This window comes from Argentina silus, assembly GCF_951799395.1.
Source record: "Argentina silus genome assembly, chromosome: X".
NCBI classification, from domain to species: domain Eukaryota; kingdom Metazoa; phylum Chordata; class Actinopteri; order Argentiniformes; family Argentinidae; genus Argentina; species Argentina silus.
This window is the reverse complement of record NC_139653.1, coordinates 28,849,370-28,993,548: the sequence shown is the minus strand read 5'-3', so window position 1 is coordinate 28,993,548 and position 144,179 is coordinate 28,849,370. Positions and strand designations below refer to the sequence as shown.

General features: G+C 41.2%; 7 protein-coding genes across 9 annotated transcripts; 6 read left to right on the top strand and 1 right to left on the bottom strand.

The window, feature by feature from the left end:
- The first annotated feature begins 1,929 nt into the window (after window positions 1-1,929).
- Window positions 1,930-11,202, top strand: tgfb1a (transforming growth factor, beta 1a). The gene is made up of 6 exons (XM_083695942.1): window positions 1,930-4,086; window positions 7,349-7,618; window positions 7,826-8,054; window positions 8,258-8,408; window positions 9,390-9,500; window positions 9,642-11,202. Exons 1-6 carry the CDS (start codon window positions 3,756-3,758, stop codon window positions 9,687-9,689), a joined length of 1,140 nt encoding a protein of 379 aa, XP_083552068.1. The 5' UTR covers window positions 1,930-3,755; the 3' UTR covers window positions 9,690-11,202.
- Window positions 11,203-35,040: 23,838 nt separating this feature from the next.
- On the top strand, window positions 35,041-44,586 carry LOC310822574 (serine/threonine-protein phosphatase 5). The gene is made up of 13 exons (XM_083694952.1): window positions 35,041-35,120; window positions 36,558-36,799; window positions 37,550-37,697; window positions 37,920-38,041; window positions 38,128-38,193; window positions 39,337-39,435; window positions 39,548-39,653; window positions 39,770-39,912; window positions 42,238-42,325; window positions 42,448-42,488; window positions 42,597-42,775; window positions 42,884-42,965; window positions 43,126-44,586. Exons 1-13 carry the CDS (start codon window positions 35,060-35,062, stop codon window positions 43,186-43,188), a joined length of 1,440 nt encoding a protein of 479 aa, XP_083551078.1. The 5' UTR covers window positions 35,041-35,059; the 3' UTR covers window positions 43,189-44,586.
- A 2,960-nt stretch (window positions 44,587-47,546) lies between these two features.
- LOC310822550 (THAP domain-containing protein 5-like) lies at window positions 47,547-51,222 on the top strand. Of its 2 annotated transcripts, XM_083694925.1 has the most exons (5): window positions 47,547-47,701; window positions 48,028-48,211; window positions 48,429-49,249; window positions 49,360-49,546; window positions 49,621-51,222. In XM_083694925.1, exons 1-5 carry the CDS (start codon window positions 47,625-47,627, stop codon window positions 49,738-49,740), a joined length of 1,389 nt encoding a protein of 462 aa, XP_083551051.1. In that variant the 5' UTR covers window positions 47,547-47,624; the 3' UTR covers window positions 49,741-51,222. The 2 variants fall into 2 exon arrangements, with proteins under 2 accessions (XP_083551051.1, XP_083551050.1); XM_083694924.1 differs by having other exon boundaries at window positions 49,360-51,222.
- Window positions 51,223-60,940: 9,718 nt separating this feature from the next.
- Window positions 60,941-91,985, top strand: wdr62 (WD repeat domain 62). Its single transcript, XM_083695455.1, has 31 exons — window positions 60,941-61,100; window positions 61,321-61,412; window positions 61,532-61,594; window positions 63,188-63,245; window positions 64,020-64,190; window positions 64,764-64,901; window positions 64,999-65,181; window positions 65,312-65,472; window positions 65,667-65,856; window positions 65,966-66,118; window positions 66,329-66,492; window positions 75,157-75,248; window positions 75,350-75,475; window positions 75,645-75,715; window positions 76,388-76,509; window positions 76,592-76,667; window positions 76,788-76,899; window positions 76,988-77,051; window positions 77,134-77,253; window positions 79,521-79,612; window positions 79,721-79,788; window positions 79,907-80,167; window positions 81,738-81,895; window positions 84,965-85,101; window positions 85,263-85,376; window positions 85,563-85,674; window positions 85,965-86,058; window positions 86,519-86,582; window positions 90,461-91,099; window positions 91,195-91,289; window positions 91,519-91,985. The coding sequence occupies exons 1-31, from the start codon at window positions 60,954-60,956 to the stop codon at window positions 91,768-91,770; spliced, it is 4,389 nt and encodes a 1,462-aa protein (XP_083551581.1). The 5' UTR covers window positions 60,941-60,953; the 3' UTR covers window positions 91,771-91,985.
- A 415-nt stretch (window positions 91,986-92,400) lies between these two features.
- On the top strand, window positions 92,401-111,967 carry atg16l2 (ATG16 autophagy related 16-like 2). 2 transcript variants are annotated; one of them, XR_014554938.1, is made up of 19 exons: window positions 92,401-92,706; window positions 93,195-93,264; window positions 93,428-93,509; window positions 93,984-94,057; window positions 94,269-94,520; window positions 94,789-94,854; window positions 95,217-95,306; window positions 95,396-95,449; window positions 97,724-97,829; window positions 98,897-99,002; window positions 99,216-99,286; window positions 99,661-99,732; window positions 100,127-100,247; window positions 100,541-100,646; window positions 104,279-104,428; window positions 104,768-104,815; window positions 107,185-107,286; window positions 107,928-111,481; window positions 111,753-111,967. XR_014554938.1 is itself a non-coding variant. In XM_083696146.1 (18 exons), the coding sequence occupies exons 1-18, from the start codon at window positions 92,544-92,546 to the stop codon at window positions 108,019-108,021; spliced, it is 1,827 nt and encodes a 608-aa protein (XP_083552272.1). In that variant the 5' UTR covers window positions 92,401-92,543; the 3' UTR covers window positions 108,022-111,967. The 2 variants fall into 2 exon arrangements, 1 of the variants encoding a protein (XP_083552272.1); XM_083696146.1 differs by having other exon boundaries at window positions 107,928-111,967.
- Window positions 111,433-137,221, top strand: arrb1 (arrestin, beta 1; the record flags this gene model as incomplete). Its single annotated transcript, XM_083694671.1, has 17 exons — window positions 111,433-111,481; window positions 112,738-112,798; window positions 126,052-126,082; window positions 127,430-127,490; window positions 127,671-127,715; window positions 128,088-128,284; window positions 128,498-128,557; window positions 129,152-129,219; window positions 129,773-129,908; window positions 130,095-130,179; window positions 130,262-130,334; window positions 130,648-130,785; window positions 130,906-130,989; window positions 131,278-131,301; window positions 131,525-131,595; window positions 131,719-131,767; window positions 137,110-137,221. 17 exons carry the CDS (start codon window positions 111,433-111,435, stop codon window positions 137,219-137,221), a joined length of 1,344 nt encoding a protein of 447 aa, XP_083550797.1.
- Window positions 137,222-139,723: 2,502 nt separating this feature from the next.
- Window positions 139,724-140,707, bottom strand: LOC310822325 (olfactory receptor 52E8-like; the record flags this gene model as incomplete). Its single annotated transcript, XM_083694670.1, has 1 exon — window positions 139,724-140,707. One exon carries the CDS (start codon window positions 140,705-140,707, stop codon window positions 139,724-139,726), a length of 984 nt encoding a protein of 327 aa, XP_083550796.1.
- Window positions 140,708-144,179: the final 3,472 nt, after the last annotated feature.

The following is a 144,179-nucleotide window of genomic DNA, read 5'->3' as shown; positions in this document are numbered from 1 at the left end:
TTGCTCTGTCCAGTTCAATCCAAGCCAGAATGGCTAATCAAAAATTCTCCAGACTTCACAAAGAGTTGTGAGAACAATGTGATTTGGAGGACTATGCAACAAGTATTGAAAGGTGCTGGTCAGAAACTGCTCAAAATGTATCTTTTCAAACATGCTCATTCTGTAGGCCTACAGTAAATTTAGGTTAACCACGTATGAATTACACATGGTTCCTAACATAATGCAATGCTTTGTAGTGCTAAACAATGTGTAGGCCTTTGTCTCACTGAGTGATACTTACAAATTATCTTTACATTTCAGCCTTACATTAATATACTGCACATAAATGTCCAAATGAACTTGCTATATTGAATACAGTTTTCATTCACTGCTATAAATAGGCTACAGATGATGATGACATTAGATGAAAATGGTTAATCCCATCAGCAGCAGGCAGACAGCAAAGAGCCCATGAGACCATTGATGAAAGCTTGTTGATTTTCCCTACCTCTATTTTGACTTGTATGGACTATGGATGTTGATCAATGGTGGGAATACAACAAACAAAGAAATCCCATGGGAGCATTAAGGTTGTACACTGACATTCATTAAAAAGAAAATGAAACAAATTCAATGGAAGCTACAGCATCAGCAAGTAAATGCATGAAATGCACACATACATGGCTACCACCAGGGTGGTAAAGTGATTTATGGACTTAATGGTCTTTCAGTTGACTGTGTTCTCCCCTCTCTCTTGTTTTCCCCACCTCCTTTCTGCGAGTCTGGCTTTAGGACTTACTGATAGCCTTACCTGAGGGAAGGAGGGTCCTGGTACTCCTCATCCACAGGGACAAACTGTCCAATGGGTATTGCGGCTCTATAAGTCAGTTTATTGAATGGTTCCTCGTGGACAGGTAAGAAAGGATTAAAAGGGTTGTACTGGCATGATAATTAGATGCTAGACAGGCTGAGAAAGAAGATATGATGTTAGAGAGCATATGAGAAAAGAGAAAAAGGTGGGTAGACGAAACAAAACAGTAGCCTATCATAATGGATGCCCTGGGATAAAGTTGCATTGTATGGGATTATGCAGCACCTGCCTCTCTTTACCACCAGGAGGCATTGTAAGTCTACCAATGGGTTCAGAAACCCAAATGATTAGAACCCTAGTAAACAACAATTGATATTCAGTGTCTTTATCATGAAATTTTATCCACCTTGGTTTTCATTTTGGCAGCCTTCTGCTCAATGTGTAACTGAGTCTATACACAGCTCTGCTGTACAATACCATAGTTTGTGTTTATTGATTTTCTGTTAGAGTACCCTGTACCAATATCAGTGTGTTTGCCAACCACCCTTAGAGATACTATGTAAAGAGGGAGTGTTTAGTGTACACTATAAACCAGAAGTAAATATGCAGGGAGAGAATTCAACTTCCATTTCCTGTATGTGGACCTATTATTCTCGTGAAAACACTCTAATCCTAATTTCTCCAATACCCAAAACCAATACTTTAGGATGACAATATGTGGTCAGCTCTGTTGGCTCCCCATCCTGTTAAATTCACTGCTCTGAACTGACTGTTTAAACAGTCAGTTCAGAGTAGTTCAGCTCTTCTGGCTGGCAGGCTGTTACCTGGCTGGCAGGCTGTTACCTTTGCTGGCAGCAGGTAAATGCGGCGGTCAGTTGGCCAGACACTGGTGCCATGCAAGGCATGTTGACATGTCAGTCATCACAGCCAGAGTGCCAGACAGGCCAGAGAGTGTGAGAGAGCCGGTGGCACTAAGTCAGTCATTCAGCATGCTCTGCTTCTGGCTTCCTGGTGTGGACAGAGAACAGGCAGCAGTGCTCTGTTAAACAGCAGATGTTTTACACTGCGGCCGTTACCCTCATTTCCTGGGCGGAGAACTCCCCGCTCTATTAGACAAGTAACAGGAACCAGAAAAAAAAGAGAGAGAGAAGTTAGCTGAACATAGAGCAGCAAGCTCTGACAAGCTCTGAGAGAAAGAGGGTGCTGGTAGAAGGAGAGGAACAGGGAAAGTTAAATACAGGGACTGAGGGAGAAGAGTGTTCTGACAAAGAGGACAAGAGGAATGAGAGAAAGGTTGAGAACAAGTGAGGAGCTTGACAGGGAAGAAGGAGACAGACGGAGGGATTGAGAGAGTAGAGGACGAAAAAGAGATTGTAATCCGATCCCCAAGGCAGTGTGAAGTGAGAGTGTTTGTTACTTCTGCTACTACTGTTGCTTCTGCTGCTGTCCAGGCTCTGGTTGGTACCCCCAGTCACCATGCCAAGGATGTGGTTAGTCAATTTCTTTCCTTTCTTTCATTAGATCAGGAGAGGGAGAGGGCTGCTCTGTTTTTCTTAGAGTACGTGATGAACTATTTTCTCTTCTGTCCCTGTCAATAGTCTTTTCCAGAGACTGTTTGCATATTTGTGCAAATGGGTTTGTGAGTTAGGGATAGTCACGAAGACATGTATACTGTTTTGTTTGTGAGGTAACTTGCATAGTGAGTTTAATGTGTAATTTTTTTGTGTTTGATGTGTGTTTAATTACATTTGTAGTGGAACTGCTGCTTAACACAGCACAGTAGATCTGAAGTCTTTTCAGTTCAGCAGTATAACTGTCAAACCCAGTTTTGGACATACTTATTTGCTATATTTTAATGTTAGTTGTCTTTGTGTGGAGATGTGTGTGTACATGCTTTAATATGTTTGTGTAAGAGTAGAGTAGGATTGTACTCTGACTACATCACTGCTCAGCACTGTGAGACTTAGTATTGCTGTAGATGCTCTCCCTATCCATTCACTATCTGATTAACATAAGACTGAGTTATACCAACTGGGAAATTGATCTGCCCGGCAGAGGAAGTCAGAGGTCATCTGATCAAACTTCAGAGGGAAACATAAGAGGGCCCCATTTTCAGTTTGAGCACAGGACACAGCCTTGTTCACTTCTCTTTGTGAGCAACATTTAGAGAACGCACCGTGCAGAGCATGTGTGTACAGGACAGGATTTGGCTATCAAACTGATAGTGATAAATTCAAAGCGATCTGAAAGGAGGTCAAGACGGATACGGAGGGAGTCACCAAGCAGAGTCATTAAGTGAGAGTAGAGTTTTATCCACCTCTGTGCTGTTGTGTTACACAGCCAGCTCTCCTCATACTCACAGTTGTTGTCTCTATGGTTCTGTAAAGAGAGATCTGTGAGCTGTAGTGGTGGGCTGACAAGTGGTATTGCATCTATTTGCCTGGAGTGAGACAGGAATGAAATTATACTGAGGGGAAACCAGATAGTTTCTTCTTTTGCCAGCTCTGTGGGGTAGCTGGATTATGGTTTATAATTGTTTCGAGACTTTGAGTGTAGTGGCAGTCCCCCAAGTCTAGGGGGCGCTTTGTATGTCTGTCTATCTGTTTGTTTGACAGCTCTCTTTGGCCAAGCTTCAGTGTATGAGACGTCATTCTTCTACCTGTGTCTGAGTCAGAGGCTGGCTCATAGCAGGCTGTCTGTTTGGATTCTCCCCTCCTGGCCCACAACAGTCTTTGGTGATTTCCATAGCAGCAGTGACAGCAGCAGTTGTAGCAGCTTGGAGCGTTAGGCTGAACCTTGGGGACTTACCACAGTGCTCTAATTGTTCTGTGGACTTAGAATCCTTTTCACACTTCTCCACTCTGCGATTCACTGTTCCCTAAAGATCCCAGGGAGTGAGAAAGAGAGAGGTGAGGAGCTGTTACATATTGAAGCACAGAAGTGGTGAGCAGTAGACAGGGGTGCCATGAAGCTGGTGTGCTTGGTACTGTTGGCACTGTGTGTGGTTGGCAGCGTGAGTGGCATGTCCACCTGTAAAACGCTGGACCTGGAGCTGGTGAAGAAGAAGCGTATCGAGGCCATCAGGGGGCAGATCCTCAGCAAGCTGCGTATGCCCAAGGAGCCGGAGCCAGAGCAGGCTGGGGAGGGAGAGGAGATCCCGGCCACCCTGCTGTCCCTCTACAACAGCACAGTGGAAATGAGCGAGGAGCAGCACCTACAGCCCCAGCCTGCGTCCACCCAACAGGAGGATGAGGAGTATTTTGCCAAGGAGGTGCACAAGTTCACAATGAAGCAGGGTGAGATATGTCTTATAAATGATAACTATATTGTCTTATAACATGCTCAAAAGCACACACACACACACACACACACACACACACACACACACACACACACACACACACACACATACACACACACACACACACACACACACACACACACACACACACACACATACACACTCACACACACACAAATAGACACACGTGTGCGGCGTGCCCATACACATACACATACACATACACATACACATACACATACACATACACATACACATACATACATACACATACATACATACACACACACACACACACACACACACACACACACACACACACACACACACAAACACACACACACACACACACACAGCATGTACACACTCTATACAAAAGAGGCACACTAGTTCCATGAGAAAGAGGTTGGTCATGGTTGAATCCATGTATTAGCATAATATACAGAAATTCAACCTATAATGTAAAACAGCATTCAGTGCCACAATGATTGATTGCACTTGAGCTTATATACCCATAAATTCCCTCAACATGTGTACCCCTTCTGTTCTCTATTAAACATCCTCAGGCAAGGTTCAGAGATCATAGGACTAATAAGTCAGCAGGACTTTGTGTTGCATCTGTTATGATGCTCTGCGTTACTCTCATGGTATCCATGGTATTTTTACTGCTGTATTGTTTGTATTTTTGGCTTCATGGTTTGGCTAGGTTAGCTAGTCTTGTCCTGTCTTTGTGAAATGAGTTTTCCACCTTGTAATGCGTGTGTTTTTGTTAGGTATTTCTTCTTTTGTTATACCACCTACCTTCCATTCTCTGCTCAACCAACCTCACTGTCCCCCTTTTATCCAGTACTTCAAAAGTAACAGAAATAAACAAATCTTCCAAGTTCAGAAGTGTTCAAAGACCACAGTGAGAACAAAGACTTAAAGAAGAGGGGCAGACAGCTGAGATGAATGGCAGAGAACAGGCTATCAGAAATGGGGTAGAGGAGGGAATACGGGGAACAGTGCTGTGCTCTCTTTCACTCTCTTTCTCTTTTTCCCTATTTCGCCCTTAGGGATAGGGGGTTTCCTGTAACTTGAGTTGGGTTCACCCTTCCCTACTCTGTCACTTGTTCTCTCTCTCTCTCTCTCTCTCTCTCTCTCTCTCTCTCTCTCTCTCTCTCTCTCACTGCCGCTGCCTCTGTCTCTCCCCCTTGGCTTGTTATCACTATCTTTGTGACAGGGCAGCTTGGCAGGAAGTCTATGGGTTCCTGAGTGACTCAGGTCCCCAAGGGGGAGCAGAGTTTCCTACCTCTGTGAAACGCCACATAACATCCGTCTTAACACTCAATAGAGATGTTTACAACCCACACCAAATGTTTGAAGAGAATGTCTACTACTCCTGTGTGTGTGTGTGTGTGTGTGTGTGTGTGTGTGTGTGTGTGAGTGAGACAGAATGGCGTTTCTGTTTCTGTGTGTGCATGAAAGACAGGTACTAGTGAGGACACCTAAAGTGTTACAACCAGTTTGAGAAACACTAGGTGAGGTTGAGCATTCCAACTAAATAAACTAATTAAGATAGCAGAGTAGAAAGGAATTTAATGACAGAATAGTTATAATTTATCTTCATTATCATTACTATCAGCCAATGCAATTGGTTGATCTTTTATTGGAACTCTAATTTTTTTTTGGATAATCCTGAAATGGGGGTGTTTAAGGGTGGAGCTGAGTGTACGGAGGAGGCAGGTATTTAGCCTGCTGCTGGAATCTGGTTCCTCCCGGTGGTAATTACAGAGCTGTATCTCTGCCTGTCACAACAGCTGTCCCTGGCTTACCTGGGGATAGGCCCTGATTTAACACACAAATCCCCCCCAACACTCAGGCTAACACGCAGAGCTGGGCCTCCACACTCCACTGCCCCTTTTTCTTTTACGCTCTGCACCACTAGTCTGCAACAATCTGTATTTTCAACACTCAGCAAAGAGTTGACATTTGTCTACCCTTGATGTGTCCAGAAAAAATACTTCTCCTTCTTTTACTCCTCTTACACATCATTTAAATAGCCAGCAATACTTACTTTCAATTTCAGAATGAAGACACAGAATCAGATTCTTCAACACTATTTGTGGCCTCTTTGGGTCATGATGATATAAGTTGTATGATGTAGTATCAGTAATGTAGTGTGTCCTGGTATGGGCCTGTACGGCATGGTTCTGCCCCATGGCCTGGCTATCAGTTTCTGTTGCCAGAGTGTGATTACTGAAGCTGAGCACTAGGTAATTCAGCTCTGACAGGCTGAGGCAGAGCAGGGTGTTTGGGCCTGGGCCAGACCTGAGGCTCCACACGCACACACACACGCACACACACATGCACAAGCATACTCACACACTTACACACACACAGAGACACCTCTCCCTGCTCTACACCATCCACATTACTTTCTATTCTTTTCTCATGTTCTCCTGTTCACTGTACTGTGGACTTTTCACTTTTTACACCCAATCACTTTCTATAACTGCTTTCTTCCTGTCTCCCGTCCCCCCTCTCAGTATGTACTTGACCTTTCTTTCTTCCGTTATCTCACCCTGTCTCTGTCTGATCTAATCCCGTGTGAAAAAATGCCTGGACAAACAATGCATGGTGTCACACGGCAACCACACCAGCTGCGCGCGTGCGGCAACATCATGTGAGCGTTGCAAAATTCTTTAACGCTCCCATTCTATTCAATCACACCGCATGCGTGTCTACGAGTGGTCGTACGTGAGACGCTACGCTTCAAGTGATATTTCACAAGTCCCGCCTCTCCCATCTGTTCATTTGGTTTCATAGGAGAAACCCTGTTAGAATACTCCAATAGTGCCTCCATAGGCTACTTCTCTCCTACGTGTCTTAATTGCATCTGATGTCGGCACCTAAACGTTCGGCATTGGCGCACGCATACGGCTGGTGTGGTTTCTGTGTTAAAACTATCAATAGTTTGGCTCTGCTTTCTAGCATTCTCTTCAGGGGAATGTTCTTCCTCTGTCTCATCATGATCCAACACAAGGCTTAACCGTGGAGCTTAGACATGATACATACAGGGGGGTTCATTATATAAGGCATATCCAACAATATAATATACTAACATGTGAATTGGTTGCCTGTTTGGCAGCTGTACAGTTAATTGCATCCTATACAGTAGGTGGACAGACCCCAGCTCCTCAGTCACATACTGTTCACATTGTGAATGGTACATGGCCCAACTACTTACTCAATCACAAACCCTCCGTTTCAACCAGATGGCAACAGCACCAAGCAGCAGCAGCAGATGCTATTTAACATAACAGAGATGCGGGCCAGCGTAGGGGACTACCACCTGCTGTCCAGTGCTGAGCTGCGACTGCTCATCAAGAATACCAATATCCCCATGGAGCAGAGACTGGAGCTCTACCAGGGCCTAGGGGTAACCCCCCGCTATCTGGGCTCCCGCTTCATCACCAACCAGAATAAAGACAAGTGGCTGTCATTTGATGTCTCTCAGACCCTCAAGGACTGGCTCCAGGGGACCGGTGAGTCTGTTGCTCCTCCAACCAGTGGCAATCCCAAATCTACCACAGTTATGATGATGTGACATGTACCATGATCACAGCAGCTACTTACTGCAATGTAATATTTGCAATAGTATTACCATCAGTATGTATCACATCATTGTCACTCAGCTCTCAGTCAAATCAGTGTTGTGAAAGAGTATCTATGTATTTGCTTGTGTTGAATAGAGGAAGAACAGGGTTTCCAGCTGAAGCTGTTCTGTGAATGTGGGAAGACTGTGGAGGACATTTTTGGCTTCAAAATTGCTGGAATGGAAGCATGGAGGGGAGATACAGCGGATCTCGCTAGAAAGATGCAGAAGCCCCATATCCTGGCCTTGTCTATTCCTCAACAGAACAGCAGCCAGCTCACCTCACGGAAGAAACGGGCCACAACAACAGAGGAGTTCTGCACAGAGTAAAAATCTATCTACTTTTACTATTTGTCTGTCTCTCTTTCTCTCTCTCTCTCTCTCTCTCTCTCTCTCTCTCTCTCTCTCTCTCTCTCTCTCTCTCTCTGGTATTTTTTGTATGTCAGTGTTCTGAAAGAATTAGCATTCATTCCATGTTTCTTCCCTGCTTAAAACACCCAAATTGACTTTTTCTTAATTTTCTCTGCAGTAAAAATGAGAATTGTTGCGTGCGGAAACTGTACATTGACTTCAGAAAAGATTTGGGCTGGAAGTGGATTCACAAGCCGAAGGGTTACTATGCCAACTACTGCATGGGATCATGCACCTATATCTGGAATGCTGAAAACAAATACTCTCAGGTACAGTGCCAAAACTCATCTATACAAGCATACAGATATTCACATACAGTATTTCACACTGACATATTTGACAACTAACCAGCTATTTTACTATTTCAATATTAATTATTTGCTGCATACTACATCCAAAGGAAGTAATTCAGGAAAAACTGATAATTGTGAGATATTTGTGACCAGACATGATCTATCCCAGATGTGTTGAAAGGGATAGAGCGACATTTTGGCAATTAAGCTCTTTTTTCTCCTTACCAGAGTCAGGTGCACAGCCTATCCTTGTACCCACTGTCATGGTGGATGAATGAAATGCGTAGTTGGGAGAAAATAGTAAAATAAATAAATAAATAACTATAATCGAAATGTTATAATTTAATATATACTTGTAAAAAAAATACAGAGTCCAAAATGCTATCCATGAATTAATCTGACTTTTAGTAGAAAAAAATGGCTTAATTGCCAAAATGTGACACTATGCCTTTAAGAAGAGGTCTCTGTTCTGAGACTCATAGGCATATACTAATGATGATGGAAACTATTGGGAAGCCCCTAGCTTTCCACTAATAGTCTAGCGGGGCTGTGAGTGTCAGAACAGACCGTTATCCATAAATTCACTGTTTAGACACACTCCACCAATGTAGTGGCAGACCTTAGCAAGTAGAACACTCTCTGCTGAATGATTGTACAGGGTTAAGTAACACTGTCTCAGCATGGTGCTCTCTCTCTCTCTCTCTCTCTCTCTCTCTCTCTCTCTCTCTCTCTCTCTGACACATACAGTACATGTTAGCCCTCTGCGATTTAGCCCTTGTCTGTTACAATTGTCTTGGCAGGGGTCATGCTGATAAAGCGCTTCTGACCTGAGTTGTTTGTCTTTCTCTCTCTCTCTCTTTCTCACACGCACACACACACACACACACACACACACACACACACACACACACACACACACACACACACACACACACACACACACACACACACACACAGATCTTGGCCTTGTACAAACACCACAACCCTGGAGCCTCTGCCCAGCCCTGCTGTGTGCCCCAAGTCCTGGAGCCACTGCCAATTCTCTACTATGTGGGGAGGCAACACAAGGTACTCTACAAACAGTGTCAATTATGTGTAACAGATTAGAAAATAATTTATGCTAAATACTTGGCTTCAGTAATTGTATACTTTGTTGTCTTGGCTACTTTTGTTTGACCACTGATGATGTTGTTTGTGCTTTTGTTTTAGGTGGAGCAGTTGTCCAATATGATTGTGAAGAACTGTAAGTGTAGCTAAAAACAAGACATTGTCCTCTTCCATTTCTCTGTGGCCCAGTCTCTCACCCTTACACACATTATGGACCTACATGTACAGCCTGGGAGGATTCCCAGGGGAGAGAGAGAGAGAGAGAGAGAGAGAGAAAGAGAGAGAGAGAGAGAGAGAGAGAGAGAAAGAGAGAGAGAGAGAGAGAGATGGAGATGGGAAGACATCATCAGTATCACCTACAGTATAGGTCCAGCCTTGACATCCCTTCAACCTGCAGTAGATCTATTGTTGGAATGATTGGTTGGACTTTTTATTTTTACATAAATATTTCATTCCAATATACATGCTGTTTTAAATCTATATGTGTGTCATTATATAAATTAATTTATTTGTTACATAGGGCAGAGCTATAAAGCATTGTAAAGTAGAGGCATAGTGGTGTAGTATCATGAGTGATGCAAATGGTGTAAATTGAAGAGAAGACAAACGTGGGAGTCTCTACAAGACATTTCAGAGGAGGGTACAAGAGGAATGTCATTGGACCCAACAAGACCAAAATGAAATCCTGAGGTTCGCATTTCACACTGTCATGGGACCTCTTAAGGATCCTCAAATCAACAGACAGGTTGTCCCCTCTTGTACATACAGTAACCTGTTACAATAACACTCCTGTGCCAGACATGTGTGAGAAAGGACATCATATATTAATGGGGAGGGAAGTAGTGGGTTTTTCCTGGTCCTTGCCCACCCTGCCTTCCCTGCAGGCCCTTAACCCCCCCCACCCCCCATAGAAGAAAACCACATAGACTGTCTGTGAGATGAGGAGACTCCTATTAACTGAGAGGCTGTCGCTGGTGGCCACGCTTGCTAGCTTGTGGTCCTATGTTTCATATGAACCGTCCATTACTTTTACCTGAATATTTAGTTTAATCTGTGTAATTCTATAGTGCTCTCTTGCCTGTGTGTGTGTGTGTGTGTGTGTGTGTGTGTGTGTGTGTGTGTGTGTGTGTGTGTGTGTGTGTGTGTGTGTGTGTGTGTGTGTATGTGTGTGTGTGTGTGTGTCTGGTTGTTGGCTTCTCCTCATAAAGCCTTCTGTTCTGTCAAATGCATGAGTAATATCAGTGGTAATATTAGTGGTGACACCATGTTTTTCTCCCCCTGGTTTTGCAGCCATGTTGTTGTTTCAGAGGGACAGGGGGATGTGGTTGTGGTGCTGGTTTAGGAGAGCACCATTTAGCACCATTGACTCTATGCACACAGTTGCTGTTTTTCATCGCTGTAGTAAATTAGGGACAATTTATTGCCTTCAAGGACAAGTAATAGTTTTCTTATTTTTGTTTTCTGTCATAGTGTTATGTTCTTTGCACATTCCAGTTCATTTGAGAAAGTGAAATCAGCTTTTTCACATTTCACTTTCAGCAATGAGCTTACACATTATTTTTTTTATTAGTTTACCAAATGTCTTTATATTTGCACTTTTTTTTTTTTCAGCCGTTCTCTTTTCAGTGTAAATGACTTAACAATTTGAAATAAACATTGATGTTGTTAATTCATTGCTTTATTGTAGACTATTTCTAGATGTTCATGATGTTTTCCCCCCTGGCCTTGCAGAGCTGTTTACACACTGTGTGTGGGAGAAAATGTGTGTGTGTGTGTGTGTGTGTGTGTGTGTGTGTGTGTGTGTGTGTGTGTGTGTGTGTGTGTGTCTGTGTGTCTGTGTGTGTGTGTAGTGATGGCCTGTTGCAGAGAGTGATCTGCCGGTGGAAAAGCAAGCTGTTTGCCAGATGTGTGTGGTCTACAGTTAGGCAAACAGTGTACACCTGTTTACTCTAGAGTCACTCTATTGCCTGACTGAGGTGGAGCTCTGAGCTGTGTTGGGCTTCACAGGTGGGTGAGGAGAGACCGGCATTCCCAGACACACAGCCCCATTCCTGGCACTGTCTCCATCTGTGGATGGGCCACTTTTACTGTCTACCTGTCCACCTGTCTACCTCTCTCTCTCGCTCTCTCTTTCTCTCTGTCTCAGGAGGCTGCTGTAGTGGGAATGAGAGGAGCAGGTCCAGACCCGTTGGTAAGTCCCAGACTTAAGGGCAGTGACTACATGGAAAATTAAACATACATACTGTACACATGCACACACTGAACTCACTAACACACACATCAAATGCCTTACATAAGCTGTATACCAACTCTGGGGTGTGAGGGAGGTGTGGAGGTGGTAACAATATGACAGTGATCTGTACTGTCTTGTTCCTGGGGTAGTCAAGTTATCCAAAAGCCCAGGAATGTTCCTCTCAGAGATCTACATGGAGAAACCTTGTGTGCAGAGTGTTATGAGAACACAGAAAAACAAAATAACATGAAACATGATCAACGTAATTTTATACCCCTTACCCCCACCTTCAACACCATTTAGTCAGGTTCACTGCCAGCTCTTGGTTTCTAATGATGCCAAGGTACAAAATGTGCTGTGTTATCTTGGCAGACTCTATGAATTAGAGATTGCAAAATTCGTAAAGACTGATTATCAACACAAAATGACATGAGAGTTGATGGAGAGGAGTAGATCATTAAACAGTTTCCCTTGCCATCCTAGATTCCTTACACTTGTTTTATTTTCCCAGTAATCACCAAACAAAGCAGCATGGTTGTTAAGTGTCACATAAATCTATCAGAGTGTTAATATAGTAGCCCCAGTGGGAAGCTAAAGCAGGTCTGTCCTTTCACATTCACTTCTTTGAGCAGCTGCCTCTCCTCAGGGCCCCAGGCTCTTACGAGACAGATACTTGCACTGCTGACACCTCCTGTTAAAGGGGGTTTAGCTTTTGTCACACAGAATCAGAGAGAGAGAGAGAGAGAGAGAGAGAGAGAGAGAGAGAGAGAGAGAGAGAGAGAGAGAGAGAGAGAGAGAGAGACAGAGAGAGACAGAGACAGAGAGAGAGAGAGAGAGAGAGAGAGAGAGAGAGCTCTATTAAACATTCAATCATAATATGAATGTCACAAGAGGCAGGTCTTTCTGACCACTGAAGATTGATGTTGGAAATACTGTAGTTTACCTCAGTGTAGACTGAGGTCAAGAAGGTGTTATTTCATTACTTACATAATTCGTGTGATCCACGTAATTACTCATGATTCTGTGAGTAACCAGAAATTGGCTTGTTATTGCTATTTAATTACCTTAAATCACACTCAGAATAAATGTGGGTCAATGTTGACAGAAATGACCGTCTAATTGTATCCATGTGCTTGGTTTCTCTGCCTCTCCAGAAAAAGAGAATCTTTAGGGTGACATTGATTCATATTACCCAGCTACATTAGGACTTTTTTACAAGCAAACAATGAAAAGTGATCATGCGGGGTCATCTTGCCATTTGTTTTGAAAAAGCATTTGTAATCCCTCTTATTAAAACAACTACGACATTCACAATTATGTGTCCATAGATCCTTTGCCACAGCTACTCATTAAAAGTGGAGCAGTAAAGTGAGCTGTTGTAATTTCTGTGAATTAGACAAGCCTGTGACCTTAATAACAAGTCCGGCTGTCCTGCCGCTCATCTCTGCTACAGAGACACACAGCTGCGTAAACCTGCTGTTTCTCCAGGTGCTCCCCTAGCCGTTTGCTCCGACACTCAAACACACACACACACACACACACACACACACACACACACACACCCCCCCCCCACACACACACACACACACACACACACCCCCCCCCACACACACACACACACACACACACACACACACACTGTTATGAACCGGCCTACTGTCAGCCCTAAAACTACCATAACTTCTTCGGCCAAGGGAATACATAGGCGAACTTGACTAGCATTAGCCACCTGAATGCATGAATGCAGTATTAATGTGGAAGTGAAATATGTCAACGTGTGTGTCTGTCAAACCTCAGTGACATGTGCACACCTAAGAGTCCTCCAACGTCTGTTCTCAGACCTGTAGCGTTGGTCCTCACTGGGTTGGCCAGCTCCTGCTTTGTTGTTCATTCTGATTTTATTTAAAACGGATGGTAGTAAACTATATACATTACTGAAGTTCATCAGTGTCTTTGATGGTCTCCAAGTCAATCTAAAGATAACAGTGAAGGGAGCATTGGTCGAGCAGTGGTAGAGAGCTCTTACTGGCCACGGCCCTCTCTTTTATATCCTTCAGGCAGGAAGAACATTTGACAGTATGGGACATCTGAGCAACACTGCCCTCTGGGGTTATGGGGTGTGTACAGTAGTCAGTTATGAAGTGTCTAGTAAATGCAATCTAATCTACCTTAACCTGGTCCCCGGGCTATTGCGCACAGCACTCTGTATATGCTACCCCTAGGCAATATTATTTGTAAGCATGGTGTACATTTTCACTGTTTTGCAGATGACACTCAACTTCATATTTCAATGAAACGAGGAGAAGTACCATGACTGGACGCTTTAGATACTTGCATTTTGACATAAAAAAGTGGATGGTGGGCAACTTCCTACTTCTCAACTTGGACAAGACTGAGATGCTCATCCTTGGTCCAAAAAGAAACTGAGAAACCTACTATCCGATCTGACTCTCTGTCTCAACGGCTGCATGATTACTCCTAAGCAGGCAGTAAAAAACCTTGGCATTACTACTGACCCTGATCTTTCATTTGATACACACATAGAATTCTTGCACTGGCTTCCGATTAAAGCTCAAGGAGACTTACAAAGAGTAGACCTAGTGCAAGCGGACGCTGGCCTTGTCCTTTAGATGTATTTTAGATGTCCCTAAGATGTGCCGGGGGCCTCAGGCCACCTGCTTTATGCTGATTCTCTCCTACTGTTTAATGTATCAGTTTTTCAGTTTGTGACAGCCTTTAACAGCTCTGAGCCCCTCAAAACTAGACTCCAGTCTCTGAATTCTTCAAGGCTGAGTCTACTCCGCCCTATATCCTGTTTGTCCCACCAGGAAACTGCCCTTCATTATGGACCCCTGAACTCTTGCACCACACCACATTCCACATTAGTTTACTGTTCAGCACCTGATCATCCAGAGATGGGTCGCCCCTGGAGTCTGGTTCTTCCTTGCCACTGTGCCCTATATTCTATGAGTTTTTTCCGTGGCTTGCTTTTTGGGGGTCTATGATTTGGTGTTCATATTGTTTGTATTGTATTGATTGTTTAAGCCTGTAATCAACCACTCAAAGTCGGCCTTAGTGGGAGTGGCCATAGAATTCTATGAGAATTACTTTAATGAGTAAAGTGTCTGTCATCAATTAATGTTCGCGAATAACATGGCTGCAAGGCGGGCTTCAAATGGAGGCAGAACCCAGGCAGGAACATGAGGTGTGCTCGCAAAAACATTCCCCCTGGGCTCAAAGGGAGAAAAAATCCAATACTAGCTAGCTAGTTAGCAAAGGACATAGCAAGCTAGCTAGCTGATCATGGCTTCACTGAGGAGAAGAAAGATACTCCCTCAAAATCTGTGGTCGATGTGTGTCACGCTTGTGTTGAAAATGATCACAACAATAGCAAGTACAAACATCCAGCTGTGTCCCCTAACCCAGCCAGTGCGTCTAAACAGTGGGAATAGTCATGTAGAAACAGGCCACCAATGCCATGGCCAAATCATCCCATTCCATTTGTTTTCCTTGTTGTCAAGAATGATCAAGTTGAGATCAATGACAAATGACGAGCCTACTTGCTGCAATAGGCAGTAGAGAAGAAGTCAACAGTATAATTGTAAACAGAGATATACAGTGCCCTGTGAAAGTAATGGGATAGTGAATTATGTTTTCTTCTTTTGGCTCTATACTCCAGAGCTTGGACTTTTATTTGAGGGAATTTGTGTACATATTGGTTTCTCCATTGAGAAATGACAACACTTTTTATACATAGTCCCCCTATTTCAGGGCACCACTTTTTGGGCCCTGAAAAACTACCTAATTGCTATGGCAGTATGTTTTGGGTCATTGTCTTACTGTATGAGGAAGTGCCCTCCACACACACACACACACACACACACACACACACACACACACACACACACACACACACACACACACACACACACACACACACACACACACACACACACACACACACACACACACACACACACACACACACACACACACACACACACACACACACACACACACACACACACACAAACATACACTCACAGGGAAGAACAGGGGTTGGGCACTCAATTATGTCTCATGTTAATTCACAGGATAGGTGTTGGAAGGTGGACAAAAGTAAGTTAAATTCTAGGAACCTTCTTCCAGCCAGAACAAGAACAAAGGCCCTGTGATGCCATTAGACTATTCAAGGTTCTTGGTGATTGTTATCTGCAAATGGCTCATGAAATGAATACCTTATACCTACTGTATAGTTACAAAAAAGGGTTGCATTTTTTTCCTCCTCACCTGTCTTTACCCTTGTTGACATCCCTATCCTCTCCCTCACATCTGCACCAAAAGAGGAGATGGTTATCAGTGCCTGAGTCAGCAGACCATATCTTTCGCTCTTTCCTTCTTTTTCTTTTTCATCCTCTCTCATTTCTCTATTTTAGCCCCACCCTCAGAGGAGCTCTTAGAAAATGGTCCCTGGCCCCTTATCACCTCAGCTAACACTGTATGATAGGGGAAGAAAACTAATAATAAAAGGGACCACACAATCATAAAGTGAAGGGCTAATTAAATGCTGATAATAAACCATAATCTTGTATTTCCTATATGGTATCCATGCCAATTCCTCACATTTGAAAATGCAGTTTATGCAGAAGGGTATAGTAGAAAGTGAATTAAATCATAGGGGGTTCCAGAGACCTATCAAAGAGTACATTATTGCAATATCAAAGGAAGGAGGAGAAACCTGACCCTCATTAAAGTGAAAACCACAGAGGGAAACTATCATTACCAGTGTGAGAGTGTGTCTGACTTTTGAGACTTAGTGTTTTGTAGTGAAGCATGTTATGCTCTGACTAATTTGCTGAACCTTGGTACAAAATGTTTTCTAAAGAAGAAAAGTTAAAGCAATTACATCTCTGGATTCCCTTTGCAAAACACACCATGACAAAGTTGCCTTACACACAGCAGAAAAAAAGCAGCCGTAATATCCCAGGGTAATACTGTCAGGGAGGAGAACCGATCCACAGAATCTGGGGTCATAGGGCACAACCATGCACATATTTCAGAGATCCAGAGGCAAAACAGACCCCTAAATAGCCCACTCATACAGTCCTATTGGGCAATGTGCATGGGGGTCAGGAAATTCCAGCTGCTGTGACCCCTCCTTTGTGGGTGGTGCAAAACATTTACAACTGATACAACTGATATGGTACAATTAAGGGATATTGTACAGGGACTTGCTCCTCATTCCTGTTTTACCATGATCATTTTCTCTTTCAAACACACTCAAAAGTTTTCTCTCTCTCTCTCTCTCTCTCTCTCTCTTACACACACACACACACACACACACACACACACACACACACACACACACATACACTTTATCTGTAAGTTGTAACATGACTCTCCTAATCGGACATCACTATATGCTGTTTTTTATTAGGCCACCATGATCCATGGCTTCTCCTGTCACTGGGGTTTCAACTATATAGATGGGTGTATGAGGTTTATTTCAGTAGACAGACAGAGAGGGCCTGCAGTCTGAAGGATGTGAGGTCAGTGTGCACCCTCCCCCTTCCTCCTCTCCCACTTGGCTTTGAATTCCCCACTGAGCAACACATTCCTGCTCTGTCCCAGTCACTGTTTATGACACGCCATCCTTTGAACTCCGGGAAGCAGCATGTGTGTGCATGTGTGCGTGTGTTTACTGTATGTGCAAGAGAACGTGTGTAGTATATGCTACTTAAAACCCTTTGAGTACAGTATATAGAATTGACTGTGTGCATCTACAGAAGTTGTGTGTGTGTGCGAGTGTGTGTCTGAACCTATTTGTGAACATAGTCTTTGTTTCTCTGTTGTGTTGGAAGCTGTGCACACCTGAACAGGTATGACATAGGGGCACACATCTGTGCAACATCTGTTATAGATAGAGGGATAGAATCTGGGCCGATTGACTAATAGAGAGGGAGAGTGTGTGTGAGAGAGATGGGTGGAGGAGAAAGCTATGAGTCATCACCAAACGTGGGATTCGTGTGCTGAACCAGAGAGAGAGAGAGAGGGGTGGGGGGGGGGAGAGAGAGAGAGAGAGAGAGAGAGAGAGAGAGAGAGAGAGAGAGAGAGAAAGAAAGGGAGACTGACTGTTAAGATGAAGAAGAATAAACAATTTGCAGTTCTAATTAAAGCAGCCCTGGAATGGTGGAGGAGGGGTAGGGGTCAGATGTGGCTGAGTCATTCATTACACCCACTTCCTGTGATGAGGGCACTTTGGGAGTGGGCAATGGGGTAAAATTGGGTGTTTATGCAATCCTCCTCTACCCCCCCCCCTCCCCCCCGCCTTTACTCATCAATAGCTTGATACACTCTCTCCAACAATATAACTTTTTTTTTTTTTAAAACACACACACACACGCATGCCTGCACAAACGCACGCACACATTTAGGGAGATTGAAGGAGAGGGATGGCTAACCGAACCCAGACCTCAGCACAGAATACTAATTCAAGCCAGTCTGCCAGCTCAGCATCGGCACTACAGTCCAGCCCCGAGCTATGCTGAATCATAAAAGCCAACACTGGAATGGCTGAGAACCATCCAGAATATCCATAAACAACATCTCCCCTCAATGGTATGTGAACAATCTCTTAGAAAAATTGTTCAGCAATGAACTCCTTTAGTCATATAAGCAACAGACAAGCCATGTAGCCTAAAATGCTACATATATACATATATACTACCAATATATTAGAAACATGGTCCCAAAGATGGTGAGTGTGGTGTTGATTTGCAAATACCCTCTCTTATCTATTGGCCAGTGCTGAGAGGAAGTCTACACTAAAGCATCCATCTGATGCTCCTTCTGCTCTCTCCCTCTGGCCACCCAAGTACAGAGGATATGACTTCATATTACAGTGAGGAATTGTATTCCCCTTATGAAAATGGGGCCCAGGGATGAGATTAGAATGCACCCAAAGGTATGTCAGGAATTAATGGTAAGTCACAGGAAGGTCTATGTGTAAGAGAAATAAGAAGAGGAAACTCTCCACCACAACATCCTGGATAGCTTGTCTCTGTGTTATAAGATATTTAGAGATAGCTTGTCTCTGTGTTATAAGATATTTAGAGATAGCTTGTCTCTGTGTTATAAGATATTTAGAGATAGCTTGTCTCTGTGTTATAAGATATTTAGAGATAGCTTGTCTCTGTGTTATAAGATATTTAGAGATAGCTTGTCTCTGTGTTATAAGATATTTAGAGATAGCTTGTCTCTGTGTTATAAGATATTTAGAGATAGCTTGTCTCTGTGTTATAAGATATTTAGAGATAGCTTGTCTCTGTGTTATAAGATATTTAGAGATAGCTTGTCTCTGTGTTATAAGATATTTAGAGATAGCTTGTCTCTGTGTTATAAGATATTTAGAGATAGCTTGTCTCTGTGTTATAAGATATTTAGAGATAGCTTGTCTCTGTGTTATAAGATATTTAGAGATAGCTTGTCTCTGTGTTATAAGATATTTAGAGATAGCTTGTCTCTGTGTTATAAGATATTTAGAGATAGCTTGTCTCTGTGTTATAAGATATTTAGAGATAGCTTGTCTCTGTGTTATAAGATATTTAGAGATAGCTTGTCTCTGTGTTATAAGATATTTAGAGATAGCTTGTCTCTGTGTTATAAGATATTTAGAGATAGCGTTCTGTGTTTTTGGATTTGTATTTGTGCGTCATGGTCAGTATTAACATAGCAGAGTCTGCGTGTCTTGTTAGCTCATATAAACATTTCTGTATATGTGTATGTGTATACATATAATGCAAATTGAGGGATAGGCTTATTGCGTCATTAACACTTCATCTGTGACATGGCGGTCTGTTTGTTTGTCTGTCTGTCCTCTCACACCTACCACAATTCTACATTCATTTCAACACATCTCTCAAAATTCTCTCATGGCTTTAGTAATTTTTTTGGTCTCTTTCAGACAAAGTGTAGATCCATTGAAGTCTCTCATTATTTTCAACTAGCATTGTCATCTGATGGTCAGAGAGCATATCTACACATCCTTAGTTACTCATGATGTGTGTTCCTTTCTGTGGGTAAGGTTTGATCATATGCCGTGCTGCATTCTTTGCTCTAACAGTAAAACAGTAAAACAAACTGCCCACCACAACACGTTGTTGCTACCGTTTACTATCGTGAAAACAACAACCACACTGCTAGATGAAAGGGCTGCTGTGGCTCACAATTATTCTTCTCTGCTCTACATTTTTTTTGTACGTAAACCACACACAGTTGCCGTCTAACACATTAGTACTGCTGTTGGGTGTGGGTAAGATGTTGGACCTGGCACAAAGCGGGCACTGCCCAGAGGCAGAAAGGGAACACAAACATAGCACTGTCTGCAGGCAGGATAGGGGCTGTATACATGTAACGAATCAGTGAGTCGTATGCAGTCTGTGGCGCAGAAAAGATGCTATTTAGAGAGAAAAGGTAAGCTGTGACAGGGTGGGGCCTCATGTGAAAGGATGTTGTCTTTCTGTGGTGGGTGAACTTGGTTCAATGACTGATGTCACAGGGAAAACTAGAGCAAGGTTGGGGGAGGTCACTCTGTCTGAGTATAAATATACACCATGGACACTCTGGGTCCTGGTAGATGTAACCATACTCTTATAGTTCAGCTCTCACCCTCCACTCCTTTCACTTTCGCTGTTTGTGTCTGTGAGTGTTTTTCTGTCTCACCATCTCTCAGTCTATGTCGCTTGTCCTCTCTGACGCTCTCTCACATACAGACATGGTTCTGTTTGCTTGAATTTCTCATTTCCTGTTTGGGGTGTGTATCCGTTCCTTTGTTCTTCTGCCAAACACACATCAAACAGTTGTCCGCTCAGAATGAAAAAAAATGAATAGAAAATGAGGATAAACAATGAAAGAAAGAATGAGAGTTGAGAGGGAGAGTGGAGAACGGATAGAGAGGGTTCTGAAGTGACTCGTGATGATTGGGTGAAGAGGACAGTAGAAGGCTTCTTAGTAAAAGAAAAAAAAAAGAAGGAATTTAGCCATAAGAGGTGTAGGGATGGAAAAAGACTGGAAGAGGATGTATCCTTGATAACTCCCATGTAGACACCTAGTCTGACTAGCCATTTTACATACTAGGAATTAGCATAATCTCCTCATAATGACTTGGTCAGACTGAGAATTCAGATATAAATTATTATTGTAGCCTAATTTGTTTTTATTTATGTAAATATATATTTAGGCAGTAATGTTCTTATTCCTTTTAATAAAGCTGTCAAGCCAGTCTATCAGGAGTCAATAAAACACAATCAGTCAGATTTCACAGTGAAGTGGTTCAACAACTCTGGTCATTCCTAGCCATGGAGAAGCTGGGCTAGATACCAGAGGTGAGACTTGCTGAGACCAAAAAGAGTTCTACTAATGGAAAAACCTATCATTAAGAGCTGAATAGGGACTCATGCCATTTATTTCAGACACACTTGTAGAGGTGACACACTGCAGAGGGTTTACAGCATTGTTTTGTCCAGCTTAAAGAGAGACCAGGGTCACTGTTTTGTGTATTAGTCTACAGAAATGAAAGTCATTTTGTAGGTCTGGGTCTCTGGAAAAAGGGGGTCTTAGGTTCACATTCCCATCTAGGTAGCTCTACCATACATGTGGGTTAATGCTAGTCTGTGTTTAACAGGATGTCTTCAACAAGCTTTGATAGATAAAGCTTCTGATTCAGTCTATCCTATTTGTTGGTGTGTCCGCAGGACAAACGGTCCTCTGTTCATAAGGACATATGATTATGGAGGATTCCATAGCAGTCACTGAGGGTAAAGACCATTTCAAACAACCCCACATGACATAAGCAGACGCTCAACAAAATATAAACACAATCTCTCTTGATATCCTTTTCTCTCTTTCTCCTTCCCTTAAAACCTTTAGAATCAATGAAGTTCCAGCAGAGGGGGGAGGATTCGGACTTAATGTGGAAAGGCAGCAACAGTGTTTTTAGCCAGGTATGCATTCTGTTTCCTTTTCCACTACATACACTTTCCAAATCCTCATTCCCAAACATGCAAACAACCCTAGTGAACTTGTAAAGTGTCATGTCAGAATGCTGATTTACACACTGGCTGCTGATTCGCAGGAGATTCCACTCTGAAATTCTATAGGACCTAGGAGCCATTCACAGATGAGTCACCGTGATAGTCACTCCCACTCACTTTCTAAGGAGTCATATGATGTGGTTCCACTTCCTGTAGGATGATAAATAGGAGCTCAGTCCATCACTGGGCGAGCTGCCAGCCCTTCAAGACATCTACACCAGGCGGTGTTTGAGGAAGGCCTGGGAGACCACCAAGGGCCTCAGCCACCCCAGCCACGGTCTGTTCTCTCTGCTACTGTCTGGCAGATTGTACCGGTGTATCCAATATTTTTGTTTCACCATTCAGAAATTACAACACAGTATATATATATAGTCCCCCCTACCAAAAGTAATGGGACAGATTCATATAATGTCCAAATTAAGCAAGAGTGTTTAGTATTTGTTCGACAATCCTTTGCATGCAATAACTGCCTACAGCCTGCGACCCATTGACCCTGCCAGTCAATGAGTATCTTCTCTGGTGATGCTCTGCCAGTTGTTGTTTTTTTTAGGTATTTTTGCCTAAAATCTTATCATCAGGAAATGAAATGCATGTTCAATTAGATTTAAATCTGAAGATTGACATGACCAGTCAAGAACTTTCCACTTTTTGGCCCAGAAAGACTCCCTAGTTGCTATAGAAGTATGTCATTGTCTTACTGTACAATGAAGCACCATCCAATGAATTTGGAGGCATTTGCTTGTACTCGAGCAGACAAGATATTCCTGTCCATTTCACAATACATTACAAGCTGCCAGCAGTTACATCATCATTTAAGCCAGTTAGCCAGTTTTAGTGGCAGCTATACATGCCCAAACCATAATACCCCTTCCACCATGTTTCAAAGATGAGGTGGTATGCTGTAAACCTTGGGCAGATCCTTTTTTTCTCTAAACTGTCCTCTTGCAATCACTCTAGTACATGATGTTATGTGTCTTATCTGTCCATAAGACTTTGTCCAGACCTCTGCAGGCTTCTTAGGTACTTTTTAGCAACCTGTAACCTGACCATCCTTTTTGAGGATAACTTGTGCTTTGCACCTAGCAGTGAAGCCTCTGTTGTTTGGCTAGTGATGTATTCTGCAGATGATAGTCTCTGACACATTCATGCCTACCTCCTGGAGAGTATTCCTGACTTGTGTGACAGTTGTTTTTTTTTTTTTCTTAATTATGGTGAGCATCATCTACTTCGGTCATCCATTGTAGAAGTCTTCATTGACCTACCAGCCCCTTTGTGATTACTGAGCTCCCCAGTGCTTTTTTTTCTTTTTCATGATGTTCAAAGTGTTGATTTTGTCATATCTATGCTTGTCTATGTTTCTGAATTTTCAGCCTAATAATGGCTTCCTTGACTTTCATTGACCTCTTTTTTCCTCATGTTGACAGAGACCAATAGCAAACTCCAAAGGCAAATGCAAGCCTAGAATCTGTACAAGACATTGACAGCTCTTTTATGCCTTCACAAATGATGTGACGGAACACAACTGACTAACCAGAAACACCTGTCAAGCCAATTGTCCCATTACTTTTGGTGCCCTGAAATAGGGGGACTATTTATTTATAAATGGTGAATCCAATATGTTCACAAATACCCTCAAATAAAAGCTGAGAATCTCTACTTTAACTTTATAGTAAGTGTTTGATTTTAAATCCAAACTTTTAGAGTATAGAAAAAAAATGCTTCACTGTCCCATTACTTACGTACTATAAGTGTCTATTTCCGCCTATTGGTAATTATTGAACATGGAATGGATAATTGTCCCACTCCCCTTGCCAACTCTCTTAACACTCCCATTTACTGCTCCGCCTATATTGGTGAAAAAGTTGTGTTGGTTATGGCAGATGCATTTTGTGTTGACACTAAATTACCAAAACGGTCACTGCACATGGTTTTAGTGGTGCGCAGTGCTCTTAGCGGAAGCAAATTGGGGACCTATGTCTGCATTTACTCTAAGGTCTAATCTACACCTCATCTTCTTTTAATGGTTTGGTCTTTGCAGTCTTCTTTGACTGGTTTCGTTTTTCAAAGCCAAAACCAACACTCACATAGGCACAGTAGGGCTATGATGTCATCAAGGATGAACAAGTCATAGATAAACTCACTAAAAGAAAGTTAACTCACACACTAATGCTCACCCCATGGTGTTACAAGAGGACAGTGAGTCACTGCTTGGCCCCTTGCCCTCAGTTGTGGGATGTCCCTTGTGAGTCAGGACAGCAGACTGGACTGGGATATATTCTTTGTGTCTGACACACAACCCCCAAATATCTGTCTGTGTCACTGTCTGTGCCATAGGGTGTCACTCATTCTGTTACACTCTATGTAGAGAGTAGAGTTGGGGTTGGGGTTGAATAATTAAGGAATTAATTATGTTTCTGTCTTCACATTACAGTAGCCTATATTTTAAGATAATAGCCTTTGTGTGGTAGAGACGCTCTTGCCATGAAAGGTGTTAAGCTTGTATGTGTGTTTGTGTTTAAGGTTGCGTTTTGTTTCTGCAAACTAGTCACCTGAGGCTAGACTGTCAGATGGAATGTGTGAGTGACGAAGTTTGTGGAGACACCAGTGCCATTATGTCCCCTTTCTCCTGGTTTACCAAAGGTCCACATCCTGAGTTCAGCTGGCAGGAAATTAACCACATCCTCAAACCTCAAGATGGATGGAGGACCACAGGACAGGGGATGGTGAGGGTCCACTTTAGAAAGGGGGGATCGTTTAGAAATCAACTCCTTGCGAGACCAGGCTTCTGATTGATAAAAGAAAATGTCACAAGCAAATATAGAGGATACATTTTGTAACTGATCACATTAGCCCATTGCCACATGTCCAACTGAAAAACCTTCAAAATTAACTAATCTAACTCAATGAAAGAGCCTATGTCTGCTGAAGGTGTCTTTTTGTGTAAAGTTCTAGTGCCCCCTGTAGGCTGATAACATTAGAAGGAAGGTAACCTCTTCCCCAGGCCATTGCGCATAGCGCAAGCCTGGAATATCAAACATTCAAATTTGGCCTTAGTGTGTGTGGCCATAGAATTCTATGGGAGTGACCTTACTGAGTAAAGTAAAGTAGAGTAGCCCAGGCCTCGCTTTAGCCTCTGCTCATTTTGGTTTTAGATAGGGGACAGTAAACTTTAAAGAATTACCTTGTCTCAAAAATGTAGGGTTAGGGTTAGCATTCCGAAAGAAGAAAGAAATCATGTGACCCGTGTGTCATTTACCTACCTGCTGTGCTGTGGTTGTGACATTTCTGACCTTTATTAAATTGTATTTTTAAATAAAGATGATAAATAAGATGAGTTTGAGAAAATAGTGTTAATGATAGTGAAACTGGTGTGAATTTGGGGTCATGGAATGCAACAGTTTTTCCGGTGGCTATTTCGGAATGCTGAGTGAAAGACTGAAATGTCTAAATTACCAAAACGGTCACTGCACATGGTTTTAGTTGTGCGCAGTACTCTTAGCGGAAGCAAATTGGGGACCTATGTCTGCATTTACTCTCAGAATCTAATTTTAAAATGCCATAAATGTAAATGTAATGTCTGAGACACAGTAATTCTTTCCGGCTAACTGTACCACTATCTAAAAACAAAATGTGGAAAGGCTAATGGAGGCGATCTTACTTGTAGAAATGGCTTCAAATCACTGATGTGAGTTGTTGTTTAGCCATCTGCTGCCTGTGCCTACAAATCTGTGACTTGACTTACATATAAATGTAACAATTAGTAAGTCTAGTCATAAATGGGGCTATGGCACATCAGCCATCATCACTGTGCCTGATGTGATACTTTTTATAATGTGAAATAATATGATTCAGGTTTAAATAATAATACCATGTTATTATTATAAATATTACAAATACATTTAGTGATTAAAACTGGAAAGTGTTGCCTTATATTCGTAATTTTAAAAAGGTGGGAAGTAGCACTATACTCTACATATTCCAAGACCAAACACTGGCGCACAGGAGATGTCATCACTGAAGCTGATGTGACACTTTTTAAAACCTGAAATAATATGATTCAGGTCTAAAATAACCATACAATAACTACAATTAAGTGTACAGTAAACATGTTGTCCCCATGAATTATGTAGCGCCCCACCTTTTGTGAATTGGTGACAATTATTATTATATTTATTATTATTAACATTTATTCACATGAAAGGTTACCCGAACGTGTAGCGCTTATTTGATTAATTTCCAAGGATTTGACAGTATTATTTGAAAACACTCAATTGGCCAAAATGTGCGTACTGAGGTGCGCTCTCCTGTTTGCACCCTATCACGTTTTTAATGATAACAACCATCACTTTAGCCACACCATCACAGGAATCGGTGTCACCTCGAAACTCCTAAACAATCTCTATGGCAAGACGTATATTTCACCCACATGAAAATTGGGCCAATCAGTGTAATTTGGTAAATACCGCATCTGTATGGCAACATGCATCATTCATTTCATAAACATTGGTGTTGGAGATATGTGACGTCCAAACAGACAGGAGTGTTTGACATATGAATGGACAGAGACTGATCCATAGTCCTCTCCCCCAAAGTAGTATATTCGAAGAATGGGCAAACGCTTATGGAGACTGAAATAGTTCTTAGATTTAATTTCTCAAACTGAATATACACTGCAATTTCTACCGCAAAACCTTTTAGTTATACTGAAAGTTGTGTGGTTAAACAACAAGAGAGAGATTTTTTAAAAATGTGTGGTAGTTTTATTGTTTTACTTGAGAGTAGTCATGATGTTTTGGGGCTGAAAATACCTATTTCCGTCCGCTATTTCCCCGTCTTAAGTCTTGTTAGCCCCGCCCACTTACATATCTTAGACCCATAGCATTGTCTTACTGTATGTCAGGTGTCATCATTCTAGAGCAATGATGCTTTACCTGAACTCCCTGTCTCATAAATCGTGGAATGATTCTTGATTTTTAAAGATTTTCAGCATCCGCATTAATATAGTGTCGTCTTATCAGAAAATCAATCCGCCGCCCATTGCTTTCAGTAGCATTACTGTACAACCTACTGTGCAAACTATCAAAATTCTATTAAAACTGTTGACTTTTATAGTAACTGGCTTCTTTAAGAGGTACTTATATGCACTGAAATATACACAGAAGTATGATGAGCACCTATGCTAGTTTTTGTCCTCAATGCCAAACGTAATAAAGACTGCACACTGCACTTCAAAAGTCCTTTGCTGGTTATACAATCATGTAATTAAGAAATTTGCTGGGAAGAAACTTGAAAATCACTTATGTATTTATTGTTTGAGTCTGTCCCATTGTAACTATGGTAACATTTTTGACAATGCATATTTCAGCCAGACTACTTTTTATCCGTCCCATAATGCACCTGAAAAACCAGCAAGAGTTAACATGGATGTTTGTTTTTTACCCAGGCATCATCCTTTCACGTTGCGTAGGTGTGACATCATTTGTCACGTTGGCGTCATGTTCACATTACGCTAAAAAATTAAGTAGATTTGGTAAATTCCGTACAGAACGCTTGCTAAACTCAGTGACTAATGAACGCCTGCCTACTAAGTACGTGACAGGTACGTGTTCAAATATAACAGATTTCAATAAATAAAAAAAGATTTTCGTCTTGTGTTTTTCAAGTCCCAGTTATCAGGGGTTAGTCATTGCATAGGCAAATGCTTTATGTCAGGGGTGTCAAACTCATTTTCACCCCAGGCCACATCAGCATCATGGCTGCCCTCAAAGGGCCGGTTGTAACTGTAAGACTGTATACATGTTACTTCTCCTTAACATATTGTAACAAATAACTGGCTGCATTTGATTATTATTTATTCAAGTGTACAAATATTGTACATGCTTTACATAAATGTAAAAATATATGGAAGCACATTGCACTGTTATTATAACATAAATCCCTTTAATTTATCAAGTTAAGAAACCCACATTACTCCATCAATCAAAAATCAAACTTTTCAAGTGAATAACAAAGACAAATATGATTAAACAAGTTATTACAAATCAACTTTTTTTAAACTTTTTTTGTCACAGTTGAGAAGGGCAGAACTATGGTAGAACAAATAATTGTGAGCTGCTAAAACATGTGGGACATGTGTGGCATTTAACAAAAACAAATAGCTGCAGGGTTAGGGTTAAAACAATTTCTGAAATCACTAGTCCTCCCCTTCCTCCTTTGAGGAGCCACCACTGGTGCAGAGGGACACAGTAATGCATAAAAAATAAGTTCCACCACAAAGTAATGGTTTGAACATTATTTTCACTTCAAAGTGATGGTATTAAAAATCTAATTAGCTTTTGATGGACTGCCACTGCTTTATTATTAGTTGTAAGTGTCATGTGGAGTTTATTTGGGTGTTTTTTGGACAGACTAAACTTGGAGCCCCGTCTACTTGCAGTTGTAGTAGTTCATGAGGCTCATGAGGAAAATGCTATCGGGTGAAGGCACTCCATATGAATGACAGCACAGTGAGATTCCAAAATACTACAGATCGACAGCACTTCTGGTATGTATAATACATTGATATAATTTAAAAATCCAGTACAACCCTTTAAAGTCTGCTACAACATTAAAAACACAACAGAATACATCATGAGCATCACTCAGACTTTACAGGAAATTCTAACAGTACTCTGTCAGTCACTCGAATACACATTGTTTTCTTTTTTGTTGGTGCCTTGTAAAATATGCTTTGTGATATTGTGCCATAGCTTAGACCCTGGCTGCTCGCAGGCATGGCTGCTCGCAGCTATATTATTATTATTCTCCTTCTTCCATAACTATTCATGAAAAATTGCTATATGTTTTACATGGAATGGCCCAGGTGGATGTGACTTTGTATGATGGTGCAGGGAAATAGGCCACACACTGTCATGCATTGTCATGCCATCTGGTCACAAGGTGATGCAACACCATGCAATTGAAAATGAATATTGGGAAAGGCCACAACTCTGGTACATACGTCTGTCTCTTCGTAAGGTAAAAATGTGCCTTTAAAGACCCATAAATTCTGCCATTTTGAATTTTGTGAAAAACACTCAAATGTCCTCTGCAACCGCTGGGCCGATCTGCATGACCATTCATATACAGCATCTATTAGCCAAGGTCTACCAACGCAAAATATTTTAGCAAAGCAGCATAAACAACATGGCCACTATGAACCAATTAACTTTAATGAGGGTGTGTCCTACTATTTACATGCTTAGAAATCAGATATGGTGCATCACTACCAAACTTGGCAATCATATGTCAAACACTCTCAGGACCTAACATCTCCAGTCATATTCTGATCTGTCATATGGTGGCGCTATAACAAGCACATATTTATATCTCTTGATCTGGTTGACTTAAGAGTCATGATATTTGGCGCAGATGGTCTGCAATCTGTGTTCTAGAAAATGGTTGTGTTTGACTTCAGTGTGGCTATTAAATGTTTTTGGTTTATAGCAGCCATGTTGTTTTCAACTAATGAAACATTTTATGTTTTTATGGAAAAACGTTGTCCATAGTTCATGTACACCAAATTTCATGCAGATCCTGTGCGATACTGTGCCATAGCTTAGACCCCAGGCATGGCTGCTCGCAGCTACATTTATTATTCCAATTCTTCCCAGCGCTAGTTCCCCTACAACTTTTAAGTGATTCACACCAATCCAACTTTAAATCATGCAAAGACGTCTAACTTATATTCATCTTTTTCAAACTGATTATACTTTTTAAACTATTCCAACTTGAAAGTACCATGTATGGAAACTAAGGGTTTAACAGAATCGTCAACTAGTCGACTAATATAAATACTAGTCGGCGCTGTGGGCAGTTGTCTACTAGTCGTGGAGTACATGGTTTCAGCTATACCAGTGTGATCGATGGTGTGATATGGAATTTGATGATACCTTGTAACAGTTTAATTCATAAGTTGAATTATTGAATATAACACCATTGAAATCTTGACTCTCATTTGTAAAATGCTTTTCATACATGCGACAGCCATCTTGATATTATCTACCACTAGAATCTCAGTTTTTTTGTTGTGGGACATCCACAAATGCGTATTCGTAAAATACAATGGATTAAGGAGCTCACAGGATGCTGGTCTCCGGGTGATAATGAGATATAAAGTTGGGTATCATCTGCATACTTGTGAAAGTTAATTTTATATTTCCGAATAATATGTTCCAGAGGGAGCATAATATAGATGAAACAGGAGAGGCCCAAGAATGGACCCCACATGATATGTCAACTAGGTCAGAGGTATAGTTGCCCAGAGCAACATAATAGTTTAGTCCAGTCAGATATGTTCTAAACCAGTCAAGAACTGTATACCTGCATACATACATAGAGAGAGAGAGAGAGAGAGAGAGAGAGAGAGAGAGAGAGAGAGAGAGAGAGAGAGATAAATGATATAAACAGAAAGACACAGACATGAAGTTTACGTCAGTTTCATTTGTTAGTCGTGTTCTTACCATCATCTGGTTGGTGTTCTTTGGCCCCAATTTTCTGGACCCTAATTTGAATGGTTCAATAAGGGAATTGAGCACATTTACATCCGGAATAACCAACGGCGGTTTCAGGTTACTTGTCAGTTAGTAATGCAACATTCCAAACATTAACATTTATTAAGTACAGAGTGTTAGGCATGCCCTACATTTGAATAGACATTTGAATAGAATTTGTGGGTATGCCGCGTGCAACATTCCAGACATTAACACTAATCAAAGAGGTAGTGGTGGTATTCAGGCGGAGCAACTGATATTTGTGATATATTGAATGGTAAAGATATGTTTAAAAGACAATAGTTTTACATTTATCGCCTAATAACCAGTAGGCAAAAGCTATTTCATCTAGATTGATAAAATATTTGTATTTGATATTCGAGACGTGTGCTACAGTAGTAGGCCTACAAGTAATGTGGCTAGCTGTGACAAGTCGCTAATATAGCTGAAAACCAAAGTTATTATTATTTGTAAGTTTATTGTACATTGTGTATGACATTTCAATAAAGAATGAAACTGTTGCAGAAATAAAACTACAGAAAAGTGTTTATTTAATGTTGTAAATGAGGCATACATGTACACGACAAGAACAGCCTGGAAGGTTGGGCTCTCAGTGAGCACAAGGACTCGTTGATCCTGTTCTTGGCACTTCTTCGGTCTCCATCGGTCATGGTTGGAAACTTTTGCACTGTTGAAGGAAGAAGTACCTGAGATTGAGAGGCAAGGCCCACTTGCCCCGTGAACCACCCCAGTTGATGTTAGTCACCCACTCTTTGTACCACTCTTTGGTTATGGACTTGTGGAACAGCAGGTAGCCATAACAGTCTGGACGGCCGGCACACATGTGACTGTCGGTCTCTGGTGAAAAAATCAGCAACGGTGATGCTGGGGTGATTGTTTACAGCAGTGTGCCAGCCTCAATATGCACCTCTTGGTTGGATGGTTGGCGGCAGCTCCTCTCTGCATATGACCAATAAACTTTCACTTGACTTGACTCTTTATTGTTATTATAGACCTCATATACTTTTAATTCCAAATTCCAAATATTAACATGTATTGTATTAGGCCTGCCCAATCTGCTCAAATACATTCCAATAGAATTAGGTGGGCGGATTATAGCGTATTTGGCATTCATAATTAACATTAACAAACATTCCCACATTAACAAACATTCCCATTAACAAACAAATGATCCCATTCCTACCCTAGAACAGTGAAGTTCTTCATTTAAAAATGAAATGCAATTTGGAATGGAGGACAGTCATCCAACATTCTGTAATAGAAATAACGCCACGCTCATAACAAAAATAATCGTCCTCCCTAATCTTGAACATCACCACCAAATAGGCAATGATAAAAAATGTGTGTCCAAAACAAGATTACATTATTATTAGCATCTGCCTCTCTATAGTGTCCTATTCGTCACCAAGAATATCCGACTCTGCCTCTCTCGCCAGGAGAGAACGTTTAATCTTGGGATATACTGATGGTGGAGAATAATGTTTTTCTTGATCATTTCCGATTAACAAACAAAGGTGTGACAATTTATCCAGCACACTGTCCTCCTTCAAACGATCCCTCAAAAAGTATACAGTACAGTATACAAAATAAATGCAGCATTATTATTATTACATAGTGTGAACGAGAGAAGGCTGCCCTTGCTGAACATTTGGATGTTAGCACCCTATTATCTGTAGGCTACTTTTCTACTCAGTCTCAATCCCACTGAAACCCAACATACTGTACTTACTCCTGTTACATATGAACATTCCTAACTTCATTCTGTAATCTTTCTGTTACATATTAAAGCCAACTCACGCTCATTCATGTTAGACTGCACTAAAACATTTCCCCGTTTCTCTGCGCTGTTAGAGAATGTGTGATCTGCAATTCATGAGCTGCTTTAATAAACTTGATTTTGCCACACTACTGTACATGTACCTGATAAGGCAAACCATTCTCTTTTCAAATGTCCTTCACAGCTCTTCTCACCACCTTGTGGTGGCTTTCAGCAGCACTTCACACCGCGTATACGGTGCAGAGGCGGCTTTGAAGTGCAGTGGCGATGTGCAGTGGCGACCCCTGCCTACTGTATGCTAGCACAGTGTTCAGTGATCATGGTTTCCGCATCATGCTGTAGGACTGAGGCTCATATTACTTTAACTAAGTTTGGCGACATTGCGCAATCATCATGCTTCTTTTTATGTGTGTTGAAGGTTACTAGGTTGGAATGGCTTAATTTCCTGTACTTACAGGAGCTGTCTGTGTCACGAATCAGAGACCAAACCCAAATGCAGACTAGGGACAAGCAGGTAAGTGTAAAGCAAGTAGATTTAATAAGACAGGTATAATAGAAAGGAACAGGCGGGGCAGGCAGGTAGTCAGACAGGCAGGGGTCGGGCAGGCAGACGGGGAGTCAGACAGGCAGAGGTTGGGCAGGCAGACGGGTAGTCAGACAGGCAGGGTACTGGAGCTGGAAGCGTGGCACAAAGACAAAACCATGAATTGCAAACGATCTGGCGTTGACTAGCAGCAGATGCAGGGTATAAGTAGTGGAGAGTCAATTACTAGATTGCCGTCAGGTGTGCTAGTCACTGCCAGCAGAGATCATGGAGGCGAAGTCGTGACAGTACCCCCCCTCTGACGGGCGCCTCTGGGCGACCCACCGGGCTTGTCTGGGTGCAGGCGATGGAAATCCCGGAGGAGGGCAAGGTCCAGGACCAGACGACGGGGAACCCAACTCCTCTCCTCAGGACCATACCCCTCCCAATCCACCAGGTATTGCACCCCACGGCCACAGTGGTGAGAATCTGGGGGGGGGGGACCAGGCACAGGAGGGGACAGAGCGCTGGAAAAGACAGGCTTGAGGAGAGATACATGGAATGATGGAGGGATACAGAAGGTACAGGGAAGTTTAAGGCATACGACTGTGGGGTTGATGACCCTCTCTATCAGGCCCAAAGAACATAGGAGACAGTTTCTTAGCATCCGTCTTTAAGGGTAGATCCCAGGTTGAGAGCCATACCTTGTCTCCGGGTGCATAGTTAGGAGCAGGGGTGCGGCGACGGTTAGCCTGCTGTTGGTACACACCCAGCAAGCAGCAGGGCAGCACGGGCACAACGTCTTGTGACATTGAGGTGGGCTTGGACTGACGGAACCAGGATCTCCTCCTCCTGAGACAGGAAGAGCTGATAGCCATAAAGGCACTGAAAAGGCGACATACCGGTAGCAGAGGTGGCCAGGGTATTATGGGTATACTCCACCCATGGAAGTTGGGATGCCCAGGTCGATGGGTTTGCAAACACCACGCAGCGAAGGGTATTCTCCAGCTTCTGGTTGGCCCTCTTCACCTGGCCGTTGGTCTGGGGATGGAACCCGGAGGACAGGCTGATGGAGGAGCAGAAGGCCTTCCAGACGGTTGAGGTGAACTGGGGTCCCCGTTCAAAACGATGTCACAGGGTAGGCCATGGACCCGGAACACCTCCTTCACCAGCAGGTCCGCAGTCTCCTTGGCGGAAGGTAGCTTAGGCAGGGGCAGGAAATGGGCACTCTTACTGAACTGGTCCACAACTGTCAGAATGACCATCTTACCATCGGAAGGTGGTAGACCAGAGGCAAAGTCGAGAGCCAGATGAGACCAAGGATGCCGAGGTATGGGCAGGGGACGCAGCAAACCCGAACTGGGCCTGGTGGAGGTCTTATTCTGGGCACAGACAGGACAGGCAGAAACAAAGGACTTGGTGTCCTCCGTAAAGGACGGCCACCAAAACCATCTACGGAGGAAGGCTAGCGTATGGGTTATTTCAGGATGACAAGTAAGAGTGGAGGCGTGAGGCCATTGTAGCATACAAGACCATACCGTGTCCGGGACAAACAGGTGACCTGGAAGGCCGTTTCTGGGGTCGGGTTGGGTCTGCTGTGTGGCTCTAACTACCCACTCAATCTCCCAAGTGACCGCCACAACGACACAGGCGGCAGGAATGATGGTATCTGGGAAGGAGCTGGACACACATTCCTTCCCATACAGGCGAGATAAGGCGTCAGGCTTGACATTTCTGGTGCCGGGCCTGAAAGTGAGCACAAAGTTAAACTGTCCAAAAAACAGTGCCCACCTGGCCTGACGGGCGTCAAACTGCTTAGCCGTCTGGATATACTCAAAGTTCTTATGGTCGGTCCTCTGCCTCGGGAGACCACAGAAACTTTCTGGAGGTAGAGCTGAGAGCTTTAAGAGAGCCCACTATGTGGCTATATTTGCAGATGAACCTCCTATAAAAGTTGGCAAACCCCAGGAACCTCTGTAGTTGCTTACGGACATTGGGACTTGGCCACTCAAGGACCGCTCTCACCTTGCCGGGATCCATCCTCACCTGGCAATGATGTACCCGAGGAAGGAAACTGATGGAGCATGGAACTCGCACTTTTATCACTTCCAAAATAAGACTTTGCAAGCCCACACAATTTGTTCTATGTAAACTAATAAGGAATGGATACACAACACAAGTACATATGGCTGACTGTACTCTAAACTGGCAACTCTCAAATAGCAAAACTCACAAAAATCTGTGTTTAGCAAAAAAGCTCATTCTTGAAAGGACCAGTTTGCGACCATATGTCCACTGCAGTTTTGCGTCAGTGGCGCACGCTACGGAAAACGGCAGTGAGAAGATGGCGGAGGGAGATAAAAATGCTGAGAAACTCAAGGAGAAGGCGAATAATTACTTTAAAGGTAATATGACAACCTTGTAAAGTTGTTGTCTAATGACAATAGTATCTTAACGTACCCGATCAACGGGGAAACGGCTTGGAACTGTTGAAATGCAGTGCCTTTAATTTTGGTAACAATGTTGTATTTTTCTAGCACACATGAGCCGGTTGCCTAGCTGTGCTGCAATGAACAGTAAAGTGTTGCGTGCATGTAATGTCGTCGCATCGCATGGGCTAAGCTTCTGCTATAGTCCTATATCTGAACTCATTCATTTACCGCCCCAAGCAATATTGATAGCCTGCGGCAGATATTTACAATTTAGCTAGTTATTTACGTACAGCCAGCATGCTAGCTAAGGTCAATGACACTCAGCACAGAATTGTTTTACTCTCAATGAAGAAGTAGCTAGCTAGCTAGCAGTACAGCGCGTGCACCCTTGTGTTTAGTCATGATCCATTCATTTTAGCCAGCTAGCTAGCCTAGCTCAATGATTCTAATAAGATTTGATGTCATCATGTCTCATCATTTGTCTCATCATTTGTCTCATCATTTAGCTCATACTTAAAACGTGTGCCTCAGATTATTAGTGTGGTCTCAGGTTATTATTTGCCAGCGACAAATTGGTGTACATCATGTGATAGCTGCTATCACACAGCTAACTAAACTGCGCATATGGGTAGACACATTGTTGCTCCTCTCCAGTTCCATGATCTGGCTGCTTGCTTCTGTCTGGCAGCAGTGACATGTGGGATTACCTGGCTAGTCAGTTGCGGAGAATTGAGATTCCTGTACAACACCTCTTTTTTTTTAAATTTTTTTTAACGAAGTTGAGTTTCCATGGGTGTGGGAGCATGTCACTGTTTTCCACACAACACTGTTTTACACACAACACCTAGGAGGAGAATGCTAGATTACTTTATTTTATAGCGGCTCTTGCATATCACAGCAACTCGGTAATCCAACCAATCCGATCAATTTACTAGGCCTACAGTAATACAGTCTTCCTGCTGTCTTCCTTCTTGCATCATAGCAACCTTTGATTAACTCTTCGGTTATTAATGCCTTGAATTCCCTTATAAACACACTTAGATAAACTGATTCTTATGCATCCAGGAGCCGTTCTCCACTTTAGTTTGCTTGATCATTGTCACAATACCATGATGAAGCAATGGATAAGATATGAGAAAATCAATGTCCACCTCTTTACCTAATGTGTTAACATGCTGACCATCCTGTGATTGGTTCAAGGAAGAGCCACAGCATGCTTCTGGTTCAGTGAAACTGAGCTGAGTAGTGTATAGGCTACAGTTCAACCTCTTTTCCACAAAGCTAATAGATCTAGTTCAACAAATGGCCTAATGACAACATTTAAAAGCCCTGCTGCCAGTTATAAACTTCTACCATTTTCTGTTAGGACTTGCAAACATAGCTTATGTCATATTATGACCTGTTTTTCAGAGAAAGACTATGAAAATGCAATCAAATATTACACAGAGGCACTGGAGCTCAATCCAGCCAATGCCATCTACTTCAGTAACCGAAGTCTGGCATACCTACGCACTGAGTGCTATGGCTATGCCTTGGCTGATGCCACACGGGCCTTGGAGGTAGACAAGAACTACATCAAGGGGTACTACCGCCGAGCCACCTCCAACATGGCAATGGGCAAGTTCAAGGCAGCACTTAAGGACTATGAGACGGTAAGTCATTTTTACAGTGATAAGTATGGTACACTCATTCATTCCTTTTTGCAATTATAGTTTTTTATTGTTTCCTTCACAAAACATACAAACCATAAACAATACAAAAGGACAACCAGCTAAGACAAATAAATCACAGCAAACAGACAACACTTATTCATTCTTGTCCCTTCAGGAAACAAATCAAATAGTCCAAGAATTTAAGTATCCCCATAGAAAACACTTTTGAGATGGAGGAACAAATGTGCTGCTCAGTTCTATCATCTGACTATGCAACTGTGTCATGAGTTGGGCACTTAATGTAAAGGACAGAGAACAGGGATTATCCTTTAATCCATTGATGATGTCAGTTAGATCCAGTCTGAATGCACATTGCATGGCATATACCCCAGCTAATTGGTAGTCTATTGTCTTCAATGCTATTCTCATAGTGGATGACATAAATATACCAAAGCTGTGGCAACAAGGAAGTTTGCTGCTGAGCCATATCAGTGATAGTGATAGCTGAGACAAAGAGTACAAGTGCCATGGACAATACTCAATACAGATACCTCTACTCTGGGCTGGTACTGAAGCCTTGGTGAGGAGGAGGTAGAACCTCAAGGATTATTTAGTTGAGGATTATAGTATTGATTTACTAACAATGCTTTGAAGTATATTTTTTCTTTGCATTTTAAATTGGTCTAAATGTGCTTGTATAATACTGCCCCTCTTAATCTGTCTGGTTGATTCCTTGTGTTCTGGGGGTAGGTAGTGAGGGTGCGACCCAATGACAAGGACGCCAAGATGAAGTACCAGGAGTGCAACAAGATAGTGAAACAGAAGGCCTTCGAGAGAGCCATCGCCAGTGATGAGATCAAAAGATCGGTTGTAGACTCCCTAGACATTGAAAACATGAGTGAGTGTTTTGACACAGAGTGATATATTATAATCTAAGTATAAGTTATTTATCTACGTGTTTTATTAGAGAACTATTCAGAATTAAATGTAATTCAAAGCATTTAAATCCAATGGATGTCAATATATATATATATATTTAATGTCTAGAATTATGGGCTATCGTCTATGCATGAAGATGTATTGTCACTGATGAAGTTACCATGGTCTTCCCACAATGCAGTGATTGAGGACGAGTACACAGGACCCAAACTTGAAGAAGGGAAGGTTACAATGAAGTTCATGAAGGCGATGATGGAATGGTTTAAGGACCAGAAGAAACTGCACAGAAAGTGTGCTTATCAGGTAAACCTATGCATTGGTCTGAAAGCCTTTCCTTGAAACAAAAGCTAACCCTGTACCCTTTGAAGTAACAAAATGTCTCTTTTCAGATTTTGATCCAAGTGAAAGAGGTCTTATCCAAACTTCCCAGTCTTGTTGAAATAACATTAAAAGAGGTGAGAAATCGATGACTTTATGGTTAAAGGTGAAGCATGTAGTTTTGCGCTTTGCTGCCTTTGGCCACACTGAACATTTGAAAATGTACATATTCTATGTTTTCTAATAGTGGCAAATGTGTGCATATTTTTGTAAACAAACAAAATGTAAAATAGGTACAAGGCAAATACTTGTCCTTGACACAAGATTTGAGAGAGTTTTGTTTTGGACACTCGTCCTTTATCATGAGATCTCATTCCTATTGATTTATTATGGTCATTTAGCGCTATTTTAAAGCTCGAATGTACTGGACCTTTAATGTAGTCCTTAATTCCAAATGGTTGTCTGTTGTTTAATTGATGATTAGTTGCCTTTCCCCATGGACTGTACCAGGGGGTGTGGCTGTTTAAGGAGATGAATAGACGGGGGCGGGGGGGGGTGAGGGTTCTGGCAGTCATCTACCAGGAAAACATTGCCCTCTGTAAACTTATTTCACGCAATTCAACATAGTTATCAACAGATCTTAAGCAACAGTTTGTTCTTTAGGCCTACCTCATTTTAACTTAATGCCTGCACTTCCACCTCTTGCTCTCTCCTCTTGCATGTAAGTCCTATCTGCCTTTCCATTCTGATGAAGTGTCATGCTTTTTATAATCAAACAGCCTATAATTAACTTCAAATAAACTTCGAAGTGTCACTTAGATTCCCGCTCTCCAGCACAGTTTTACAGCCTCTCTACCACCCAGCCATTCTGATGATTGATTATTCCCTATTGTAATATCTCCATACAACCCATTAATGATGTCGGTCACTGCAACTACTGTAGCTGATAAATTGTCCTTTCTTTTGTAACATTTGCAACAACAATTGCTTGTAGTGAGGTGTGTGCACTCATTTCCACCCATACATTTTTAAAACTTGGAGCGAGAGTCTTTCCTTCCATGTTCGGTTCATTTTTGGGAGGTAGGCCTATTTCCTTCCGACCAAAATGCCACAAGTTTCATATAGGCCTACAATAAAAAATATTCAAGACTTTATTTTCATATTCTTTATAGGCAACAATTCCAATAACCAATTATTCAGTTGTGGCTTCAGTGCGGCCGCAACCTACAAACGCCATCTCTGGACTGTACTAAAGGTCTTCTATTTTTCCTCCACCATAGACCGAAAAGATAACGATTTGTGGAGACACCCATGGCCAATTCTACGACCTCCTCAACATTTTTGAGCTGAACGGCTTACCCTCGCAGACCAATCCTTTTGTATCCTCTTATATTTAAATCAATTGTCACATCAATGATACAATCTTGTATGTAGTATGCTTGTTTTAACAAACACACATTTCTGGCATGATAGCACTTAACTAAATTGCAGCTGTTCAATGGAGATTTTGTGGACCGTGGCTCCTTCTCTGTAGAGGTCATTCTAACACTCTTTGGCTTCAAGCTGCTGTTCCCAGACTGCTTTCACCTACTTAGGGGTAAGTGTTCTCGCATCAGACGTGTAAGAAAACTGTGTCTGTGCCTGTGTGTCAGCAGTATACCTGTATTTGAATGCATGTGTTACTGCACATAATTGGACCCTTATATTTTGAAGGTAACCATGAGACAGACAACATGAACCAGATGTATGGATTTGAGGGGGAGGTCAAGGCCAAGTACACTGCCCAGATGTTCCAGCTGTTCAGTGAGGTCTTCCAGTGGCTGCCTCTTGCACAGTGCATCAACAGTAAAGTGCTGGTGAGTGATTAATTCTATGTATGTATGTATCTAGCTATCTATCTATCAGTGGTGGCTGGTGCCATTCAAGATAAGAGAGGACTTTTATTTTTGGGCATGGGCATGGCCTTATTTCTATTACAGCATATTGGACTGTCATTCATATTCCATTTACTCATCTCAATGTAACATCAGTAGGTTTACACGATTTATACCCAGCCTGGGCATGATACTCAAATTTGCCCAACAAATGAAAAAAAATGTAGAACACAGGTCCACAGGAGTAGAGATACATTGGAGTTAGTTAATGAAGGTTAACGAAAGAAACGTGCATAACCTACAATTCCCATCCATATTTACAATCATAGAAAGCAACAGCAAGCAGTTACTGGTTTACTAACTTTAGCTAGCTCTCTCTCTGCTCCTTCTTCTTAATGTTTGAATTCATTCATTTCTTCAAAAATGTTAAACTTGTGTCTTTCTCTGAGTCAACAACTCACCACACTTTGTGCACTACTTAAGCACTACTATAATTACTAACTTATGCTTTCAGTACTAGATGCATTCACCAATCCTTTGATTGGATAGACAAGATGTTAGTTCATACTGCAAGAGCTCTGATAGGTTAGAGGTCATCCTCCAGAAGTTGTCATAATTACTGCGTAGTGTCTATGAAAGGAGTTGAGAACCACAAGCCTCCTAGGTTTTGCATTGAAGTCAATGTAACCAGAGGAGGATGGAAAATAGTTGTTCTCCGACTACACCATGGTGCTACCCTAGAGAATGCTGAGAAGATGATCCTCCCCTTCCTCCTCTGATATACAGTGCCCTGCACAAGTAATGGGACAGTGAAGCATTTTTTCTTCTTTTGGCTCTATACTCCAAAAGTTTGGATTTGAAATCAACCAATAACTGTGAAGTTAAGGTAGAGATTCTCAGCTTTTATTTGATGTTTTTTGTGTACATATTGGTTTCACTATTTAGAAATGACAACACTTTATACATAGTCCCTCTATTTCAGTAATGGGACAATTAACTTAACTGGGGTTTCTGGTTAATCAGGTGTGTTCATCATTTGTGCAGGCATAAGATAGCTGTCAATGTCTAGTATTGATTCTAATCTTTGCGTTTGCTTTTGGAGGCTGCTATTGATGTCTGTCAACATGAGGACCAAAGAGTTGTCAATGAAAGTCAAGAAAGCCATCCAAAAAACTAATAAAAAAAACAACTATCAAACATAGCCAAAAACGTAGGCTTGCATTTTTAACCATACTCCTCTTATTTCAGGGCTCCAAAAGTATTGGAAAAAATCATATCATGTCCAAATAAAGCACTCATGTTTAGTATTTGCTTGATAATCCTTTGCATGCAATAACTGCCTGAAGAATGCAACCCATTGACTCCACCAGACGCTGGTTATATTATCTGGTGATGCTCTGCCAAGCCTGTACTGCAGCCATCTTCAGCTGTTGTTTGTTTTGAGGTCTTTTTGCCTAAAATCTTTTTATCAGGAAATGCACCTTGCAGTGAAGCCTCTGTAGAACTAAGAAAGTTCAGACTCTGGGGTTTGTTTGAAAGTCAGGAGAAGCGTGAGTGAGATGCGCAGCAGTTACAGTTAGCTGGAGGAGGCATGAGCTGCGGGAGTGTTGTCACAAATGTTGAATCAAAGTGACCATAATTGTGGATCACACCAGTTTTGTTTTTTAAATTGAAGCATAGTATTCACAAACCTCTGTTGGCTAACTGCCAAAGTGAGTAGTAAAATGTACAGATTTACCGCCAATGCCAAAATCTACCCGCAGGTGACAGGTGTACATTTTTTGTCCTGGTGAGCATTCTTCAACTGTAGAAGTCTTCCTTGGCCTACCAGCCTGTTTGCGACTGCTGAGCTCACCAGTGCTTTCTTTCTTAATGATTTTTAATGATGTTACAAACTATTTATTTTGGAAAGTCTATAGACACCAATAGCAGACTCCAAAGGCAAATGCAAAGCCTAGAATCAATACTAGACATTGACAGCTCTCTTACACCTCCACAAATTATGTGACAGAACACACCTAACCAGAAACACCTGTAACTAATTCGCCATCTCCAGTCACAGTGCTAGAGAAAGGAAGATTTTTTGTATTTGCATTTTTTTTTAAATAATATGTATTAAAGAGTTATAATTTCTAAATGGTGAAACTGAAAAAATAAAACATTGCTGAGAAAGTCTACTTTTCAAATCCAAACTGTTGGAGTATGGAGCTAAAATATACGTGTGTGTGTGTCGTTGAAATTAGTATTTAAGACAGACTGAGACAATAGAGCTGTCATAGTAAGACATGGCCTTGCATTGTCTCTCAGGTGATGCATGGGGGACTCTTCAGTGAAGATGGAGTCACGCTGGAAGACCTCAGAAAGATTGAAAGAAACAGACAGCCCCCAGATTCTGGTAAGATCTGGTCAGATACTGAGTGCAAGCGTTCTCAATGCCCTTGAGGAAGTGTCTAGGAATTAAGAGTTTTGTCATTTATTAACTTTGTTATTAAGTTCCTATGTTGTTTGCCTCTTAAGGTCCCATGTGTGACCTCCTCTGGTCAGACCCACAGCCTCAGGTCAGTCTCCAGTACTTAATTGCTAAACCTATCATTAACAAGCTATTTAAATGAAAATTCTACTTAGATTTTTATGATGATCCTGATCTCTTTCTCTCCATTCATCAGAATGGGCGGTCAATCAGTAAGAGAGGAGTGAGCTGTCAGTTTGGGCCGGATGTAACAGAACGCTTCCTGGACCAGAACAAGCTGGAGTACATAGTGCGTAGTCATGAGGTGAAGACCGAAGGCTATGAGGTCACTCACTCAGGGAAGTGCATCACAGTGTTCTCTGCACCCAACTACTGGTAGGTCACACTTCCTACTTGCTGCATGTGATGAGCCCCACTCAGCCCCACTCATTCAAACCAACTTTGTTTAAGATCAACAACAGTGTTATCTTTCTCCTTCCTCAGTGATCAGATGGGAAATAAAGGAGCGTATATCCACCTCAGGGGATCGGACCTCAAGCCAGAATTTCACCAGTTCACTGCTGTGGTCAGTATACCTCCAATGTAACTGTTGATGTATTGGTGTTCAAATTGGTTAATTATGAAGACCCTTTTCATACTCTCAGGTCTTCAGATCAATATTGTGCCTTTTATAAAATGAGCATTTAAAGTTTGCAGTATTTATTTTTTTAATTCCCCTCCTACAGCCTCATCCGAATGTCAAGCCCATGGTGTACGCCAACTCACTGATGCAGATGGGAATGATGTAGAGGCAGCGTTAGTCTCAGTGGCACTGATGACCTCCCATTGGACCTGAACCCATCCAGCCACATCACTCCCTCCGGCGCTTAGACATGCCCTTTTTCATGCTCTGCCTAAGGGATCCCTCTCCCCATTACTCTTGTTGTATTCAGAGTACACGTGGTGTAGTTCAGGTGAGAAGAGATTACTTAGACCAGCCCATTCAAGAATTGGGTGTGTTCTTTCTTGTATTTGTAAAACTGGAAAATCCCAATCTCTGTCCATTTCCTGCACATGGGTTTCATTCCTGGCTAAAGAAAACTACCCTGAAAATTGTTGATGCATCCAGTTGGAGCTGCTTGTTTTTAAAAAAAAATATTTGACTGTTAAATGATATTCAGCTAACTAATATGATATAGGAGCTGGTGTGTACCAAAGATCTGTAATGGAATCTATCAGAATTGTTTGGTTGTACTAGGAAACAACCCATGGTAGTAAAACTTACATTTCTACTGTACACAGCTAACAGCATCTCTGAAAAGGCTGAGAGCAGCATGTTCCTGCAGTTTAGTATTGGGTAAAACATGCTATTACACATATTTAGTTGAATATTTGTTTACAGTATTGTGAAAGTGAGTTAAGAAAATGTATGATTCCATCTTAGAGAAAACGGGTGTCTTTGGAGACTGTTAAATACTCATGGTCCCCGGTCTCACTCTGACAGGTGCTGTTCACCCGTAGTCATGTGTTTAGCCAGACGTGTAGGTTCTTCACATCAGATGTTCAAAACATATAACTATTATTTAGTTTGTTATTTTGCACTGCTGCACCACTCCCCCTGTGAGGGAAAGTATTGCTGCTCTCCATGTCTCCTCCATCACCATGCCACTCTCTAGGTAGCTTCTGTACAATCTTCTCTCCCAACCAGCTTTGCTGAAAGGCAGACACTGGTGACACTACAATCTAATGTATGTTTGATTACCAGTGAATTAGCCCATGTATTGATTTAATTAAGATACAGAAGTCCAGAAACCAATCCTCTCTTCTCTCAAGCGCATAGCTGCAGTGTCTAATGGTCCTCAACTTTTTAGATAATATACACTGAAGTGTATGTGTATATATATACTGTATCATTTAAGATTTCTGTGTACATGTTTGGAAAAAGTTCTTGAATAAAAAAATTCCAGTTCAGTGATTTTTAAATCAGTTAATTTCTTCCTGACTGCTTCCCTATCTAAACACAGGCTGTGTCTGAATGTTCATACTGCAACCGGTTTAGTAGACTTTTTCAATATGCAATATATTAGAAAGTTTTGTGGTATGTGAAATTTACTGAAATTGAGTATGTTTAAAATGCCAGAAAAGTCATATTAAATTTGCACACTATTCAGGAAGTCCTTTCTGATTTTAGTCCCACAATTCCCTGAAAAATGTTCTAACCATGCGCAGTTTTACACACTGTCTCCGTTTCTATAATGATGGGGAAAGCGAAATAATGAAGAGTATTCATTAATATTATGGTGGGACTACATTTAGCAGCCAAATATAATTTTCATGTCAGTTTTGCAGCGCCGACCATTTGTTTGGGTGTCTTCAGGGATGCAGGGACAAACAAACCGCTACCTTCACCCACTCTGCCTAGAGTGAGAAAAAGTGCGTTGGTGATGAAATTTCACTTCCTAATGTTATGAAATATATTTGACCAAAACAATATGATCCTTCATTGTTCAACATGTCATTAACATTTTATCCAAAATGTCTGAGTGGCGTTTGCTGCCTCTGGGATTTGAGGCAGATCGGTTTGGGCCGATCATGCTCTCCTGCACTTTGTCCATTCACTCAACATGATCAACGTGCTATCTGAGCATAAAACAATAAACATGAGGGGAGTATGGCGCCTTATATAAAGATAAGCAAGAGCACCTGTTATTTATCTGTCATGGTGGGAGTTGTAATGCCTGTATAGAAACACAACACATGAGCCACATTATTACACAAATCAACTAGAGCAACAACTGTTGAATAGGCCTATATGAATTTGGTTAGATATAAAAAAAAAAAAATTTTTTTTTTTTTTTTTTTATAAATGTAATTGATAGTAACCTGTAAATTGTTTTATGTTAGACTTACATAAACTATAAAGCAGGAACTCATTCAATGAGTTTTGTGAATTGATTTGAAACCTGTTAAACCCTTTCTTGTCTTCACAGATTTAGCAAAAATCGTGACATAGAAACTTAATTTTCTATTTATCTCTGTGTATTTGTCATTGTCCATAGCCTATTTATAGTCTATATCTTGCATTAAACAATTATATAACATTTTATACTGCATGTTATTTCACTGTAGCTGATGGCTTGACTTTTCGTGTCTCCTAATTATGCATTATTATTGAAATGTAAAAAATCATAGCTGTTTGTAGGACTCATATTGTACAAAACTATTTTTCAAAGATTTCAATTAATCTCTGGTACCATGCTTCTCAGCAACACTAGAATATGGATCAGATGAGTTTGAGTGTAAATATCCATTAAATGTGTCCTATCCAGTTAAGATAGGGCTCTTTAAGGTGTATGGCCGGAGTAAATAGCCAACAACATTGGCTAAGACATCGCTTTAGATTCAAACTCACCTGATCCATATTCTAGAACTGTTGCAGAACAGAGTGGTAGCAGAGATGAATGAATCTTTGAAAAATATTTCTGTACAGTCCATTATTCTGTGGCAATACTATTTCATCAGGGTAATTAGGATATAAGAACAATTACAAACCCTTCTGGGGCAATACTATAACAAATTTACCATGTTTAAATACAGTTTAACTTGGGTGCTCTTATTTTTTTAAGAAATCCTAATTTACATACCTTTACATTGACCGGAAGTAGGTGGGCAAAGTTCCACTTTTGGAGCTTACAATTAGTCACGTCCACACTTGCATCACTTTTCCAACAATTACTCCATTATTAGTTGTTAGTTGAATATAACATATTACAATGAAGAATTAGGCACGAATAACGCCTCATATGCCACATCTAGCCATAACCGGTCAATTGTTTCAGGGATAAGAGGTGTAACAATGACCATGTTCTTTGGTTAGTTAAAGAGGAATTATATTTGTCAAATGTTTGATGTTTCCGTAACCAAGACAATAAAAACACAATATTTGTCTTTCCCTGTACCATCCAAAGACAAAGAAAATTATTTTAAAATTCTAAATATTCTATAATTTATCCGTCAAATGAATTTGTAAGAGTGAGATTAAATGTTGAGTCTAATGACTGATACATTTTCTGGGAATGACATTGAAACTACTGAAAATGTATTTTTCCGTGATTATATTACCACTTTCTGGGATTAACATGAAGTTTTATTTTCAAAGACTATTACTATTGTCAAATTCTACACAACCGGAGTCACAACCGGAAAGGAGATCATGTGCGCATGGTCGCATCTTTTTAGCGTAGTGTATGACACGCTAACAGCTAGCTGTGTTCTCATAACCGGCACGTTCCGACAATAAGACTTCCGGTTTCGTTTTCAAGACTTCAAAATAAAACTGCGAGGTAATAGATCAATGTAAAGTGATGGGATCACAATATTTAATAATATTTTTCATGAATTAAAGAACTTACGTAATATGATTGTTTACTACCAATCTACCCAACAACACTTCTAGTATACATATCAAGTGAGTTTCAACCATGAGAGGTGTCATACAGAGTGTTCTTGGTCCTTTAGTGTGGCCCAACAGTTAAAAGTGCCACCTCTAGATTGCATAGTGAACTATACACAAACACATTTCCATGGCTAAACATGATTGTTACTACCACTGTACTCAGCAACACTTTTAGAATATGAATTAAGTGAGTCAAACATGAGGGGTGTCATACAGATGCACAAAATATTTTGTGTACAGTCCATTATATGTTCTCTATGCAATCAAGACAAGGCACTTTGAAACGTTGGGCCACAGTAAAAGGCCAATAATTATTTGTATGGCACCCCTCATGGTTGAAACTCACTTGATAAGTGTAATAGAAATGGTGTTGAGTAGATTGCTAGTAAAAATCATGTTTAGCCTTGGAAAAGTATTTGTGTACAGTCCTATGCAGTGCAGCAGTCTTTCATCACGGTAATTGGGATATTAGAAGAATTACAAACCCTTTTAAAACACTGAGAGGATTACATGTTTATTTTCAAATATAGTTACATATAATTTGTGGTTCCTTTATCCATATTTAGTATTTTAGTTAAACAAGTTTAACGTGGGCGCTTTTATTTTGAAGAACTCCTCATTTACATACACCCGCCCTAAGTGGGCGGAGTTCCACTCCAGTCGTTCATGGAACACAGCTATAACAAGCTGACGCTACAGGTTGGGGTTCATCACACAACTCACCTTGCAAAGATAGCTGTAAACGAGTTGAAGTAGTCCTCGAGGGTGGTAAGCAATAATATTGGCAATATGCCGAAGTATTGTACCGCACCTAACTGTAAAAATGATTCTGGAAATACGGATTCTGACCGGAGAAGCTTTTACAAGTAAGCAATCTTGTAGCAAGCTAGCTTGCGATCTCATACCAATTAGCTACAGCTCTCTCATTGTTTAATTCTCAGTTGACATGACAATGTCTGTCATGGGTTTTGAATTTAGCTAGCCAGGCCAGCATGTTCAATGTAACCTTGAATCACTTGTGCTGACAGATAACTCGATGCTTAGCTTGTTGGCAGATTGAACCATCAAACCAATACAATTTATAGAGGAAAATAGAAAAAGATTTACTGCTGTGAAAAACATCAGGCCGCAATCAGGTTTACCATTCTCAGCTGACATTCCTTGAGCTATATGTGATCTCAATTCTTCCTAGGTTTCCACTACATGACCCAGACAGGTTACAACAATGGTTAAAGAATATGGATTGTGAAAACTGGATCCCATCCCGGCACCAGTACATCTGCCATGAACATTTCACATCATCCTGCTTCAAATTGCGCTGGGGGATCCGTTATCTTGAAAACAATGCTGTTCCCACAGTCTTCCAGCTGCCCGAGGTAGTCAACCATGTTTTTAACATGATGAAATGTGTCAGGGAATGTGTTCAGCCTGCCCTGGCATCCAGGCCCTTTAAGTTAGATATGTTTCCTCTTGCATGTAGGCCTATTTGAGTATGGTTTCATTATGGTTGTCATTCAATTTGAACAGTCATTCTATGTTTCAAATAATTACCTTTTCTAAACCCTAATGTTTCCTGTTTTTTCTTTTTGACAGAAACGTAAAGGTGTGGATCATTGTGAGAGGAGATCAAAAAGGCTTAGATTAAGCAGAAAACCAAGGATGACCTCTTTTGATGATGGAATGCCAGCAAGTGACCTCATAGGGCAAGCCAGTAATGCCAACATTATGCAGCTTTATGAAATCACTCTTAACCCCTCTCAATCAGGGGAGCCAGTGCTTGTAGAAACTAGCAACATGAGTCACACAGTGGATGCTCTCCAGTCTGCTCTGCCCCTGCCATCACTCGAGGGTAGGCATGAGACTGAGGGCGGTTTCCCAGTAACTTTATTTCAGACAGTGGAGGATGTAGGTGGTCTTGATAGTGGAGAGCAAGCTGAGGTGGTGGTAGTATCAGAATGCCTATCTGTAGATGAGCAGGAAGAGATGGTGAGTGGGATCACTGCAGCCATACTGACCAAAGGGCAGGACTTGTTGGTTAATGACTCCACTGACCAAAATTTGGAGGCTCAGACGTCTCTGGTCATTGAAAATATTGCACCTGAGATGGTGGAGCCCTTTGCTACCCACGATGACCATGGTGCTCAAGTCATTGCTTACTTTGAGACTATACCCAATGTTTTATCCAATGGAGCTTCTGTACAGTTCAGCATGTCCCCAGACACAGTCCTGTCATCTGCGCTCAGCTCCAAGCCAATTGTATCCACACTCCCCATTGTGTCTAAGCACATGCCTCCCTCCCCTGGCTCACTGATCCTCACATTGGAGAGACTAGAAACTGTGGGGGAAGAAGGGGAGAGAGACACTCCAGAGGAGGACAGTAAGGAGCAGCATGGAAGTCAACTGGAGGAGCATCGGTAAGGGTGTTGATCTTGAAATGTCTGTTATTTGCAGTGGATAAAAGTGATTTTTGAACCTGTCACAATTAGACTATTAAAATATCTATTCTATCCCTGCTTTCTTATAGTTATCACAAGAACAGCCTGAGTAAAGAACAGCTGGAAGCAATAGTAGTGGAGCTGCAGAAAAAGGTGAAAGTGCTCCAGCAACGACACCGGCGGCATTTGGACAAACTACTGGGTCTTGAGAGTACGGTCTGTCAGTTGAGACAAAGTAACTTACTCAACGAGGAGCGACTTCAGCTGCTGGAAAGGGTACAGACAAAACAATGGCCATTCAACATATTCATAAACAAAATGGTGCATTTATTATCTCTCTCTTTTTCCAGGCGTATATACAGACAAGTGCAGCTGTGTCAGATGCTGGTGAGACTGTGGCTATCATCTACGAGGAGGACAACACAGCTTACCTCTATGCCCAGTCAAATATTGAAGAGGAAGAAGGGTGAGGGTGGGGTTGTTGGAGTCTCATCCTAGTCCTGTCTAATGACCATTACCACCCTATTCACTTTACCAAGATACTGTTGAAGAATCTGGAAGGCCAGGCCTAATTATATTTTCTTGCCTTCTGAAATGAGGAGATGTACAATAACAATATGTTTGGGATTGTCTGGTATAGCAGTGGAATGTATAAACTTGTTTGTATCATTGAGATTTGTTTTCTACTGAAAGGGGCAATCTGGGATTGGTACATGAATGTTTGGAGTTTTAAATGAATTATATATAGCCATTGATTCTTGGAAGAATATAACTTATAAAAGACTCATGAGTTTATTTCAACCTTAACCTATCAGAATCCAAAATATAAGATGGTTTTACTCCATTGTTTGTGAATAATGTAATTGTAAACAAACACTGTATAGTGTTTATATATTTAAAACATGGTTAGAACTATAATTTTGATCTTGTGTATGGTCAGTCCTTACATCCATAGCCCATCTATGAATTAGAGTTGTTACATTTCTCCATCCCCACCCCTCAGCGGGGTGACCACTGTTGTTTTTTGAATCCTAGATTTCCCCTTTAAAACGTTGAATGTTAAAATGATTGGCAGTGTTGAAAATGTAGTAATTAAGGATCTAAGTAGCGAAGCTGCGCAAAACCCTATTGTCATTGTTAGCGTTGGGTATTATTATTATTATTCTCCTTCTACCATAACTTTTCAAGAAAAAATGCAATAGAAAGGCCCAAGTTTATGTGACTTTGCAAGATGGTACAGGGACAGAGGTCACACCCTGTCATGCAATCTGGCCACATGCAATTCAAATGGCAAACTTTGAAAGGCCAAGCCCCTCACCTCTATGACCTAGAATTCTGAAATTTGATACTGATGTCTATATCCTCACAAGGGACACATTTGGCTCATACCCCTTCCATTTGAATTTTGTGATGACAAATTACTAGTGATGGGCAAATGAAGCTTTTGTGAAGCACTGAACCACTTGTGCCAATTGTTTCGAAAATGGGTTCATTACTCGAAGCTTCAGTTACAGTGACCTCTCCTGGCGAAGTGCAAGGCTGCAGTCAAATTAGGCAGGCTAGTTGGTGGACAGGAGGCTTTTAATTACACGCACGCACGCACGCACGAACACACACACCTCAATGAGCAGTGTTGGAGAAACTACTTTACTTTTGTAGGAAAGATCTTTTGTTCTGAAGCATCTTTGCTTTGATCAACCTTGGATTTAAAGTATTGTAACGACCCTGTGAAAGGCCCGTTAGCAATTCCGCCAAGGGAGTTACCGCTCTTGGTGTTGTGGCTAGCGCGGCCGGTTTGTAAGCGAAAGATTGCGAGTTCGATACTCGCTTAAGGCAAGCTGCTCTACCACGCCGTTCGCTACAGCATCTTTGCTTTGATGAAATTCTTTGATGCACACACACACTAAGACTGAATATCATGTTCTATTTACAAATAAAGATTGATGAATGTGTGTATTGTGTTATTGAGGAGAGAGTGCTGGGGAAAATATGGCATAGGTTGGGTGTGTTTGTGTAACTATGGCAGGGGGTGATTATGTGGGATGGGGAACACTCAAAGATTACAAGAAGAACACTCAGAGAATACAAACGCAATACCAACAACTCAACAGCAACAACGCACCTACTACGACAATCCACAAATTGTGCATTGTTTAGAGCGGTTATAAAGTGTTGAGGCACTCAAATTCAAAACTGTCGCAACCTTTCACCTGTCAGAATCGAGACGAGGCAGTGCCAGTGAATCACCTGATTGGACCGCGAACCAGTCAGGTGATTCATTCAGGCAACGAAGCAGTTGCTGCTTCGGACGTCATATGTCACGTGATATATGACGTTCGAAGCAGTGCTTCGATAAAAATTGTTGGTCAGTGTTTGAAGCACGTATCGAAGCTTCAGTGTCAAACTGCCATCACTACAAATTACATCTCCTCTGCAACTGCTGGGCTGATCTGCATGACAATTAGTATACACTGTCTTCACAGAACCACAATTTAAGTTGTATCACTACGAAACTTTACAATCATACAGCTCTGGAAAAAACTGCAAAATTATCAGTTTCTCTGGTTTTATTATTTATAGGTATGTGTTTGAGTAAAATGAACATTTTTGTTTTATTGTATAAACTACTGACATCATTTCTCCCAAATTCCAAATAAAAATATTGTCATTTAGAGCATTTATTTGCAGAAAATGACAACTGGTCAAAATAACAAAAAAGATGCAGTGTTTTCAGATCTCGAATAATGCAAAGAAAACAAGTTCATATTAATTTTTATACAACACAATACTAATGTTTTAACTTAGGAAGAGTTCAGAAATCAATATTTGGTGGAATAACCCTGATTTACAATGACAGCTTTCATACGTCTTGGCATGCTCTCCACCAGTCTTTCACATTGCTGTTGGGTGACTTTATGCCACTCTTGGCGCAAAAATTCAAGCAGCTCGGCTTTGTTTGATGGCTTGTGACCTTCCATCTTCCTCTTGATCACATTCCAGAGGTTTTCAATGGGGTTCAGGTCCGGAGATTGGGCTAGCCATGACAGGCTCTTGATCTGGTGGTCCTCCTCCACACCTTGATTGACCTGGCTGTGTGGCATGGAGCATTGTCCTGCTGGAAAAACCAATCCTCAGAGTTAGGGAACATTGACAGAGCAGAAGGAAGCAAGTTTTCTTCCAAGACAACTTTGTACGTGGCTTGATTCATACGTCCTTCACAAAGACAAATCTGCCCGATTCCAGCCTTGCTGAAGCACCCCCAAATCATCACCGATCCTCCACCAAATTTCACAGTAGGTGCGAGACACTGTGGCTTGTAGGCCTCTCCAGGTCTCCGTCTAACCATTAGACGACCAGGTGTTGGGCAAAGCTGAAAATTGGACTCATTAGAGAAGATGACCTTACTCCAGTCCTCTACAGCCAGAATTGAACCCTTCTTTTCCTCACTAAAAACTTTTCTTTTCAACTCTTTCGGCATGGTCAATAGTTGTTTTTTTTATTCCAATTACTTTTGAGGTACTACTAGCACTGTTTTTGCCATCCAGCTGGTCCTATTGCAAGAGGATAGTGATGACCACAGCAGTGGTTTTTATACTTTTCCTCATTAAATAAGATTTGGTTCAGGTGATCACCTAATCAGTACCTCATTAAGTAGAATGAGGTGTGCCTGTATTAGAATTCAACAGACACTGGAATGGAATGGCTGCCATATATGTAGAGATGCTGATTTGAGAAAAAATTGGAGTGGTCTCTTAATTTTTTCCAGAGCTGTATGTCTTAGGACCATACATGTGCAGACACATTCTGATCGGTCACCTGGTGGCGCTATAATGAGCACATATTGATATCTCTTGATGTGTTTGACTTATAGGCACAGTAAATTTGGTACAGATGGTCAGAGGTATGAGTTTTATGGCTGAGTTCGACCATAAAGTTAATCTCATGAAAACAGACACTGGAAAGACCTTAGTCCGTAAATCATGTATATCGATTTTAGTCTAGATCCACCAGAGGTTCCTGAGAAGATGCTACAACATATAATAACGGCATAAAATGCAACATGAGCATTACTCAGGCCTTTCACAATGCAATGAGATTTCATCAGGCCTTACAGTAAGTACTTTGGAAACGATAACAGAACTCTATTTCGGCACTCAAAATACATTTAATACATGTGGTGCAATACTGTGCCATGGCAAAGATCCTGCATGCATGCAGCTATATTCTGTTGTTGTGTTTTGTGTGTGTTTATGTAGATGTTTGGAATAGTAAAATTGATTTGCACTTTACTTACATTCCCTTTTCAACCTCTGTGTAGGGGAGGAAAACACTTGAGCCCAGGTGAGAAAAACATTTGCATGAAATGTGTGCAAACCACGAAACAATAAGTACAGACAACAAATATTTATATTGTGTGCATGCATTCGACATGTAAGTGATAAACATGAACAAAATACAAATTGCATAATTGTATTGTTAGCCCCACCAGTTCCCAATCTCCCATTGTATCTCACTGTGAAATGACTTGCCTTTTTTATACTAATCTACGACTGCCACAAATAATATCTTAATTCTTCATCTTTTTCCCTGAAGCGTACACTTGCCCACTCCCCTACACAAATATAAAATCATAGGGTTGGTGAACAGTCCATGCATACACCAATTCTATGTTTTTAAATCTGTATAGGGGTTCATAATAATAAGAGGTAAATAATTACTGAAAAAGTAAAAGTCTGGTGTGGACACGTGTACACTTCTGGGAAAACTATGGAGAATTGGGACCATAGAAATAGAATGATTGGGACCCAGGGGGCAGGAATTGTTAGGATTCCCACTTGTCATACAAAAACCAGTCACACTTGAATGTGATGGTCGGTGTTCTGCTGGATTTAGATAATAAGAGAAGATGGTGGACTTCAAAATGTAATCCAACTAGAATTCAGGTGAGAACAGTCAGGGCCAGTGTATCTGTGCAGTCTCAAATTGGACAATGATGTGCAATTCTGACTGCATGGCTTAAAAAACATGGTGTTGACAACATGACAGCTATTGAAATCCTGTGAATTCTCTTTGAATAATCACCACATAACACTACCATCAACTGAATATAAATGTGCATAGATCTCTCAAATACCATAATAATTTATATCCTACCACACTCTACACATTGCGGCATATAGGGCTTTTCCTGATTCCGGTACACGTGTCAATTAAACATTCATGATTGGTCATAAAAAGTGCCTCCAACAGAGTCGAAGTTGGCTTGGCCCCATTTATTTTTGGTACCAGGTCCTTTCTGTTCCTCATTAGCTGGATTTCCAACCTGTATTATCAAGTATTGGTTCAAATGACACTCCCGGGCCAATGACATGTTGTAGCCTTAACCAGGGTCAGTCAAGCTATGTTGTAGCCTAATATATGTGTAATACAATTATATAACACAACAGTTAGGAGTTAGTAAGCGGGCAAAGAGCTCGAATAAACTACATTTCCCTTGGGGCTGCATCTCTCTGGTGCTGTCTTTCGCGTTACACACTTATTCATCATGACCCTCTCTCTATCATGCTTAATCATTACCAAAGTATTAACTTGTGATCAGCTGCATAAATCTAGCCATACACAAGTGAAGACACAGACTTTTCTCTTTCTTCCATTTATTCTGGCTATTCTGATAACAGTGGATATGTCGAACGACTAGTATGAAACAGTGACGACTAGTGGCTGTTCAACACATACAATTACGAATATAACTCAACATTTGCTGGTTTTGATCACAAAATTAATTTGTATTATTTAGAATAATACAATAACATTGTATTATTATTTTAGGCCTGAATCATATTATTTCACGTTATAAAAAGTATCACATCAGGTTCAGATGATGACATCTCCTGTGCTTGGCCAATGTTTGGTCTTGCAATATGTAGTTCATATTGTGTTATTTTTGTACAGAGTCTTGTACACTTATAATTAAAAAATATATATATATCCTCGGTTGCTTTCCTGTAAGGTTGATATGTCATTAATAACACCAGGGAAGTTTCGAACAGTCAAATCTTTGTATCTAAGTGAAATCATTGACGGTAGAAAACCTTAATGAAGCATCTCCTGTAAAAATGTTTTACTGTATTTCTGGTGCGAGGGTTAGGGTTCTCTATGAAAGTGCTTGCTGCTACATGCAGTTGGTGGGAACAAGAGATAAGAGGACAGGGCTCTGACACGACACTCCATCATTTCCTGGAGTTGGAGTGTCATGGTATTGGCTTGCAGGAGCTTGTGACTTGAGTGCCCTTACCTGTTTCAGCATCACTTATTCTTGTCTTGAAAATATCCACATACTTTCCATCATCTGAGATTTCCCACTAAATATTCAAAGGGCTGTTTAATATCCATACAGATAACGTTATGCTAGTCATTACCTAACAACACGGTAGAAAACTCCAAACATGGCACTCTGCATAGTGCGCAAGTAAACCAGAGGGTGATTGCCTAAACTCCATAATTGTAAACAAATAAGCAGAAATGCAATTGCAATCTGGAGTGTCATGTTTGGAGTGTTTTTCCACCATGGCTTTGTGTAATGACAGGTATAAAGGTATAAAGTTAAACTGTATGGATATTAAGCAGCCCTTTGGATATTTTGTAGGGCTGGAGAAAGCCAATACCACGACACCAGTGTCATGTCAGCACTAAGGAGGACACTGCTTCCACCCGGTGCCAGAGAATTTTCAGCAGCCCTCAGAAGCGCTTCACTGACAAACATACTCAGTTTGGTGGAAACCTCCAACTGTCAGTCAGGATGATTCCTTTCCTCTTCCGATAGCCACCAACTGCAACCTGGAAGAGGAACCATCAACATCTGCTGCCCAAACACTCCAATGCAATCGTGCATGTGTGCTGAATATCAAACACCTCCCCTCCTGCTGGTAGTAAAAACAAATACACATTACTCGTCTTTACAGCTGCTGATAGATTATCTACATGAGAGACTACATGCATTACAGATGGTCCATTGATCATGCTATCCAAGACTCGCTGTGGCTCTCTCACAGCTGTTTGTAGAGTGTGGTGGCACTGTTCCCAAGAGTGTGTTCCAACATCATCGTTTCAGCACACATACGGCGCCCTGCATAAGTAATGGGACAGTGAAGCATTTTTTCTTTTTACAGCTCTACACTCAAAAACTTTGAATTTGAAATCAAACTATTATTTTGAGTTTAAGATTCTCAGCGTTTATTTGATGGTATTTGTGTATATATTGGTTTCATCATTCAGAAATTACACACTTTATGCATAGTCCCAAAATATACATAATGCATATATCCAAAATGATGGGACAGATTTATCAAAAGTCCATATTAGGCACTCATGTTTAGTATTTGGTCAACAATCCTTTGCATTCAATAACTGCCTGATGTCTGTGACCCATTGATCCCACCAGGTGATGGATATCTTCTTTGGTGATGCTCGGTAATTTCCTCACATGGTTTCTCCTACCACTGCTTCCAAAATTACATGAACAATTATCCTTGCATTAAGATGGACTCAATTCAACTTACTGAGTGATTTGTTGATTTTTGCATTTTAGCTAATTTTAAGAGTGTCATAGCAAAGGGTCTGAATACTTATGTACATGAGGTATTTCTGTATTTCAATTGTAATAAATTTACTGACATTTCTAAAAACATGTTTTTGCTTTCTCATTCTGGGTTATTGTGTGTGGATTGATGGCAAATTCTTTTAATTTAATACATTTTAAATCAAGTCTATAACACAACAAAATGTGGAAAAAGTGAAGGGGCACTGTATACCAAAACTGTAACACCCCCTCCACCATATTTCACAGATGAGGTGGTATGCTGTGGATATTGGGCAATTACTTTTTTCTCCACACTTTACTCTTGCCATCACTCTGGTACATGTTAATCTCTGTCCACAATATTTTTTTCCAGAACTCTGCAGTGTAGGGGCTTTATAGGTTGGCAGTTCCAATACGAAGGATTGGCAATGAAATGTGGCTATGTACTGTTCATAACAAAGCATATATTCATATTAATAATCAGACTAATTAGTAAGTAATTTATTTAACACTGTGTGAATAATTGTTGAGTTTGTGTTGATTAGGGCAAGAATGGTCATGTTAAAATGAATCAAATGAGGCTTTAATAATACTGTAAACTTAGACAATTATTACAAGGCAAATACATAATATAGAAATTTTACATTCTACCCTCATGGTAAATGATAGAAAGCGAGACATAATCATACAGCAGGACAATATGTAAACAAAATACTATCAAATAAAAGCTGAGAATCTCTGCTTAACTATAACTATTTTTTTCATAGTAATTCTTTGATTTCAAATCCAAATGTTTGGAGCATAGAGCCGATATATATATATATTATATATATATATATATATATATATATATATATATATATATATATATATATATTATATAATATAAAAATTATATATATATACACACACACATATACATATACACGCACAAGCTTCTACATTGCTGGTGTCGGTCTTGGCAGAGGAGAACAAGGTGAACCTAGATTACTGGAAATCCATGCTCACTCTCACCTAATCAAATCTGACAAACATGTTCAGAAGTCATATAAGTCAGCCATGCACATGCAAAAGGAACCCTTGACCTACCTGTCAGCCCTACTGTTCCACTGGCTCTTTTTGATCCTGATTTGTACCTCCCCAAAAGTACCTCTACGCCCTCTGGCCCTCCCCACACTACATACCCATCCATTTTAGGGGTATAGGCTTGTTAGGTGGGCCCAGCTGAGACTGTTTATAAGTATTATTGGTTATTGGTTATAAAGTTATTGGTCCTATCACTCACACTTCTTTTAATAGCTGCTGCAGCCACACAGGTTGGAAGGGAATGACGGGGCAAATCCACCTGAGGCGGCGACGTCGCATCGCCACCTTGTGGTTGTAGGTGGGCGAGTGTGCTGCTGGAAGCATGTATGTATATGCTTCGGAAGTTAGGCTGTGCAATCAAAGTTTGCATGTCTTTATAACATGTAAAATACATTGTATATTTAAATGATTTGAAAGTGCATAATAGTAATTTATTTGAAATAAATAGCCCAGTCTATTTCGAAATATACTACAAATAAAATATATCAAAAGGGTGATATGAGGCAGGCACGCAAATATCGGATATCTCAATTGTCATATGTAAGTACTTAGATAACGAATTCAATATCAGATCAGTTTGGAATTTTTGGAGGAACAATAACTGTGTCTAAAAAGATCCATGCAATTCTGTCCATTCTACGATGATAGATCGCTGGCAAAAAAAAGGCATTGTACAGTTCGGGAGATGTCGAGACAACTATAATCAACTTCTTCGTGTCCTCCATGTTTGTCAAGTAGTAACTTTGGTGAGCGGAACTAATTTTTCTCGAAAGGATCTCCGGTCGGATGACAACTGGACTGAAGCCCTCAGCTGATTGGTCAGAAATTCGCCCTCATTTAAATAATATTCTGCCAGATTCAACAATGTTCATCAGCCTACTTCGCTCGCGCACGATCTCGTCATGCACTGCACATCAGTTTGCATGTCTTCCATAGAAATGAATGGAGGTGATATAACGCCATCCGAAATCGAATCTGGTGGATTTGCCCCGTGAGGGTAACATGTGGCTGTTTCTTTGGCCACCTTTATTTTGAAGTGTTTGACGTAAGTGCTTGTGAAAGCTTGAGTTCATCTATGATATGCTTTATTTAAATTTATGAATAAACACTTAATCAACCCCAAACTCATTATCCTGTTGTAGCAACTCACCCCACATGTTGCCTCAATATTTTTTGAATTATGTATTTTGTTATGTATCAACTCCTGGCTGAATAATGTATTTCCCCAATGGGACAATAATTGATTGATTGAGGTGCTTGGCTGATTCGTATCATAAATTACAAATGTACTTGAAAGGATACGCTTTTGGAATAGACATATAATCCCATCCAGGGATGTAGTGGTAAACATGAAACAGGTGGTCAAACCCTGAACACCATGGATTTAATAAATTGGGACAACCCCAATGCAAATAACAGACCTAGCATAAAAGGTGGGTAAACCATGTTCACCAAAATAAAAAGTTTAATAAACGGAGTTTACTTAAATTCACTGCACTAACATCACTGATGCCACCGTTAAAGATGAAGAGTGTGCATGCACATTGTGTGGTTTAAGTCAAATGTAGTAAACCAAGACAGATCAGAGACGAACACCATTACACATGTAATGTTTCTTTGAACATTCCTCTGAACAGTTAAGATTATGCAAACAATTTAGAAACTATTACCACAGCCCTTAGGATATACTGTAGGTTCTCGTCTAGCCAATTTCTCTAATTACAATGTATGACAATATAAACAGGCTTAAACAAAGCCACTTACACCGCAACGGTGACATAATCATAATTAAAGTGCACCCCAAAACAGATTTATAAAGTACCAAACAACGGCTACAGGCAACCGTACGCGCATTCCACGTTAATGTTTACTTCGTTATGTTTGGAGTTCTGATTGGGCCATCGACAAAGTACTAAGACGAAAATGCCTGAGCAGACAGATTAAAGATACGTTATTAGGAATATGCCAACAAATGTTATAGGTCTTCTATACATAATTTAGACTCATAGCCTACAAAAAGCAGCTCCTCCCTCGCCAGGATCAATGAACTCCACAATTTTTGGGGTCCGGTCAATGCTTTATTTGTAGCTGTAGAGCCGCGAAAAAGTCCCCTTCTTCTTCTAAGGTAGTCGTTACCACAATGCTTTATGTGAAATACTAACTGTCCCCTCTCTTCCCGACTTATTGGGTGAGAATTAAAATCGATGAGAACAGCAAATCGGACAGATTTGTATATATATATACAGTATATAAAATGCAACAGGTCAGCTGATCGGCAACTGCTCAGAATTGATCCTCTCAAACACGGTCGACGTATGTTCAAAAAAAATACGTGCTTGCCGCACAGAGTTGTACCAGTAAACCTTACAGGAATGTGTTGATATGACAGAGTAGTTAGAACTGATTCACAAATGTGTCTCTCTGATTACGGCAATCGTACAACTTAAGTCACAAGCTTTTGTTGTTTTTGGCGCTGTGCACCGTGCGTCCCTCCCGCGTCTCTCTCAGGTCAAGACAACTAGCTACGTCGACGTTGAAGTAGAGACTAAGGGATTGGTGGAGAAAATATCTGGTTCAAATTCGATTTTGATTTCATCTTCATTTGCCGTACTTTTCGAAATGTTATTCACCGAGAAGAGGATTTGTGCTAGCTAACTATCCCTTTAAACAAGTTGTTTGTACAAATCGGAATACATCATTACATTCATTTGTAAGTTGTCTGTAAGCTAAACGTCATTCTTATAATTGTTCTTTACTTTCTCTTGTTGTCTCTAACCGAAGTCGATTGTCTCTACACAGGCTTTTGTATCTGACATTTGTATCAGATGTAGCTAGCTATATATAGCCTACAAACGCATGTAGTCGCTCGATTTCGGCTGTCTGATCTAGTCTAATTTGCAAATATAATATTCCCAATGTTTTATCAATAGCTTGATAGTAATATGACTTAAAGAGTCAACACTGTTGATTGTGTTTGTTTTCTAACTACCGTTAAGTAGCTAACGTGTTGCACACACCATGGCGGAGGGGCCGGTTGTTGCAGCCGGCATGCATGTCAATACATTCCCCACTAAAGTAAGGAAAACAGTTAGTCATGTGAATAATGTCACTGCAGCCACGAACATGCGACGAAGAAATCGTCAAAGGCGGACTACTCAAAATCGGGTATGTATTATGTAGCTAGTAAATAGTCCCATATGTTCCAGTCGTGTCATCACACAGCTCACATACTGAAACTTTACAGTCAGTCAGCATATATTGTCATGAACATTAATAAATGTGAGCGTAGACCCGTGAGTCCTCAACTAGCTACAAGTTCAGAAACTGTAGTTGGACTTGGTGGATCAGCCAGACAACTATTGATCGTGCCACTACTGCATTTCAGGTCATGCTTGAAAGAGTCCTGGGTATCACCACCTCCAATGGTAGTGGCCTGACCTGCGACCCTAACACAGGTTTGGTGGCCTACCCAGCAGGGTAAGGGACCTTTTATACATCAAACGTGATGCCTTTGTGTAATGAGATTAAGTTGATGGGCTGCTCTAACCAATGGGCAAATTCATTGTAGTACAATTGTCCATCTGCTTGTTTTCTAGGTGTGTTGTTGTACTCCTACATCCAAAGAGAAACAAACAGTCCCACATTCTGAATACATCCAGGTGAAATACTTAATTGTACTTCTTTGAGAATTTGTATGGTTGTCTTAATCATTTTGTGTCACAATTCTGGGCTGTATGAGTCTTCAATTGATTCCCTATAAATTGCTCCCTGATCCAGTCTAGTGCACACTTGCAACAGCCCTGAGTCATTCCTTCTGGAATGTAGTAGACCAAATGTATTAATGCATTGCTCAGATTCTTAATGTGACACAACCTGGTTGCCTCACTTTGTCCACTCTAAAGACCTAACAACAGTGGCGTTTTTAACCCCCCAAAAAATGCTCAGATGCATGCCAGTGGAACCACAGTCAAACAAAACGCATCATCCGTCATGAACGCAGTTGGATATAGCCTACATCAAAACGTAGCCTATGAGCAGAATATATTTTAAGATTAAGAAATATGTTGAACTATTTCTCGTGGGTGCAGTCATGCATCTATTTCCAACATGTTAGTTTTCTGTTTAGCTATGACCACTTGCTATGTACATTTGCTAGTCCAATTTGCACGCAGCAGACCCCACAGGAAAGCAATAGTAAAGATGCAGCAGACATCTAGACAATAAACAAGCCGCCTTTTACTGTCCACATGAGATCCACAACCCTCATGTTTGGAAAGCCTTTCCAACAAATGCTTTAAGTCCTTGAATCCCGATTTGGACCAAATGCTTTCTCCACCAAAAAGAAGGATAGCAAAAAAGGGTTTTCTTCGATACGCTAGCTGTTAGCTATGTTTTCCTCTGAAACCACTCAGGGTTGAAACTGCAATTTCGGTCTTTTGCAGCCAAAGTTATAATTAAATCCATAGGCTTGTGTGGCCCTAGAGGCTTAATCTCAACTTTTTCCTCCAAAGTCAAAGTGCTGAAGCGAATGGTGAGTAAATAGTCCACCTCATTCATGATGACCGGTGATATTTGTGATTGTGATGTTGTCAGATATTCCTTACAAGGTCAAAAGAATGGATGTAGAGGACAGGTTGATATGCATTTTTGTCTGCTAGCTAGCTAGCTGAACCATTGATGACACTATGTAAACTCCAGGCAAATTGTCTTTCTCTGGCTGCAGCACCTTTTTGAACCACTAGGGACCGCAGGGCTGGTGGAGCCCGGCCCCTTGTGCTTGCCTTTGACTCGAGGCATACTTTGAGCTGCACATATGGTGGCCAAAAAAGGACTGGCCCCTCTCTGTCAATGAAATGCTATGAGTGGGGAAAATGGTTGTGCGCATGCGCTCCGTATGCCTCTCCGTTGAGTCAAAGGCAAGCTCAAGGGGTCTGGAGCACTGAGCCAGCCAGCCAGCTGCGAAAAACAGCACGTCATGCATTTCAGAGCTCACATACTCAAGGAAAATAAACTAAAGCACAGCCGTGAAGGTTTCATTAACCAAAGATAAAAAAACGGTAGGATATGAAGATACAATTATATGACAGGGTGATGCTTAATATGCGCAACAGCTCCATCTGCTGGTGGGGCCCAGAGGACAGAAAGGTTAGATGAAAGTGTAACTGTTAAAATGTCTTTTTGTGAGTCCTACTGAGGACAATTTACTGAGTGCACTGATCTCATTAAGTCAGCCCTCTGTTTGTGTTTCCCAGAAAAACTTTCACTGCCTTGGCCTTCTCTCAGGATGGAACATTTTTGGTCACTGGTGAGGTAAGTGCTTGTAAATGTTCTTGAAGTAAAAAAAAAGTGTTGCTGTATTCATGCATTTTGCTGTGCTTGTATAAAAGCGAGACAGTTTATCATGACTATGTTGATTGATTATTTGGGTTAGTGTGTGTCTCTATGGTTGTTAAGTTGCTCGATACATGTTTGATGAATGGTTATGTAGGCCTAGGCCTAAGTGCATGTCATTAATGTTGTTACATCAGTTGCTGATGTACCAGCCTCTTGTCCTGCCCTGTGGGTTGTGCATTGAGAGAATCCAGCTTTTTTTTTTTCATTTCTGGACTCTTTTACTTTACTGTCACTTTGGCAAATGGATATGGCCTTGTAATGTGTAATCCCTAGTAACCAGATGGCTTTTTTCCGTTATTATTAATAAAGTTAAAGGCAAAAATCCTTTTGTGATGGACTGCAAGTAAAAAGCTATTTAGAGTTTGTTTTGGCAACAAAGATGTAGGCTACAACTTACTGCAGTATGCTATGATTCAACTAGTTCTCACTTCCTAGTGTGGGCAAAGTACTTTCATTGGAATATGCTCTAAACTTTGTCAATGAATGGGGAAATATAGGACAAGGGTAGTATTGACTTTATATTTTCATATTTAATTGGTTGTTTGTTACCCTTTCTCAGATGACTGGGACTGTTTTGTAAAAATTACTGTTTTATACATCATGGCACGTCGACATGGCATCCAGCTTCAACCTTGTGTCACCATTCATATTCACTTCAATCTGCTTCTGTCTACCCATGTCTCTGGCCAGAGTGGCCACATGCCGTGTGTGCGAGTGTGGGATGTGGCAGCAAGGACACAGATGGCAGAGGTCCAATGTCACAAGTATGGAGTGGCCTGTGTGGCCTTCTCCACCAACAGCAGCTACATCGTGTCTGTTGGATATCAGCACGACATGACTGTCAGTGTCTGGGAGTGGAGGGTGAGTAGAAGGAATGCATGAAGTCGTAAGATACAAGCAGTACAGTTCCATCATCAGACAGACACTAAGCTATAGCTGCAGGGCATGGCTGGCCGGGTACATGAACTGTCTAAACTCATAGCTTATTTGTCTGTCTGCCTAATTTTCAGAAGGGTATGTGTTGACAGGTTGCATAACATTATACAGTTCAACAAAGACCTGAGAAAACTGTCTGACATTGGTTGCTCATCAGTAGCGCAACATTTGCATCCATTCAGCAGGTTTTTTTACCTTCTCCACATAAAATTGAGAGTTCCAGAAGTGTGAGCATCCGGTTTCAGACTTCACACTCATGGATTTGTTGAAGTAGACTCAAAGCGTTAAATTAAGCTGCAGAGAAACCTGATGATGCTGCCGCCCTCATAGCTTCATAGCATGTAGGAGGTTACGTTGACTACAGTAGGAGCTCATCAACTCCGCTTCATGCCTGTCTCACAACTGTCAATTTCATGCGTAGCTGTGTTAGAATAACAAATGCACCAGTTTAAGTAAAAAAAAATGGTAATGCATACCTTTATTTCCTTTTGAGGGTAGAAGGGAACTGTAATTGCTTCCAACAAGGTGTCCAACAGAGTACTGTCTGTGTCCTTCTCTGAGGACAACAGCTACTTTGTCACAGCAGGAAACAGACACATCAAGTTCTGGTACCTGGATGCCTCCAAGGAGAGACGGGTGAGGAACAGGATGTATAGAGATGACCTTCTAATTATTTGATGAGTAATGTCAAATGTCATTGTATTCTTAACATTCTTCCTGTTTTCTCCCCCAGGTGAATAGCACAGTGCCCTTGATTGGCCGGTCAGGGTTGTTGGGGGAACAGAGGACTAGCATGTTCTGTGGACTGGCATGTGGTAGAGGCAATATGGCCAGTAGCACTTACTGCATCACCAGCTCTGGGCTGCTATGTCAGTTCAACAGCAGGAGGATGCTGGACACCTGGGTTGACCTCAAGGTCAGTTTTGCACAATTTATAAACTGTTTAACATTATTTTAGCTATTGAATGACCTGTTTTATGCTTTGCTTTCAATTAATGGATCCGCCTACTAATTCAATCCTTCTGTCATCTCATGTTTTTTCACAGACCTCCTCTGCTCAATGTCTATCTGTGAGTGAGACTTACATCTTTTGTGGTTGTGCAGACGGCACTGTCCGGGTCTTCAGTCCCCAAAACCTCCATTACATTACCACCCTGCACCGACCACACTGTCTGGGAGTGGACATCGCTCAAGGCGTCCAGCCAGGGTGAGTGTAGTGATATTCCACTGGAGGTCCTTGGAACGTGGCCCCAAAGACCAGAGAGTCACACTGAGTGATAGTCAAGAGATTGTGGATGCGAATACACCAAAGCAGGGAGAGAAAACAAAAGTGGTTTTGCTAGAACATCTTACAAGTCCAGTATTTCCCTGCTTGTACTGTCTGATTCTCTGAATCCACAGGCACTTGTTCGCTGCCAATCCAGAGGCAGAATATCCTGACACCCTTGCCCTGACCTTCGACCCTATAACAAGACACCTGACCTGTGTGTATAATGACCACAGTGTTTATGTTTGGGATGTGCGTGACATCAAGAATGTGGGAAAAGTCTACTCTGCCCTTTACCACAGTGGCTATGTCTGGAGTGTAGAGGTGTGTAGTTTATTTATTTTCTTCTTTTACAGTAGCTGAATTTACAGTTTGAAGTAAAAAAAGAGTGTCTTGTATATATCCTTGTCTTCTGTATGTGTCTACATTCCAGACCTACCCTGACATGGGGGAGCTGTCACAGGCCTGTCTGCCCCCTGGGTCCTTCCTCACTTGCTCCTCAGACAATACCATCCGTCTCTGGCACAGCGACCCTCTGCAGAGCCAGGGCTTGGGCTCCAGCTGCCTCCGCAACCTCTACAGCCATGTAAGATAATCTCTACACTGCTCATGACATCAGTTGCTTGAGAATGCTTACTGGGCTTTAAATTGGCCCGTGTCTCATGGCACCTGTGACCACGTCTCATTAAAGGACCCACCCTGATGCACTGAATCTCTGTTCGTCTTATGGAATATGTACATTGATTATCTCTGGTTGTGTTATTTTCCCTCTTGTGTGATGGTGTTCTGCTGGCAGGACTTGATTAAGATTGTGTACGTGGGGGAAAACATGCAGCACCTGCAGTCAGAGGGCGTGCGAGCAGAAGGAGGTGTCATGGACGGGAAGTCAGGCATCAGGGTCCTGGGAATTGATCCTGATGGACGACACCTAGCGGCTGGAGACCGCAATGGTAACCTGCGGTGAGCACCACTAAGATCCACATAATACACATATGCAAATTCCACTGCTTTTCAGATGCAGGCTGACAAGCTCAGGTTAAAGGGATACATGGTTCAGATTTGTTTAAATAGTCACTACTTACATCAGCTAACTTTAACCACCATTAACAAAAAAAGCTGCAGGGCATGGCTGGCCGGGTACATGGACTGTATGAAAAATAAACTTCAACTGTCATTAGATGATTTGACAGTTATCACTGGCTGGTACAGTAGGCCAGAGTTTAAAAGGTGACCGCAGGTGTGACGATGTCGCCAGCATACCACGATGGCAGTCATGAGTCAGCTCGACTATTTGTCATATTTTATTTCAGGTCATTCACCTCTGCAAAACAACCACCAGGAGGGATTGTTGAGCAATTCTAATGGATATGCTTACAATGTGATATAGTGTGTTCACAAACATTGCCACCTGATGAATTACGTAAACAAATTATTCTGGTTGGAGAAATTCAAAATTATTTCCTTGGATGAACCTTAATTTAGAATAAATCATGTCTTCATGGACACTCCATAAAATGATGTCAGACAAAGAATATGTGTGTCTGCGAATTTGTATATTAATTAACTCATAGCAATGTAATGTTTCTCAGTTGATTCCATGCATTTCAACAGTAGGCTATATGGACACAGGGCAAACACAAAGCAAAGGGCACAGTTTGTGTCAATAATTTTGTTTTAAATTAAGGTTTCATTAAGGACATCACCCCCTCACAACATTTTAAGCAGCACCCCCTCGCTTGTAGGCTAGTTTTTGCAACAGTGGCATTGAGGTAGACCACCCCTGCGATGTCGGCCTTAACCTATTAACCACTGGTCCACTGTATACTTTTATTTAATCTAATCATTTCGCCAATTATGATAGAAAGCAGTTTGATTGAGCAGGATTTTACATTAGTGTTGAGAAGCTGCCCTTGCCCTCCAGCTGAAAATGTGAGGGTTTGCACCTTATTATGACGTTTTTAATGACAACCTATAGAAGTTAGTTAAGTGGAGTAAGTCTACACATTGAAAGTCAATAACCATTGAAATTAACATTTTTTTGCTGTAGAGCCATCACAGGTTTGTTCTTGTAGCCCCCAGGCAACTATTTTCAAAATGGCCGCTAATATTGCTTTGGGGCCAAGACCACACTCATTTTGAATGGCCAATGAATTTAAATTAATTTACCGGCAGATAATATTTATTTTCATGTAGGCCTATGGTTTTCACTTCAGCAGGCGAAAACGTAGTAATACTCATAGGCTATAAGTTTTGTTTTTAGAACAAAATGAGGGCTGAATGAATATCAAACATGTTGCTATTTTTATAGTTATATAGGCCAATGAGCACAGATGGTGTTCACAACTCACAATTATTTATTTTTTTACTCTCACAACCCAGTCAAATAGTCACACTCTGGAGCTGTGGCTTGCGAAGTAACACACTAATAATTATTCATTATTATTATTTAATTTTCTTATTATTATTATTATATTTTCTTCTCACTGATATTCCTCCTACAGCTTTTATGCAAAACATACCATTTCAGTGTTATAACGTGCAGAGAGGTCTTGAATTGCTTGTATTGCAACATTTTTTAATTTTTTAAACAAATTACAGATGCAATTTTTTGAACGCTTCTGTTCCTACACCTTTTTAAGCAACACATCCAAACCAACTTTAGAATGTACAGAAAACTCCAAATTATAAACCCTGTAAAAAGCTGATGCCTATTATACTTTAACTTATATTTTGACTCCAAAAAGCCCCATTGGTTTTACATGGAGTCAAAAATGAAACTGAGATTGTAATTTAGCAATGTACAGGGAGTTCATTGCGGCCACTAAAATGCTTAGCAACCAGTTGATGAACAAGAAATTGGTGTTATAAGATGAATTGTGCAAATATCTTCAAAATAACACTTGTAAATTCAATACCTCTTGTTGCTTATAGTCCTACAAATGCCTTTTCACTGATTAGAACAGCCATATGAAAGATGGATAATATCACTATTGCTAGCAAGTTTCTTATGTCTCCAGCTATCTAGCGCCGTCTTTCACAAATAGTTATTAGATAGCATGCTACCCTTCAATCTAATCTAGAAATATAGCTAGCTATGTAACTAGCAAGACAGGAATACCGGCTATGTTTTTGCTATGGGATTAAAAACATGCCATTTCAGCCAATGCTGTCTAAATCTGCCATTTCCTGTATCATACCTTTTTACAGTCTGTTTCCCTATATCTCACTTTCTCTTTCTTCAACAACTTAAGTATATAAATTATATTTATTGTTGGGTTTGTTAGGTATAACTTAAGGTTAATTAGTAGTTACTGACAGTAGATTAAAGACTACTGTTTCACTCCACTGAACTACCCCCAGGCGCTTTGTAATTCTTAAAACCCAACTGCTCTTATACTGTTTAAGCTAGGAACACCAAACCAACTTCATAATATGCACATAAATAAGAAAACTGAACAAGTCATTTTAATACTGTACAACTTCAATGGTCACCAAAAGATATAACAAATAAAAAATGTAAAAATTCTGGACAACTGTTATTATTAAATACCTGGTTTGGTTAAGTGATCAGCCCCTTAGAGTATACCATTATAAACTTACTCAGGTGCAACCAATCTACTTCCAGATCAAACACCAGGCTAATTGCCCCCCACCTGACATCAATTGTAGTGGTTTTGAGTACTTCAGAATAAAACCAGCTGTTTCTTGAGGATTCCACTACTAGAAGTGCATGGTTCTGCAAAGAATTCACCATGGTTGGAAAAGTACTTTCAAAAGGCCTCCGGGATGAAGTTGTAGGAAGGCACAAGTTAGGTGAAGGCTACAAAAAGATTTCGAAGGCTTTAGCTATCCCTCTGAGTACCATTCAGAGCATCATTAAGAAGTGGAAGGCGTATGGCACCACCAACACCTTGCCTAGATCAGGCCGTCCGTCCAAACTGGATGACCGAGCCAGGAGGACATTGATCAGAGAAGCTTCCAAGAGGCCAAAGGCAACTTTGAAGTCTTTATGGCTGGGACTGGTCTGTCTGTGCATGTGACAACAATCTCACAAGCTTTACACAAAGCTGGCCTGTATGGCAGGGTAGCAAGAAAGATGCCTTTTCTGAAAAAGTGCCACAATCAGTCTCGTTTGTGCTATGCAAAAACACACCTGGAAGATTCTGTTGCCATGTGGAAAAAGGTTTTATGGTCAGACAAGACTAAGATTGAACTTTTTGGACTGAACTCCAAGTGCTATGTTTGGCGAAAACCAAACGCAGCACACCACCCAAAACACACCATACCTACTGTGAAGCATGGTGGTGGCAACATTATGTTGTGGGGATGTTTCTCTTCAGCGGGGACTGGGCAATTGGTCAAGATTGAAGGGAAAATGGACGCTGCCAAGTACACCCAAATTCTTGAGGACAACCTGCGTCCCTCTGCTAGACAGCTGAAGATGGGCAGGTCATTCACCTTCCAACACGACAACGATCCTAAACATACCGCCAAAAGAACAACGCAGTGGCTTGAGGATAGAAAGGTGAATGTCCTTGAGTGGCCAAGTCAGAGCCCTGACTTAAATCCGATTGAAGAGAGCAGTCCATCGCCGCTCACCACGGAATTTGACTGAACTTGAACAATCCTGCAAGGAAGAATGGGCAAATATTCTCCAATCTAGGTGTGCAAAGCTAGTAGAGACATATGCAAACAGATTGATGGCTGTAATTGCAGCAAAAGGTGGCTCTACAAAGTATTAAATCAGGGGACTGATGACTTTTCCAACCCTGTTTTTTATAAATTTTCAGAACTGTCACTTTTTTAATGGGTTTTGATTTCAGGCTGTACGACAAATATAGTAACTATTTCAAAGGGGTATGATGACTTTCTATAGGCACTGTATATACACACACACATTCCTTTGAAATTCTGGTCCAGTTTGAGACGACTTTTGCTTTGTGATATGGTGCATGATCATGCTGGAAGTAGCCATTAGAAGATGGGTAAATTGTGGCCATGAAGGGATACACATGGTCAGCAACAATACTCAAAAAGGCTGTGGCATTCAAGTGATGATTTATTGGTATTAATGGGCCCAAAGTGTTAAACCAAATTATGACATTTTGGACCACCTTAACTATCTTACGTTAACAATCCTTTTTATCTATCTGTCTCATCTACAGTGCCCTCCATAAGTATTTTGTCTTCTTTTAGCTCTATACTCCAACAGTTTGGATTTGAAATCAAACAATTACTATGGGGTCAGAGTAGATATTCTCATCTTTAATTCAATGGTTTTTATTTTCAGATTGGGTTCACCATTTAGAAAGCACAACATTTTTAAATATACTCCCCCTATTTCAGGGCTCCAAAAGTATTGGAAAAAATCATAGAATGTCTAAATAAAGTACTCATGTTAAGTGCTTGGTCGACAATCCTTTGCACGCAATAACTGCCTGAAGTCTGCGACCCATTGACCCCACCAGAAAATAAAGGACAGTAACAACTTACACTGGGCATATTCTCTAGTGATGCTCTGCCAGGCCCGTACTGCAGCCATCTTCAGTTGTTTTTAGGTCTTTTTGCCTATAATCCTATCATCATGAAATGCACGTTCAATTGGATTTCAATCTGAAGATTGACTTGGCCAGTCAAAATCTTGACTTGACTGTATGATGAAGCACCATCCAATGATGTCCCTGTTTTTTCCCCACATTTTCCTCACTCCTCAACCCTCCTCCCCCTTCTCCCTCCTCTCTGTCTGCCGATTACTTTGTCACCTACTTTGAAAAGAAGGTTGATGACAATAGCAGCTCCTTCCCTGTACCTCTCACCAACAATGCTACCTCTCCTCCCAAACCCACTGCGCAACTCCCAGTCCCTGGTTTATCAGATTTCTCCCCCCTCTAAAGCTGGTCACATCCAAGCGGGCAACCACCTGCCCCATCGATCCTATCCCCTCCCCCTTTCTCTAATCCATCTCCAAAGACCTCCTTCCGTTCCTTACCACCTTAATCAATTCCTCTCTATCCACAGGATCTGTCCCAGCTGCCTTCACAAGCCTCTTCTCAAGAAACCAACTCTTGACCCGTCTGCTGTCAATAACTACAGACCGGTATCCCTTCTCTCCTTCTTATCTAAAACACTTGAACTTGCTGTCTCTAACCAACTGTCTAACTACCTCCTTCAAAACAACTTCCCTTGACCCTCACCAATCCGGCTTTAAAGCTGGGCAGTATTGAAACTGCTCTCCTCGCTGTCACGGAGGCTCTCCACTCCGCTCAAGCTTCCTCCCTCTACTCTGTTCTCATTCTTCTGGACCTGTCTGCTGCATTTGACACAGTCAACCACCCTATCCTTCTCTCCACCCTCTCAGAATTGGGCATCTCTGGCTCTGCACTCTCCTGGTTTGCATCCTACCTGGCCGATCGCTCCTACCAGGTGACGTGGAGAGAATCGCTGTCCTCTCCACAACCCCTCACCACTGGTGTCCCCCTGGGCTCTGTCCTTGGGCCTTTACTGTTCTCTCTCTATACCAAATCTCTCGGCTCTAATTTCTTCACATGGTTTCTCCTACCACACCTACGCAGATGGCACCCAACTTTTTCTCTCCTTCCCCCTTTCTGACTCACAGGTGGCAACACGTGTCTCGGCATGTCTTGCAGACATCTCTGCTTGGATGTCAGCCCACCACCTAAAGCTCAACCTTGACAAGACTGAGCTGCTCTTCCTCCCAGGGAAAGCCTGCCCTCTCCAAGACTTCTCCATCACAGTAGAAAACTCTACTGTGACCTCCTCCCATACAGCCAAGAACCTTGGGGTGATCCTTGACAACCGCCTATCCTGTGTGGCGAACATCACAGCGACAGCACGCTCCTGTAGATTCTTCCTCTACAACATCAGAAGGATACGTCCATTCCTCACCAGAGAAGCAGCACAACTTTTAGTCCAAGCACTTGTAATCTCTCGCCTTGACTACTGCAATGCACTCTTGGCCGGACTCCCCGCCTCCTCCATCAGGCCTCTGCAGCTCATCCAGAACGTTGCCGCTCGTCTGGTGTTCAATCTCCCCAAATTCTTCCATGTCACGCCCCTCCTCCGCACCCTCCACTGGCTCCCAGTAGCAGCTCGCATCAAATTCAAGACTAGGTGCTTGCCTACCGGGTGGCAAAGAGAACAGCCCCTCCCTACTTGCAAGCAATGGTTAGCCCCCAAACCCCTGCAAGATCACTCCGCTCGTCCACCTCGGCTGCCCGCCTGGCACCGCCACCTCTACGTGGATGCATTGGCCGCGCTACTCGGTCACGGCTCTTCACTGTCCTGGTGCCCCGCTGGTGGAATGAGCTTCCCACAACGGTCAGGACTGCAGAGTCACTTCCGATCTTCCGCCGTAGATTAAAAACCCATCTCTTGAAGCAACATCTTAACAGTCCCTCCTAAAGACCGCTTCACCCTCACTACCCCACCCTATACTAACCCTAACCCTGAGACCTCTTCTCCCCTGCTTACCCCCCGCTTACCCCCCTGTACAAGATCTCTCCTGCTAATAAAGTATATGAAAAAAAAGAAAATTAGCCTACTGGCACTACGACTGCCAATGGCCCCTGGTGTGAGCATTGATTACTTTGTCTTATGATGACTCTTGGATAGATGATTCATTTACTTAAACAAATGTATTGTTGTACGTCGCTTTGGATAAAGGCGTCTGCTAAATGCCATAAATGTAAAATGTAAGTGCAATGAATTTGGAAACATTTGCTTGTACTCAAGCAGGCAAGGTGTTTCTGTACACTTCACTGCTGCTGCTGTCAGCAGTAACATCATCAATTAAGACAAGTTAACCAGTTCTTGTGGCAGCTATACATGCCCAAACCTAATACCCCCCTGTACCATGTTTCACAGATGAGGTGGTATGCTGTCAATCTTGGGCAGATCCTTTTTTTACCAAACTTTACTTTTGAAATCACTCTGATACATAATCATATTTGCCTTATCTGTCCACAAGACCGTTTTCCAGACCTACCTTTTTAGGTACTTTTTGGCAAACTGTTAGCGGTGATCCAAGTGCGGAGAGATACTCAGACGACAGCGTGAAGTAAATCAAGGAGAGTCTTTAATGAGCGAACTGAAGCACGGCATACAAACAAACACTGGGGGAAAAATGGGTAAAATAAAGGTGGAGAAAACCAAGCTCTGTTAACTAAGGTACGTGCTTCACAAGCGGAATAACTAGAACTAAAAACATACGAAACTGGAACTAGGGCTAAGGGGGTAAATGACAGACGGACAGACAGGGTACTCACAAACAGACAGGGAGAATCTCCAACAAAGACATGGGGAAAACACAGGCTATATATAACAAACGGGACAGAATACACAGGTGAAATGAATACAGGTAGATTGGGAGGCCACTGGCCCTGTACCGCCAGAGGAGGGCGCCAGAGTCACCAGACAGCAACCTCAGGCGTGACAGTAACCTGACCATCCTTTTTGAGGATAACTAGTGGTTTGCACCATGCAGTGAAGGCTCTGTAGTTCAGCTGTTGACCTGTTCTGGGGATGGTAGTCTCTGACACATTCACGCCTACCTCCTGTTCCTGATTTGTGGAACAGTTTTTTTTTTTTTTTTTTTTTTTTTTTCTTTCTTAAATATGGTGAGCATTCTTCAGTCATCCACTGTAGATGTTCCTTGGCCTACCAGCCCGGTTGCAATTGTTGAGTTCACCAGTGCTTTCTTTCTTTTTTAATGCTAATACTTTTGGGACCCTGAAATAGGGGGACTATGTATAAAAAGCGTTGTAAATTCTAAATGGTGCAACATATCTGAAAAAAGTACATTGAATTAAAGCTGAAAATCTCTACTTTAACCTCATAGGAATTGTTTGATTTCAAATCCAAACTCTTAAAAAGCTAAAAGACGATGCTTCTTCATTCCAATACTTATGGAGGACACTGTATCTGCCGATATGCTAAACTCTTTCTATCAACTACTCATCGTATCTATCTATCGTCCATAGTTGACCATCTTAAACTTTTACTACTACCAAAATAAAACTTTTTCTTCTCAAACTTTTTTTTAACTTTTCAAACTTATTTTTCTAGATATTATTAATCTTATTCCAATTCTTCCGCATGCTGCTACTCCTATAACTTTTAAGCGATTCACAGTAATCTAACTTAAAAACGTGCTTCTAACTTGTGTGGCTTACATTTATATTTTTCAACTATTAAAACTTGAAAGTGCACATTTTTACATGACTTCTATGAAAACCAAAAGATAAAATTTTTGGACCACCACTTCCCTTACACCTTTCAAGCTATTCACACCAATCCAATTGTGAAATTATCAACCCTGATAACAGTCTTCCAATTTTCTCTCATCTATCTGCCTATATCTTACTGCACCAATAATCTATTCAGGTATGGCCATTAAAAGTTGGTATGGTCTTGGCCCCAAAGCGATATTTTGAAAATGGCCGCCAGGGGGGTATAAGAGGAAATCTGTGATGGTAAAATGTTGTGCTTACAAAAGGCACGATTTCTTAAAAATGTAGCCTCTAGTCGCCCCACTAGTATAGAACCATCTGAATGTAAGAATAGTCAATTATCCCTTTAAACTTAAAACATTTCCTCTGTTCACAGTATCTTTGGTCTGCAGTTCATGGATGAACTCCTGAAGATTGAGGCACATGACTCAGAAGTCCTATGTCTGGAGTTCTCCCCAGCAGAGACAGGTGAGAATGTAATCATTATTTTCAGTCAGAATCACTTATCAGTTGTGTTTTTCCATTTTATATTGAAAGCTTCCAAATGGTGAATGCTTGTTGTACCCCAGGTCTGCACCTGCTGGCCTCTGCAAGCAGAGATCGCCTTATTCACATCTTTAACATGGAGAAGTGCTACAGCCTAGAGCAGACTATGTATGACCACTCAGCCTCCATCACTGCCATCAAGTTCACTGGTGGGTAGAGACAATCTTCTGTCCATATTGCCAGTGAATATACACTCCTACTTGAGGAAGGCTTTGTCATACTGTCAATCAGATTGATTGTTTGTTTTTGAACGTCTACAGTAATGCATGAGAGGGAGGACTCGCTCTGTCATACATGTTGTGGTTTGCCTGTGTGCAGGTGTGAGCCCAGAGGTGTCCATGGTGAGCTGTGGTGCTGACAAGAGTATCTACTTCCGCACAACTGAACGGGTGGGCCTCTACTGAATAGGATGTATTGTCCATTGATTTATTTGTTATTTGACTCTTACCAATACTGGATTTTTGGGTCCGATGCCAATTTCTTGGATATTATCACAGATAACTGATATATCTGCCGAATTCTGAATTCTGATCTCGAATTCTTTTTTAGCACAGTTTTTTCATAAGAAAACAATGGCAGCATGATGCTCTTAATGCTGATTAGGCAAACATCTATATTTCAATAAAGACCAGAAATTATCTCCATTAATAAACAGAGCAACATTTATTTATTTTATGTGTAGTTACTTGTACGATGCCAAATTTCACATGTTCAGTGCACTGAATATTGATATCAGTGATTTGCTGTTCAATCTAACTTGTTGTGACAGTTTGATCAGCCATTAAATTATTTTCTTGTATTTTTTTTATTAAACTATTTAATTTACAAAAACATTCAAAAATGCACCATGAAAAACATTCTTAAAACATACTTAGAATACCCCCTGCACTTTCTCGTTATGTGCGTGTGTACGTGCGTGCGCGTATATTTTGCACTGGAAAAAAACTAATTACACAGATTTTCTATAATTTCGGAATGTGTTATGTATAGATATATGTTATATATTGCATCTATGTGTTTTGAGAAAAGGTTTGAATTGCATCTCTTCATCTCCCACCCAGTCTTCTGAGGGACTCAACTTCACACGCACCCACCATGTTGTGGAGAAGACCACACTGTGCGATATGGACCTAGACGCCACACGCGAGCACACAGCCATCGCCTGCCAGGACAGGAACATCAGGTACCGTTGACTGGTTGATGACTGGGATTCTTTCTGTGGAACATTTATTCTATGTACTTGTATGTTATCCTTTCCACTTCAGAATATACAATGTGAAGAGTGGGAAGATGACGAAGTGCTTCAAGGGCTCTACAAGTGACGATGGCACACTTCTGAAGGTGAAGAGAGAAATACTACTGTACAGGAAATTAAGAGCCTTACTCAAATGTAATATTCCTCTCTGCATATGCTTATATTCTCTCCTTTTTCAATGCTTAGTTTCTATTCTTTGTGAACAGGTTCAGATGGACCCCTCTGGGATATACCTTGCCACAAGCTGCTCTGACAAGAACATCTGCATCTTTGACTATGAGTCAGAGGACTGTGTGGCCACCTTGTTTGGACACTCAGGTATACTCTTTCTCCTACATTTGCTCCTCTTCCTCACTTATTTGTACTTTCCTCTCACTGAGCTTCCTCAATCTTCTCTTTTCCATAGAAATTGTAACTGGCATGAGGTTCAGCCAGGACTGCAGGCACCTCATCACAGTATCTGGAGACAGGTAAATATTTTAACGTCCATACTGTATCCTCCTCAGACTTGTTTGTTCAGATGTGAGCTATGTTATGTCTGTCTGTTTTCAGCTGTGTGTTTGTGTGGAGGCTTGACTCCCAGATGACCAAGTCTATGAGGAAGAGACTGGCTGAAAGGAGACAGAAAGCTGGGGTGAAGAAACAGCAACCTACCAAACAGGAATGTATCAGGTACTGCACACATCTCAGTCAAAAGCTACATACGGTGCCTTAGTCAGTGCACCTCAATCGATAATCAGCACAGCAACCCAAACTGTCCATCATTTATCTGTATTGCTTCACTACCAAATGCCAGCCATCTAATCGGCACTGCTTCTTTTTGTGTCTGATTCCTTCTGTCGCTGTCCTCCAGAGCACAGAAGTTGGGCATGCTAATTGCTTCAGGATAGCCTCATGTGGTTTTGAACAAGTTATATTCTGGGTCAAAGGTGTACTGCTCTATAGAACTGGTATGTGTATACTTTAGGACTGTAAAGTATATTAGGTTAATTTGACCGATTAATCAACTAATGCTTTAATTGACAACTCATAGGTTTCTATACAGTGGGGGAAATAATTATTTGATCCCCTGCTGATTTTGTTAGTTTGCCCGATTACAAAGAAATGAGCGGTCTATAATTTTTATGGTACTTTTAGTTTAACAAATAGAGACAGAATATCAACAAAGAAGTCCAGAAAAACCACATTATATAAAGTTATAAATTCATTTGCATTTGATCGAAGGAAATAAGTATTTGATCCCCAAGCAAAACATGACTTAGTACTTGGTGGAGAAACCCTTGCTGGCAAGCACAGAAGTCAGACGTTTCTTATAGTTGGTCACCAGGTTTGCACACATCTCAGGAGGGATTTTGGTCCACTCCTCTTTACAGATCCTTTCCAAATCCTAAAGATTTCAAGGCTTTTGCTTGGCAACTCGAAGCTTCAGCTCCCTCCACAAATTTTTGATAGGATTAAGGTCTGGAGACTAGCTAGGTCACTCCATGACCTTAGTGTGCTTCTTCTTGAGCCACTCCTTTGTTGCCTTGGCTGTATGTTTTGGGTCATTCTCATGCTGGAAGACCCATCCACGACCCATCCTCAGTGCTCTGGCTGAGGGAAGGAGGTTCTCGTCCAAGATCTTACGGTACATGGCCCCGTCCATTGGCCCCTCAATGCAGTGAAGTCGTCCTGTACCCTTAGCAGAGAAACAACCCCAAAGCATAATGTTTCCACCTCCGTGTTTGACGGTGGGGATGATGTTCTTGGGATTGTAGCATTCAGCATTTCTCTCCCTCCAAACACGAAGAGTCGAATTTATGCCAAAGAGTTCAATTTTGGTCTCATCTGACCACATCACCTTCTCCCAAGCCTTCTCTGAATCATTTAGGTGTTCATTGGCAAACTTCAGATGGGCCTGTACATGTGCCTTCTTGAGCAGGGGGACCTTGCGGGCACTGCAGGATTTCAATCCGTTACGGTGTAGTGTGTTACCAATGGTTTTCTTGGTGACTGTGGTCCCAGCTGCCTTAAGATCATTACCGAGCTCCTCCCGTGTAGTTCTGGGCTGATCCCTCACCCTTCTCATGATCATCTTTACCCCACGAGGTAAGGTCTTGCATGGAGCTCCAGGCCGAGGGCGATTGATGGTTATTTTGTATTTCTTCCATTTTCTAATAATTGCACCAACAGTTGTCTCCTTCTCACCAAGCTTCTTGCTGATGGTCTTGTAGCCCATTCCAGCCTTGTGCAGGTCTACAACTCTTACCCTGATGTCCTTTGAATGTTCTTTGGTCTTGCCCATGGTGGTGGAGAGGTTGGAATGGAAGAGATTGATTCTATTGACGGGTGTCTTTTATACCCATAACAAGCAGAGATTAGGAGTACTTTTCCTAAAGTGACAGGACTAATCTGTGTGCCTCATGGGCATATAACCGGTCTGTATGAGCCAGAATTCTTGCTGGTTTGTAGGGGATCAAATACTTATTTCCTTCGATCAAATGCAAATTAATTTATAACTTTATATAATGTGTTTTTTCTGGACTTTTTTGTTGATATTCTGTCTCTATTTGTTAAACTAAAAGTACCATAAAAATTATAGACCGCCCATTTCTTTGTAATCGGGCAAAATAACAAAATCAGCAGGGGATCAAATAATTATTTCCCCCACTGTATATCAGACCAAGCACAACAAGGTAAAGCTAAAATAAGTGTAGTAAACAAGAATGTTCTACCAAGGAAGCTCGGTTCAAGCAGTTGGCACCTATTTGTCTATTACTTCACCACTCATTGTAAAAGGACAATTTCTGAGTTTGTTGAAATGTTTAGAAAATCTCTGACTAGAGAGAGCAAGTGAAGATGATTGGATTAATCAACTAATAGGATCAAATGAATCAACAATTTTTTTTAATCGACTGACAGCTCTAGTATACTGCCTATGAATGCGTCTCTATGTCTAGGAGAGAGACCTACATTGCTGTACCCTTCAGCCAACTGCCACAGACCGAGGAGGCCATGATTGAAGAGGAGGACCATAGGACCCCCACATTTGGTGAGAGGACAGTTCAATATGGGGGAGCTTCAATTAGGAGTTTTGATCCATTTCATCCTTGCTCTAGTGTCACTCCCTTTATGAATGCATGGCATGTCTCTCCTCCAGACTTCCAGGATGTTGATCCCACTGTTCTACAGACCAATGGTAAACTGCCTATGTGGGCACGAAAACTGGTACGTCTGACGTGAGGCATTCAGTATAGACCACTAATGAGAGTTGGCCGTATGTTTAGTGGTGTGTCATTAGATGGGGCGTGCTGGCTCTCACTGTACTTGTGTGTCTGTGTCTCAGGGTCTTGCACCTGGCACAACTGCTCTCCCAGTTGAAACAAATGTGGGCCCCCACCAGCCCCGTGGCCGCTGGGCAGAACAGTGGGAACCCCAGGCCATTCGCTCAGTCCTGTTGACCAGGAGCCTGCAGCCCCCCCTGTCCCCCACCCCCAGGAGGCCAGAAAGGCCAGAAGAGGAGGAGCAGGAGGATGATCCCCACTTTCACCCTCAGAGCCTGGATAGCCTCCTAAGAGAGGAGGAAGAAGTAGAAGAGAATGATACGGTCACTTCTGATTTCTGTTGATTGTCCAATAAGTTTTGTAACATTGTTTAGATTTGTATGGGTGATTGTGCACTGGGTGTGGGGGATGATATGAGGATGATATAGCCTACTTTCTCTCCTTCTGTTGAAGTTTGACTGGATCTTAGATTGATCAGGGAACGTGAGATAGTTAGTTAGTAAACAATGTAAATCTGACTCCGATTACTAAATGTGATAGATTGGCTCTCTACTTGCGTAACTTGCAGAAGATAATGAGCCGGAGGTTCATAGTTGGGACACCCTTTAACGTTATGGCCTTAACGAGGGTACCTCACTAGTACTATGTACTTCGAAATGTCTCTCCTAATTAGATTATAAGATTCTATTTGCAGAAATCGAAGTATTTGAACGCCAACCAGTGTGAACTAACCGTGTTGTGCGCTAAATCTTGGTATACAACACAACTAGAGAACAAAGTAATTTCTAGGCTAGACCTGGTCAAATATATTGCTTGCTTAGATTCTAGCACATTATCCTAGCACACAGATCTATCTGTAGGGTTTTCGAACAAATATTTTAGAGAAGCAATAACGTAAGCAATTCAGCTTACTTCAAGTCATAAAAAAAGTGTAAATACACACATATAAAACATACTGTGATAGGTGAATGTTCAAAGAAAATAATCAAATGAGAAATTAGACGTGTTAACTCATGTAGGAGATTGGGTAAGCTGACTCATAGGAGTAAGATTCTGAAAACAATTTATACAATCCCAGACCAAATGGAATTTCTACAGAAAAAAAAACATCAAAGGACCTTCTGGCAAGTATTATCAATAATGGCATTCAAGTCATAAACAGTGTTATCCACAGATCTTCAGCTAGATCCGGGACTGGTGGTGCGATACCATTTATATCCCAATGAACTGATTGTAATGAAGTGATTGACCAGTTCACTGAATCTCTGTGGAATGTTATAAAAGATACACATACAAATACTAGAAAGAAACATCACACAATAATGAAAATGACATCAAAATACTAGTCATAAAACACGTTAAGATAAGAACAAATATGACTATATACACATCAAAGAAACATTCAAATGTCATAATAGAGAAAAAGGTGTGTCGATTTAATCGTCGACAGGATGTCTGCTAGGTGTGCCCATTCTTCTGTGATCCAATGAACCCAAAACACTCGTAAAGTTTATCAAAGCATTCCCTTTGGCTCATAAACACAGAGAGTAATTCATATGTAAACACATGTAAATAGAATTTAGTGGTCACGGTTTTAGCCAACAGCTGTTCTAGCATACTCATCATATTTTAAGACCAGTTCAATAATCAGCCTGTCTTCAAATCCATCTACACTGTTAACAATTGAGAGGTAGGAGCACCTGAGGGAATTGTAATGATGAGGATGAGAAAGTTATCCGTGTTGTATTGTTATGGGTTAAATTCTGTCATCTCTTGTTTGGTCTGTGACTTAAAGCAGAGGTATATTATTTTTGTAATGTATATTGTGGTGGGACCGACCTTTTGTGGGTTTTCCCCCTTTTTAACTGTAATGTCTCCCTTTGTTGTGCGCAGGGGTCAGGTACTCCATTGGAACACAGTGTCCAGAGGCCCGACTTCGTGCCCCTGCCAGACAGTGAAAAGCTATTTGCTCCAGGGCTGAGCTCCCCTGAGAGGAGTGACTACATCCTGTACCCTGCCAACAGGACAACCCTGTCCACAGGAGGAGAGGGGTAAGGACCCATTTACACAGAGATTCTAATTTGGCTTTGGTGTAGACAAGAGAGTTTGCAGCTGTGTCCGTATGCATGTGCGCATGCACGTGTGTGTGCATATGTTTTGGCATCACTGTGCCTCTGAGATGACAATGCTGGTGTTGTGTGTTGTGAAAAGGTTACCCCTACTTTCTACTCTGCCCGTTATCCCTGACAAAAACAATATCTAACCTTCTCACTATGAGCTGCTTGTGATGATTCTAGCCCTGCGGTGCACCCATTGAAAATAATGACACACAGACACGTATTACTATGCAAAATATTGTTAATGTGTATTGAAAGTTGGCGTAATGTTGCTAGACTATTCGGCGGTATGGTGCCGTTGTGTGAGAGACCAGCATTTCTCTTCCTTTTATCAACCGGCAGTGAAAGAGTGCGTGTGCCTCTGCGGCTCCTATTCCTAGAGTGGGCTGGGCTCTACTATCCTAGACACACAAAATAATGTGAGAGTACGCTGCCGTGTTTGACTGCTGCTACTCTGTCGGTGCATTTCTGTTCCCATTTTTGTTACTTTATTTGTTAATTGTGAGCTTAGCCTAACAGTTTTGACCCGCCGCCATGAGTGCTATCTGCTATTTGAATACGGTATGATCGCTTTTCGCACACAGGCTATCACTGTGATCTACCTGCCTATGGCTGCCCCTGCCTCTTACAACAATCTCTAAACAAGAAAGCACTCGCACTCAGTTTATAAGTGACTATAAGCTTGACTTTATGTGCATTACTGAAACTTGGTGAAGGCCAAATGAATACTAACTACTGAACCAGACTGCCCCCCCCCCGGCTGGAAGTATATTCACCAACACTGCTCTTTGTGTGTGTGTGTGTGTGTGTGTGTGTGTGTGTGTGTGTGGTGGGGTCTGACAATAATTCACTGGGCAAATCTGAAATAGAAAGAAAATCAGTATTGCCCCAGCCATTACTGACCACTTCTCAGTGTTCGTAAATAAGCTGAAGTCTGACCTAACAACTCTCAGCCCTCTGTGCCCTGTCTCCTTACTCCTCAGGGACTTTAACATACATGTGGACTCTCCTAATTGCAATCTGGCCACTGAAATTATCTCCCTGCTAAACTGCCTTGGTTACACCCAACTGGTTGCTTTAGCCACCCACAACCATGGCCACACACACTGTGGTGTGCTGTAATGGCACTCTCATCGACAACCTAACTGGCATTGACCTTGGCTTCTCTGATCACACACTCATCTCCCTGGAGATTAAGTTTAACCCCCACCCCTCACCCCCTGACCAAACACACTGAAACTTTTCGCAAGCTTAGGTCCCTCAACCCCAGCCTAGTCGCTGGTGCCCTGCTTTCCCTTCCATGACCTCTGCCCAGTACACTGAATGACTCAGTCTCACTCTACAGTAACTCCCTTGCAACAGAATAGAATGACCTGGCCCCTCTGAAGACTAGAGCTGTCTCTTTCAAGAATTTCTTCCCCTGGTACACTGAGGACCTCTGCTCCATGAAAAGAGTTGGGCAGTGCCTTGAGAGGCAGTACAGAAGGACAGGGCTCAGTGTCCATGCACAAATGTATGGCCATCACTGCACTAAATACAGGCTAGCTCTAAACTCTGCTCGGTCCAGCTATTTTTCTGACATCATTGACAGTAATCGGAATAACCAGAGAGTCCTATTGTCTACTGCTGACCACTTGCTCTAATCTGCTGGCTATGTGATTGGCCCCAACTCCCCAGATCTATACTCAAAATAAGTTTTTTTCAAAAGAAGATCAAGAACAACAATGAACTCCTTCTTTCATCGCTCTGTCTCTCCCCTGACTCACTCATGACTCCTGTTACCCATGAACATCTACTCTTAACATTGCCCAGATCAGACCATTCCTCTCCTTTACAGTCACAGAGAAACTCACCCATGCTTTAATTTCCTCCCGCATAGACTACTGCACTTCTTTCTGGCCTCCCTTCCCACTTAGTCAACAGACTACAGCAGGTCTAGAACTCTGTGGCCAGTCTTCTCTCCTCAATCCACATTAACATTACCCTTGTACTTCAGAGTCTTCACTGGCTCCCCATCAAAGTCCTCCTCACCTATAACATGCTTCTGCCCCCTCCTGTTTGACCCAATTCCTCACACCCTACTGTCCCTCCTTCTCTACTACTCCTCCTGCACGACTACTGACAATTATTGCTACTACATTCATTGAATGTTTGCACTATGACTGTAATTATTGCTGCTACATCCATGGCACCCTTGTCATTGTATTGTTGTATTAATGTAGTAATTTACTGCTGCTACTACACTGTGCCTTTTGCACTACCACTGTCATTGCTTTATGACTATATTTATTGTATTGTTGATTTATTGAGTGTTGTTGAACATGGAGCTACATTCAAAAAGCAATTCATTTATTTTCTGCTGCACCCTGCCTCTGGAATGCTCCCCTTAGTCAGAGCCCCCTGACAGTCTGGACATTTTTAAGACCTACTTGTTTAAGCAGGTGTGTCTTTGTATTTTCCCCCTGTTCTAATGCTGTCCTTATATGTCCCACGTTTTTATCAGTGTTTTTGTTTGCTTGACCTGTTGACTGCTCTGGGTATGTGATAGAAACTCTCTACAAATAAGAGTTATATTTTCATTATCATTGATGCTGCAGTACAGAACTTGAACTTATATCCCTCCTGTACTTACCGTTGTCCATGGTTTTAGTCCAGTTGGGGTGGGGTCCAAGAAATGTATTTAACCTGTCCAGTTTCATTTTGTCCAGAGAAAGATGAACAGCTTGCTCAGAGGCTGTCTGTGTTTCTGTTTATTTATTTGATTTGAAATATTAGTACTTTATTTACCCAGGACATACCTTATGTTATGCTACCCTTTTAAAACATTTTTTTAAATCATTTTTGTATATAAAATCAACACCTCTGGTGCAACTGTAATCTCACACTGGACCAACATTTTTCTCCACAATTTACCACCTACTAGCCACAAACACTCCCCTATCGAGAGGCACTACATGTACATTGGCTGTTTGCATGATTGTACTTGTTCTCGTTGTGTTGCAGTGATTTTGACGTGAGGGTGCTGGGTGAGGATGGTAGGGTCCAGCAGCATCAGAGGCAGGGCTGGGGGGAGGAGGAGCTCAGCCCAGACAGTGCCTGCTGTGTGGGCTCTACTGAAAGCCAGGACCAGCCCCAGGACGGTGAGACTGCACTACTGATGCCGAATGGGATAGTTGCTGAAAGAGCCTTTCATGTGACAGCAGTCAGTGGTTGTTGATGAAAGTGAAAACGATCAAAGCAATGCTGTTGTGAGTCAAATGCTGTGACAGTATTCTGATCCTGTCTTGTTGTCTATGTGCAGACACAGATTCCCTCAGCCAGATGAGCTCCACTGGCAGTTCTGGGGAGGAGGAAAAGCCAGAGACGCTTCTGCGTCAGCATTTTGACACTATGGCAAATAACCTGGCTAGTGACGGTATGAATGATATTGTTGCTACTGAGCCTTTATTTGTTTGGTCCTCTGATTCCTTTTCCGTGGAGACTGTATTTTTTCACTTTGTCATTTTTGACAGCACATATTTGTTGATCACATTTGTATGCACATGTATTATATTTTTTGCATTTCCTTGGTCTCCTCACATTTCTATTTCACTCCATGCAGAGAAGTTTGAAACAGATCCTCAGAGCCTGCAGCTGGCCACAGAAAACCATTTCCTGAACCCTCGACTCAGCATTTCCACTCGCTTCCTATCCCGTTTCCAGAGTCGCATCCGGTCAGTCTCACCTCACATCAGCATTCTGCTTCACAGGACTCTGCTACTAGATTGAGAAGATTTCAGTTTATTCCAGGACCTCTGTCTAGAGATCCAGGGGAGAGAATGAGTATGTCCTACAGTATGCGCTGCCCATGTGGGTGATGCCCAGAACAGTTTTGTGGGAGAATACTCTACTCTACACAAGTGCCTCTCATTTGATGACATTGCTCTTTCTACACATGTACAGTGGAAAATGTATACCATCTCAAGTTGCTGAACCTTTGTGTGTTTCTTGCTGGGGTTGCCAGGGTGGGTCCTGGCCATGCCCCACGCCTTACAGCACTTCCTCCCAGGAACTCTGAGGAGCCAAGCAGCCCATCCCCCAGCCTCTGCACCACAGAGGTACTGCTCCTCCCCCAAACAGAGTACATATGCACAACACCACATGATGCTGCTCAACTCACCCAAACACAGGAAACAGCACCAGGCCCTGTCCAGAACAGCATAGAGATCACACCAAGTCATTGGGAGCTAATACAGAGGATCTATTGTGCCTAAAACAAAAAGGCTTACCTTTGTGATGAGGTCTGGTCCATTCTTTCAAATGCAATTGTTATTATTCCCAAAGAGCAGAGTTTCAGCCCTATGTGCATTTCAAAATGCAAATGAATTGAAAATGCATTTCAGTCAAGGTAGGAATTTAGACCACATTATTGCTCAAGAAATTATATGGACAGTACCAACAGATGAATATCAAATATGCATTCATCCGAAAGCACATTGATCGCAATCCTAACCCTAACACGATAGAACAACAAATTACTTTTGTCAGCATATTATTAAAGGTGATTGTTATTTCTAGGTCAGTTCACAGCAGTGTTCTGAGAGCTGTGCCACAGAATCTCAAGAGGAGAGCCACAACAGTGGTGAGTACTATTTACACCTTTTCTTACAATCCTCCAAAGAAAAGTGATGGGGAAATCTATTTTGTGTTACCTTGTTGGGTTATAGAAATACAGTCAAACAACTTTTCTATTATATACATTATGCCACACTCTCCCTCTTATATGTGACAGTGGAAATTGGTTGACATCAAGTATTGCCTTCAATGTACAAGGTCATTACACAACGGTTGTTGACAGATTTTTCTCAAAACAATTTTTGGTAGCACTTTTACATTACGGCTCGGAATAAGTGGGTAATAGCATTGTAATTACAGTAATTACTGATAGTTAACAGTAACAAGAAAAACAATTACCTTGTTATTACCAAGGTACATACAACTGTAGTTTCCATGTCATTATTTTGCATGAAAGATGCTTGGAACAGAGAAGGTAGTTACTACTATGAAATAAGGTGGTATCAGTTAATAAATTGACATTTTTAGCAAAGCTCTTGTAATAGCTGAACATTAAAATGTTGTGGTGAATATCAATGGAAAAATATTGTGGTGAATATCAATGGAAATATTATTCAGTCAATAGAAGAGCCAAGTATGATACAAAGGTTTTGGAGGTGTTGCCTCTTCATTCTCCACCCACAAACAATTACTTTATAACATTGCAATATTACCTACTGGACAGCTCAGTATTACTAATGCCAAAGTCTCAATGTCTTAATAAGGGATATTGCATTACATTAACTGTATGAAATTGTATGAAACTGTATGAAATTGCATTACATTAACTGTATGAAATCATCCCTAAACTTCATGTATGCCTATGTAGCAAACCCATTGGGTAGCTTATTGCTGTGTTAATGATGTAGTGGATGCATGCATACTGAGGGTTTTTCCTGCAGAGAATCTTTGGATGGCCCTCCTTAACGTTTTTTTTTCAGCCTGCCTAAGAAAAATGCCTAATACTATTTACTCCCTTAAAGATGCATTTTCATGCAATGCGGTTACACAACCAGCTAAGGGCGATTGGTGGTAGAGTGCGTAGTTAGAGTGTATCTGCAGTGTAACATTAGAAAGAACAGAAGAAACCTTGACAAACACTCTAACAAACGGTAGTACAACTGTGGTGAGTGTTGAGGGGATATCTTGAGAGTTGCAGTAGATAATTTGGACGCTACAAATTGAAAAGTTAGGTTGACACAGTTGGAGGTGTGCATTTAACGTTAGTGTCTATTGTAGTTAGTGTCTATTGTAGTTAGTGCCAAAAAAGCCTTTGAAGGCTTCAAAGCACACACAGTCACCAAATTGAATAATAATAATTTACCAGTTTTATGTATTTTTGTAATTAACATATGTTAAATGCAATTAAAGTGAAATTAATGTGGCACCATTAAATCACTAGTCAGCAGCAAGTTACGGCTAAGCAGCAGGAAAACACACAGGCTCTGTACTAGGGACAAAGACAGAGAGAGGTACCAGAAGAACATCAGTCTGAGGCTGAGTCTTAGCCAAATGAGGGACAGGGGTGAGCATCAGGGTTGGAATATGAATGGATGTATTGATATTATGATTGATCAACATAGATAATAAAATGGAAAATGTTGATTTTTCTTTACCAACTAGCTGGGAAGCATAGGCCAGCCGACTACTTTTTAACTTATTTTTTTGTATACAGAAAGGCTGGGATTGGTTATAATTCAGGTTATTAGTAATTCTATAGCAGGGATGTAAAACAAGGTTCCAGGAGGACCACCTTTATCATTGTGTTTTGAGTGTATACCAGCCAACTTCATTTCAATCAAATTGTCCTTGATTCAGGTCCAGCATTAATTTCAAGCCACCAGAATTTACCATTTAACAGTTATCTCCTAAACAAAATCTCAGTTTTGGATTCAGGTCCAGGAATGGTTAAGGCATAATATCAGTATGCAGATAGAACTGCAAACTATATTGTTGGGGGATCTGAGGAACCAGGCCCACTCATTAGGAAATATGATTCTATTCTTAGGTAAAATATTTATTATTAGACAAATGGAGCGGTTCAAGGCCTTTGTGAGAGACCACAGTAGAATAGAGGAATGTATTGCAAGGGGATAGTAAAATGGTATTATACTAGCAAAGGTGGGTTGACCTGTGGACATCGGAAGGTTGGAATTAGATATGGAATGCATAGTTGATTGGCCGATTCACTTGTGAACCCAATACCGGCAGTGGTGGGAATTTCTAAGTGTCTATATATGTGTAGGTGTGTGAATATTATATGTACCATGCCAAGTGAATAGCTGTACATTTAAGTAGAATTTTGGTGGTTGTTATTTTATTTTCATGTCCTCCATTGAGGGAAGGGTTGGGGCAGAAAAGAAAAGGGGACTAGAAATTATGCAAGCATTGATATCTGATAGAATTTAAATTCTATTTACTAATTTTCAAAGTTGATCTACCCCAAAACAAGAAAATGGAAACTACCTTCTCTGTTTTTAGGCAACAAACCACGGTCTAGTTGTTAGGGTTAGATGGGATACAAGGCTAAAACAAAATGGAAATAGGTAATAAAGCATTTTCCAGTTCTGTATACTATTTCAAAGGTAGCTATTTACCTTTTCTGTTCTTGGTTATGAAGCAAAATTAAATTTGTGCTCATGTGACCGAGTTAAAACAGTGATGAACTCTCTCCTCACAAGTTCAAATACCCCCACCCACGCCATCGAATTTCTAGCTTTCCGGTGCCGTAGCTGGTTTCCATCGGGTATTTAGGAGACAGCGGTCATGTCGGTCATGGCAATCCAGAGGTCGCAGGTTCGAGAATCATGTGGAGCAACTCGGATTCCGAGGCTACTGTTTGCAACAACTTGATGTCAGTTTCAATGATTCAAGAACAATATGGAAACTGTAACAATAATACGGAAACAAGCATCTTTCATACAAAATAATTAAGTAGAAAGTACAGTCCGCCTTGATGTCTTTCTTGTTACTGGTATCAGTAATTACCATGCTATAACCAACTTATTCAGAGCTTAATGTAAAATGCTACCTGAGGTGTTCCACCCATAGCTGCGCAAATACATTTCAGAGCGTCGTCTAGTTCAACACCTGCCATCCTAGCATCCAGTTATTTGATCTAAATGATCTAAAATACGATTATATTACCATAAGTAATGAATGGTATGTTGTAACTACTTTCATTGGCTTGTAATGTGTTTATTCAGGCAGAGCGACTGACATTTCTACAATATCAAATATAGGCTAGTAATATTGGCGAATGACACTGGCAATGACAGTATTTTCGCACTGCACTTGGATAGGCATGTGCTCGGATAGTCCTGCGCTCAGAAGTTCTGACAACAAGATATCTCGCGCTCAAATAGTGCTTGCTTGACTGGACGCTGAAATAGGTTTGCACAGTAGTGACCTGACACCGGCCAGAGGATCTAAGTCACAATGGTTTCGATTTCACTCTAGTCTCCTAGGGAAGCTGGATTCTGTCCTCTCTGAACTTCTTTATTTGTTATTCATCTCTATCTCTGACTACACTGATTTTCATGGATGGTGCTTTTCTCATCTGGTGATGAAAATCAGTTGATTTACACCACTCAAGCTGGTTGAAAATTGGATTCCAGGTATATACTGTACTTTGGTTGTGTGGTGCTCTATATATATATTCACCTGTTGTTTTTAACCCATTAGATATTACAGACAAGGCCCTGTTATCACAGTCCAGTACTCAAAACAATGCTCTGCCAGTTTCCAAAAAAACCCATCCCAGCTCTGCCCAAAAAGCCCTGCAAACTAACCTGAACAAGGAGACACAGACTCAGTCATCCTACCAGAGCTACATGAGTGCCACAGCCAGCTCTCGAGCAAAAATGTCCTGGAGCAACTCTAAATGTCTAAATGTCTCTCCAACAGATGAGCAGCCAAGTAAGCTGATGGAATTAAGAGCATCCTCCATCCATGATCTGAACTCACACCAGGAGTGTAAGGAGAACTTTCCACCCTCTGCACATCCACCTGTTGTCCACACCACCGCCCTTACTACCATCATCCCCTCCTCAACGGAGCACACTTCTAGTATTCAGCCACCCCCTCACTCTCCTGCTCCTGGGAATCACAGCGCTAGAGCCGCTCTCCATCTGGACCTGTCTGTGCCTGACCGCCCTGCACTCGCCTCCATGTCGCCCCTGTCCCACAAGGCACAGCGACGCACTGTGGATTCACCCTGCCGCCCAGCCCTGGTGACCCCCACAGAGATGCGCTCCCTGGGCAAGGAGGCCAAGAGATGCATCAGCAGCAGTGAAGAAAACCTGGCACCCAGGGAAGCCACAAAACCATTCAGTCTGACTCCTACCAAAGCCCCCGTGGCCATGCTGACTGAGACCCCAACTAGGTGCCAATCTCCAGGTGGACCCCAGGTGACTGGTGCAAGAAAAGTAGGGCCACTGTCCCAGCTGCAGCAGTTCAGTCCCATCTCTGGATCAGTGTCACCTCTCTCTTTGGGTAGTGCACCCCCTCCTGGTTGTTTGGAGGAACATTCAGACTCTAACACAGGTAAGACCATTCGTCTCATCAGTCCTATGGGAAGTTTGAAGATGGAGGCATCTTCACGTCTTAGCTCTTATTTTACATTGTTTTGTTTTGTTCAGATTCTTCGGATGAGACAGTGAACCTCCAGATTTGTAACCAGGTTGTTAATGATTTGAGGCACACCATAAGGACTGCAGTCAGCTTTTACAATAAGGTGGGTTTAAAGTAGTAAATATGTTCTCTAAACAATTAAGGTGTTAGTCTTTCAAGATCTCCAAATCAATGTCAGAATTATTCTGGACCTCGCTCATGTATCATAATGTAATCACAAGTTGCTTTTGTCTGCAAAGTTGTGTTTCTCTTTTATTCAAACAACATTCAGGTTTATGTAAACTACTGTTGTATGAGAGGGACTTAACTTCCTCTTTTCTGTCAACCTTTAGGTGTGCTCTATGACTGACAGTCTAGAGCAGCAGTCTCAGATGACAGTAATTTTGAAGGAAGCATTTGCAGTGGCCCAAAGTGATCTGGACTCTGTTTGCCCAGAGGACAGCCATTCAACATGTAAGACAGCCCACAGCCCTGCGGAGGAGTCCCCAGTCCACCAGCTGAGGGATGACAGGACTGTGGCTCTTCTGGAGAAGTACTCAGAGATGTTAATACGGATCACTCAGAAAAAGATAGACTGCAACTGAGGGCCCCTTGATGGAAAGTGCAGCAGAAACATGGACAACAAAAATAAGCATTCACTTTCCATGCTACATTCAATAGTATTGTGGCCTTTTTATGAACAGCACCTTTGCCGTTTTCTTTTTTAAATATTTTATTTAAGCCATACGATATATCCTTATGATATAAAGGATATACTCCTTTTTTATGCCTCTCTGCCAATCACAATACTTGTTTTTATCAACCCTTTGTATGATATTAAATATTCATAGTTTTACATATGGTACATTGCGTCGTGTGTGTTTGTTGTTGAAAATATAGTACATTAAGTCTGTATGCATTCATTGTTAAATATATTGAGCTATGTGGCCTTTCCAGTGGAAAATCAGATATGCAGCCACATTTAGAATACATAGTGATTTTGGGTAATATTTGTGTCATGGCCTCACTCATATCAAAGATTTAGATTTAGAGATAATTAAGATTAAGGGAAAATTCATTATTCCTATTTCTCAAAAGGGTTTTATTATGCCTGCACTTATGCACATGCGTGCCCTAGTATGTTTTCAATGACGGCGATGACGATTCGAGTCGAACTGAGGAAAGGAGTGGAAAGTTGCTGATGATTGGCTGAGAAACTTCTTGTTCCACAGGCTTGTGGAAGTCATTTCGGTATCAGTTTCTAGTGTAGTCTCGAATGGAGTTCAACAACGAATAAGTCAAAATGTTTCTCTGATAGCCAGCAGACTGAATTCCCCGGCAATGTCGATCAATAAAAGCCAGACTGTTGTAGTCGGTTATGGCTGCTATCGGTGTGGAATGTAGGGAGGCTACTACAGTAGCAGAGAGGATACTCTTCACCACCAAAAAGACGGCAGAGTCATGGAAGTGTCATATCATCCGTCAACTGAAACATCGGGATAAGTTTCAGAAGGCAATGTTTCAAGATGTCATACGATCCTGTATGTAATATGTGTAACTTATTTGTTTAAAGAAGTGGGCTTTTGATCGTGATATTTTTTTCTTTTCAAAAATGCTTATAAAGCCATATAGCTGGCCTAAGGAAGTCCTGCAAATGTCGTATTATCTCCAACAATGTAACCATATTTTATGCGGCCATTGTTTTCTTTATTATAGAGACATACAAAGAAAGTTAAGTGTGATACATAATCTGGGGAATTCATCATTAGTAATACCAGTTCCACCTGATTTGCACTTAATGAATGTGTGACAATTTTTTTTGCTGCGAATATATTTGCATTATAATTGTGATATAGTCTCATCAACACAATCTAGGCCTACTGAAAGTAACTTTCTTGAGGACAGCTCTCTTGACACAAAGGTGAAAATGAAACCCCTCATTAACAAGTATGTGTGGCCCGCTGGTGTAAAGATATCCTTCTGTTTGTAGCTGCTATGATACATGCTCCATTGGTACTGTATCCTACAGATATCACCCTGCTGGAGAGGTCCAATCAGAGAGCCCTCATTACAAAAGGCATTCTGGGTTCTGTTGCAAGGTAATTGTCCATCTTGTTGATCAACACACTTACCAAGGTGTATTTGCTTGAATCGAAGTGTCTGATGTGCCTAGGGGAAATACCCAATGAAAGTTGATATACATTTGGCATTTTTGGGCAAGCTTCTTTCTTTAGAGCTGTTATAAGTGTCTGAGTGTTCCAGGTACGAATCAACCGCTACTGCGAAGGATTCCTTGACATCTCTGATTTCCAAGAATGAGGATCTGAAGAAAACAAAAGGAGAGGTAGGAAACACAAGACAAATATGACTATAATTCACTAAGTAACAACTAAACACACAGGTGCACTTGCTTTACATAAAGGTGAAGAGAAGATTTATAATGAAGTTTAGGTCGGTTTCATTATATTTACTGTGAAATATGTCTTTACCAGTATTCTCTTACATGCTTTTGATAGATCAGTCCCACAGGTATTTGTTTACCCTGTGGAGCATGCCCTCATGTCACTCCTCAGAGTAACAGTGTGAAGAATACAATAAAACTAGCTGGCAATCACCATCTCTCAAGCGATCATCACCAGCAATCTGCTGGTTTGGATGCACAATGATATGCAGAAGCATATAGTGTAGGCCGCAGAAAGCAGACAAATCTGCAATCTTTAATTGTGCTTTTTTAAATATTGGGTTATTTCTGCCAATACTGAAAATGTATAATTTCCCTTTGTCAGTCTGGTGTCTGATTGTTCACCTCTGCTTCTAGTTGGCCTACCAGGTGGTGGAGCTTCAGCAAGAGATTAAAATCAAAGAATCTGTACTGGAAGAGCAACATGCCAGGTGAGGCTTATTCACCAAAAAAACAAAACAACGTTGACATTCTCTATTGAAAAGTTTAAAACATATTTTAAAAAGTCTCCACTGTAGGAGTGTGTACATTAGGAGTTTATTAGTATGTGTTTCTTTATCTACTATTAATAGGATTACACGTTTATATGAGCACTGTACATACAGTAGACGCTAGTTGAAATGGATCTCTTGCCATGGTTAGAATGTGTGAGGTGAAAAGGCGACTGATGGGGGTGGAGGCAGAATATGGAAGCCTGCATGCCCATGTAACAGAGGTGCAGGAGGGAAACTGGGTCTTAAAGAGAGAGTATGACTCCCTCTTGGAGCGACACCATGGCATGGATGAGACGTTATTGAAGGAGAAGTTGCGCAACTCGGAGCTGCTGGAGGACATGAATCGCTGGAAACAGCTGGCTGCTGTCCAGATGAACAGTCGGAATGAACGAAGAGTAAGGTGAGCTGCAGGAGGTCAAATGTCAGCACATACTTAATAGAGCATGTTCATCAGGAGTGGAATTTAGGCATGTGAGCCATTAGCAGACGATCAGTGAAATGATATAAAACAGTAACTGCACAAGTTTGCTTTGCTATGACCTATGACCATAGCTGATTATTTGCAAGAAGTTATGATTATTTGCAAGATATCTAACCTTTGAACAGGAAAGTACAATTTCAATGAATGTAATGTTTATTGTAATTTATTTCAACTATCTATATCAAAGAGCAAGGGAGGTAAATCTTCAGAAGGAACTTGAGACGGCTGCAAAAATGGAAGTGAACATTGATGTGTAAGTACTGTAGATTTAACTGGTACACTTGATTTTGGAAAAGAGTCCAAATGTAAAAAGTTAAGTGAGATAAAAGCTAATGGAATATGAGCTACTGTATAATCAAATCATGGATGACTGGGAATTCTGATAGTGCTAAACAAGAGGTGATGTTTAGGGTGATTAATCTGTTTTCATTAATCTGTACTGTATGTCCCATAAGATGCTAGTTCTGTGACTCTCAAGGCTCATGGTGTTAGAAATCATATACTATATGTCAATTGGAATGTCCTCTGTGCACAAAACATACATTCATAGATACAATTGAAGCACAGCTAAAGGATGACAAAGGGTTATACCTTGTTCTGCTGTTTCTCTTCCAGTGGTCGTGTGAGTGCTCCTTCCTCTAGAGCAGCATCCCCAAAGAATGAAATGATGGAGAAGTTTGACAGACGGCATGCTCGACTTTTTAGGTAGAAGAGAAAATTGCTTTAGAGATTGACTCAACAAAATGTAGTTGGTCAAATGTGTTGTAAAAGTTATCGAAACCATTTTCCTGTAGGTCAGCCTCTGCAACATCTCCTCGGATTCTTGATTCCATTAAAGAGCTGTTCGAGTAAGTTACTAAACACGGAATTATGCACTACATACAGATCTACAGTGCCCTGCACGGTGGCTCTACACACCAAAATGTTGCATTTGAAATCAAACTATTTAAAGTGTAATCATCTCTTATTTGATGGTATTTGTGTACATATTGGTTTCACCATTCAGAAATGACAACACTTTTTATGCAACGTTCCCCAATTTCTGGATACCCAGAAGTGATAGGACAGATTTATCAAATTGCACTCATGTTTATTATTTGGTCAACAATCCTTTGCATGCAATAACTGCCTGAAGTCTGCGACCTATTGACCCCACCAGACGCTGGGTATCTTCTCTGGTGATGCTCTGCCAGGCCTGTACTGAAGCCATCTTCAGTTGTTGATTAATTTGAAGATGTTTTGCCTTAAGTCTTCTCTTCAGCAAATGAAGTGCATGTTGAATAGGTTTTAAATCTGGAGATTTTTTTGTTTTTAGGGCATTCCTGCTTTATTGGGATAGAGACAGTAGAGATTGACAGGAAGGATGGGAGAGAGAGGAGGAATGACATGCAAGATATGTCGGGGGTCGGAATCGAACCAGGAACCTTGCGATTACGTGGTATGCGCATTAGTGTGCTACGCCACTAAGTGCCCCTTAAATCTGGAGATTTACTTGGCCAGTCAACAACTTTCCACCTTTTGGCCCTGAACAACTCCCTAGTTGCTATGGCAATATGTTTTGGGTTATTGTCCTGCTGTATGATGAAACGCTATCAATGAGTTTGGAGGTGTTGTACTTGTACTTGGGCTGACAAGATGCACTTCAGAAGTCATCCTGCCGCTGCTGTCAACAGTTACATCAATTACATCTGTCCACAAGACCTTTTTTCCAGAACTCTTTTAGGTACTTTTTTAGGCTCTTTTAGGTACTTTTTAGCAAACCATAACCTGCCATCCTGTTTTTGTGGCTAACTAGTGGTTTGCACCTTCAAGTGAAGCCTCTGTAGTTCAGCTGGTGACATATTCTGCGGATGGAGGTCTCTGACACATTCACGCCTACTTTCTGGAGAGTGTTCCTCATCTGTGGGACAGTTGTTTTGGGGCTTTTCTTAATCATGGTGAGCATTCTTCGGTCATCCACTGTAGAACTCTTCCTTGGCTTACCAGACCGTTGGCGATTTCTGATCTTATCAGTGCATTCTGTCCTGTTAATGATGTTTCAAAGTGTTGATTTTGGTTTTGATTATGTTTTGACTATGTTTCTGATTGATTTTTTCAGATATTTCAGCCTTATAATGACTTCCCTGACTTTTATTGACATCTCTTTGGTCCTCATGTTGATAGATACCAATAGCAGACTCCAAAGGCAAACGCGAAGCCTAGAATCAATATATAGGCATTGTGAGCTCCCTTATGGCTGCACAAATTATGTGACCGAACTCACCTAACGAACCAGAAACCAATTGTCCCATCACTTTTGGTTACCCTGAAATAGGGGGACTATGCATAAAATGTGTTGTAATTTCTGAATGGTGAAACCAATATATACACCAATACCATCAAAGCTAAGAATCTTTACTTTAACATCATAATAATTGTTTGATTTCAAGTGTAGAGCCAAAACAAGAAAAAATGCGTCATTGTCCCGTTACTTAAGCAGGACACTGTATAAGATATTACAGCACTCAATATACTGTACAGGTATGATCAAATGTAAACACTAATTTGATGTCAAAAGGTGACCACCACATGCCATTATGATGAATATTAAATGAATTGATCTTGAACCATAGCATGTGGTACTACTATTCCGCAATAAATCCATTGAAATTTACACTGGTACAAATCCTAGGTATAGACTTGATTGCAGGGAGTTGTACTATTTCGTGGTTGGGATTATGGTCTGATTATGCCAAAGAGAAGTGGAAACTGAACATGAATCAGTGATCTACATGTATATATTTCAATGATTAGGTTATTTTTGCTGCCTCTACCACATAAGCACTACACTTTTTTCACAAGCTTCTCCTTTTTTAGTCGATGTGCTAGCATATGAAAACATTGTAATTGTGAATTACAACTTGGTTTGCTATTAAATGTCTTACTGCAGTTCACAGTCCACTCATAATGTATATGTGCCTGCCAATGACAGATCGGGGGTGTGACTATGTGTCCATTTGTACCTCTGATCACAGTCAGATTGAATCCATGTAAACTCAACCATACATTTGCCCCTTGTCCCTGTGAAACTATAGACTGAAACATACATGTTGTGTTGAGTTATTTTGTGTGTCCCTATGTAGAAAGAAAAGGCGGGGGAACTCAGTGTGCAGTCTGAAGGAGGACTTCTATGCCCCTGTAGGGATCTGTCTTGCTGCCAGGGTCCCTGCCAAAGCACTGCATGTGCTGGTGAGGACACGCTAATGTTTGTGTGGTCAAACTGTCTAGAGTACTCAAAACTGAATTAGCTTGGGCATGCTGTGCCAAGAATCTACTGTTAAATGGTGAAGTATGGGGTGGTAACACCCCTGACTCTGAATTGCAGCCCATGCAGCCCCATTTAGATTACCCCCCTTCCCCCTCTCACACACACACACACACACACACACACACACACATACATAAATTCCTTTCCCAGAGGAGAGCATCTTGCCACAGTAACATATCTCCATCAAGTGATTGTCTCTATTGTTTCAGGGCCACATTAAGAGTGATAGATATCAGGAAATATTCAGCATCAACTCCTTGTTATTTTCATGTAAATAGAGCCCTTTGCACAGTGCTCAGTGGAAGGAAGCTCCTGGTCAGTGCTTTGGCTGTCCCTGTGATACAAAGTGCAGTCTGTGTCAGCCAAACAGAGGTCCTCTGTCACACAGAGCTGCTCTGTCACTGGGAGCCACTCATACCAGGCAGGGCCATTTTCATTTGAATGGCCCACGCATGCCACAGAGGAACTAGCATGATCCGCCTAAGGTGCACTCTCTGCCTACCACTTCCTTATTAGGAGAAATGTCATATAGTCTGATTTGCATGACTTTGTGGCACTGCATTTTGATGTGATGCCTCAGGTCCCTGCTGCTCTCAGAAAGTGGGCCTTTTATTTCTGGGTTGTGTCTGTTTCTTGTTTTTGCACGTTATGTTAGTTATTGTTGTTGTTTTGTCTGGTCATGCTTGTTGTTTTTGCTTAATCTTCTAATCTTATCAAAATAGTGCAGCTCCATAGCAATCTGGTGTAGGCTTGTTAATCATTATTTTTGTGCTCACTTTATGTTTTTTCTCCACATGCTTTATGTTATTTTGTGCTCCCTTCCTGCTCATATGCGATATTAAGAAATTAAAGATTTGTTGCCTATATATCCGAAGTGATCGTGTATCCTATTTAAACAATTGCTAAGAGTACATCCCATTTCTAAACTAATGATTAGCTATTAATTGTTACTCTTGGTTAATTATTAAGTTATTCTCCCATCATCTAGGATGCTCATGAGTTGGGTATTAATGCAGTGCGATTCAGCTCCAGTTCCAATCTGCTGGCTACAGGGGGCACAGACAGAGTCATCAAGCTTTGGGATATCAAAGCAGGTACAGAGATGTACACCTACACCTTCCCAGCTCCCTAGACAATCTCACTATACTAATAATACAACAGTATTACCCTGCAGATATCAGCCAACACACTACAACTGGCCCCCATAGAACCCCAACATAATTGAATTTCAGCCAAAAGATGTTGCACTGTATAATATATCAGCAGGAACAAGCTCTTACATGCATCCTCTGTTACCATTGTCCCAGGTATGCTCCACAACAGAGGAACACTAGGTGGCAGTAATGAAGGAATAACAAGCATTGAGTTTGACCCAACGGTAAGATGGGGGTTGGGCTTCCTCTGTCGCATTTCTACTCAGTTATTGTAAAAAAAAGAAAAAAAAAAAGAAAGTGAAAAGAGTTATTGTTAAAATGTCTACTCATGATCAGTGATCATCAAATCATATTGATTGGTTTGATGAGGAATTTTATCATGTGGTTTAGGATCTGATTAACAATAAGGACACCAATTATACTGTTCAGCACAGTGAACATCAGTCCATGGTTTTCTGTTCTTGCTCTCTTTTGATGAGAATGGCCAATTTCCCATGCTACTGATTGTATCTAGAGGTGCTATAAGTGTTTCATGAGGATTCTCAAAGTGATGTTAAGTGTTGAAGTGATCCTGTGTTATGTTCTTCCCTGTCATTAGGGTACCAGGATTTTAGCTGCGTCATACGATAAATCTGCTCTGTTCTGGAGACTGGATGATTGCGTTCCCAAGGTAACCACTAGGAAATTTCAATTGAGGTACATACGGTAGTGTAATCCGCATACAACTGTGTGGGATAAGCATCTGCTGAGTGCCAAGAATGGAGAGCACAGGGTGTCATCTGTACCAATGACTATCTATTTTCCAAAGTATTGTTTGACTTAAGTAAGAAAGAACATATTTGTTATAAATGTGATTAAATGTTATTGTTTCAGTTTTTCTGTGCCTTCTAATGTAACTGTCCTTGATCATTCAATCATTCATTCTTGTTGTTAGTTTATCACCCATGAATACCCTTCTATGTAGAAACATAAGAGGGAGAGTGGTAAGGGCATGCTCTTAAAAGTAAAATAATGACCCAGTTGAAAGCTTTAGCTGCATGTCTATGTGTGTCTCGGTTTTGCAGCTCACTCTGACAGGCCATTCACGCAAAGTCACAGCGGCCAAGTTCAAATGCAGCCTGCACCAAGTGGTGACAGGAAGTGCTGACAGGACTGTCAAGATATGGGATCTCCACCGTTCTGCATGTGAGTGAATGTCATCAGAAAAGTCTGTTGCTATTGTCTATCTGTCACATATCATGGAAGTACAATGAAAAAAGAGAGAAAGTCTACTGAGTGTTCACTGTGTGTACCACACCATATTTATTACCTCCAGATGCAATGCATAGCTCAGTAAAATAGTATTTTTTTGTTCAGAGAAACTGTAACGGACCAGTTATTTGCAATAATGTTGATTATCAGACTCTTTAAAAGTGAATCGATTTCAAAGATGGTATTTGATTATGCCACTGATTTGTATTTTCACTTCTCTCAAATAGGCATACAAACTATTGAGGTCCTTTCTTCCTGCAGTGATTTGGTGTGCTCTGAGTACTTCATCATTAGTGGTCACTATGACAGAAAAATACGTTTTTGGGACAGCAGGTAAGGAAAGCTTCCATGCACCTTCCCTAGGGCTGATCATTTTGTTGTATATTGCTGTAATCAAAACCATGTCAATTTAAGTTCCAATGTATTTTGTATAGCTCCTCATTGGTTTATCTGTTGTGATCATCGCTTGATGATCATCAAGTGTGTGTATCTGCAAACAATGGTCAGTCCCCAAACCACGGCCCGATCACTCCGTTCTTCCACCTCTGCTGGCCGCTTGGCACAGCCATCTCTACGAGGATATAGTGGTTGCTCTGCTAGGTCAAGGCTCTTCTCTGTCGTGGTGCCCCAATGGTGGGAATGAGCTTCCCACCACTGTTAGGACAGCAGAGTCTGAGAGACTACCTATCTTCCCCCATAGACTAAAGACCAATCTCTTTAGGGTACACCTGGGCTCTTCTTCCTCAGACCTCTGCACTCCCTAACACCCTACATTACCAGAACTTGAAAAAATAAAATTAAATAAATGTCTTCCTGTCTCTAGCACTGTAACTGCCGATGGCACTTGTTCTTATCATTAGTTTTACTTAGATGACTGTTGTATAGTTGATTCACTTACTTAGACAAATGTACTTATTGTAAGTCGCTTTGGATAAAAGTCTGCTAAACTACTTAAATGTAAATGTAAGTGTGTGCGTGCGTGCGTGCAGGCCGGGGAAAATGGAGAAGGGATTGTTGAGTCATACTGATGTCATGTAAACACATGCCTAGAGGTTGCACTATGACATTGTACTGTAATTGGTACATTTTTCACAACAGTTGATAATAATGTTTGCTGTTACAGTAGATTGTCAGTGTCTCTTGATTCTTTTAGGTCTGAATTGTGTTGCTCAGGAATTGTCTAACTTGAGTTGGAATAAAAAAAACAGAGTTAGTTGTCCAAACTGCCGATCATCTGAATAATTAACATAGAATGTGCCAAAAAATATGTCACTCATTGTCCATTTCTCCCCGCTTGAGTGTCAGGCGAACATGACAACTAATCAAAGCCTATAGCCTCATGCTATTTGTGGTTTAAGCTTTGTCCATTGACATTTTGTCAACACTTTTGCAGTAATGCTAATAATTGATACCTCTGGTCTGTATTCATGAAGCAGTAATATGTCTAGTTTGAGGTGGCATTGTTGAGGTCCAGAAAGCAGAAGAGAGTTTTGGGCAGTCAAATATTGAGGCTTTTATTATTATTTGTATTATTCTTGGACGCAGCTGGAAGTCATAACTAAGTTTTTCAGAGCAGAACACAGCAATGTCAGCAATGGTAGGTGTATGCTTTGACGAAAGACCATGTTTGGAGGACATTTGGGGATTGACTCATGACCCAGAGAAATGTTTATATGAGACCCAAGGCACAATCAGAGGGGTTAAACACAGCATGGCTTTGCCCAAAGTAATAATCACTACCATAATATGTGTTCCTCGATTTGAGTGATTATGATTATGTTCATGCTCATGCTCAGTTACTTTATTGCACATTCCTATTCTGTATAGCTAGTTTTATTGGTGACAATGATTAGTACAGAATATGTAGGGAAAATTCTCCTTATGAAATTACAGTGCCCTCCATAAGAATTTGAAAGAGGGAGCATTTTGTCATATTTTAGCTCTATACTCCAACAATTTGAAATCAAACAGATTGGTTTCATCATTTACAAATTACAACCCTTTTTGTACATTGTGCCTCCATTTCAGAGAACCAGTGGTATTGGAAAATTGGCTTGACAGGTGTTTCTGGTTAGTCAGATGTGTTCCTCACATCATTGGTGCAGGCGTAAGAGAGCTGTCAATGTCTAGTATTCATTTTAGCCTTTACGTTTTCCTTCGGAGACTGCTATTGGTGTCTGTCAACATGAAGACCAAAGAGTTGTAACTGCAAGTCAAGGAAGCCATTATTGGGCTGAGAAATCAGAAATAAACATATCCAAAACCTTAGGGTTGCTAACAACAACAGTTTGCTACCAACAACAGTTTGCATCCAAAAGACGAAAAACACTGGTGAGCTGCCTGGTAGGCCAAGGAAGACTTCTACAGTGGATGACTGAAGAATGCTCACTATAATTAAGAAAACTCCCAAAACGACTTTCCCACAGGTCAGGAACACTCTCCAGGAGGTAAGCGTGAATGTGTCAGAGACTACCATCCGCAGAAGACTTCACCATCAGAACTACAGAAGAAAGCTACACTGCAAGGTGCAAACCACTAGTTATCCTCCAAAATGATGGTCAGGTTAAAAGTTTGCTAAAAAGTACCTAAAAGAGCCTACAGAGTTCTGGAAAAAGGTCAGGTGGACAGATGAGACAAATATTAACATGTACCAGAGTGATGGCAAGTGTAGTGTGGAGAAAAAAAGGAACTGCTCAAAGTCCCCAGTATACCACCTCATCTGTGAAATATGGTGGAGTGTGTGTTATGGCTTGGATGTGTGTGGCTGTCATTGGAACTGGCTCACTAGTCTTAACTGTTGATTTAACTGCTGACAACAGCAGCAGAATGAATTTTGAAGTGTACATAAACATCTTGTCTGCTGAAGTACGAGCAAATGCTTCCAATCTCATTGGGCAGTGCTTCATCATACAGCAAGTCAATGAGCCCAAACATGCTGCCATAGCAACTAGGGAGTTTTTCAGGGTCAAAATGTGGAAAGTTGTTGACTGGCAAATCAATCTCCAGATTTAAATTCAATTGAACATCCATTTCATTTCCTGAAGAGGGAACTTAAGGCAAACATATTTCAAAACAACAACAACTGAAGATGGCTGCAGTACAGGCCTGGCAGAGCATCACTGGTAATATACCCAGCTTCTGGTGGGGGGGTCAATGGGTCGCAGACTTCAGGCAGTTATTGCATGCAAAGGATTGTCGACCAAATACTAAACATGAGTGCTTTATTTGGACATTATTTGATTTTTTCAAATACTTTTGGAGCCCTGAAATAGGGGAAGTATGTTTAAAAAATGTTGTACTTTCTAAATGGTGAAATCAATCTGAATTCAAAAAACATTGAATTAAAGCTGCAAATCTCTACTTTGACCCCATAGTAATCGTTTGATTTCTAATCCAAACTGTTGGAGTATAGAGCTAAAAGAAGACAACATGCTTCATCTTTCCAATATTTATGGAGGGCACTGTATATAATATATTGTATAATACCATGTACATTATATCTGTTTCCTCTGTATTCTTTTTTTTAGCCACAGCAGAGCCATTGACATCGCTCATTCACTCTGCAATAGCAGCCCTCAACTGCAGCCCTTACGACTCCCATGTTCTGCTGTTGCCTAGCAACAGTCAACCCACATAATGGTCTCTCTTCACATCCCCTCTGTTTTGGGATTGTCTCTGTTATGACATTGTGAAATTTGCTGTGCAAGATTTTACATGTTTTTTTGTTTTAGTTTCCTCTCAATAGCAAACCAATGTAGTAATGTTGTTGCGATAGATCTCTGGTTGCAATAGAACGTATGGTACTCCTCCATAGTTTCCTGTAACAAATCCAACACATCGGTTCAGTATATGATGTTGATAATTCTCATCACTTTAATAATTGTACCCAATTAGCAAAAACAGGCTTGTTTTGTAGACTCATGTTGAGATCTGTTTTACCCCCCACTCCCCCTGTCCCTCCCCAGGGCTGCAAGCTGCACACAGGAGGTTCCTCTGCAGGGGAAGGTGACGTCTCTGGACATCTGTCCCGACCACTGGCAGCTGCTTAGCTGCTCCAGAGATGAATGCCTGCAGGTGGTGGACCTCAGAATGAGCAACTCCAGGATATGCTTCAGGTACAGAAGAGCTCCAGGCTCCAGGACAGGGTTTACTTTAGTCACATTTTCCTTGGTGCTCACTGAATACAGCTCCTAGTAGAAACAAGGTTTCGGGTCAGCTCAGCAGCCAATGTTGAAGGCCAAGGGTACAGCTTTGTGCTGAAAATGGATCAGACCTTTAGTCATTGCAAGCCAAAGCTTGATTGCTCTATATGCCTGTGACACTTAATTCAGTTTTTTTCAGCAAATGTATTTGCACCATTGACATTGATTCATAATTCTGACAGACGGAGGCACATTAAGGAAATAATACTGAGAGGGGTGATGTAAATGCTTTCTCTCTTCCTCTCATTTTAGAGCTGAGGGTTTCAAATGTGGCTGTGACAGCACCAAGGCTATATTCAGGTGAGCAGACATACAAGACACAATTATTGATGCCCTCTGACCTCAACTGCCCTCTGATCATGTCACAAAGCATTAGTCGTGTTTAGAATATGCATGTTCCACACTGTGCTGTCCCACTGGGCTTGATCTCAGAGGCCTGTGTAATTACAAAGATCTGGAATGGCATGGAGACATCTAGTCACGATTCATGATTCACATCATTGTCTTTCTCTAGGGCACAGCTGGGGGAATATATCAATAGCTATTGCCCTATACAGCATATTGAGTGCAGCTCCTTTGACTTCCTCACACAAATGATTTCTGATGAGGCCCTGGGCTGTCTGTTCTCTCTGTTAGCAATGCTATTGCTTTTTGATGAATGTAAAAAGCCATCATGGTATGCATGCTGACCTTGCCAAAGTGTGCTCCATGACTTTTACCCGCACGTTCTCTTTTGTGCTGTTGTTCTGTCAGCTTGCTTTTGTGATTAATCTGTGCAGAGTGAAAGTGATGGTGACATACAGTAAGCCCTGCTTAACTATGAAAACCTCACTGTAACTACTCTATAGTCCCATTCACATCGAGTTACCTAGGAATTGAGTGGGTTCAAGATGAGTGGGGTTCTGCTTTGTACCAAAGCCTCTTTAAAAGAAGCCAGTTGGTGACACCTCTTTTGGCGCTTATTTTCAATGAGACCAAACTGTTTTTCCAGACAGGTCGTCTTTGGGAGGACAAAAACTTAACAAAAACTCCACTCACACCAAAATGATATGGATTAGCAACTTTTTCCTTTTTTTTGTGTAGAAATATTTATTGCGCGTGAAAAGTTGTTGATATGGATTTATTTGGCTGTCTCCTAGCCTCCCGCGCTAGTCTTACACACACGTTGCTAGGGGAAATGGCGTCAGAAAGACGCGATCCTAGTAACATTAACCTAGCAACAATAACTGTTAACTGTGTGGCAATTAGTCAGAAATGTATCCTCACATGGGACAGGCCGCCATCTCCCCCGTCTCTCGCAAAACCAATAGTAAATCAAGGGAGTGGCATATCTCGAGTATATACAGTCTCTGCTTGTATCCATTCACATTAACAGTTCGAGATCAGCAATCACAAACGGGCTGGTAAGCCAAGAAAGACTTCTACAGAGGATGACCGAAGAATGCTCACCATAATTAAGGAACCCCCCCAAATGACTGTCCCACTGATCAGAAACACTCTCCACGAGGTAGGCGTGAATTTGTCAGAGACTACCATCTGCAGAATACGTCACCAGCCGAACTTCAGAGGCTTCACTGCAAAGTGCAAACCACTAGTTAGATGGCCAGGTTACACTTTGCTAAAAAGTACCTGAAAGCCTGTCAGCCACGTGACTTGTACGACCACACATCTCGAATATCATATTTGATCAAATATTTGATCACGCTCAAAAATCTAGCATAAATAGCTATATTTATTATTATTGTTCCCCACCGATGAAATCGGTCTTTGTCTGTTCGTATGTCACTCGCTTTATCTCTAACCCCACAGGAACAATTTGGACGAACTTTGGGTGAATGATGTGTCCTGCCATGCAGATCCGGCATTTACGAAATTACACTGATTGGCCCAATTTTGACAAACTAGAGTGAAAGATGCGTCTTGCCATAGAAATGGTTTAGGAGTTTCAAGGTGACGCCGATTCATCTTGTGACAGTGCGGCCAAACGTCATAATAGCGCGCTAAGAGGAGAGCGCACCTCAGACCGCACCTTTTGGCCAATTGACAGTTTTCAAATAATACTGTCAAATCCTTGAAAATGAATCAAATAAGCACTGCAAGCCCTGATTACTTTTCAGCCTACCTCTGCCTTCAAATAAACGCAATTGGCTGAATCAAATGAGCGCTACACATTCCAATAACTTTTCGGTTTCCATGACAATATGAGGACGAGAATGCTGTAACTTGAGAGTGTGAAGTGCATATTAACTTAATGGCAGCCTTATCCCCTGACATTTCCCCCATGCTGAGAAGTGATCTGATTTCTGTTTTATAACCCACCTTCAATTGAACAAACACTCTCCCATCTGCTCAGTCCCACCCTCTCCACCCTTTGACCTAATATCCAATCTGTTAAACTGGACAATACAGAATTAGAGGCGCTGATAGATTAAACAAACACATCACATGCATGGTGTCACATAAACCAGAGCCATTTTGAACGATCTGAGAGCCCATATGTGATGTTATGCTCCCTCTGATCATAACAGTGTTGGAAGGCTTGCAATTTGGGTCCCAATTTGGTGAAATTACATGGTATGGAAATTCATATGAATAAGTATTGTGGGAGACACTGGCATTGGCATATCTCATCCTTTAAGTAACTACCAGTTGTCTCCCTGTCTGCCTAGTCCTGATGGTAGCTACCTGGCTGCTGGCTCAGCAGATGGGGCTGTCTACATCTGGAACGTTAACACTGGGAACCTGGTGACTCGCCTACCTGACATGCACAGGTATTGTACTGTCTGTCTCTTTACAATCTGTGCTCTCAACAATGTGTGCAATGGAACTCATGCCACTCGTGCACTTGGCCTTTACTTGCCAAGTGCAAAATGTTGATGTCTCTAGTCTTTTCCTCTTTTTCAACTATTAAAAAAGTCATTCTTGATGTTTCTTTTTCACTTGACTGTTAAGCTGAATCTTGCACAGTGAGATGTCTCTTGCCTGTCTTTCTTGTAAACCCCACCTAACCTCCGAGGACCTCAGCTTTCAGAGGGAGTTGTTCTGGGCAGCAGCCAACTAAGCATCAATTAGGTTTATTAGACTTCCTCACAGTCAGTTTGTAGAGGCTATTAGGGAATGTGGAGGATGTTACAGGCTATTAGCTTATGTTTATGTTAGAAAGGAAACACTACTTTTTTGGCTGTGCTGCAAGTGTATCCTGTCATTTGATGTGAAACAGCAGAACATTTTGTGCTGTTAAGTTCTCTGTCTTGTTTGTGCTAGTTCTGTTTGGCTTAAAATCCTCGCTCTATCCATCTGTTCTGTACATCTTGAAACACTTCAGGAGCTATTCAAATCTGCCCTGTCATCTGGGGGGTGAATGTCCATTGAAATTAATGAGATGTAGTGACTGTCCCTCTATCCTCTGCAGCTCCTCCATCAACGCAGTGTCCTGGTCAGCGTCTGGGGAGTATGTGGTTAGCGTAGACAAGAGCCGGCGGGCAGTCCTCTGGAGCGACATTTGAACAACCCTGGATGGCTCAGGCTGCGGATTACTTTTGGAGGTCATGTTGTTATGGTAGCACACCCCCTATCTCAGGGAAATAAAGAATAATAAAAACCTTATTGTCCAAAGAGTGGGAACGTTCAGCACGCCTCATAGAACAAATTTGATGTTCCTCTCCCTCCTACCAGTCAGACAAAACAGAAGGCAATGGCATCAAGCTCAAGGTCACTCATTGGTGTCCTCTTTTGTGTACTTTGCTAAGGGAACAAATATTTGCAACGATTCATTCTATATCTCCTTTGCGGGGAACCATGGACAGAGAGTATCACTTGACTTAAAGCACCATTGATGGAAATTCCACAATTATTCTTCCATCAAAAAAATGTGTTCATTTAATGTTTCAAAGTAATTTAGTGTTTAACCATTCATGTAAGGGAAATGAAAGCATGAATTATGCTTGAAGGGAAGCTTACAGGACAATAAAATGATAGGTTTGGATTTTTTGAGCCAGATCTCTATTTTTGATTTAAATGGCATGTTGTAGAAGGGTATAGACACTTTGTTTTGTGAATTCGCTTGGTTTTAAGAAACTTATCAGCACCAGTGATACCCTCATCAGACTACAATGGAAGACATGCAGGCAGTTCAAAAATGCCTTTTTAGCCTTTGTTCATTTGGCTCATAATTGTCTGCATTTCTTCCATTGTAGCCTGATGAGGCGTGTATTGCTGGTGCTGTTTTAACTACATTACAAACATTGTTTAGATTTTGAAGGGAACAGTCTGTTGTTGCTTGTTCATTTTAGGGAAGGGACAAGGTTATGCCATGCTCTCTCTGAGTCTTCCCTACAGTCATTGATGAGGAAAAAGTCGCTCTCTATGTGCCATGCTGTTTTTGATTTAAAAGGCTATGCTGTATTTACCAGACATTTTTCCTCTCAGCATGTTTTAAACATGTTTTAAACATACTCCCCATATTTCAGGGCTCCAAAAGTATTGGAAAAAAAATCATTTAATGTCCAAATGAAGTAGTCATGTTTGGTATTTGGTTGACAATCCTTTGCATGCAATAACTGCCTGAAGTCTGCGACCCATTGACCTCACCAGATGCTGGGGGGCCTGTACTGCCAGGCCTGTACTGCAGCCATCTTCAGTTGTTGTTTGTTTTGAGATATTTTTGCCTAAAATATTGTCATCAGGAAATTACATGCATGTTCAATTGGATTTAAATCTGAAGATTGACTTGGCCAGTCAAGAACTTTCCACTTTTTGGCCCTGAAAAACTCACTGCTTATGGTAGTATGTTTAGGGTCATTGTCTTACTGTATCATGAAGCGCCATCCAATGAATTTGGAGGCATGTGCTTGTACTCGAGCAGACAAGCCATTTTTGTACACTTCAGAATACATTCTGCTGCTGCTGTCAGCAGTAACATCACCAATTAAGTTAGCCAGTTAATAAGTTCTTGTGGCAGCTATACATGCCCAAACCATAACACCCCCTCCACCATGTTTCACAGATGAGGTGGTATGCTGTAAATCTTGGGCAAATCCTATTTTCTCCAAACCTTTCTCTTGCAATCACTGGTACATGATAACATTTGTATTATCTGTCTACAAGACCATTTTCCAGACCTCTGCAGGCTTTTTTTTTTTTTTTTTTGGCAAACCTGACCATCCTTTTGGAGGATAACTAGTGGTTTGCACCTTGCAGTGAAGCTTCTGTAGTTCAGCTTGTGACATATTCTGCAGATGGTAGTCTCTGACACATTCACGCCTACCTCCTGGAGAGTATTCCTGATCTGTGGGACAGTAGTTTGTTTGTTTTTCTTAATTATGGTGATCATTCTTTGGTCATCCACTGTAGAAGTCTTCCACGATTGCGGAGCTCACCAGTGCTTTCTTTCTTTTTTAATGATGTTACAAACTGTTGATTTTGTAAGTGTAAGGTTTTAGGTATGTTTCTGATAGTTTTTTCTGATATTTCAGCCTCATTACAGCTTCCTTGATTTTCATTGACGTCTCTTTGGTCCTCATGTTGACAGACACCAATTAACTTAGAATCAGTACTAGCCATTAACAGCTCTCTTATGCTTGCCCAAATGATGTGACAGAACACCTGTAAAGCCGATTTTCCAATTTCCCAATACTTTTGGGCCCTGAAATAGGGGGACTATGTATACAAGGGGTTGTACTTTCTAAATGGTGAAACTAATCTGAAAAAAGAAAACATTGCATTAAAGCTGAGAATCTCTACTGTAACCTCATAGTAATTGTTTGATTTCCAAATTGTTGGAGTATAGAGCTAAAAGAAGACAAAATACTTTGTCTACACTAAATACCCCATAATGTCCCAAAAAGATGTTGGGGAAATGTTTACTGATTAATTAAAAATTGAAAGCTGAAATGGCTAGAGTCAATAAGTATTCAGCCCCTTTGCTATGACACTCCTAAAATGCAAAAATGTCTTTAACAAGTAACTCAATAAGTTTACTTGAATCCATCTGAGTGCAAGGATAATAATTCATGTGATTTCGGAATGAATGTTTTTGTTTTCATAGGGTCTTTGATTTGCGTAGGAATCAATTACACACTGTGAAAAACACTGGCTTTCACTACCAACTCAGCAACTTTCATAATTTTCTCTTGATCCTGACAAATTTCCAAATCCCTGCCGGTGACAAACATACCCATAACTTGATGCAGCTACCACTATTCATCACACGAGGGATGGTGCGGAAACTGCATTGCATGTACTGGATTTGCACTAAACTTAATGCTTTGTAGTAAAAACAAATGAACACATTTCAAGACACTGTTTTTGCTGTATCACTTATTCTTCTTGGCCACTCTGTTATATAGGCCAATTTTGAGGAGTGACTGGGATGTTGTTGTCCCATCGACTGTGCTTTTTCCTCTCAGCCATTCAACTCTTGGTAGCATTCCTGAGCATTCCTGAGTTTTGCTCATCTCCTGTAATGACAACCTGATCCACACAGTGTGTAATTGATTCCTATACAAATCAGAGACCCTATAAAAACAGAGATCATTCAGAAATCAGATGAATTATCCTTGCACTCAGATGGACTTAATTCAACATACATTTTTGCATTTGGGCTAATTTTAGTAGTGTCATAGCAAAGGGGGTGAATACTTATTGACTCATTTTTAATTAATTTGTAATAATGTCTAAAAAATATAGATTTTTATTTTGTGTATGTCAGTGACAAACAAAATCAATTCAATCTATTAAATCTAAAGTCAGGTTGTAAGACAATAAAATGTGTTAACAGTCCAGGGGGGTGAATACTAAAAGCACTGTACATGTATATACAGTTGTGCACTACTGTCCTTAGTGCACTGTGCATTCCATATATAACATTGTTAATGAGATTGTAACTAATAGATAACATATTTTGTGTTTCATATGTCATGGGTTTATTAGGTGATGACTTCAAGGGATTGTGTGTATTCCTGTCAGGTGAGTGTAGTGAATCATGGAGCTTATGAGCTAATTTCACCAGTTGAAACACATTTGCAAATATTTTCTTAAAAACGGCATGCTTGATAAGGTCAAGATTAACCTCTTCAAGCATGTTGTGTTCAAGAAAATCTTTGCATTTTTTTCATATCAAATGAATGTTTAATGTTGTCATACTAAAGTACTAAAAGGGATATCTGCATTCATTTAAATAGCTAATTTCTTGCAAACAATACAATTTCATACTAAACCATTGATATTTTCTTTTCAGCATTCATTCATTATTGGAGAACAAAACTGAATGTTTCTGATTGTCATGAGGATGACAATATTCAATATTACAACACATTGCCATGTTATTCAGTTTCATACAATATTACAATACCAAAGCTCTAGAAACATGTGTGCTCCCTAAATGTATATACTGTATGATTGTATGACTTACTGTTGATTACCAGGCTGGCAATTATATTGTGTTCTTACTTACTGCAGAGTATCAGTATTCTTTTTGTGCATCTATCTCAAGTCCTATAGATGGTGTAATAGATAGATGGCTCTATTAACACTGTGTAGCAGAAGGGTACTGAGACATGACAGAGCACAGCAGCATCGATGACGTCAATGCAAAGACATAAATAATAGCTGGCCTCTGGCAGCAGAGCAGCTGAGGGTCTTTTTCCTCTTTTAATGCATTTCACATCTTATTAGTTTGCCAGGCAAGAGAGACCCTGTCTCAGAGAGATTATCTCTACTCCCCAAACCATGCACACATGCTCTCACAGATTGAGTGCGCAATAGCAAGAGGGTGGGCGAGAGAGAGAGAGAGAGAGAGAGAGAGAGAATCACGGCAGGGAGGGAACGAGGGAGACAGAGATGTGGTGAAGAGCTGTGGCAGTGCCTGTGTGCGGATCCCAGATGGAAGACTCCTACTGAGAATATTCTCTTGGATTTTTCACTCCCACTGAGATCTGGATTTTCTGTGTACCCACTAGAGCTCTGACGAGGGAAGAGACAAGCCAGACAAACAGAAGGGAATAGTGTATGGATCACCTGCTTCTTATTATTTGGGGGTTTTGTAAGCATCGTTGGAGATGCCCTTTTAAGTCCATTCAGCTGGAGAGAGGTCCGATAGAGAGGATCCCCCTTTTAAATTCACTCACCCAGTCTCCACAGCCAGAGCGTTTGCATCAGTAAATACTTCTCTCTCCCCCTCCCTCTCACTCTCTCTCTCGCCTCTCTACACAACAATATTCCAGCCTGTTTAAAAAGGGGACTCTACCATACAACAATCCTTGCAATGGGTGATAAAGGTACAAGGTAAGCAGACATTTTCATCTGGTTATGAATTATAGGATAGCTGAATAGGGTCGTGAAAACAACTGACTGCACTGCTGTATTATTCCTCCAAACCATGGCTGCTCATTTCTGAGCACTTGCTCTGTGTGCTTGAGGTGTGAAATTTGCCACAGGATACCCCATGCTGTGTGCCTTTGTTATTTCAGGCTTTTGTGTGTGTGGGTGTGAGTGGGTGTCCGTGTCCGTGTCCGTCTGTGTGTGTGTGTGTGTGTGGGGGGGGGGGGGGTGTGTGGGTGTGTGTATTCATGTGTGTATGTGCACTCGTGTGTGTGTGTGTGTGTGTGTGTGTGTGTGTGTGTGTGTGTGTGTGTGTGTGTGAGCGTGCATGTGCATGTGCATGTGCATGTGCATGTGCATTTGTGTATGTTGACGAGTTTGTTTGATGTTTGTTAGTTCTTTGTGCATCATTTCCTCAGAAATGAGGTGTCAAAGGTTGTCATGTCTTTGAGTCACCAGGGCATTCATGCTCTCTGCCAAGGCAGTCAGCCTCAGTAGCCCAGCATCAGAGCACTATCTGTGGGAAAGGTGCTACAGTGACAGGGCTGTTTTGTGGTGCTATCAGGGTAAACTAAGCTGCTACAAGTACATTATTGGAAAGACAGTTAAAGTATATAATCAGCACCACAACCAGAGCATGTGATTTATTTTAAGATAGCATCTGCATCCTGTGTTTTGTTACATCATACCATAGTGATGTAAAGTACCTCTAGTACTCGATGTGGCTGACCGAATAGGCCAAGGTACGTGAATATGAGCCAAGAGCTGTAATTTGAACATCTAATGTTGGATCCCCAAACGAGCTGAGTTAGATGCTTCCCAGTGAAAGACTAGTGTACATCAACTGTCTTCCAGTGGAGCTCTAGCAGGTCTCTCTGCAATCTGAGTCTGAATCCTGTAGAGAGTTGAGAGGTGGGGATTTCTATAGCCTATTGGCATGCTCAACAAGCCTCCTCCCCAGCCCTGCCATTGTGAAATAACTTCACTTCTCTCACAGCTGAATTGTTGGCTATGATGTGTGTTATTAGATTCCATCTTAATCTGGTGGGAACGATACGTGCAAATGGGAATTTATGTCCAAGGCGGAGGCTGCTGCATTTATCTGGATGGTCACACATCATGTCTAAAGTCTTGATGTTGGGTCACATGGGAACCGATAGGAACCTCTGCCCATAAGACAGTCGCTTTTCCACATGTTCTGTAAGGGTTGTTGTGTTACCCAGCCAAACCATTATCTTGTCTTGCTGTCGCACAGCTCCAAATTTGCATTTCAGAAACCAGAAATTAATTAATGTGATCCTTTTTTAAATGTATTTGTGTATACTTAGCACTACCGTTTATCTGTTTCTGGTGTGTATTATTCAGTGCCTTTAAAAAAGTTGATATTTACAGTGATATTCACTGAAAAATAGATACACTTTTTAATCTGTAGAATTCTATATCACAAGCAGCACTCTGATGTGCCGGACTCATCATGTTATTCAGCATGGAGGGGTTATATTCCCTCCCTCCTCCTCCCTATGTTTCTACTTAAGTCAATCCCATGAACTCTCAGAGGCAGAGGTCCTCAAATCGCTGTCTCATCTCGAAATGGTCATAATCTACATGATGACATCTGGACAGGTTTTGCTATGAAGAAACAAAACAGGAGGAATCTGGAAAAAACTCACTATCATGCTATTCCATTTCTGACATGCTAGCAGCCAACACCCAAGGCCATGTTATTCTTAATGCATTTTCATTTAATCATAACCATCTATTACAATACAGGGGGCCTCGCCCTTGAGCTCCAAGAGTCCCACAGGAAAGGGCTGGGATTGGCTGTAAAAGCTCTGCTCGCAGCATGTTGATGACATCTCTGAAGTCCCTCAGTTAATAACATATTATTGCTCACTCCAAAATCACTATTTATCATGAAATCACCTCATTCATTGGTACTCACAGACACAATGGTTCAGTAATATCACTTAGAAGAGACATAAATAAACACACCACATTGCACCTGTTCTATTTTTCATGTGAAAAGTGCACATGGCCACGGACGTTGTTTTCGTGTATATGCATGTCTGTGTGCAGGTGTGTGTGTGTGCGCGAGAGAACATCTAACATATCTGTCTGCAGCACTAATTAGGACTCCTAAGGGAATGTGGTCCCCTCTTGTACATCATGGTAAATGATTAGCCTCTGTCAGGTTTATTTACCTTACTCTCATTTAGCTTGGGACAGGTCTTGCACCAGAGGATATCAGTCATAAACATTAAACACAAAAGGTGCTATACAAGGCAGCCGTTTCGCAGATTGTGTGTTGTATATTCCAATGTTCAATACATGAAGAAACACCACACAATTACACTATCCAAAGTGACAAACCAAACCAAAGGGTATTATCATTTGACCTTGACCCAAGCTGAGGTAATTTAACTTGTCAAGTGCCAACAAACATCTGGTGTAGCAAAGTGACAGCAGCCCCCTAAAAGAGAGCCTATGGACCATCAATATACAGTGCCCTGTGTAAGTAATGGGACAGTGAAGCATTGTTTCTTCTTTTGTCTCTACACTCTACACTCTACAGTTTGGATTTGAAATTAAACAGTGAGGTTAAAGTAGAGATTATCAGCTTTTATTTGATAGTATTTGTGTACATATTGGTTTCACCATTCAGAAATTACAACACTTTGTATGCATAGTCCTGCTATTTCAGGGTACCCTAAAGTAATGGGACAACTTAAAACGTGTTTCTGGTAAGGCAGGTGTGTTCCGTCACATCATTTGTGCAGGCATAAGAGAGCTGTCAATGTCTAGTATTGATTTTGGCCTTTGTGTTTACCTTTTGAGTCTGCTATTGGTGTCTGTCAACATGAGAACCAAAGCAGTGTCAATGACAGTCAAGGATGCCTTTATTAGGTAGAAAAATCTGAAAAAACCCGAAACATAGCCAAAATCAACAGTTTGGATCATTCAAAGAAAAAAAAAGCACTGGTCACCTCTGCAATTGCAAACGGGCTGGTAGGCCAAGGCAGATTTCTACAGTGGATGACAGAAGAATGCTCCTAATTAAGAAAAAAACACAAACAACTGTCCCACTGATCAGGAACACTCTCCAGGAGGTAGGCGTCAGAGACTACCATCCGCAGAATACATCACCAGCCGAACTACAGAGGTGTCACTGTAAGGTGCAAACCACTAGTTATCTGTAAAAAGGATTTTCAGGTTACAGTTTGCTAAAAAGATACATAAAAACCCTGCAGACGTCTGGAAAAAGGTCTTGTGGACAGATAAGAAGAAGTTTGGAGAAAAAAGGTTCTGCCCAAGATTTACAGCATACCACCTCATCTGTGAAACATGGTGGAGGGGGTGGTAATGTTATGTATAGCTACTACTAGAACTGGCTAACTTGTCGTAATTGCTGACGGCAGCAGCAGAATGTATTCTGAAGTGTACAGACACATCTTGTCTGCTCAAGTACAAGCAAACACCTCCAAATTCATTTGGCGCTTCACCATACAGTAAGACAATGACCCAAAACATACTTCCATAGCAAGGGAGTTTTTTAGGACCAAAAAGTGGAAAGTTCTTGACTGACCAAGTCAGTCTACAGATTTAAATCCAATTGAACATGCATTTCATTTCCTGATGATAAGAGTTTAGGCAAAAATACTTTAGAACAAACAACAACTGAAGATGGCAGAGCATCACCAGTGAAGACACCCAGTGTCTGGTGGGGTCAATGGGTCGCAGACTATAGGCAGTTATTGCATGCAAAGGATAGTTGACCAAATACTAAACATGAGTGCTTATTTTGGACATTTGATAAATCTGTCCCATCACTTTTGGGTATCCTGAAACAGGGGGAATATGCATAAAAAGTGCTGTAATTTCTGAATGGTTAAACCAATATGTACACAAATACCATCACATGAAAGCTGAGGATCTGTACTTTAACCTCATTGTAATTGTTTGATTTCAAATCAAACTTTTGGAGTGTAGAGCCAAAAGAAGAAATGCTTCACTTTCCCATTACTTACGCAAGGCACTGTATGTGTAATCCACAAAGGAGTTTCGCCTTGCTGTTACTTCACCCCCACTCAGATGACAGGGATGTGTAAGGACCTCATAGTCTCTCAATGCTGAGCTGATGGTTTGTGGCCGCCGTACCAGGCCATTTTCCTGAAAGGTCATAGATATGGAACACCTCAGTATTACATTTATTGTGTGTGTGTGTGTGTGTGTGTGTGTGTGGGTGTGTGGGTGTGTGTGTGTGTGTGTATGCGCGTGTGTGTGTGTGTGTGTGTGTGTGTGTGTGTGTGTGTGTGTGTGCATGCACTAGAGAAGATCTAACACATCTGTCTGCAGCACTAATTAGGACTCCTAAGGGAATGTGGTCCCCTCTTGTACATCATGGCAAAGGATGCAATAAGTTGTCAGCTTTCTTTACCTTACTCTCATTTAGCTTGGGACTGGTCTTGCACCAGAGGATATCAGTCATAAACACTAAACACAAAAGATGCTATACAAGGCTGCCGTTGCACAGATTGTGTGTTGTATATTCCAATGCTTATCTATACAATACACTATACAAATATAAAGTGTCAGATAAATGCCTGTAACTTTATTTTCTCAAACTTTTTTGTCCTTTCAGTTTTTCTCCCAAATTTCACATATGTACTCAATGGCTTTTAAATCAGACAGAATGTCACAGTTGGACATGCTAATAGTGTGATCAGCTCTGCCCTCCCCTTGGTGAAGAAACACCACACAATAACACTATCCAAAGTGACAAACCAAACAAACGGGGATTTATCATTGAACCTTGACCCAAGCTTGTGCTGAGGCCATTTGACTTGTCAAGTGTCAACAAACATCTGGTGAAGCAATGTGACAGCAGCCTCCTACCACCTGATCTACCAATCACATCCAATATAAGCAAAGTGACAGCAGCCTCCTACCACCCGATACCCCAATCACATCCAATATAAGCAAAGTGACAGCGCCCCCTTAGTCTCATAGTCTCTCAATGCCGAGCTGACGGTTTGTGGCAGCCATACCAAGTCATAGATATGGAACACCTGTATATTACTTATAGACTATTGTGTGTCTGTGTGTGTGTCGGGGGGAGGGTTAAATGGCTCAACTGCTCCTTGTTAAGAGCTTTGAATTAATTTATTGATTCTGGCTGAAAGCATCTGACATAACAGGTAGGGAAATTCATGCCCCCAGCAGGATAATCTCCAGGCAGTGCCAATAATTGGACTTATTCCCCTGTGTCTCATCGCATGTGTCCTCGTGGACAGGTTGCTGGTTGGATCAGAGTGGAGGGACTCTTCCCAAAAATACAGTTAAAGGGATAGTTTACTCCAAATATCCCAAAATTGTCTTGGTGAATTGACCATAGCCAAGGTTTATTTTGTATTTTGATTAGACTATCCCTTCAAGGCTTTTACACTGCAAAGGCACAGAACGGATATCCAATTCTAAACTGATAAACATAGCTGTATCATCTGCAGTATTGCATCTATGTTGACCCTTTCATTCATGACTTAGTAATTCAGTTTAGTTGATTGTATTGTGTGTTTTACTCTCACTCACAATAGTGGCTCCACATAGTTATGAAAGCTTATGTCATGCTGTCATCATGGTGTGCTCATGTGTAGCTATTTCTGTGCATTGGGATCCTGTATGCCATCATAGTGGGCACTGACATGCATTTATGGAGAAGTGAAAGCTTGTTTGCATCACCCTCATGAAGGCAGCAACATTTGACGTGGCTTGTATGTTAAATAGGCAGAGACAGTCATCCTTTCCCTCCACTTCCCCTCTCTACTCATCCACTTAAATGCCTCCCTCCCCTTGCTCTGCCTACGCGGACGCCACTCTCTGTGTCTATTGGGTTTCAGGCTACTGTTGGAAAGAGAGTATGATTGATAGGAAGTAGAAAGCAGATAGGAGCTTCATTTGATCCCAGATATGAATCAATTTCTTAAACAAGAAGCAGAGATGAGGAAGGGGTTCATTTGATCAAGTGATTGTTCTATAATTGGTTGAACATTTACATTGAGTGTCTTCATTACCTCATTATTCCTATGTGATCAATTTTTAGAATTGTGTATTGCAGGAGGTTTAAAAGAGATGTTTCTGTTTTGTCTATTGTGATACTGTGTGTTTATGACCTATTTAAATAAAGCTGGATATGGGTCAGAATGTATAATATCTGTTTGAAAGATATTGTGAGCAAACAGACTCTTTTTGTAGAAATACAAAGATAGAATAGTCTACTTGGTGATATTTTCAAATATCACAGTTTCCATATCCCATTTGTTTTGTCTTTGTTCCTCTCTGTGTAACTCTGAAAGCCCTGTAACAGCGAACTTGAAATTAATAGGGTTATATAGGCTACTGTTTTTCCCTAATTCCCTCTATATTGTTTTGCAATCTATAGACCACATACTGTTGCAACATAACATCAAGGAATACGGAGTGTCATCTCTGATTGGGTCATGTCTCATAGTTGGTCATCATAGTACCCTGTGAGTGGATATGTCATTGTCAATGTGTTGGAATTTATAATACGCTGGTAAAGAGGAGCGTCACTGGAGACACCCAAACAAATGTTCAGCACTGCAAAACGAAAGTAGTAATATTTGGCTGTCAAACCTGATCCTACCATAATAAAATTGACTAGTTATTTAACTTTCCCCATAGATTGTTGATTGTTGAGTGTGATGAAATATTTGTATTTGACATTTGAGACATGTGTGCTAGTACAAGTAATGTGGCAAACGTGACCAGTCACTAATAGCTGAACACGGTACATCAGATGATGGGGAAAGCAAAATAATTAAGAATATTCAATTATATTATGGTGGGAGTATATTTAGCAGCCAAATATTAACATTTTCATGTAGCACTGAACATTCATTCCTTGTTACTAGCGTAATATCAAGAATCAGCACCAGCATCTTTTTGAGGAAAAATGTATTGGTCAGACACCTCTGGAAATACAGCCATTAGTCAAAGTCAAAGTGGCTTAGTTTAGTTTAGATTAGTATCCGAATCTATCGTCAATATCTCCCCGACACAAAATTAGTTGTTAACTTCTAGAGGTTTGCCAATGTTAGCTGTCTGCATTAGCTAGAGATTTATTTCGATTTCTAGAGAGCACAATTTCCACCTTCATTCTGAGCCATCTACCTATCCAAACTTGTGATTTGTCAGTAGAGGTGTCTGTCTATAGACCCAAAGCTGGCTCCATTATTTCCAGATGTACTGCATTAGCTGGAACAGATGGCTCGAGATGATGGGCTAACTGTAGTATTGTATTTTAACACTTTCACCTGCAAATAGTCCTAAATGTTAATGAGATATCTGTAATAGTAATTTGTTAAAATGCTGTGAATTTCTGCCTCAGATCAGTCTCTTTTAAAACATGATCATGGAAAAATAAAATACGAAAAATCACCTCAACGACTTCTTCTCAAATGTGGATTATATGGTAGAAAGTATAAATTGTGTTCACATAGTTGATGTTGACATACAATGATCTTAATAGGTTCGGGAGGAGAGTTTAGAACAATGAGACGACGCGACTTAGGCAACAGTGCGCACATGCGCCTGCTAAACTCATCGGGCACGCACACCTGCACATGCTCAATTAATCAGCCCACACAGTATATAACCAGCACTTAACCCTCACCTCATTTTATCTTCGGATCCTTGCTTGACGCTTGCCTTGGCGCCGATACTAACCCTCTACATCACCATGGACACCTTTGAGTGCAACGCTTCCAGTGGCGTGTTTGTCACAGATCCAGACTCTGCTGTCCCCACCCCGGATCTGACCAGCCCGGTTCGGGGGCCGCGAACTAAGGTGGTTCTTCTGTCCCTGCTCCTTGCTGCGGACTGTCCAGTCTGCTGGACCTGTCGGTCATTCCCCATCCTGTTGCTGCTTCTGCTGCTGCTTGGGGCCCTATCAGCATCTCGTTTGCTGACAGGTTTCCCAGACAGCTTCTCGCCGCTTCGGTGGCACCCTATTTCCTCTTTCCTCGCCGGAGCTCCTGCGGCCCTGGTCGCTCCGGCTCCCACCCCACCCGTCTTATCTCTTCCATCTTACAATGTGCCTCTTCTCCCCCCTTTGGCCCCCGTAGTCCCTGCTGCTGCCTTTGCTCCTTCTGCCTTCCTTGGCCCTCTCCGGCCCCTTTGCCCCCTCCCCCCTCCCTTGGGCTGGCTACCCTGAGTGGCCTTACCACCACCAGCTTTCCCTTGGCTGGCTACCCCCCGACCACTAGCTACCCCCCTCTAGATATGAGAATTCTCAAACCAGTAATCCTTCCCTGCAAAATACCTGCTACACCGGTAATACCTTTATAACAAACATTTCTACCAAGTGTAATCTTTGTGCCAGCCAGTGCACGTAACACTAAGATAACCCAAACGAGTGCACTCAGAATCTGAGAACACTAGATGACAGCAGAAGTTTTCCTCCGGTATTTTACTGCATGTTCACAAGCTAAATCTAGTGGCCTATTTAAATAACAAAAGTAATCAAGTATTCTGTGATGTACTTGACAGTTGATTGAATTACGTCTTGAAAGGTTTTTTTATCTTCATAAGACTAGCCTCTACAATGCCAGCTCTGCAGTTGGTGCACAACTCACACATGCACATTATAGGGCCCTACGTTTATCATACTGGGGCAGTTGCGTTTTTTTTATTCCACAAAATCCTCTGCCATGATCCAAATCAACAGGTCACTTCACACTAGTTTACTGGCTGCTAGCTTCAGAACAATAATTTTCTCTCTCTGGCTACCGTAGCAGGATAAAAATGTGTCATAAACCAGTGTCACTGGTCACGCCTTGCACATTGCATATGCCATTTTATTCATTTAATAAATAGTAATTATACCGGTGCTACCGGTAAAACCTTCCTGCCCCAGCGCCACCGAGCTGCTTGACTGGGCCAAACACTCTCACCACTGCTGTCTCCTTGCCTCTCTTCTCCACAGCTCTCGCCTTCCAGTCCCTGCCAGTACCAGCCCATCTCTGCGAGAGGATTCTGACAGGTACGGATATCGATCTTTCCCTACTTCTTTCTTCTCTACCTCCCTCCGGCCATTCCTCGTCACACCTTCCCACGCAATCTCATTCCTTAGAGTTTGCTACAGCCTTCGCCCTCTACGCCTCGGTGATTGGTGCCACTTTCCCCCACCAACATGTCGAATTATGGGATTATCTGTCTCTCCTGGCTCTACTGCACGTCCATACTGGGGGCCCCGACAACACAGCCACAGTCCACACAATCAACAGATGCTGGTCGAGCTCACCATACATCGCTCCCCTTCACCGCCGTCTAATATGGATTTCTGTTTGCAACAACTTCATAATTTGAGCTCTCTCATTTCCACCTACAGACATTCAGAACGTTGGCACCAGATACACACCCGGACCCGACATCAGTACCACCATTTTCAGAACTCATCTTCCTATGAATCATCCCCTCTCCGCTCTACATCAACAATCCCTCCACACCATCCTTCAAGCCCTAGCCCCAAGCACCATCCTAATGGGCTGGCTGGAATTCATACCAATCATTCCACCACCATTACACACTGCCTTTCCCTAACGTCAATCTCTTGACCGTCACTTCCTACATTACGCTCAGAGATCACCACCAATACGCACAGCTTCGATCCTTCCTGTCACCCGTGTACCTCCTACCTGATCGAATTTGATTCCCAGACCATCCAGTACCACAACAAATACAGCAAAACCACAGGCACTGCCCACGCCATCATTGTCTATTAATGACCTGACATGTTTTAAGTGAGAAGATATGGCTTGTCAAGACAGGAAATTCAAAATGAGCACCACCACCCATAACTTCACCTATTCACTAACAAGGTTTTCCAGCACACCGCTTTGATACCTGCTGTATGTTGGTCTTCTGAACTTCAAACAACATCTACTCACGCTGGGCAGGTTGATTCAAAGCTTCTCTCAAACAGCCAAATTTATACTCTTCAGAGTGATAATACAAACCCACAGAGGTCAGGCTGCATAAAGAAGAATATGCAGGTCAGTGTTCCATTGAATAGGTCTGTTGTGCCACACCTAAAACCTCAGTCCTATATCAGACCTAAAAGTCAATCCTGGATGCTGATTTGGGAGCTTCCGCGCGCCCCTGCTTAAGATAAAAAGTTGAGGGAACACTGATGCTGGTTTATGTTTGGTGGTTTACACACATCATTTATTTGTATATAATAATCCTAATAGAAAAGCAAAAACATTTAAGAACTAGGCATATTCATAAATTTGACAGTGGCTGACATGTTTGGATACAAAACAAAACTTCAGCCACAATACAGGAGCGGGTGAGAAAGCAACATAATATTATGGATATTTTTTACCAACACAAACTGCATGATTGTCACAGAGCATTAGCGCTAAACCCAGGCAGGCAGGCTTGAATTTTGGACAGTATGAATAATGTAGTGACCCAGTTGTCATCTGTAAACTGAGGAGGTAGACCTATCTCCATATAAAAATACAAACAGTACACCTACGATGGGAACAAAGCTGACTCTAGCTGTTGTTGTTGTTTTTCAATGCTGTTCTCTTGTTTGAAAGACTGTTTATTTGGCGTGGGCTACGGCCACAGCCTATTTGTGCTTTATTCAACCAGTTAATTCGAGAAACCTTTTATCCATTATTGGGTATTCTCTTTTATTTTATGCATGGAGTTCGCTAGCTACCCTAGTCTGAAAATGTAATGAATTAATGTCTCTAATTATCTGTGGATTGCCCGAGGCTACTACTGAGTTTGTACAGTAATGATGACAGAAAAAGTGCCTTCCCGATAACAGTACTAGTGCAAATTGTTGCGGGCAAGTTTACAATTAACTGGCTAGACTTAGCTACATCACTGGTATTGGAGGACGTATTATGCCATTGCCATTTAACAGATTATTTACATGACTGTCACAGAGGAGCATCAAAGTTGACATAACAGTGGTGAGCCTATAGTGCCATTAAACACCACACCTTCTGTCCTGTTTTGAATGTTACGGGGAGGTGCTTTCCTAGGCTCCAGGAGCCCGGCTGATACAGCAAATGATGAGTTACATACTAGCATGGATAGCAAGCTAGATTTCTGGTTTATGAGGCATACATTAATGTTGTTATCCCAGCAAAGGCACCCCTTTCAGAAATGTCATTATGATGATCTGCCTAGCTTTCACATACATAGTCCTATACTAGTCCTCTAGGCTACAGCTATAGTTGGGCTAGCTGTGATGATAACGTTGTTAGCTATTCAACGAAAATAGTTGTTATCGCACCCAAACCACACTAGTGTTTACTAAATCTTTTTGTTTATTGAATTGATCTCAGCCAAGCTCTGATCTATCCATCCATGTTGAAACTATGTGACGGGGCAGCAGCCGGCAGCAGCAGTGTTGTATGTTGTTGCTGCTGTATCTTGCATCAGCTTAGTGAGAATGTTCACATTAGACTAGCATTCATCACGTTAGACCACATTACCTAATGGGACTCAAAAGCTGCATCTTAATCGGTTGTGTAGAAATTGCTGTTGCTCTGACTAGAGCAATGTCTTAATTTTTATGTAATTTCTATTAAGGTACCTGGTAAACGAAAACAGCTGAACTAATTGTTACAGTATTCAGAAGGTGTGTAGACATTTGGCACAAAGACATACAAAATGGCATAGAAATCAGTGGTCAAACGGCTGAGAAATTACCCAAGGTGATTAACGTCGATCACCCAATAACCTACCCTCTCACCTCAACCACTTTTAGTTACTACCGACCTACCGCGCTCTACGTGCTCTGCCCCACGCAACTCTCTTCATCACAGAGAACGGCCATCCTGTCACCAGACATTGATTTCAAGCCCACCTCAAATCCAATCTCACATCAACCACACCGGTTAACCAGCTCACCACTACTCCTCCCACTTTTTCTGGATAGGGGCCATCACTACTGCTGAGTACAACGGCCTCCCAGACACCATCATCAAACTTCTCGGCAGATGGTCATCTAACGCCAACACTTACATACGTCATTACAACATTACAAATGTGTAACCCTTCTCATATCAGCCCAAACAAACTTCTCAGACCTAACGCCTGTCTCCTATCGCCTCTCTACCCCCTGTGCTCTCTGCATCTCACAAGCTCACTGTGTCCATGTCCTCTACACCTCACACACACACACCACCCGAGACACGCTAGACCTACAAGTCCTGCCCAACTACCGCACAAGGCTCATAAGCCACCTACACTCTCATCTCTCAGTTCTTGGCGCCACATGCACAATCACTGAGACAACTTAAACGTACACTTCACATTCAACTCACATACAAGGCTCTACGCTCACACACAGCTCAAAACAAGCTTGAAACGGGTCAACTGGCTGGATGGCTTTTAGGGGGGTTACGCACAACCATGGTCCAGGCCGAGGGCTGGCTTCAACAGATGGGGGAGTCTCACACAACCTTGATCCATGATTGAGGACCGACTCTACCTAAAGGGAGGGCCACTCATATCCTCTGGCCATGGTTGAGGCTGGCCCTCCATAGTAGCGTCCAAGCCAAAACACATATCATACTTACTCACACACCCACACATATGCATCTCTAGAGAGAAACCGCACTAATGAACCATACAATTTCAGTTTAAGGGAAGCTTTTGCCAGTTATTCCCACAACCTTAATTGAGGGAGCCTTATTCAAGGAGGATGTTGTGAGGGTCTGCTCTGTAACCTAATGGGGTTCCTAGAGACATGGAGGGTAATTTATGACAACATTAAGACTCAACAAATAGGGAGGGAAGGTAATTGCATCTGACGCCATGCAAAGCCAGGATGCTTCATATGAGGAAGCAGGGCTGAGTGCAGTCAGTGAGTGAGAAAGCCTGGCTACAGGAGAAAACAGTCACCATTCATCATATTCCAAAGCTGTCATGTATGTTGTTTTATCGACACCTGCAGGCCTGCTGATGTTGAGCAAGCTGTTGTCAAGTTACAGTGAGAGATCAATTAAAATAGCTCACAGACCATTGAAATGCCCTGTTTATAATAATGGTCACATGCTGTGGTGTAATCCAAATTGGCACCACAATATATCACTTAATGAGGCTGTTCATTAAGTTCATGTTCATGTGCCACTGAACAAGTAACATTAAATCTCCCTCTCCTTTTTTCCCAGGGTATTTAAGAAAGCAAGTCCCAATGGAAAGGTGAGTATTTCATGTCGTAACTTCATAAGCCATATCCTCATAAGACCATTTTGGCCAACTCTTATAGAATTACCTTGGAGTCCTTGCATTGAGAAATCCCAATGGAATTGCAGTTGTAAACATGCAATGTCATATCGTATTTCTGATTACCCCACATGGTCATATGTTAAGTAACGGTTATATCTGTTAAATAATACTATATAGTTTTTAGAAACAACATTGTATTAACATGCTGTTAATAATTAAGTAGTTGGTAAATTTGCTTTGTAATAATTTTTTTTCATTACAAATGTTTAATAGGGACTGTTCCACAAAAAGAGAAGAGAAAAGCTCAACTTCATTATTATGTAGTTATAGATCAATTACCATACTACCTTGTAATAACATATTCTACAATGTTGTAAGTAGATTGATAATATCAGTACTACACTGGTATAACTCAATGTAAAGCATTACCCAACATATTTAATACAGTATCATCATTATCAAGGGTTGCATTGGTAATCAGAGCACATTATGAAATACAAATATAATTTACCGCATTTTGTATGAAATAGCATTGTCTTCAACACAACACAGTTAGTTTGACCAAGTAAGACTTCACAACTCAGATGTTATTTATGATTTATTAAATTAATGTAAAATTAATGTTTTGGCGTGGACCCCATCCACCCGATTAGGTATGCTCCCGGACTATCGGATCTGCCTGGAAGCAGGCAGGGTGTGACGGAGCCCATCCCTCTCTGGGAAGACGGGGCTTTATCCTGGTGGTGCAGGCAGGGTGGTGATGGGTGCAACATATTCTGTCAGAAAGAGAACACGGAAACAGCAATAGAGAAGTCGGCCATGAGTTTTTATATGGTAAACATGAATTCTCATAGGCTGCAGGTTAATTAGGAACATACATGTATGGTTGTAGAGCTGATTAGTGACGTAAAAAGCTCAGTCTCTCTGGTAGAACCATAAGCTCTCATAAATACACTACTATAGGCAGAATATGAAAGAGCTGCAGGTGACTCAGCTCCAGCATGGTTAGCTCTATCTGAAGCTGACAGATCTATCCTTAGGAATCCACAGGGGTCCTCTAGACAAACACTGACCAGATATGGGGAAACTGGGGTCAGATAGGACTAGTGTCTATAGAGTAAACATAAACCTGATGATAAAAATTATCATAAAGCACATCCATCAATACACAGCTATGATAATACTGTTCCACACACTTTGCTACTGTATGAATTCATGTTTTCTCGTTGGATTAGATATTAATTTCAAGGATATACTGTATGAATGAGATTTTACTATTTGTCACCATAAAATCTGGGTCTGTTCTGCTCTCTTCCTCAGCTGACAGTGTATCTTGGGAAAAGGGACTTTGTTGACCATGTTGATCTTGTTGAGCCTGTGGGTAAGACAACTGTGACCATGACATTCATTGGTTTTCTGAATCAAGAATTAAAACACCCACTCTACCACTCTATTACTCACCATGCACTGTGGTTTAGGGGTTTGTATTTTTCTAGGAGACATTTCAGTGTCTGATGTCCAAAGGGTTTCCCACATAACACACATCTCATTCGCTCTCCAGATGGTGTGGTTTTAATAGATCCAGAGTATCTGAAAGAGAGAAAAGGTGATGTATGGCAGCTTTAAGGTTGTTACTCTGAAGTTGATAAATACAGATTTGTGACCATACATGATAAAAACAGGGAGTATCAGGCATGTTTCCAACTAATAATTTTTCGGCTTTTTTAAGAGGAGTTCCATTAGGATATGCAAGATCTGTTTTTCTAAATTCACTCAACATTCAATGTTCAAGGTAACACATCAGCGGGTAGCAATAGATTAGCTTATTTTCTTTAAAGATTTTTTTATTTGATTTAATGTATTTGCACAAATAGAAAGACAGTTTTAACAAAAGGTGTCACCCCCCAGTGTGGACAAACAAACAAACTAAACATTTAAAAATACAGTATGTAATCATGTGTTGCCTGTTGTCTTGTAGTGTTTGTGACGTTGACATGCGCATTCCGTTATGGACGTGAGGACTTGGATGTTCTGGGCTTAACATTTCGGAAGGACCTCTTTGTGGCGAACATCCAGGCCTTTCCACCAGTGCCTGAAGACAAGAAAAGCCTAACTCGCCTTCAAGAGCGTCTGATAAAAAAGCTTGGCGAGCATGCTTACCCTTTCACCTTTGAGGTAATTGTGACCATTCATGCTATAGCAGTAACAGCAGTTGTTACAGCAGGCTTAGTGGGAGTTGTAAAGTTTTTGTTATGCATCATTATAATCATCATTTTCCTAACAGTAATTTAAATACTTCTAGTGGGTGTATCCCATATCAAACTCAAAGTTGTATTTGGTTGGGAAATGCAATAAGGTTAAAGATTAGCTCAATTTCTCCACTGACAGATTCCGCTCAATTTACCCTGCTCAGTCACTCTTCAGCCTGGACCGGAGGACACAGGGAAGGTAATGCTAAGTGTCAAATAATAAGGGTCAAATGCCAGTACTGGAGTTGCTGAAACTGCACTACTTGCGCTGCGGCCGTTTGGAGAACAGCAACATCACAGGCTTTCTAACCACAATACCCTTCTGTAGCTACCTTACTGTTTTGGCAGAATCATTTTTTCTTCAAATGTCAAGTTATACCACTCAACTTTCAGTAATGCATGTGTTTTGTGTTTACACTCCTCCCTTCCCTCCAAGAGACTTCTCCATCATAAATAAAGATGCTCCCCTCTCAGTTACAACATTAAGATAGCTACAAATGTAAGCAAACTTATGGTGACTGTTGTAACTACCAGATTTTCTCATGGCTTAGTGCTTTCATAATAACAACAGGACCATATTGGCACACCTTGCCCAAAAAGCCAGCCCTCGTGTTTTCGTTCAAACCTGATTATTTTCCTTCCATAACACAAGTGGCTGTGCAGCCAATGGAGTTTCAGCAACTCCGGATTCAGCCTTTTTTATCAAGAAAGATTGACTATTTAACATTTACACAGTTACCAACGAAAAGGAATCCAAATGAATGCCATAACCTGTTATATTTTGTCTCCTAAGGCCTGTGGGGTTGACTTTGAAGTAAAAGCTTTCTGTGCAGAGAATGTTGAAGAAAAAATCCACAAAAGGTAAAGACATTTGATTGAGTACAGTGTATAATCCTCAGTGAAAAATATTATGAACATAAGATTAACATGAATTATTTATAAAATTGAAATCAACAATGGTTAACGAACTGGAAACATACTGTATGAGTCCGTCCAACATAGAGAACCAGATTTGTTGGGGATGCATTGAAGGCATTTGACTACTTGGAATTAATTTAGCATCTTGATAGGCAGCTATAGTCCGACCTACAATATCACACACCATTTACTATAATGGTGATTAGAGGGGCAAGCACATGTTTGGCATTTACCAATGTTTATTTATATTATAGATCATACTGTAAAAACCAAAACAGTACTTGATTTGATGGGAAGCTCAACCCCGCTGTGTATATTAAATGAAGGGTTCATTCCAATCCCCATGAGATGCACATTGCTACTGTAGGTCGTTCAGCACAAACATTTTACAGCATATTCTTTAATGAATATGCTGAAGAATATTTTGTGAGATATCTGAGATGACACAGATCACATGGAGAGAGTCCCAACATTTCACTCCTTGCTCATTGCACAGGAATTCAGTTCGTCTGGTCATACGAAAGGTTCAGTATGCCCCAGAGAAACCAGGCCCTCAACCCATGGCAGAGACAACACGACAGTTCCTCATGTCTGACAAGCCCCTGCATCTTGAAGCCTCGCTGGACAAAGAGGTGGCAAACAACATCACATTCTGTGCTAGAGGACACAATAGACAACAGCTCTCTCTTTAAAAAATGTCCTAAACAAATTCATTACATATCAATATTTTTGTAGATTATGGATAAGAATGGTATCTCAAATATCTCTGTAGATGTTGAATTCAAAGGAAAGTCTTATTTTCATCTTTTTTTTTCCAGATCTACTACCATGGGGAACCAATCAGTGTTAATGTACATGTCACAAACAACACAAATAAGACAGTGAAGAAAATGAAGATTTCAGGTTATTGCAACATATCAAGTTAATCATGTGTGTATTTTCAGAGCGATACACAGGTTTTAAGTATTGTTATATCTATTCACAGTGCGTCAGTATGCGGATATTTGCCTGTTCAACACTGCACAGTACAAGTGCCCTGTCGCAACAGAGGAGTCAGAGTACGTTTAATTTACCTCAACTTGTGTACAATCAAACGTTAAGACCAGTCTTGAACAACAAATTACATTTGAGTTCTGATTATTGAAGAGTACAAATAATTGACAAGGATACTGGAGATTAACCACTAACTACTACCACTATAATACTCTTTTGAGAACATGCAGCAGGGTGTACCTTTTCCCAACCTCCAGTAACAAAGAGCACACATTTAATCATAAAGCAGACCCTCCATTTTGCATCACAGATGAAAACCATCTTGGTTTTTTCCTTATACAGTAGACAACCCGTAAATTGTATTCATACTTTTTTCAGTGACATAGTGGCTCCTAGTGCAACATTTTGTAAAGTCTACACCCTCACCCCCTTCCTTGCCAACAACCGGGAGAAACGTGGCCTTGCTTTAGATGGAAAACTGAAGCATGAGGACACAAACTTGGCATCTAGTACATTGTGAGTGCAATTTACTATGATTTTGAACAAAACACAGCTGACAAATGAAGGGCTGGCATGATCAATAGATGAATGTCAGTTACAATGATTTGCTTGATTTTGCTCTTATTTCATGAACAGGTTAAGAGAGGGAGCAAACAAGGAGATCCTTGGCATTATTGTATCATACAAAGTCAAAGTGAAGCTGGTCGTGTCTCGAGGCGGGTATGCACTTAAACATATACATCTTGATTTGTGTGTGATACCCCAAGAAAGTTGTTGTGTTCATCATCATTATTGTCATTATTATCCATTGAGCAGTTACAGTACAACAAGTTGTTTATATTTTACATTGTTGCTCAAATAAGGGTGTAGTTGAATCCTACAATATTGTTTTCGAAATAGCTTTTTTATAGTGATGCATAAATAAATAAATAAAAGAAAAGAAATACACTCAACTACATCTTGTTTTGGTGTCTGAAGTAAAAGTTGATCCTTTTTCATTGATTTCAGACTTTTAGGGGATCTTGCCTCAAGGTAACTAGATATATGTTCTAATCACAATTATTGATTTCTTCACATTTGATGTTATAAACTGTAAGATATTCCTGTCACACATCTAAGGCTAGAAAGTGGTATAAGACATACCCTATAGGATATATAGTATGTACTACTATACTATATTACTACTAAACTACTAACCTACATAAACAATACTGCAATCAGTTTGTCTACATATAGTTTTCATTTCCTTTTTCAGTGATGTTTCTGTTGAGCTTCCCTTCACGTTGATGCATCCTAAACCGATTGAGGAATCAATCTACAGAGATGGTAGGGCTCTCTCTATTTTAACCAATCCACTGTTATGGAATTCAATGATCCTTGCATCCACTGAACACACATTCTGACACAACAAAGTGAATGTTCAAATTACACTATTTTCCCTTGTTGCAGCTCCAGACGAAGCACCACTAGACACAAACCTGATAGAGTTTGACACAAAGTAAGCAGCTTGCTCCTGGTCTCTTTGACATAACATTGTGGGCTCACTGGGCTACCTGCAGCATGGCTCTTCAATAATACATTGCTCACTTCCTGCTGTTTCATTTCCTCCCCATAACAGCCTCTCCTTTGTGCATGCACATTAACAAGCAGATAAGCACAATTATGAATAATTGATTCAATGTCTTTTTGTGTAATGTGGTCTCCCTCTCACAAGCACACACCTATCCCATTTCTATCCTCTTTTATGGTCACATCAATAAGCCTGACAGGAAACAAGAGATATATTGCAGTTGAAGGTTTTTCTCCCACTCAGGCTCCCAAAGCATTAACGTTGATGGCTCCAAATTATAATGTGCTGACATTACTGGTTTATACTTGTGCTGACATGTTCCCACATCCATTGTGTCTGTGAATAACTCTACAACAAAAACATTAAGCATACTGTAATGTAAAAAATATTGTACAGTAATCTTATATTTTTGATTCAATTAGCACTCTGTATGTAAAAGATTGATAACTGATTAATAGGCATTTATGCATATAGGCTTGTATTCTTAATACTTACAGGAAGTCCTCAATACATAATACATAACACCATCTCTCTGTAATGAACTGACAATGCATTTAGCTGTATACACTGTATAGGGAGCCATCAGCTGTTATGAATTTAGGTTAAAGGGATGGTTTTGAGTCATACAATAGCATTAAAAACATCTACACTAATCCTGTCTCTACTTTGCGACTGGCAGCAAAGGCAAAACAGTTAACAGCACCCTCTGGTGTCACCCTTTAGCCTCACAAACCAATTTCATGGATTACAACATGGGCCTTTTTGAGTGTGGGCTATCCATGAGCAAAACCACTCAGTGCAGGCTTATTCGAGCAACGTTTAAAACCAAGTAATGAACGACTGAACATGCAGGGTACAATATCTTTGTACCCTGCATTAAAAGGAAACACATAAAGTCAAATATAATAGTAGGCCTAATCAAGACCATTGACAGAGGATGTGGCCATGTGCAGCTTTCTTTCCAAACACTAACACATATCAAATAGATTTCTATAGTTTCTAGCCTACACACTCCACCTGAATAGAGCCATTTACAAATGTAGAAACTTTGATAGCCTATATATTTTGTATCTCTACTTAAGAAGGAAAATCCTTCTGGATCAGGATAGGGTACATTACTTCAAAACTATACTTTTAACTTTACTTATAAACTACTACTTGCACTATTTGATAGTGTAAAAGCATATATTAACCATTACACATTACAAACTATTCAGATGGAGTGTGTAGGCTCTACATATTGGCCATTCCTAGATACTGTAGCTTTATACATCCATTGTAAATAAAATACAATATTTGGCGAGTAACTGCGGCTCTGTGCGCTAAGAAAGGCTCTCTGTGAACATAGATAGGCACGTGCTCAGATAGTCCTTTGCCGAGATGTTCTGACAACAAGACAGCCCACGCTGTCATCTCTGAACGTCAAAATGGCACACACGGTAATAGTCCACACGCTGTTTTCGTTTTGCATATCTAAGGGATGTAACCGCATCCTCTCCAATAGACAGTTTCAGTGTTAGCATTGTCTGAATTGTTCGCCAAAATCGGCTTCCAAAAATAAGTTACAACTACAATCGTAAGTATGATCATTTGCCCCGCCTTTATAGTAGCATGGCACCACACTGATGTTTGCTTCACTAAAACTGTAATGTAAGTTATCTTTCAGTCGACTCAGTTCGACATCTTATGATGGGATATGCAACTTTGCATACCCTATTCAGTCATGCCTGGAACAGGCCTGGAGCACTTTGCACTTTGACCCCGCCCAGCCCAGCCCAGCCAATAAAGGCTCTTGCCCATTTCATTCTTCACTCACAAGCCCTTTTGCAGTGTACTGATAGAACCTGGCTACGTAACTTAAGTGTTCCACTGGAAAGTTAACAGCTTTCCCCGGGGCATTAGGTTACTTATTCTTCTTCACAGGAATCCTGCTGATTCAGGCTTCAGTCTTACCGAGCAAAGTTCCCTCTAGTTTGGTTTGCCAACAAGAGATTGAATTAGTCACTAGCCTAGCTACATTCTCTTGTGCCTTCAGATGCCACATGAGTTTTGTTGCTAGCTGGTGGGTGAGCTTTCATTGTGTACACCACCATGGAAGCAATCCCTTCTTTTACTACACTAACTGAAAGACCTCTTTTACTACACCAAGTAAAATAAAAAGTCTAGTTTGCTTCCTTGTATTTTCCACACTAGTTAACACTTGGTTACAAAATTGCTTGGCAAGCTAGTCTCCGGTACACAACCGTTAGCCTGCTCCCCCCCACTTTACTGTTATTAGCCTGACTTGCTAGCTTCACCACACTACACGCTACACTAGCTGGCTAATGACAGGGAGGTTGGCTAGTTATAAACCCACACTAGTTAATTACTATAAACCACTACCTGGCTACTTTCTCTCGTAGTTCCTTTCAGATACAGTTTGTGTGTCAGACACGTTAGTGTTACAACTGGCTCTTTTGCTTGCATTCTGAGCTAACTAGCATACACAAGGTACACTATTGACAGATCTATTTGCTATCTTTTCTCTCCTTCTCAACTTCCAGGTTGATATAAGATGTAAAGTGAAGAAGCCTAATCCGTGCCCGTATTGTTATCGTAAGTGCGGAGGCACTACGGCCCCTTGGGATTCTCACCCCACCTGCTCCACCAGAGCTGGTGAATAGACTGCTGGATGAAGAAGCCGCTGATCGTGAGGCCTCACAGCAAATGTCCTCCTCTCTCAGTGAACGTCCTTGTAGTGCCACAGTCCTTTTCTCTCTATGAGAGTGAGGGGAGCAACCTCTTGCGCTGTGTGCCCAACAACGACTTGTCAGAAGGAGAGATGGATGAGGCTCTTGGAGAAGAGCCCCTCCCCTCTGCTCAACCTGTTACACAGGCGAGTGAGTGTGGTGATGAGTCTGTCCCTGACTTTCCTTTCATGGAAGCAATCAGGCGTGCTGCAGTGAAACTCGATGTTGAGCTTCCTGGGCCCCCTCCAACCACAAAGAGGACTAGGCTGGATGGTCTCACCTCAGCGGGTGAACCACCATCCGCACACGTGTGCATGCCTGTCTTCTTAGACTGCTTATCCCTGATTCAGTCTATGTGCAATAAGCCCCTCACCTCCGCATCATCAGACCTGGCTAATGCCACCTGGATATGGCTGATGCGGAGGCAGTGGGCTGGAACTCCCTCCTGCCTATGGAGGTGTCATTGGCTGCGTACCTCGACCCCAAGGCAACAACTGGCTCCTCCACCATGATGGCTGCACTGAAGCCTGAGCACTTTAATGTAGCCACCTATGGCAGAATCTACAAAGCTTCTGCACAGGTCTGATGACGCTCCATCAACGCCACAGCCCTCCTCTCTGTCTACCTAGCTGTGCAGCTAAGGTGCTGTTTGCCTTCCTGGTCGATGGGGCTACAGTCAAGCTCAAAAAAATTATGGAGCTAGGCCTCCTTGCTGACAATGTGACCAGGATCCTGGCACTGCTACTGGCAGAGTGATAGGGCTGGCTGTCGTTGGGCTGCCTGGCTTGACAAAGCCTTACATGCCTCCTGCTGTACAGGCGGTGTCCATGAGGCACACATTCCCAGGTCTTGGACGGGATGGGGACAGGCCAGACACACTCCTTTATGCATTCTCTCCTGTCAGCTTCATTTCTCCACTCTGGACAGAGTGAGGATGTGCGGTCCATCCCTTCTCCTGATTTCTCTGTGTTTGCCAGGGAGACCTTGGCGAGCAGAGATAGCACAGCTTCTTTACACAAGACCTTGGTGCCTTCCGTTGTGCAGGGATTTTCTATCCCAAGCACAGGGCCAAATATTCCACCCTCACCTGAGTTAATGAATCTATGGGATTGGACGTGTGAGGTCCAATGTAAACTCTTGTCCCCGAACGTCATTGAAAGTACAATTCAGGGGGCTAGAGCCCCCTCTACAAGGAGTCTATACAATCTCAAGTGGACTGTGTTGGTGTGATAGACGTGGTGTGGTGCCTTCCCTCTGCTCCATTCCCACAACCCTTTCCTTTTAACAGGAACTGCTGGAACAGGGCAAGGCCTTATCCACCATTAAGGGCTACTGCAAAGGGGCTTCTCTGTTTCTGAGATTTGTGCTGCAGCTAGTTGGGCCTTCCCTCACATTTAGCGCTGGAGCTAATTAGGGTGGACCGGGTACATTTCTATGTACTCTCAGGTTTCTGCTTTGTGAAAAGGCAATCGGGGCATTGAGCAAATGTCCCATAGTGAGATGTCGACTGAAAGAATACTTTGGGTTATGGTATGTAACCCTGGTTCTCTGAAGGAGATTAGAGAGACATCTCACCTGATTGCCCCTCTTTTACAGGCTTGTGATGAGGTGGTTTGCAGAATGAGCGCTCCCGCCTGTTCCAGGTGCAATTGAATAGGGTTTCAGCAAATAGAGTAAGCAAGGGTGCATATCCCAGAGTACGATGTCTCCCTCGTCTCCTTCAGAGAACCGAGGTTACATACCAAGTTTTGTTTAAAGCAAATCGTGTGTGGTCCCAGGTAATCTTTACACTACATCATTTAACATTATGGGTCTTAGTGCAAAACAGTCCCGAGCAGTGAGCAAAGTTTCCAAAATAGTCTAAATATACAGTGCCCTACGTAAGTAAGGGGACAATTAATCATGTTTCCTTCTTTTGGCTCAACTCTCCAAAAGTTTGGATTTGAAATCAAACAATTACTGTGAGGTTAAAGTAGAGATTCTCAGCTTTTATTTGATGGTATTTGCGTATATATTGGTTGCACCATTCAGAAATTACAACTTTTATGCATAGTCCCCCCTGCTTCACTGTCCCATTACTTACACAGGGCACTGGAGGGGGTGGGATTTTTAAATGGAGGGGGTGGGATTTAAAGAGGCAATCTGGGATCAAAGCTATACAGTGTCTACAATTACGTTTTTTACAAACAATGTAGTAAAACTTATAGTTAAGCTTATATTTTGAGTTCTGATGGGGTACTAAGATCATGAGGAATTTATTTATTTTAAAGTTATATTCTTCAGGAATCAATAGCAGTATATCATTAATATAAAAGACCAAAAATGTACCAATCCCAGATTACAAATAATAATAATTGCTATAGTAATAGTTTAATAGTTTAATAATTCACTGGCTTCTAAAAAACAGATTTGTTACACGGTTTATTGCTGTTTTGCAAAAGTAAAATGGGGCCCCATGTGTATCTGTTAGTTTTACTATGAGAACTACTGTAACATGCCTGACCCATCACTGTGCTAATGAGCTTGAATCCCTCTCTTCAGTGATGATGACATCATCTTCGAAGACTTTGCACGGCAGAGGCTGATTGGGGCAAAAGACGACAAAGACGAGGATGACGAGGGCACAGACTCGCCCAAATTGAATGACAGATAAAGCGGTGTTTACTGTTTTCCTGTGTTGTAACGCTGTGGTACTGGGGAACTAACAGAGGCCCTTTAGGTAGACCAGAGTCTAGGGAGATCCTTTAAACACTCACAGTGGTGGCGTTGTTGTGTTCTTGTTCGCATTCGTCTTCTCCATACAGCAAGGATGTAAAACTCTAGAAAAATACAGCCTAGACAGTGTGGTTTGAGGGTGGACTGAGTATGGAGCAGCTCTGAACACTTTTGGGCCAATTTCAGCAGTAATTGCATTTCTTCATGGCGAAATCAATCTCCAGTGGTAGCATGCCTTCAATGTCACTTTGTTATACATGTTTTTTCATTAGGACTGAACAAGAGTAACTTTGTATCAAGATTATATTTAATGTACTGTAGATTTTCAGTTCTGGTATTCATACTGTATGTTCGAAAATTAATTTGTTATGACTACAAATACTGCCAAATTAAATTACTTGATGTTAGTTATGCACAGTCTATGACCAGAAGAGCAGACATACATTTTGGTAAAATGAAATTAACAGAGGATGAAGAAATCACAGTGACGAAGACTTTATTTAGCCTCTACTGGAAGTCCATAATGACTTCAATCATCCCTCCAAACCATTAAAACTAACATTTAATTGCTACGGATCATGGTTAATCCTACAAACCAATCAGACATGGTATTTTACCCCATAGTATTGTAATTTATACTGTAATCACAAGAAATATTTGAGCAATTCCACTCTGTGGCTTTGTATTCTAATTTGGGAAGAAAGAGAGGTTACAATGACAGCATTTAACTGTTGTGATGTGTAGCAATTGAGCAAATACCTATGTGAAATAACAGGGCTCCCACATCCCACTAATGATTTTATTATGGAGATGAGATGGATCCTTACCAGATCATTTATCTATTTATTTGAATGAAAGGCCTTGTTTTCATGCATGAAACATGCCAATCTTTATATGTTTATTTGACAACAACTTATTTTCACAGTACAAATCTAATTTAATTATCAAATACTTGTCCATTTCCAGGGCAACAATAACAGGTTAATTGAAACATGCCCATTTAAAATGTTTACTTTTGTTGCAAAGATACCATGAGGTTACATTTGGGGAACATCCCTTACAATCACTCGTCTAGTAAATTATTGGCTATAAAGATGTAATCCTTGCAAAATAAATACTTGTTGACCTACAATCTCTTTAATGAAAACATACTATTTTGCCCTGTAAGAAATGTACATAAAATACCTGAGAAGTGACAATTGATTCAGTCTCTCTCTTCAAATGCCAGACTTAGTGTACAGACAATGATAGATGCAATGCAATGTAGAGGTACTGGACATGTTGATATGGAGCATATTGATACTGTATGTCCTGTAATATGTGCCATACTTATAGTTAACATGATGGATCCAGGTGTTATTCAATTTAACACCAGATTAATCTATTATCTATTTATTGATACAACAGCTCTATATGATGTTTCTGTTTCAGATCTTGAAATAGAAAGATCAAAACCACCCCTATTATTATTATTATTACCCATACACTAAAATCTGTTGAAGGGGCGAGAAAGAAACCTGTATGTTCAACTGTATCTTTAATAAAATAATATTTGTGGCTACCTGGTATATCCTTGTTTTGCTTTGTCTAAGGCAGCTGATATTAAGTGATGGAGATCAGTAATACAGCATATGCATTATGAGGTAAAAGTAAATTTCTCAGTTTACCCTGTAAGATAATTTAGAATCCCTTTGTAATTACCACACTGGCCTAACAATACTTTGGGGGTGACCAATTATATCCAGCCATACGACCTGTGATCTAATTAGTGTTGGTCTCATTAGGAATCATTTCTCCAGACATTTAATGTGTTGAGAGACTCTACACTCATTTATTCTGTTTACATTCCTCAAAACACTGCCACGCTCTTAATTGTTTCAACCAGACATAATTGGCTTATCGTATTGGAACACTGTAAAGACAGGGGTTTACTTCATACTGTAACAAGTGTCATCGCCCCTTGGTGCTCTGTACATTAGTGGATATGTGAGGAGGTCTTGGCTTCAACGTTGAGCCAGTTATCTTATGTACTGTACAGTCATATATTCACATATTCATTTCCCATGTGTCTACCAAAGTTTCTATACATTTTCTGGTTTATTTTATGTACCCAATCAATTCAGTATTAATAAGCTGATAGCTGTGATTCATTAGTTTTACTCACCTTCTTACACCATAAACTCCTCATAAGGTTTCTATACAGGAAATTAATTACAGGCTTTTGAAATAGTGTTGTGGCTCAGTTACAATAACATGAAAATTAAAGCCACAATCCACAATTCAATGACAAAACTATATACATAATGAGATCCATTATTCAGTGAACTTATCTATTTTAGCAATAGTGGAATTCAATATTGAATAGGTTATTAGGGGAGGGCAATCATCTAACAGAAATGCATCTTGATATCTTGACAAAAATTAAAGCTCTGAAATACAGTCACATTTTTACAGTAGAGACTCTTACAGTAAAGACTTTGTTTACTTTTGTCTGGAAGATCTTAAAAATGCCATTTCTTATTTCCTTGGTTCGGACTCCATAGATGATTGGATTGACACTAGCTGGGAAAACAATGTACATTACCCCTAAAAATGTATTTATACCAGTTGGAATTGGAATATGCAGATTGTGTGATAGAAAAGTAACACTGCCAACAAGGTAGAAACACATTATAACAATTAGGTGAGTGCCACAAGTATGGAATGCTTTCCATCGATCCTCACCCACTGCTGCTCTCATGACTGCATTCAAAATGTTACTGTATGAGAAAATTATGACAGAAATATCAATTCCCACAAAACAAATAATTACAGCTAATCCAATAGCATCATTTCTTGCTGTGCTGCCACATGCAAGGCTAACAAGCGCCATGTGGTCACAGTAGCAATGGTTGATAACATTAGAACCACAAAAAGACAGAGAACCTGCGAGTACAACTAGAGCTAACATTATTGAGCCACTCCTTATGATAGTGAAAACCAAACATTTTGCAAACATTGATGAGTTCATGATCTCTGTATAGCGGAGTGGATTGCATATGGCCACATATCGGTCTAGAGCCATTGCCAAAAGAATAGTAGATTCGACAGAGGAGAGGAAGTGAGTGACAAACATTTGAGTCAAACAGCCAGCCAAGGAAATGTCATCCCAGTCAAAGAGAAAGCTAAGAAGCATGTTTGGGATAATGGCTGTAACCACAACTATATCAACAACAGACAAGCCAGAAATTAATATATACATTGGACTGTGGAGACTCTCCGTATTTTTAATCACATAGATTAGTAAAGAATTTCCGACCAAGACCAAAATGTAGGACATGAAAAATGGTAATGAAAGTAGATGTCTGTACTTGTAGATCTCTGTAAATCCCGCAAATATAAACTTGCTGTGTGAGAAGTTCATTTCCTGTAATTCCTCAATCATGGCACTTTGAATACTGTCAATTTCTTTACCTGAATAAAGCAATTTGAAAACATAAACACAATATTATGTGTTTTCATTATACCAATATTTTCAACATAATGCGGTGCATGAATTGAACAAGAATATACTCTCACAATAAAATTTTGCCTTTGCACACAAATCTATGTTATTTGAGAATCATGCAAATACTCAATGTTTTGCTTTCACCAAAGTCTGAAACTTAATTATGTGGCAAATTCTGAGATACAGGATTATTAAATGGTGAAACCCCAACATACCGTCTGGATGTCCTTGTGTTGTCTTCCTCTGGCTGGTCATTGAGCTGTAGAGTGTGTCCACTCAAGTAAACTCCCTTCCCATATGAGATTTTATACCCAAATCAGAGGCCCCATGGGACATAAACCATCATGTACAGTGGGGGAAATAATTATTTGATCCCCTGTTGATTTTGTTAGTTTGCCCGATTACAAAGAAATGAGCGGTCTATAATTTTTATGGTACTTTTATTTTAACAAATAGAGACAGAATATCAACAAAGAAGTCCAGAAAAAAACACATTATATAAAGTTATAAATTCATTTGCATTTGATTGAAGGAAATAAGTATTTGATCCCCAAGCAAAACATGACTTAGTACTTGGTGGATATACCCTTGCTGGCAAGCACAGAAGTCAGACGTTTCTTATAGTTGGTCACCAGGTTTGCACACATTTCAGGAGGGATTTTGGTCCACTCCTCTTTACAGATCCTCTCCAAATCCTGAAGGTTTCAAGGCTTTTGCTTGGCAACTCGAAGCTTCAGCTCCCTCCACAAATTTTTGATAGGATTAAGGTCTGGAGACTAGCTAGGCCACTCCATGACCTTAGTGTGCTTCTTCTTGAGCCACTCCTTTGTTGCCTTGGCTGTATGTTTTGGGTCATTGTCATGCTGGAAGACCCATCCACGACCCATCCTCAGTGCGTTGGCTGAGGGAAGGAGGTTCTCGTCCAAGATCTTATGGTACATGGCCCCGTCCATTGGCCCCTCAATGCAGTGAAGTCGTCCTGTACCCTTAGCAGAGAAACAACCCCAAAGCATAATGTTTCCACCTCTGTGTTTGACGGTGGGGATGGTGTTCTTGGGATTGTAGCATTCAGCATTTCTCTCCCTCCAAACACGAAGAGTCGAATTTACGCCAAAGAGTTCAATTTTGGTCTCATCTGACCACATCACCTTCTCCCAAGCCTTCTCTGAATCATTTAGGTGTTCATTGGCAAACTTCAGATGGGCCTGTACATGTGCCTTCTTGAGCAGGGGGACCTTGCGGGCACTGCAGGATTTCAATCCGTTACGGTGTAGTGTGTTACCAATGGTTTTCTTGGTGACTGTGGTCCCAGCTGCCTTGAGATCATTACCAAGCTCCTCCCGTGTAGTTCTGGGCTGATCCCTCACCCTTCTCATGATCATCCTTACCCCACGAGGCAAGATCTTGCATGGAGCTCCAGGCCGAGGGCGATTGATGGTTATTTTGTATTTCTTCCATTTTCTAATAATTGCACCAACAGTTGTCTCCTTCTCACCAAGATTCTTGCTGATGGTCTTGTAGCCCATTCCAGCCTTGTGCAGGTCTACAACTCTTACCCTGATGTCCTTTGAATGTTCTTTGGTCTTGCCCATGGTGGTGGAGAGGTTGGAATGGAAGAGATTGATTCTATTGACAGGTGTCTTTTATACCCATAACAAGCAGAGATTAGGAGTACTTTTCCTAAAGTGACAGGACTAATCTGTGTGCCTCATGGGCATATAACCGGTCTGTATGAGCCAGAATTCTTGCTGGTTTGTAGGGGATCAAATACTTATTTCCTTCGATCAAATGCAAATGAATTTATAACTTTATATAATGTGTTTTTTCTGGACTTCTTTGTTGATATTCTGTCTCTATTTGTTAAACTAAAAGTACCATAAAAATTATAGACCGCTCATTTCTTTGTAATCGGGCAATATCCTAAATTCTTATTGCAAAAGGTTGTCACCTTATAACCATTTCAACATCAACATCAACAATTTAGATAATAGATTTTAATATGTTTTACAACAATAATAAAAAAACAAAGGAACGTAATGTAATTCATTCAGAAACGATAGTACAAGGCTACCATAGCGTGAACATCTACATGTTAGTATAGCATGAAATCATCATACTTTCACAACCCTTCACGCAACACACATTCGGTCTTTTTTTCCGTCTGCACTTTTTTCCGTCTGCACCTCATAAGAGGCTGCAATGTCCTTCTGCCAGTGGCCGAACATCGTTTGCCACTGTTAACATAATTTGTATCTTTGGTGGTAAAGATACAAATGCAGTAGGACTGCGGTACGTTGCTGGCTAGCTGTCCATGAGTTAATGTCAGTTATGTTGATCCAATCCATTTAGCTTCAGTTGTAGTCTGTACAAATTCTGGGTTGTGAAATACTATATCTAATTAGAACAAAATCATGATTTTAAGATGTGAAATACTGTTATGATAACATGAAATCGTATGTTGTATATTTTACATATTACAATATTGATCAACTTGAATCTATGGCCTATTGTTCAAATGTCAGCCTTTGAACTGTGAACATTGATAGCGGTAAACTCAATTTACCCCTTTTTGCCAGAGGAATGTTATTTGCATTAGGTTTTATTTGTATACAGTGCTCATACTCATAGTATTTTCTGTCCACAGTGTCCAGGGTTTACCCCCTTAACCCTGCTATGCAATCAATAGAGAAATGCACAATAATAACTGATTGTCAGGTGGGGGGGGCTGCTACCCTGCTAGTCATCAACAATCATAGAATCTGCATTTATTTCATGACGATCACAGAGCGACAGCCTCCTGACATGAAGACGCTTGACACGAAGACGAAGGAGTCAATCTGTGGAGTCCATCGAGGAAGGCCTGAGAGGAAGGCCAAACAAGTATTTTTATTCTACTACTTTGTTTTTTCACTACTCTGAGTGGACTGAGTGCGACCTACATCTTTTATTGCCCACAAACCCTCTCTCCCTATACCGGCAAATATCACAATGTGCTTCTGGCAAATATCACAATGTGCTTCCTCCCCATTCCTGTTATTGCATCCATAAGGAGGACACATTGACGCGACATTGACTGACCACAACCTCACTGTCACGGGAGGACTTGGAACTGCCAGTCAGCGGTCAGGAAAGCAGAGGCTATCTCAGCCTTTGCCTGCTTCATGACCCTCCACTTCCTTGCTCTCACAGAGACATGGATTACACCGGATAACACAGCTACTCCGGCAGCCCTCTCTGATGCCTACTCCTTTTCTCATTCCTCTAGACTCTCTGGTCGAGGAGGAACAGGACTCCTCATCTCACCAAAGTGGTCACATAGTGTCCTTCCCCTGTCACACCTGTCCATATCCACCTTCAAATTCCATGCTGTTTCTGTCACCTCCCCTGTCAAACTTCACATTGTTGTTAT

Excerpts from the sequence above, each read along its gene's own strand:
- LOC310822550 (XM_083694924.1), top strand. The coding sequence starts at position 47,625 with ATGCCGAAGTATTGTACCGCACCTAACTGTAAAAATGATTCTGGAAAT. Across the intron at positions 47,702-48,027 it reads GACCGGAGAAGCTTTTACAA|GTTTCCACTACATGACCCAG; the intron begins GTAAGCAATCTT and ends AATTCTTCCTAG. Across the intron at positions 49,250-49,359 it reads AGTCAACTGGAGGAGCATCG|TTATCACAAGAACAGCCTGA; the intron begins GTAAGGGTGTTG and ends GCTTTCTTATAG.
- tgfb1a (XM_083695942.1), top strand. The coding sequence starts at position 3,756 with ATGAAGCTGGTGTGCTTGGTACTGTTGGCACTGTGTGTGGTTGGCAGC. Across the intron at positions 8,409-9,389 it reads CTGAAAACAAATACTCTCAG|ATCTTGGCCTTGTACAAACA; the intron begins GTACAGTGCCAA and ends ACACACACACAG. Across the intron at positions 9,501-9,641 it reads ATGTGGGGAGGCAACACAAG|GTGGAGCAGTTGTCCAATAT; the intron begins GTACTCTACAAA and ends CTTTTGTTTTAG.
- wdr62 (XM_083695455.1), top strand. The coding sequence starts at position 60,954 with ATGGCGGAGGGGCCGGTTGTTGCAGCCGGCATGCATGTCAATACATTC. Across the intron at positions 75,716-76,387 it reads ACTTCCGCACAACTGAACGG|TCTTCTGAGGGACTCAACTT; the intron begins GTGGGCCTCTAC and ends TCTCCCACCCAG. Across the intron at positions 80,168-81,737 it reads AAGTAGAAGAGAATGATACG|GGGTCAGGTACTCCATTGGA; the intron begins GTCACTTCTGAT and ends TGTTGTGCGCAG.
- LOC310822574 (XM_083694952.1), top strand. The coding sequence starts at position 35,060 with ATGGCGGAGGGAGATAAAAATGCTGAGAAACTCAAGGAGAAGGCGAAT. Across the intron at positions 35,121-36,557 it reads GGCGAATAATTACTTTAAAG|AGAAAGACTATGAAAATGCA; the intron begins GTAATATGACAA and ends CCTGTTTTTCAG. Across the intron at positions 42,776-42,883 it reads TTCTCTGCACCCAACTACTG|TGATCAGATGGGAAATAAAG; the intron begins GTAGGTCACACT and ends CTCCTTCCTCAG.
- atg16l2 (XM_083696146.1), top strand. The coding sequence starts at position 92,544 with ATGGCTGCTATCGGTGTGGAATGTAGGGAGGCTACTACAGTAGCAGAG. Across the intron at positions 94,521-94,788 it reads CGGAATGAACGAAGAGTAAG|AGCAAGGGAGGTAAATCTTC; the intron begins GTGAGCTGCAGG and ends TCTATATCAAAG. Across the intron at positions 107,287-107,927 it reads CGCCTACCTGACATGCACAG|CTCCTCCATCAACGCAGTGT; the intron begins GTATTGTACTGT and ends TATCCTCTGCAG.